The 116,320-nt window shown below is 44.5% G+C and overlaps 2 protein-coding genes and 1 pseudogene across 2 annotated transcripts; 2 read left to right on the forward strand and 1 right to left on the reverse strand.

Annotated features, from left to right (window-relative positions):
• Nucleotides 1–23,720: 23,720 nt before the first annotated feature.
• On the reverse strand, nucleotides 23,721–72,113 carry NSUN2 (NOP2/Sun RNA methyltransferase 2). The gene is made up of 19 exons (XM_060253729.1): nucleotides 72,042–72,113; nucleotides 71,797–71,957; nucleotides 68,083–68,187; nucleotides 67,063–67,168; nucleotides 63,862–63,933; nucleotides 63,336–63,420; nucleotides 62,683–62,875; nucleotides 60,772–60,846; nucleotides 54,354–54,484; nucleotides 51,048–51,121; nucleotides 50,216–50,346; nucleotides 48,805–48,901; nucleotides 43,242–43,390; nucleotides 40,253–40,345; nucleotides 39,732–39,867; nucleotides 37,786–37,866; nucleotides 35,930–36,068; nucleotides 34,945–34,984; nucleotides 23,721–24,414 (listed from the first exon to the last, which is right to left on the reverse strand). Exons 1-19 carry the CDS (start codon nucleotides 72,096–72,098, stop codon nucleotides 24,024–24,026), a joined length of 2,316 nt encoding a protein of 771 aa, XP_060109712.1. The 5' UTR covers nucleotides 72,099–72,113; the 3' UTR covers nucleotides 23,721–24,023.
• A 4,679-nt stretch (nucleotides 72,114–76,792) lies between these two features.
• On the forward strand, nucleotides 76,793–94,868 carry SRD5A1 (steroid 5 alpha-reductase 1). The gene is made up of 5 exons (XM_060254511.1): nucleotides 76,793–77,139; nucleotides 87,242–87,408; nucleotides 88,275–88,376; nucleotides 91,594–91,744; nucleotides 94,566–94,868. Exons 1-5 carry the CDS (start codon nucleotides 76,793–76,795, stop codon nucleotides 94,630–94,632), a joined length of 834 nt encoding a protein of 277 aa, XP_060110494.1. The 3' UTR covers nucleotides 94,633–94,868.
• Nucleotides 94,869–105,273: 10,405 nt separating this feature from the next.
• On the forward strand, nucleotides 105,274–105,362 carry LOC132582821 (U2 spliceosomal RNA; annotated as a pseudogene).
• Nucleotides 105,363–116,320: the final 10,958 nt, after the last annotated feature.

Here is a 116,320-nt window from a genome sequence, read left to right on the forward strand (position 1 = left end):
TGGCAGTAGTATGTGTGAAAAGGATCTAGGGGTCTTTTCTTAGTGGACCACAAACTGAACAGCAGTGTGATGCGGTAGCTAAAAAAGTAAATTCATTGTTGGGCCATATCAATAGAAGTACAATATCCAGATCATATGAAGTGATGGCATCCCTTTGCTCTGGTTAGACCTCCCCGAGAGCCAGTTTGGTGTAGTGGTGAAGTGTGCGGACTCTTATCTGGGAGAACTGAGTTTGATTCCCCACTCCTCCACTTGCAGCTGTTGGAATGGCCTTGGGTTAGCTGTAGCTATCACAGAAGTTGTCTTTGAAAGGGCAGCTGCTGTGAGAGCCCTCTCAGCCCCACCTACCTCACAGGATGTCCGTTGTGAGGGAAGAAGATATAGGAGATTGTAAGCCGCCCTGAGTCTCTGCAGTCGTTTTCTTCTTCTATTGTGTTCAGTTCTGGGCACCACAATTTAAGGATATAGACCAGGGGAACCTCAGCCAATGAAAGAACCTAGCTCTATAGCTCTGCTGGGTGATTAAGTTTGCCAGACTCAATCACCCTGCAGAGCTACTGAGCCCAACCTCTCTTCCTTCCTGGCTGAGGCTCCTCCCTCTCCTTGTGCCCTGGGGGAAGGAAAGAAAGAGACAGAGATTCCTTTGCCCAGTTCTCACCATTGGGAGAAATACAAAGAGCACTTTTAAGACTAGTGAGGTTTTATTGAAGGTATGGGCTTTTTGTCTTGTTACAGAGAGGGGTGGGGGGAGGGAGATTTGTTGGGCTTGTTCTGGGTGCAACTGGGTTCCCCTCATCTTTTTCACTGTATTCATGCCCTCCAGTCTTTGTCAATAGGAAAGTATGTGAACTATTTAGAAAAGAAATAACAAGCTAGCATTAGGCTGAGTATATGTGTGTCTAGCCCAGGTTTACCCAGGAAATTTCCATTGATTTTTCTTTCACATTTTCCTTTGATTGGGGATCATGAATTTAGACTTCCCAGATAGTAATCCCAGATACTAATCATTGTACATGGCTGTCTCTGTTCTTGTACTGCCACATAGGAGTTATAGTTATTTTTTTTTGGAGAAGACTATAGTTTTGCAGACAAGCACATAGTCCACAGTCTGTGCCATGGTGCCTTCACATAATCTTGACCAGCACATGAAGCAGCTTATGTACAAAAGCTCAAAATGCCCAGATGCTTCATGTTTTCCTCTAGGTTTGAGGCTCAAAGCATTGACTATGAGATCTTTGTAATGAATGTCAATAAATCAAAAGTAAGTTTGCAACTTATAGATGTGCACAATTGAACACTTGAACAACATATTCAAGATTGGTACAGCACAGACATTGTCTGCAATTTTTGGTGCAATAATTCATAGCAAGAGATGATATTTATCAGACTGTAAAACAAAATATTGCAAGAGTGCTGATGTTTTAAGTAAAAATAATTTGTTTGTCTGTGCTCCCTTTATATAGTTTATATGTCTGCTACCTGGCATTACATCTTATGACATACATGGCCCGGCCCAACAAGGTCTTATTTATGTCAAATCCGGGCCTCATAATAAATGAGTTTGACACCCCTGGTATATACAAACTGGAGTGTGTCCAGAGGAGGGCAATGAAAATGGTGAGAGGTCTGGAGGCCAAGTCCTCTGAGGAAAGGTTTAAGGACCAGGGCACGTTTAGCCAAAGAGGAGATGACTGAGAGGTGATATGATCACCATCTTCAAGTCCTTGAAGGGCTGTCACAGAGAGGATGGTGCAGAATTGTTTTCTGTTGCCCAGAAGGTCAACAGACCCAGGCTATCTGCTGGGGCGCTAGGTGGTTGGTACACCAGACAGACAGCCAAACTTCTCTCAGCATCCCATACCAGGCCTACACAATCAATACTCACAATCACATAACAGGGAGTGTTATGAAGGAGAAATCCTCTCGGATGAGTATGGCCACCCCTGCCCTTCTATTTGGGACTGATGGAGGACTGAGAAACCTGGTGGGGCTAAGAACATAAGAGAAACCATGTTGGATCAGGCCAATGGGCCATCCAGTCCAACACTGTCACAGCAGCCAAAAAAACAGGTGCCATCAGGAGGTCCACCAGTAGGGCCAGGACACTAGAAGCACCCCCCACTGTTGCCCCCCCCAAGCACCAAGAATACAGAGCATCACTTGTCCCAGACAGAGAGTTCCATCTTGTGGCTAATAGCCACTGATGGACCTCTGCTCCATATGTTTATCCAATCCCCTCTTGAAGCTGTCTAGGCTTGTAGCTCCCACCACCTCCTGTGGTAGTGAATTCCATGTCTAGCTCTTGCAGGTTGACTGTTTCACCCTCACATGTCTAGGTCTCAGTCATGCATGATAAGCCCTGGAAGAGAACCTCTTCACTGTGTGAAAGAACTCTTGATTGAGGAAGGTGGGCTGCCATGTCTGAGAAAATATCTCTCCTCTCAGTCTTCCCTGGCTAACCAGAAAATGGAATAGGACTGGCTTGTTTCTAAACTTGTGCTTGCATTTGGCTTCACAGTGTTGTATCCACTACTAGAGTGGCACTGACAGAGGAGCAAATCTCCCTCTGCATCTCTCTCTTAATCCAAGCCAGGAAGCTAGTCCACAAGTTTTTGCCTAAGATCAGGCCCTGGCGAGTCCTCCATTCCTTCTTGCCGAGAGGAATGGTGGTCCTGTTCCCTGGAAGGGGCCTAACTGGAAAGAAGATGGCCCTCCTTCCTGTTTACCAATTTGGATGGCTGAGCTGAGAGGGAAGCTTGGCCAGAGGCTCCCACGAGAATGGAGTGATGATGTGAGTGTCATGGAGCTTTGAGCCCTATTTTTCAAGTCTAGTATCAGGAGGAATGAGTGCTCCTCCAACAGGAGAAGCTCTTGACTGAAGTATGGCAACCCTGCAGTGTTCCTCCTCTTTCAGGGACAGAACCTTGGAGTAGAGGTGGGTATACCTAAAAGACAACCCCTAGCCTGCTCCTTTCATGGGTCAGCCAGGGCTCAGTGAGGACCTGAGGTGAAGAGGACTCCTCAAGAGAAGAGGAAACACATGTAGCCAGCTCTGAGTCAGCAGAAGCCAGCAAGCAGGACAACAAATGGCAAGCTGGTCAGGATTCACCGCCAACAGCTGGTGCAGAGCCACTAACTTTCTGCAACCCTGAGTGAACAGGTGAAACTAAGTTGATCTTTCCTAGCCCTCCAGTATTACCCACAAACTTTGACCATCATAGACGGAGGCTACAAGCAAAACTACAGGAGAGATGACAGAGTGCTCGCCTCCTGGCCGAACATCAGTTGTTTGAGTAGCTGCAAAATTACTCCTGAGCAGCTGGCAGCAAAGTTGACCCTTCAGTCAAAACCAGCCAAGGGAGGCTGTTAGGTGTGGAAGTAAGTCATTCTACCATTATGACCACAGCCTTGCTTGTGTGACCCTTGAACTGGCTTGACTATGGGCTTTGGCTCTGTTTGACTATGTCTCTTGGACAACCTCTTGGTAATGGCCCTCTTGGCTCTGAATTCTTGGCATGGACTCTTGAATTGGTCTCCCATGCTTGGACTTCTAGGAACCCACCCTTGACTCTGCCTGACCTGTGACACTTCTCTAGTAACAGTAGCAGTAGCTCCTCAAAAAAGGCAGAGGGGGGACAGAAGGGGCGGGGGGGGGGGAAGATGAGTCAAAGGAGTTGAGGCACTCTTTAAGAAGTGAAGAGAAGCGACCACCTCTGTGCAAGCCAGACAAGGCCGATAATTGGGAGACTGAGAAGCTCATCTCACTAGGAATCAACAGAAGTTTGATGAATCTGCCTGCCTCCACAGAGAAGCTTCTTCCCATTGGTTATGACTGCCCCACCCTGGACCTCTGGAGAATGAATTTTCTGTTTATGTTACGTTTTCAAGCATCATGTAGAGTGATGGTGTAGAGATAATTACGTATTTTTCGCTCCATAAGACGCACCTGAGCATAAGACGCACCTAGTTTTTAGAGCCGTTTGTGTGAATTTAGAGGCATTTGTGTGAATTTTTTGCAGTATTCGCTCCTTAAGACGCACACACTTTTCCCTCCACTTTTTGGTGGGGGGAAAGTGAGTCTTATGGTGCAAAAAATACTGTATATATCTTTCACGTAGACCAAATTTTATTATTTTTGCAATATATTGAAAAATATATTTCAATCAAAACCCAAATATAATCACCCAATACATTACAAATTTTCCTCCCCCCCATCTCTAATTTATGACCTCCGCCGGTATTCAAAATATATAAAAAACATTCTAAAGGTAAAATTCACAGTTATAGAATCTTCACTAAAAGTTACCATTATCTTAACTCAAAGATGATTATTATGCTTTATCCTCAACTTAATTCTTATTCATCAAACATAATAAATCAAATAATAATAATCACAGTTCTTCTTTTCTTTTTAAAAGTTCAATTATTGTTGTCAAAAACCACGAAATGTCTCTTCATTTTCCATAGTAACTCCACATAGTTTTGAAACTTCTCCCAGATAATTATATATCTTTCAAGTGCTTGACACCTCAGAAATGGACTAGAAAAATCCTTCCAAACACAAACATCTGCCACCCATCCCCATCCTGTACTCACTCTGTCTTCTGGTGTCCTGAGAGCCGCTCAAAAAGCTAGCACTTTCAAAGTTGTAGCAAATTTTTGAGCCGCACACCAGTCACCTCCTCAGCATCTGGAAGTGGAAGGGCGCCAAGCTGCCCCAAGCCGCATCCGGCTTTTCTTTTTTTACAAAAAAAATTGCACATGGCCACTAAAATTATATGGGGGGAAACCAAGCCAAGTGACGGGGATGGTGCGCAAGAGCAACGTGCCGTGTCACCACATGGATGGGATGGGGACAGCTTGTGGAGCATGTGGAGGGTTTGGGACGGTTCTTTTTGAGCCGGCTCTATTTGGAACGCCTCCCATTTACCACTAAATGCCTGTCTGTTATCACCTGACGAGTCAGTTAAAAATTCAAGAAGTGTACTGGTGCTCCAAGAGAAGTGGGCTGGGTACTGGGCAGAGGGTACCAGGCTTCTGGGCACCAGTTGAGTCAAGAGTGATACAAATAAAGTGTGCTGAAGTGTTTGGGGGAAAACAAGAACAAAAGCCTTGCAATATAAAGATTTAAAGTAACTGTAAATAATTTAAGAACCTCTCATTAGCCTGATGCATAAGAACAAAGGTCTGTGCATATACTGCTTTTACCTCAGTAATTTCAGCCCCTGATTTCACCTGATCTTTCTCCTCGATGTTAAATAAAATCTTTTGTTATTTTTGAATTTTCTTAGAGTTTTTCTTATTCTTGTGGCAAGCCAGCCAAATTTTGCCTATTTGTATGTAACCTCAGGGTTCTTATTGTCAAGAAGATTCTTAAGGAGTTGCAGTTTTTGACTACTGGTAAAAGGGATGGCCGTGGAAAATGGAAGTACTTTGCGATAATCATTAACAGGGGTTGTTTTGAAGAAAAATAAGTGGTGGAGCTCATCCAGGGATTGTTCTGCAGCTGCACATACTATACTATGGACAAGGTGGTGGAACTCTCAGAAAGGTTCAGGAGCTGTGCTCCTGTGAGCTCCCACTAAATCTGAGGCCTGATCATTATAAGCCTCACAGTCAATTATGACATGGACTAAAGATTCAGTACCACCATTGCAGCAGGGACGTAATTGTTCTTGGAACGGCACTTTTTTGTATCTCCCCTCCACCACCACTGAAGGGAGAACGTCCCACCTCATAAGAGTAAACGTTCTCCTATATTAATTATTTGTTAAGTTGTATAGGTAAGGCATCGGGGTCACCCTGTTGATTGGTTCTGTCAGAGCCCACCATTTGGTTGTGCTATTGAGGTCATTTTGTCTGACAATGTCCAATATTCTCTGTTTCACTATCTCCCTACCATTATCATAAGTGAGATATTGTTTTGAAAGGCCGTAATAATGAATTCTGTCCTCTATGGTCCTAATCCATCTTGGGACCAATTTTAAAAACGTCTTAAGTGCCATCACCTGTAGTTTATGGAAAAGGGCAATCCTGCCCCTTCCCTCTGGCTTCTGAGCTAAGCCGATAGCCACTATATCCTACTGACACAGGGTGGGACAGCCAGTTTTCTTCAGAAGAGAAGAAAACAGGGTTGCAACCTGTAACTGTTGTTCATTGCCTTCTGTGCAGGCACACATTGGGACAGTGCAAGTGCAGGCCACCTGCAGATTTATTTTCTAGCGTTAAAAATTCTAAAACTGAGTGGTCCATCCTGAAGAGAACCAAGCATGCTCAAAATTTCCTGGTGTCATGATTCTGGGCCTAGTGAGGCCTACAGGCTCCAGAGAAGCCTGTCTAGGAGTTACTATGGAAAGCTTACATCTTTGGCAAAGTGGCAAAGTTTTAGAGGGAAACTAGCTCAGAGAGGGGTAGGACCTGGGAGGAAAGCATAAAAGGGCCAAGCACAGACAGGGTGTGTTCTCTCTGGGAAAGGCTGCAGGAGAGATCCCTTACCCAAGGTGGCGAGTTTTGGTATTAAGAGGAAGGGAATGTCTAGCTAATCGTGTCAGGGCTTCTGCTTATTTGCACCAACTTTTATGTGTTCGTATTCACTATAGCACTAAATCTTTATCACCCACTTATTGTTTTTTTTGTAAAAAAAGAGCCCCATGGCGCAGAATGTTAAAGCTGCAGTACTGCAGTCCTAAGCTCTGCTCACAACCTGAAGTTTTCAGGTAGCCGGCTTGAGATTAACTCAGCCTTCCATCTTTCCGAGGTCGGTAAAATGAGTACCCAGCTTGCTGGGGGGGGGAAGTGTAGATGACCGGGGAAGGCAATGGCAAACCACCCCATAAAAAAGTCTGCCGTGAAAACGTTGTGATGTGATGTCACCCCAGAGTCGGAAATGACTGGTGCTTGCACAGGGGACCTTTCCTTTCCTTTCCTCTCCTATTGTTTTTAGAACACTAATAATAAACTCCTTTTGTTGTTATCCTGCCTGGGTCCTCAGGTCTCCTTCGTCACAGATAAGAGGTATTTACTAATAAGGAAGCTACAGGGGTGGATGGGTGCTCTGGGTCCTCGCATGCAGAGTGGTGACGGCCAGTAGAAGGCCCTCCTAGGACACTGCTGTGTGACACCTGGCCAAAGGGGTCACCTGATATAGGGTGGACTACCCCCATTCCCCCAGGAGGGACGAGACCAGCCAGAAAACTGTAGAATATTGTGTTGTAAAACTGTTGGACTGGACCCCTGATTAACAAGTGATTTATTAATAGTGTGGCTGATAACGCCATGACACATTGAATTGCGAAGAAAAACCTTCAACTGAGGAAAGTAGCAATACTGAAATTAGTCCCAGTGATACTGAAAGCCAGATACTGAAATCATTCTCCCTCACCTCTTTTAAAACTAAGAAAGCTAATGGGAAGAAAATTAATCTATTTGAAATGCAGTGTTGGAGAAGAGTATTACAGATGCCGTGGGACTGCCAAAAAGACAAATAAGTGGGTTCTAGACAAAATTAAGCCTGAATTCTCCCTAGAAGCTAAAATGACTAAACTGAGGCTATTGTACATTGGTCACAATAATGCTAGGAAAAGTTGACGGAAGCAAGAAAAGTAGAGGATTCAACATAGTGAAGCAAGGAAAATGGCTGATTGACAAGACCTTCTAGTGGCCATGGGTGGGAGGTGGTCTTGCAGAATTCCTTGCTGCACTAGAAGTGATGAATACAAATGCTGCAAAAGAAGCAAAAACTAAGCGTCTTTCCTTTGCATTACTTACCCAAGCCACAGAATTCATTGTTTTCCAGGGCAGGATTTCAGTGTTGGTTTGACACAGAGCTCTCGATGTCCCCTGCAGCAAAGGAAACTGCAGCACAGCCCCCAGGTGTTTGTCTTTGATGATACACGGAATCCGCAAGGATATCCAGCAGCAAAGCAGATGTCACCCATCTCCCATTGATGCCAGACGCTTCCTCCACACTCAGATCAGCATCACACACACTTGTTGGAAAGCCCTTTTTGTTCTTCCTTTTGCCTTCAGGCTACAGAGACAGGAAGATTTGGGGGTCTGTCAATCACCACTGCAGGCTTATGGTGGGGTGGGTGCACTTGTTTCACGCGCATTCGTGACTGTCAGAAAGCTGCTTTCATCCCTGAAGCAAAGTTCAGACAGCTTGTTCTGCATCACACAACCTCTTCTCCCCAAGTCCAGCTGCTTCCCTAGAAGCACAGAGGCTGCCTAATTAAGCACAGTTATTCTTAGAGACCCATCAAGCCTTTCTCCCAAGGTCAGGGAACAGCCATTTGCTGCTCTCCTTTCAGCAAGAACCACAAGGAGATTCTTGCCTTTAGCAGAAGCCAATATGAAATCTGCAGGTGGGGATTTTTGTTTGAGCAATAATTGCTTTAGAAACACTAAAAGGCAATGTTTCTCTACCAGACAGTGAGAGTTCACTGCTGATCCTATTGGTGGGCCACCTCAAAAGGGTTGGAGCCCCCCACCCCCGGACAACAACTCAGACTCAGCAAGATCCACCTGTACAACCACTGCTTCCTCGACACCCACACACACTCCTCTGCCACAGGAGGAAGGGCAGCTGGTGTCCAGATATGACCACATAGCCCTCCAGTTTTTATTTAGGATTCCTTCCCCTCACTCATTTCATATTTTAATAGAATTGTCAGAGTCAAGCTTTTTGGTGAGTCTGTTCTAGACTATCTACCATTTTTAATGGGAAAAGCTGCTTGAAGGTCTTTGTAAACAAGACCCATTTCCATTCCAGGGCATTTGGCAATCATACATGTGAAATACTGATAGCCAATTTCTACCCCATTGGTCCCATAAAACGCTGCACATAGAATAAGATGCTGGTGCTAGCCACATTAAGCCGAGAGAAAAGTCAGGATATAAATGTTTTAATGAATAAAAGTGACTTGGGACCCCCTCCCCTCCCCCCACCAAACGAGGAGCCTGCAGGGGCTGTTCTGCCACGGGGGCTTTGGCTCGCTTCACTGGATCCTTTAGAGCCATTCACTCAGTAAAGGCTTTTGAGCGTGGACTTGCTTGCCGTTGTTCCCCAGGGTGATCTGGGCTGTCCAAGTCAGTAGACTTTCCACATCAATGCCCACCTTTAACTCCAACTTATAATAGCCCATTTGAGAGGAAAAGATGAAGAGTGATGGTAGATGGTTAAAGAACAAATTAACCATCTCTCTATCTTTCTCATCCTCTCAGTTTTCCTCCACCCACCTCCCATTTTCCACCACCTCAGCTGAGGCCAGGACTTCAGCAGCAACCTTCTCTGGAGTACAGTCACAAGCAGACAGTCAATTTTCCCTGCCTTCTGCCCCACAAATGCTTTCATTTCATCATTATTTATAACTAGATGTTCTGCTACAGTGGGGCGTGGGGGTGGGGGGACCACAGACTGCCGTGACCTTTCATAATGCAGAAATTGCTTTGCTAAATAAGACCTGGGAGGGGAGAGTGTGGTCTCAGTCAGCTTCTTTTCCTGGTGTGAAATAAAATCAAATGACACGATGTAGGATTACATTAAGTATAGATTAGAAAATGGAGCTCCATTGTGCGGAATGCACATAATAGCAGTGAAGGAAAAATCCTTTGTCTTCTGCACATGTCTGCTCGCTCTCTCTAAGGCATATATTCATAACACAAACTGAGGGAGAGTAAGAACCAGTGCTTCAGATGACTGCCAAAGCTGTGCTTCTTTCTATCACAGTGGGATAGAAAATGAGATTGTGCGTCAGCACAGACAATGAAGGTTTCATGACCCTTGAAAACTCACCTTGGCCTCTGGCTGTCCCCAGAACTCTTGATTCTGGAGCCTGAGAATTTCAGCCAAAGGTTCTTGCCTTTTCCAAAATATAGCCTCCGTGGCAACAGAGCATGTTAAGTATTGCTGTGAAACAGTGTAATACCACATCCATTGATGGCATGGCAAAAACGCAAGCAACACAGGCAGCTTTCTGAGCTCAGAGAGGCAAAGTATTTGACAGAAACATCCAAATACACCAGCCAGTCCTTGTCCATTTATTTACCTCCTCGTGGAGACAAAACGCAGCTTGCAATGATCTCTCTTCCATTGGGGCTGTTCCTCACCCAGCAACCCAAACGGACTGCCTGGGGACATGAACGTGCCACAGGGGTTCATCTTAATGCAGCCAGCAGCAGCTTGTGGGGGAACTGGCATCACCTTATGGCACCGCAGCACTGGTGGCTGGGTCCATGCCAAGAATGGAATTGGGGTACCTTGGTTGCTATGGCAGCACACCTTGAACTGGCACTGACCTTCACGTCAGTGATTGCCACTGAGACCCTCCAAACGCATACACACTGCAGTGATAAGAAGCCCACCCTCTACTGGCCCACATTCCCAAACAACGCTTTTCTAACATGTCTTTGCTGCCCCCTGCAGAGATTGTGCATCACCACAGAATTTTAATATACCAGGAAAACAACATCAGCCTTTTAAAGACTGGGGAGATGAAGGCCTCTAATTACCTAGATCAGTTTCTTTTAAAAACAAAAAAACACTTCAAAAAGATAAAATCATAGAGCTGGAAGGGACCTCCAGGGTCATCTAGTCCAACCCCCCACACAATGCAGGACATTCACAAATACCTCCCCCAACACCCCCCATGGCACCTGCTCCATGCACAGAAGAGGGCAACGGGGCGGGGGGGACGACCCTCCAGGATCCCTGGCCCAACTGGCCTGGAGAAAAGTTGCTGCCTGACCCCAAAGTGGCGATCAGCATTTCCCTGGGAGTGAAAGAAAGGGACACAGGAACGAAGCCCTGATGCAGCCCTTCCTGCCCTCCTCAAACAGGAGAGCCAGTTTGGTGTAGTGGTTAAGCGTGCGGACTCTTATCTGGGAGAACCGGGTTTGATTCCCCACTCCTCCACTTGCAGCTGCTGGCATGGCCTTGGGTCAGCCATAGCTCTGGCAGAGGTTGTCCTTGAAAGGGCAGCTGCTGTAAGAGCTCTCTCAGCCCCACCCACCTGTGAGGAAAAAGCCCCCTACTTTTCATACATATGGACATCGTGATCACCAGTATGGTTGCCAGGGTGCCTGGAGATTTGACTCTCACACATCTGCTCTAAGAAGTGGACTTTGCCCACAGCTTCTAAGGCTTATGTGGCAGCTTTGCATTCTACACCTCTGGATGCGTGTTAGCCAGAACTCTGCTCCTTGTGTGCCCAGTCTTGGCCGCTGCAGTGGAAGAAGCCAGGCCACCACGTTTCCAACCTGTTTCCATCAACCAAGGGCTAACACCACCAGAATCCATCTTGCTTTCCTGATTCCATCTCCAGCATCTGCTTCAGCTTTTGCATAAGCTTATCCAAGCATACCCTGCCAGACCACTCAAGCCTTTTGTCTAACGAAACCCAGAACAAAGACGGCTGCTCAGAAGATGATGAGAAAAGAGGAAGAACATCTCCTGTCTCAACCAAGTCTTTTGTCTTACCCGGGTGATACCTAGGCCAGTATTTGATTCTCTATTATCACCTTTTCAGATAATCCCATTTAACCTTAAGTATCCAGCCATTCCCATTCTTACCCCAGTCTAACACCTTGGAGCCGCCTTAGGCCATATTGCAACTTGGAAATTTCCAGGTTCACAGGACTAAGGTGAAGTTCATTGGTTAAAGCTGACACCCAATTGGATGTCACCAAAGGACTCACCATTGGCTCTGCTAATGTCCAGCCTTCATGGTTATCACAGAGCCTCCCATCTCTCCTCCCCGTCACCTCCCATCCCCTAAGGGGTCTAAGGGAGCCTATTTAAACTCTGACCCAACTCCACTCAGGTGTGCATCTAACAGTATCCCAGTTCCGCTGTCTAGATCCATCCCCAATTCTGGCCACAGTTTTGGGTCCATTTCCCCTGTCCTCTTATGTCGCCATTGGAACCTTCCTCGAAGACTACGATGGTAAATATTACCCTGTGTGTCTACCCTTATATGTTCCCCTATCAATCTATCTGTGTTTCTTAGGCCTGTGTGAATGTGTGATTGTATTGTATTTTTATCTTGTGTGGAAGAACTATTATTCTAAATAAATCACAATTGGTTTTACTAAATTAGAGTCCTTTTATTGAGCATTACCCTCTGGATGGTTGAGCCTGGTATATATTGGTAAAAAGATTCCTAGTGAACCAGGTGCCCACCTAACTAATTCCCCAACCTCGTTTTGAGGGCATTTTGGCTAACAGACCTCACAGGGTGTCTGTTGCGGGGGAGGAAGGGAAAGGAGATTGTGAGCTGCTCTGAGACTCTTCCGAGTGGAGGGCGGGATATAAATCCAATATCTTCATCTACCTCACAGGGTGTCTGTTGTGGGGGGGGGAGGTAAAGGAGATTGTGAGCAGCTCTGAGACTCTTCCGAGTGGAGGGCGGGATATAAATCCAATATCTTCATCTACCTCACAGGGTGTCTGTTGTGGAGGAGGAAGGGAAAGGAGATTGTGAGCAGCTCTGAGACTCTTCGGAGTGGAGGGTGGGATATAAATCCAATATCTTCATCTACCTCACAGGGTGTCTGTTGTGGGGGAGGAAGGGAAAGGAGATTGTAGGCCGCTCTGAGACTCTGTCCTTGAAAGGGCAGCTGCTGGGAGAGCCCTCTCCAGCCCCACCCACCTCACAGGGTGTCTGTTGTGGGGGAGGAAGGTAAAGGAGATTGTGAGCCGCTCTGAGACTCTTCGGAGTGGAGGGCGGGATATAAATCCAATATCTTCATCTACCTCACAGGGTGTCTGTTGTGGAGGAGGAAGGGAAAGGAGATTGTGAGCAGCTCTGAGACTCTTCGGAGTGGAGGGTGGGATATAAATCCAATATCTTCATCTACCTCACAGGGTGTCTGTTGTGGAGGAGGAAGGGAAAGGAGATTGTGAGCCGCTTTGAGACTCTTCGGAGTGAAGGGCGGGATATAAATCCAATATCTTCTTCATCTTCTTCTCATGATCTGCCTAATTCACGGACTCAGCATTGCTGTCACAGGGCCATCTAGCCTCTGTTTGAGGCAGGGTTCCGTCTGCTTCCAGGAGTGGTCACAGCAGGGACCTGAGCCCAAAGTGGCGATCAGCATTTCCCTGGAGATGTAAGAAAGCGCCATGAGAACTAAGCACTGATGCAGCCCTTCCTGCCCTGCCTCTCGTGATCTGCCCAAGTTCACACCATCAGCATTGCTGTTAGCCTCTGCTTAAAAACCTCCAAGGAAGGAGAGCCCACCACCTCCCGACGAAGCCCTGTTCTATTGAGGAACTGCTCTAATGGTCAGGAAGGTCTTCTTAATGTTTAGTTGAAAACTATTTGGAGAACTGCTAATGCCACTGTAAGAAATTGACTTACTGCATGTAAATTACCTCTGAGCGTTGGTTCCAGATTATCGAAGTATATTGATCAGAAGAAGTTATTAATCGAAACACAAAATTTTACCTGGGAATCGTGTTACCAATAGTACTTTCTCTTCAATATCTGAATCCTTTCTACAGAACATTCATAGCTGCATTGAATATTTTTGCAAGGAGAAGTCAGTGAGTCAACAAAAAACCTACTTTTAAGTAGTGCATCCTTATGGACTCTTATGTGATGGACTTTTCTACCTCATACTGAATTCTTTATTGTTGTTTTGTTTATATAAATATAGTTGTTTTGTGAACGACTTTAAGTGCTGTATTGAAAGAGTGGTTTAGTTCTCTAAGTAATTTTCATTTCATAAATAAGATTAGTGAATTTGAAAGTCTTTAAGTGTTGTGATTAACTTTCAAAGAAGACATTTTTCTTGGTTTGCTAATTCACAGAATCAGCATTGCTGTCAGATGGCCATCTCTATATCTGTCATCATAATTTAATATAACAGTGTGCTAAAACTGGGGGGAAACTGCAGTATTCACTAGCAAAACACAGTGTTCCCTGCACTATTTTGTTTAGAATCCTCCTGACGCTTAATGAGTGGAGTTGATTGCAAATGGCCAAAAGTCTTACAGTCTTTTAGATTAAAAATACATGAAATGCAAACATTAACAGTAAACAAGAAAAGCTAGTTCAAAGAAATTGCATTAAAACTTCCAATCTCTAAAAGCACAGTAAAAGTAACAACTGTTTGAATTGTTGAACATAATTGCAGCATGGATTTCCTGGGCAGCCAGTGCCATATACCAGAAGACAAAATGAAAGAGGAGGATGAGGTGAAGAAGGAGGAGGTGGAGAGGAAGAGGAAAAGAAAGGAGGAGGAGGAGGAAAAGATTGGATTTATATACCCTGTCCTTCACTCGGAGTCTCAGAGTGGCTTACAGTCTCCTTTCCTTTCCCTTCCCCACAACAGACACCCTGTGAAGTAGGTGGGGTTGAGAGAGCTCTGACAGAAACTGCTCAAGAGCAAAATAGCTCTTTCAAGAATTGTGACTGACACAAAGTCACTCAGCAGGTACATGTGAAGGAGTGGGGAAGCAAACCCAGTTCTCCCATATTGGAGTCTGCACACTTAACCACTACAACCAAACTGGTTAGTGACAAGAAAGTCAACATCAGATGAAAGGGAAATAATTTTCTCCACCATTGGAAGATGGATTTAGGAGAGACAAGATAACACCAAGAAATTTAGATCTTCACTCCTGATAAGACAGGTCAAAATATGACAAAATGGGAAAAGTCCTCCAGTTGGGGGGCATGATGGGCAACACGGGATCTGCATGCATGGTCCTGTTAATGTAGCTGGGTTTGGACCAGAATGTATTGGGATTCTGTAATAAAAGAAGATACCAAGGCTGTCTATCACTTGAGCTGAGAGAGTACATAGTCCTTGTCGCTACTAGCTGAGGGGATGGCATCTTTTATGCACAGCTTAGTGCAGAGAATCCCAGCAGCTGAGCCTTTAAGCTTGACTTCGGATTCATGCGCTGGCCTTTTTTCTCTGGTCTATTCTGTGCACTTATTCTGCGGCTACAAGTAAAACCTTCTTAACTGGGGTGGAAATGGCACTTGTGACATGTAAGGGGTGGAGTCCAAAGGTTTTTTGAAAAAAATTAAAATAAGGCACCATTTTAATGTTGGGCTTTTGGAGGCTGCCTTTTCCACTAAAGCATTAAACAGAAAATGTTTTCAAAGCATTTCCAGCCCAGTGTCTCTCTTACATCTAATGTCAATTCTATTCCGCACTGATGATTCCCCCCCCCCCCATTTATTTAGTTTGCAAAGAGGTATTTCATGTAAAAAGTGCTGGTCCTGTTCAAAGCCATTTGGATATGCTCCTGTAAGTTACAGAAGCTTCTCTGTTACAAAACGGCGCTGTGTTGCTTCAACTTTGCCATTCCCATTCTCCTCGCTCCTCCATGTCTGCTGCTGCCAGCTCCCCTCACTAACTTGGTAGGCCCCTTAGGTGCCCCGGCAGCTGCCACCACAGCTGTGCCATAGTGAGGCAGTAATGGGGAAAGTGGTAGGGCCCGCTGAGGGCACCCAGGGGCAGGAGGCCCAGGCAGGTCTCCTCACCATAGCAGCACAGGCAGAAGTATGGGATGGTGGCCGCTGCACCTCAGGAGGCACCTCCTTGTGGGAGGCCAGGCAGGGAGCAAGAGCAGCCACTGCTGCTGCTGTCACAGCTTGAGAGCCCCTGATGGAGGGAAGGCGAGGAGGGGGGCAAAGTGGGTGCTTCTGTCGAGATGAGGTCAAGCAAGCCCACCAAGGAGGACAAAGCAGGAGGAGGGAATCCTCGGCCAGGCTGTTCACTGGCCCCAGCATTAAAAGATTCATTTATTACAAGCAGTATGAGTCTAGGGAAAGGAGTCTTTCACTGGAAACGGATCACTAGAGGAAAAAAAGAAGCCTCTTTGCAAGCTGTGAAAGGTAGGAGAGAGGGAAAGATGATGATGAAATTTAATTGCCCCATCCTGGCTCACAGCAGGCACTGAGCGATGTATAACATATACTGCCTTATTACAAACAGCATATCATTTAGTTAAAAGCTATGCACTTTAGATGACACCCTAAAGGTTTTTGTTGCATCCTGGACTGCCAAGGTGTCCTGTCGGAAGAAAGACTTACAAAGCGTCTGAGGAGAGTGGACAGAGAAGGTGCCAGCCGGAGAAGAAGCCATTGCTGCCTTCAACCAAAACCCTGGTGGAACATCTCTGCCTTGCAGGCCCTGCAGAATTGCATAAGGTCCCGCAGGACCCTGACGTCATCTGACAGAGAGTTCCAGCAGGTCGGGGCCAAGGCAAAAAAGGCCCTGGCCCTAGTTGAGGACAGCCAGACTGCCCTGGGGCCAGGGATCACCAGAGTATTGTTACCAGTGGAGTGCGAGGCTCTTCCGGGGACATACCAGAGGAGACAGTGCTGCAGATACGCTGGTCCCAGACTGCTCAAGGCCCTAAAGGTGAGAACTTTGAATCTGACTCGGTACTCTACCGGGAGCCAGTGTAGCTGGAGCAGCAGTGGTTGAGTATGTGCTGTTCGGGACATTCCCATCAGGACTCACGCCACCGCATTCTAAATATATTCTGGATAACGCTGACCTCAGTGTGGGCAGCGACGGAGCTTCCAGGGCCAGCAAAGGGGCAGGGAGGTGAAAATCAGAGGGCATACGGATGCTTTTAAATTATCTTTGGCTTGGAAGGTAAAAAAAATCACCTAATCTTTTGGAAATCCCTGGGCAAAGAGCATCTGGCTGTCCTCAACCTCTCTCCAACTTGGTATAACTGCCTATTAACATCAGGGCCCTGCAGGATCTATTTGCAATTCTGCAGGACGTGTAAGGCAGAGATGTTCCACCAAGCATGCAGTTGAGGACGGCAAATGTTTTAACACCAATGGCTTTGACATCGAGAGAACTCCAGCCTTCTGTGTTATACCTCTGAGGATGCCAGTCACAGCTGTTGGTGAAACATCAGGTTCTACAATGCCAAGACCACGGCCATGCAGCCCAGAAAATCTACAATAACTAATGAACTCCAGCCGTGAAAGTCTTTAACGACATACTTTTAGGAAAGTTGGGGAAACAGTGACCAGAAAGTGAACTGAGCACTGATGGGGCAGGGGGAATCAATGCAGAATGGAAAAGAAAACCAGGCAGACACCCACAGTGAATGCAAGGGGAAACACCCATGCATAAAAAGCCTTAGTCTCCCTGGAAGGTATGAGGGAGAGGAGAAGGGAAAACACTAATGGGATATATGTTGATTAAAGTTGCAGGTCCATGGATTCCTCCACTGAAATCAATGGCAGAGTGAAAGGGATACCAAGAAAACCCCTCGAGGACTGAATTTATTCATGGTGCTTATCAGGATCCATTTGCAGTGACTGGCGCATTATTACCTTGGAAGGAACCGGATCTGATCATTACAGTCATCCATAGTACAGTCCTCTCAGTGGGATGCCCAGGGCAACTGCTTCCCCCCAGTTTAAAAAACAAAGCATCATAGAATCAAAGGGACTTCCAGAATCATCTAGTCCAACCCCCTGCATAATACAAGAACAAATACTTCCACACACACATCCCCAGTGACACCTGCTCCATTCCTGAAGACGGCAAAAACCCTCCAGGATCCCTTCCTAAACTGGCCTGGAGAAAAATTGCTGACTGTCCCCCAAAGTGGTGAACAGCATTTTGCTGGGCGTGGAAGAAAGGGCCATGAGAACTATGCAATGATGCAACTCTTCCTGCCCTCCTTCTCACGATCTGCCTAATTCACAGAATCAGCATTGCTGTCAGATGGCCATCTAGCCTCTGTTTTAAAACCTCCAAGGAAGGAGAGCCCACCACCTCCCGAGGAAGCCTGTTCCACTGAGGAACCACTCCTTCAGGACATTCTTCCTAATGTTGAGCCAAACACTCTTAATTTCAACCCACTGGTTCTGGTCCGACCTTCTGGGACAACAAAACAATTCTGCAGCATCCTCTGTATGACAGCGTTTCAAGTACTTGGTGATCAGATCACCTCTCAGTAGTCTCCCTTCCAGGCGAAACACGCCCAGCTCCTTCAACCTTTCCTCAGAGGACTTGGTCTCCAGACCCTTCACCATCTTCATCGCCCTCTTCTGGACCCGTTCCGACTTGTCTATATCCTTCTTAAAATGTGGTGCCCAAAACTGAGCAGAGTAAAGCAACACCATCACTTCACGTGATCTGGACACTATACTTCTATTGATACAGTCCAAAATTGCATTTGCCTTTTTAGCCACCGCATCACACTGTTGACTCATGTTCAGCATATGATCCACTAAGACCTCTAGATCCTTTTTGCACATACTACTGCTAAGACAAGTCTCCCCCATCTTATAACCATACATTGGACTTTTCCTACCTAAATGCAGAACTTTACATTTATCCCTGTTAAAATTCATTTTACTGGTTTTAGATCAGTTTTCCATCCTGTCAGGGTCATCCTGTTTCTGTCTTCTACTGTATTTGTGATCCCTCCCAATTTAGTATCATCTGCAAATTTAATAAGCATTCCCTTCATCCAAATCATTGATAAAGATGTTGAACAAAACAGGGCCCTTGAGGCACTCCACTTGTCACTCCTCTCCAAGAGGATGAGGAGCCATTCACAAGCACCTTTTGGTGCGATCTGTCAACCAGTTACAGATCCACCTAACGGTAACAGGATCCAAACCACATTTTTACCAACTTGTCATTTTACCAATCTAGGCACTATACTTTTGACACAGCCCAAAATTGAATTTGCCTAGTGATATTTAGACTAGTGGTTTAGGGTATTACAGAAACAAAGTCATTTTTTAAAATAAGCATTTCAAAATCCTGAATGCGCAATCAGAAAAAAAAGCCTCCACTGAAACTTATTTAAAAGGGACAGGCAAATGAGAAAGGGTGGAAGCGTAGCAGTATATGTAAAGGAGGTATATACTTGTGAGGAAATATGTGAATCTCAGCATGGCAGTTCAGTTGAGAGTCTCTGGGTAAAAATAAAAGGAGAAATAACAGTGATACTATTGTGGGCGTCTGCTATAGACCACCAAGTCAGGCAGAGAACTTGAATGAGCTTCTTCTACAGCAGATTGCAAAGTTCTCCAAGAGGACGGATACAGTGATCATGGGAGATTTCAATTACCCGGACATCTGTTGGAAGTCCAACTCTGCTAAAAATGAAAAGTCAAATAGATTCCTGACTTGTCTTGCTGACAACTTCCTTTTCCAGAAAGTGAAGAAGGAAACAAGGGGATCTGCTATCTTGGATTGGATTCTCACCAACAAGGAAGAATGGATTGAAGAAGCGGAAATAGTGGGCACCCTGGGCAGTAGTAACCATGTGATTTTGGAATTTACAGTCTTAGGGAAGGGAAAAGCTATACATAGTCAGACTTATAGGATGGACTTCAGAAAAGCAAACTTTGATAAACTTAGAACTATGCTGGGTAAAATCCCGTGGTCAGAAATACTTAGGAAGAAGGGGGTTCATGAGGGGTGGGAGTTTCTTAAAAGCAAAATACTGAAAGCACAATCACAGATGATTCCTATAAGAAAAAATGGAAAAAGCATAAAGATGCCGAAGTGGCTCCATAAACAGCTCTGTAAAGACTTGAGAAATAAAAAAGACTCCTTTAGGAATTGAAAGGAGGGCCTTAAAACCAAGGATGAATATAAACAAATCACCAGTGCTTGTAGAGAAAAAGTTAGGAAAGCTAAAGCTCAGTATGAACTTAGGCTGGCCAAAGATGCTAAAAACAACAAAAAGAGGTTCTTTTCTTATGTTCAGAGTAAGAAAAAGAGCAAGGCCATGGTAGGCCCATTGCGAGGGCAAGAAAGTAAAATTGTAACAGGTAATGAAGAGAGGGCGGAACTGCTCAATTCCTACTTTTCCTCAGTCTTCTCTTCTGAGGGAAACAGTGCTCAACATGGCAAAAACAGAACATATAAGGAGGATATGAAGTTCCAACCTAGGATCAGCACAGGGGTAGTACATAAACACCTAGCTTCTTTAAATGAAACTAAGCCCTCAGGGTCAGATGAATTGCATCCAAGGGCTTGCAGATGTAATTTCTGAGCCTCTGGCTATTATTTTTGATTATTCTTGGAGAACAGGAGAGGTGCTGGAAGACTGGAGGCGGGTAAATATTGTCCCCATCTTCAAGAAGGGGAAAAAAGGATCCGGATAACTACCGACCCACCAACTTCACGTCTATACCGAGAAAAGTTTTAGAACAAATCATCGAACAGTTGGTCCTGGAACATTTAGAAAGAATGGATGTGATTACTAAGAGCCAGCATGGTTTTCTCAAAAACTAGTCATGTCAGACTAACCTGATTTTTTTTTTTTTAAGAAAGTGACTACCTTTCTGGATCAGGGGAACGCTGTAGACATCCTTTATCTTGATTTCAGTAAGGCTTTTGATAAGGTTCCACATACTATCCTTGTTGTCAAGTTAGTAAAATGTGGTTTGGATCCTGCTACCGTTAGGTGGATCTGTAACTGGTTGACAGATTACACCCAAAGAGTGCTTGTGAATGGTTCCTCATCCTCTTGGAGAGGAGTGACAAGTGGAGTGCCTCAAGGATCTGTCCTGGGCCCTGTTTTGTTCTTTATCAATGATTTGGATGAAGGAATAGAGGGAATGCTTATTAAATTTGCAGATGATACTAAATTGGGAGGGGTTGCAAACACAGAAGACAAACAGGATACAGGATGACCTTGACAGGCTGGAAAACTGGGCTAAAATCAATAAAATGAACTTTAACGGGGATAAATGTAAAGTTCTGCATTTAGGTAGGAAAAATCCAATCCATGGTTATAGGATGGGGGAGACTTGTCTTAGCAGTAGTATGTGCTAAAAGGATCTAGGCGTCTTAGTGGATCATATGCTGAACATGAGTCAATAGTGTGTTGCGGTGGCTAAAAAGGCAAATGCAGTTTTGGGCAGTATCAACAGTAGTGTCCAGATCACGTGATGTGATGGTATCGCTTTACTCTGCTCTGGTAAGATCTCACCTGGAGTATTGTGTTCAGCTTTGGGCACCACATTTTAAGAAGGATATAGACAAGCTGGAATGGGTCCAGAGGAGGGCGACAAAGATGGTGAGGGGTCTGGAGACCAAGTCCTATTTGGAAAGGCTGAAGGAGCTGGGGATGTTTAGCCTAGAGAGGAGGCGGCTGAGAGGTGATATTATCACCATCTTCAAGTACTTGAAGGGCTGTCATATAGAGGATGGTGTGGAATTGTTTTCTGTGGCCCCGGAAGGTAGGACCAGAAGCAATGGGTTGAAATTAAATCAAGAGTTTCTGGCTCAACATTATGAAGAACTTCCCAACTGTTAGAGTGATTCCTCAGTGGAACAGACTGAGGTGGTGGGCTCACCTTCCTTGGAGGTTTTTAAACCGAGGCTAGATGGCCATCTGACAGCAATGAAGAATCTGTGAATTTAGGGGGAGGTATTTGTGGGTTTCCTGCATTGTGCAGGGGGTTGGACTAGATGACCCTAGAGGTCCCTTCCAACTCTATGATTCTATGATCTAAATAATTTGGAATTTTGTCAAAAAGGAATGTAAAATGCACTGGGCATATGGTCAATTCTCACATAGTCCGACCAGCATTTTTTAAGAAACAAAAAAAATTTACCTGTGAATTTTCCATCTGTTTGGTCCTGTCTATAATCCAGAATCCACAGTCCTCTCATCTCCAGTCATCGTGAGGCAGGTTCTTTAGAAAGCAAACTAAGCTGGGAACTGAACTAAAAGGCACCTACTAAGAATAAGCTATTACCAGTGTAGGTTTTGATTCTTCAGTACTATGCTGAATGTACAAAATCATTAATTAGTTGCTTTCATTGTTAGGGGGAGGTGGCTATTATTCCACAGCACCGGCAATCTCACTGAACTGAAAGAACTGAACCCAAAAACATCAGAATAATCAGAATATCAATGTACATCTTGGATGCATGGAAATGATTTTATTGTATATCCAGTTTTAAAATTTTATGTTTAATTGTTTTGAGCCACCCTGAGCCTGTTAGGGGAGGGTGGGATATAAATTTGATAAAATAAAATTTTCAGTGGGCCTGTTGATCATTTATCTCACCCAAGGAGACAGGGATGGGTAGACAAGCCAGCCAGCAACTCTGTTATGTTTCTGGGGGGCTTCTTCCCTGCAGGTCGGAAAGGTGTCAGCATGGGGGGGGGGGGGCAGCTGCCAAGGGCCAGGGTTTTTTTGTAGGCCCACCGTTGCAAGGAAGGAACAGTGGCACTTTTGGCGGGCACAGTGGCAGTTTTCCTTTCTGCACACACCACTTAGCACTGTGGGGGGAAGGACATACAGTTCCCAAGTGCAGGGTTAGGGTTAGGGAGAAGGAAGGAGACACGGACAGGTGGGGATGTAAGGGGTCTGGAAGAAAGACATGAGTGGGATTCTGACAGTGGTCAGAGAAGAGGGAACCCAAAACCTGGAATGGATTCTGCCTGAAGGTAACAGGACTCATACTCTTCAGTAGACTAGTTTAAGCCTTCCTGCTTCAGACCACCTCTACTGCAGAATATTGGGAGGAGCGTGTGCAGTTGTGGAATTTTCTCAGCATGACTGCAAATGAGCACCTTCCTGGCCAGTTAGGAGCAAAACCAAATTATGGCAGCCCATTTCCTTTTGCAGCAAGTGAGTGAGTGGGAGGTGCTACACAAACCTCTGGGCCTGGTTCAACACACTGGCAGTTTGGCTTAGCTACCTGCAGAAGAACCACACAGGCGACATACCGTGTTCAGCTGGGAGCAGGAGCGGCCCGACACTCCACAGCAACGGCATGAAGGGAATTCCAGTTACTCCTTGAAAGATCACTTGAGAGATCACACTTCAGAACTACCAAAATTCAAACTGCCACTTGATCAGCTAGCATAGAATTTCTTTAAATAACTGCTAATCATATGGAGAACACTGGCTACAGGAACTCGAACTGCTTGCTGAAAATTAAAAGCCATGTGAACAACAGGACATAGGAAGCTCTCCACAGTCTTGGACAGAGAAAGATCTTTTCCTTGAGCGTTATCACTGGCAATTTCAGTGACTAAACCTTCTGCGTGCAAAGTATGCATGCTACTAAGCTACTGCCCCCCCATACACATACAAAACAGAAATCAATATAACCTGAGATTTCTTCTTTTCACTTTGAGACAAAAATAGATAATGCGTTTCCTGATCTTACTCAGGTCCTCATAAGAGTACATCTATAACTGGAATTAGTGGACCTGCACCAACAAATGCAGAGAAAATATGTAAAAGCTCACAACGTATTAATTTTTTTTAAAAAAAATCAGTCAATGCTAAAAATCTAAACATTGCCCAGCAGCTTCTGGGGAGAGCTCTCTCAGTCCTACCTACTCACTGGGCATCTGTTGTGGGGGAAGAAAACAAAGGAGATTGTAAGCCGCTCTAATTCCGAGAGAAGGGCAGTTTTCTTTTCCTCCTAATACAAATGATATTTCTATTAACTGATCTTCAGCCAGCGCTATAGATTTGAACTCCCTTACCCAAATAAGTGAGAACAGGAACCATTATTGTTAATACAGGAACAGTAATTATAGATTTCACCACAAGGTACAGCCAAATGTGAAATCAGATCAAATGTAAGCTCCTATACATTCAATATCCGGTTATCTGATCATTTTCATTTTGTGAAATAGTTCAAAAGAAGTGAATGCAATGAAAACACAAAGGAATAAGAAATGTAACAGACACGGTATCCTTTTTAAATGACAAAGCAGATCCACAAGCCAGTTTTACAAATTATATCCATATAGGAATAATTTATTTAACCTTGAAACTGACAGGTGTCATTTGAATGGTGTAAAGTCCATTGCCAGCAACAGACCAAACATAATTATCCTCATGGAGTTTACGTGTTAAAACAGGACAGAGTAAAGATGTGAAAAAATATTTAAAGCAGGATGAAACATTCATAAAATAGCTCCCCAAAGCACATTTCCCCAGAAACTGAAAAGCCTTTTAATAAAATTTGCTTCAAGGTTCTTAGCATCAGTGTAAATATCTAAAATGATGCACATCTCCTGTCCATAAAAGTCATTTTTTAACCTGTATATCACTTAGATTAGCATTATCTTTTTTCATATTTTGGATGCTCTCACTTCCGTCACTGGAAGAAAGGTGCCCTCCCACGTCATTTTCCAACTCTGCTGTCATGGGTTTGCTGAATTCTTGTGCAGGCTGACCATTCAGGTGCTCTTCCATTTGCGCAGACTCCTTGGTTTCACCTTCCAAGTCTTCCACCTCCTGCTCTGTGGTTCCCACCTCTGCTTTTCCCTCTCCATCTTCTTTCCTCTTTGCCCTGAACACCTCCACGCCCATCATCCGGAGGTAGTGCAGCCTCTCATTTTTGGGCACGAATGCACGGATGGAAGTCTTGCCAAGCCAGCCACAAAGCACAATTGAACACTGAAGGGTTTCTGGCTGACTACAAACAAACAGATGGTTAGCATTTAAAGAAAATTAGCAAACCTGAAAATCCATTTAAAGATATAAACAGTTAAAGCATGCCATTGCTTTGATTGTCAATAAAGCGCCAATCCTGCATCTGCATTAATGGTTTTGTGTACTGCGGCTGGCTGTTTTTAAGCACTGCCATGCAGAAGGTCCCAAATTAAAATCTCAGCTCAGTTGTAAAAAAATTCTAAGACAAAACTCTGAGATGATCTTGGATCGTAATAAAAGGAAATGAATGAACCAAGCTGAGTGGAAAAACAGGTCGCTTGCCTGTAACTGATGATCTTCGAGTGGCCACCTGTGCAATCTACACACTTGGGTTTGTGCCCTTGCTTGAAGCCGACCTCGGAGAACTCCAATAGTGAAGTGTGTTTTCGGCGGGCTCCTCTCCCGCTCTGGGGAGCAGGCACACAGTGCGCATGCCTAGAACGGGGGAGGAATTCTGCTCAGTTTCTTCCAGCTGCCGCTAGCAAGTCCAACTGCAGGTAAGTGGAAGGAAGTGCTAGCAGTGGGGAAGGCTGGGCGGGTCGTGTGTGACTGCACAGGTGACCACTCGAAGATCACCAGTTACAGGTAAGCAACCTGTTTATCGTCTTCGTGGTCCCTGTGCAGTCTACACACTTGGGTGATTAGCAAGCTATTATACCTGGATGGTGGGTGCTGATACAAGATCTGAGCCACCTGGAACCAAACACAGGTTAGTAACATATAAACATGTCTTGTTACAGGCTCACCTGGGATCCAGTGTAGGAGCAGTCACTGGAAGATAGATGACAATACACATCTTCCAAAAGACACATCCTGCCAAGAACGCACGTCCAGGGAGTAAAGGGTCATGAATGTAGCAGGGGAAGACCAAGTAGCTGCTGCGCAGATGTCTTCCAGAAAAACCTCACAGAGAAATGCTGAGGAAGTCGAAACCGCTGAAGTGGAATGACTGCGGATCACTTCAGGTAAGGGTTCATCTGCAATCTCATAGCACAACCTTATAGTGGAAGAGACCCACTTAGAAAGGCGCTGAGGTGACACCTTGGCACCCATTGAGGAGCAGCATAGGCTACAAATAGTCTTTGGTCTTTCCTGAAGGACGCTGTCCTTTGTAGATAAAAGGCAAGTGCCTTGCGTACGTCCAGTGTGTTTAAGGCTTTCTGGGTGCTGTCCGTAGGATCTGGACAAAAAGTTAGCAACACAGTGGATTGCGATAAGTGAAAAGGCGACACGACTTTAGGAAGGAAAGTTGGGTCTGGACGCAACACCACCTTGTCTTTGTGGAAAACAGTGTATGGTGGATCGGATCTGAAAGCTGACATGTCACTCACTCTTTTGGCCGACATTACGGCCACTAAAAAAGCCGTCTTCCAAGAAAGGAGTTGTAGGGAAGTCGTGGCCAATGGCTCAAAAGGTTTTCCCATTAGCTGTGTCAGAACGAGGGAGAGACTCCATGGGGAGATAAGAGGTTTGATGGAAGGTTTCAAATGCGAGTATCCCTTTAGGAATGCCTTTGACAGTGGATGTGAGAATACTGATGAATTGTCTACCAGGCCGTGAAAGGCTGAAATGGCCGATAGGTGGACTTTTTAAGGAAGAAAAACTAAGGCCAGTCCTAGAAAGGGAAAGTAAATAAGAGAAGTACGGGTGCCATGTATGGTTCTATAGCAAGCTTTCCTGCGTTTCCACTTCAGCTGGTAGGATTTACATGTTGAAGGTTTCCAAGCATTCCGGAAAACTTCTCTGACTTCTAGAGGGAATTCTAAGGTTTGATCCTCCAGGCGGTCAACCGGAAAAATTTTGGATCATGATGATAGACATTCCCATTATGCTGAGTCAGAATGTCGGGAGCTAAAGGCAGACGACAAAAATTCCCTCGAGAGAGAAGCAGAAGAGGGGAAAACCAGGCTTGATGGGGCCACCACGGGGTTATCAGTATGCAGTCCGTGTGGTCCATGCGTATTTTTTGTATAGTCCTGGATATCAGTGGTATCGGTGGGAACACGTAAAACAGATACCCTGTCCATCGGTGAAGAAAAATGTCCCCTAACAAATGGTCCGTTGGTAGACCCCTGCTGAAAAAAATCTTGCATTTCGCATTGGTGTGAGATGCAAATGCATCCACCTGTGGAAGGCCCCATATCTGGAAGAGAGAACGAAAGTAGTGATCGTTGATTGTCCATTCCAAGTTGCTGGGACTTGATCTGCTGAGTGCATCTGCATGAGTGTTCATTACTCCTCGCAAATGTACTGCAGAAAGAAATATGTTGTTGTGAATGCACCAGTTTCACAAAAGAAGAGCTTGTTTGCAAAGGGATGGCAACCTTGTGCCCCCTTGTTTGTTTATATAGTAAACAGTGGTGACATTGTCTGAGGCTACCTGGACTTGTCAATCTTTCAGGTGCAAGAGGAAAGATTTCAGGGCGTGCTGCACAGCCAGAAGTTCTAGTGCATTGATGTGTCGCACACTGTCCGTCATGGACCAGGATCCCTGTGCTGTGAAGTTCCCGCAGTGGGCTCCCCAGCCACTGAGAGAAGCATCGGTCGTTAGCATTTGTGTGGGTGGAGTGTGGTTGAACGGAGCCAAGCATGGCGATGAATGGCAATGAAAGTAGCTACCACTCTAGAGGAGCGTGATGCCGCATGTTTCAGTGAATATTTGCTGGCGTGAGATTGCAGACAGTTCCTGAATTTATTTATTTATTTATGATTTCTATCCCGCCCTTCCCACAAAGGTGGCTCAGGGCAGCTCACAACAGATGATAAGACATAAAATTAAATTAGTATTTAAATATATAAGCAGTTAAAACATTCAAAACATTTAAAACCTTAGAAACATTAAACCTTATAACAGTATGTATAGCAAGAATCTGGTAAAGCTACATTAGTTTCCCATATCAGCTAGGTGTAAGCTAGCCGGAAGAGGGTTGTCTTACAGGCCCTGCAGAACTCAATAAGGTCCCGCAGGGCCCTCACCTGATGCCTGAGGAAGTGCAGAATCAGGAAAGTTGGTCAGCAGTGGTGTCAGACGGTTGGCTAAATTGAAATTATAAACAATAATAAAGCAGAACACAGTAGAAAATTCAAACCAAAACAACAAATAATTGCAGTACAAAGGAGGATGTTTTCATTCATTTGTTCATGAAAAAGTTGGAACTGCCCTTGGGCGGTTGTTAGAAATGCGCAGCAAGCCAAGTCAACGAACGCGTTGAGAGCTTCTATCTTCATCGTTGTGCTCAGAAGGTGGAGAGCAGAGAGGACTGTGCTACAGTCATCCTCTGAACATATTTTCATTGCTCCGTTCATGTTTGGAACTACCATGGCTTGACCACACCTTAGTGGGTTTTTTCAAGACTCTTTGGGCTTTGAGATTATTTATGTGTTGCCTTGTGGCACTTTATACTGCATAAGATACTTTTGTATAGAAGGTTATTGAAGTAAATTTGTTCAAGATATTAAGTGATTTGTTTGGCCACACAGTTGCTTTGTTGTTTTGGTTTAAATTGAAATTATAGGCAGAAAAGTAAGCCAAATAAGTATGAAGCTTGCTTAACATGGTGGTAGTAGAGTATAGCTTCCTACCCAAGGCGTCCAGTTTGCGACCCTCTCGCTCAGGAGGTGCGGGATGTTGACTCGGCTTTGACTTAGAAGCAGAGTGTATTATCATAGAGTTTGGTGCTGGATGCGAAAACAGAAACTTTGCATCAGAAGACTGAACTCTATAAAGAGCGTCGAGACGTTTGGGAGTGGGTGGAATGGAGGTAGGAGTTTCGCAGGCCTCCTTCAAAGTCACAAGATGAACAAGCAACATGGGCAGCAGAGCTGTTGGTGGCAGTTGGTCCTGGACGAGTTTATATACTAGATCTGTGACTTCGGGTTATCCATATTGATTGGAAGGTGCAGAGCCTCAGCCATTCTAGTGACCATTTCCAAGTAAGGTTTCGCTCCATCAGATGGCAACAGAGGACTAGGAGGAGTAATGACATCAGGTTGGTTGGGAAGCAGTGGGTCAGTAGTCTCAGAAGGGGAAGAGACTGATGATGAAGAGTCCAAGCACAGGTTCTCTGTGTCTTTAGGAGCTGGGACAACAGGATCCTTCTGCAGGAGGTCATCTGGCATGTATATAGGTTCCTGAATAGGAGCAGGGAGTTGTGAAGGAGCTCCAGCAGCTGCTGAAGCTTTGGACACTGCATAAGGAGTGAGTTTAGGTGGCTGAGGAACAGTAGGAATTGTTGTAACTGCTGTCAATTTGGAAGCGGCAATATAAGTGTCACAAAGAGAGGGTTTACCGTTCGGGTAATGATGGTGATACCATCTAGCATATGCTTCTGGGGGTGTAGGAGTTGGTGAATAGCACCGATGACAAACTGAATGATACGTAGACGTAAATGAGATCAATGGCGGTTCTTATCCCTATAGGAGACTCTAGAAGTAGATCTACGGTGCCTAGAGATTGAACGACACCTCAAAGTTGATCTTGAGCGATGATGGGATCCCCTCGAAGTCAAACACCTTCGCCTCGAAGTCGAGTGTCCTCACCTGAAAGCTGAGGAGTGGCGTTGGCTTCAATGGGATGTCCTAGAAGTTGAACGACTACGTCTAGAGGTCGATCGACTTCGACGGCGCGAGCAGGTATGTCTAGAGTGCAAATGAGATTTCTCGAGTGGAGCTCTGTGGGATGTAAATTGAGCAGGTCTTAGAAGCGGAAACCGAGGTGAATGGTTCAAAAGAGACAAATTTGGTACTTCGCGGAACCAAGCCGTTCTCTCTGGTGCTGTGGATAGTTGGTTGACAGGACAATACTGTAGACCAGACCCAGCTGAATCAAGGGCTTTGTTTATGGTTGCTGCAGCAGAAACTACGGCTTCTTTATTGACGACGTCATTGTCGGGAATAACGATAACTGTGGAGGAATCCTGGGGCATCGTCAAGGTCAAAGACCCCAAAGGAACTGTGGTTGATGGGACTATAGTCGACTGAGTAGTAAGAGGCAAGCCCACTTGTGCTGTAAATGTAGATATCGAAGTCGAAGTAGTCGTAGTCGAAATCGAAGTTTTAGAAGTCAAGGTAGAAGTCGAAGTTGGAATGGTGATCCAGGTTGTAGATTGTGACGAGGCAGCCATTTCTGGAATCTTAGTCAGAGCCTTTGGAGTCGTAGATTGGTGTTTGGTCTTTTTATCGGTCTTATGCTTCTTATGAGAAGCAGCTGACAAAGCCAAATCTCCCTGCTCCTTCTGGGAGGGAGGCAGTGAGGTTTTCGAAACAGAAGATCGGGGCATCAGTGATAATTTGAGTAAATAGCTCTGTAGATGTGCAACTCGATTTTTTCGCATCTGCTTGCCAAACTCCTTACAGTGCACACAGGTCTCAACTTTGTGTCCCTCTCCCAGGCACAGGAGGCAGTAGGAATGTCCATCCATGTATGGGAGCTTCGTCCAGCACTTTAGACACCTTTTTAAAAAGGTGGTGGTCCCCTTTTTGTCCTTTTTTTTTTTAGGAACGACGATAGAAGTTGAAGAAATTAAAGAAAAACGAAGCGAAGATGAAGAAGGACGACGAAACTTTGAGGAATACGCCGAGGAGCTAAGGAAATGAGGTCTGGTAAGGACGGTGGCAAAAAAGAAACTGAGCGGGAGGCAGAGCTCCTCCCCTGTTCTAGGCCATGCGCACTGTGTGCCTGCTCCCCAAAGCGGGAGAAGAGCCCGCCAAAAACACGTTTCGCTGCTATTGGAGTTCTCCGAGGTCAGCTTCGAGCAAGGGCACGAACCCAAGTGTGTAGACTGCACAGGGACCACGAAGAAGATAACCTTTTCTGACTAGGCAATTCTACAAAACTCTGATGCTGTGGAGGGCCCAAAAAGCAGAAGCCTTAATGAAGGGCAGCAAATAGCAGCTTCCACTGGGTTTGTCCTGCAATCCAGAATGGATTTCAGGTCCACTCAATGAGCAGAAATGGTGGGTAGATGGATAGACTCCCAGAGGAATGCACCTATGATATAGTGCAGGGGTGGCCAACGGTAGCTCTCCAGATGTTTTTTGCCTACAACTCCCATCAGCCCCAGCCATTGGCCATGCTGGCTAGGGCTGATGGGAGTTGTAGGCAAAAAAAACATCTGGAGAGCTATCGTTGGCAACCCCTGATATAGTGAAAGGCCACAATGTTGTGTGACATTCTGAAATGATCACCAGCACTTTCCATCTAGCCATTTATTTTAAAAAGAAAGAAAAACTATTCACACTCTAAAGTAGACCTACACAGCTTGCATCATGCATCTGGCCATTTTATGAAGGGGTGAGGGAAGAGAAGGTAATAAAATCCAGAGGAGGGTGCTGGAAGCCTGACTTTCCTGGTGATTCAAAAGCTATCTCCCAAAATTAAGTACTTTGAGATACTACTGATGTTAACAGGATTTAAACTTAATTTTCTCACTGAAGTCACAAAAACTTAAATTAATTTATGTTATTTATAGTCTGCATTCCTCACTTGGACTCAGCATAAGTATCCACATGACACATTAAATGATGCAAACTTACACAACAGGATCCAACCCACAGCAAACAATACACAGTAGTACAGACCACGGTCCCCAATAATTTATTCAATGCGACCCTACTGGCTGTGTGGAAAAGCCCTCTGGAATAATTCAGTGTTGCCTAGTTTGCAGAAAGCCATGAGAGTGGAAGCCTTCCTGACCTCAGGCAGGCCACTCCAGGAAGTGGAGGACATGACAGAGGAGGCACATGTACAGGCAGTGGCTGATTTTGCCCATTTGCAGGTTGGCACCTGCAGCAGGCCCTGTTCAGGTGAGTGAAGCTATCATGGCAGAGGACAGGGCCATGATGGATTTTGTATGTGATAGACAATACTTTAAATTGAGCCTGGTAACTCATGGATTGCTGTCTTGACATGGCTTGTCAGACCCAGAGTCAAACAAAAGACGTGTAGAGTTCAAGATCTTTATTTCAGCTTCATGGGCATACACACGCGTTGTCAGAACTGACAAGCCTGCCAGTTCTCCCGACTTATAAACCTTTGCCCTGACCGTTATAATTCAAGCCAAAGTGCACCAAGCTAAAGCGGGGGTTTTGCGCGGGAAACTCTCATCACTACAGGTGTCGCTATCAGTTCTCGGGTCGCTTCTCCTCCTGTTCGCGGCCTTGGTTACATAGCAACTAGCCAGCTCCCAGACATACCATCCTCCCTTCAGATAAGCAACAAGCAGCAAATACATCAAAGCAGCATAGCTAGCACAAGCATAGTATTGTATAGCTGGATACATATGGCAAGAGGAACAAGATAGAATGACTCTTGACAGTGGCGAGAGGGCTTGCGTGGTTCAGTGAGGCTGTGGGCTATGCCATGTAGGGCCACCCAAGATGGACAGGACGCAGCTGAGAACCCAGACAAAATGCGATCCACTAGAGAAGGAAATGGCAACCCACTCCAGTATCCTTGCCAAGAAAACCCCATGGACAGGCTAAAAGATGGAAGATGAGCCCCTCAGGTCAGAAGGTGCTCAATATGCTACTGGGGAACAGTGGAGGGCAAGAGAGAAGAGAAAGAGTGAAGCGGCTGGGCCAAAGCCAAAAGGGCGCTCAGCTGTGGATGTGTCTGATTGTGAAAGGAAAGTCTGATGCTGCAAAGAACAATACTGCACTGGAACTTGGAATGTAAGATCTATGAATCAAGGTAAGCTGGATGTAGTCAAACAAGAGATGGCAAGACTGAACACTGACATTTTGGGAATCAGTGAACTAAAATGGATGGGAATGGGCGAATTTAACTCAGAGGATCACTACATCTATTATTACTTTGGGCAAGAGTCCCGTAGAAGAAATGGTGTGGCCTTTATAGTTAACAAGAGAGTGAGGAAGGCAGTAATGGGATACAATCTCAGAAATGACAGAGTGATCTCGGTCCGTATCCAAGGCAAACGATTCAATATCACAGTAATCCAAGTCTATGGCCCTACCACGGATGCAGAAGAGGCTGAAGTGGACTAGTTCTAGGAAGATTTACAACACCTTCTAGAACTAACACCAAAAAAAGATGTCCTCCTCATCATAGGGGACTGAAATCCCAAAGTAGGAAGTCAAAAGATAACCAGAACAACTGACAAGTTTGGCCTTGGAGAACAAAATGAAGCCGGGCAAAGATGGCCATGATAAAGAACAAAAACGGTAGGGACCTCACAGAAGCAGAAGAGATTAGGAAGAGGTGGCAAGAATACACAGAAGAATTATACAAGAAGGATCTCAATGTCCTTGACAACCATGATGGTGATATCGCTGACCTTGAGCCAGACATCCTGGAGTGTGAAGTCAAATGGGCCTTAGAAAGCATTACTAACAACAAAGCGAGTGGAGATGATGGTGTCCCAGTTGAACTATTCAAAGTCCTAAAAGACAATGCTGTTAAAGTGATGCACACATTATGTCAGCAAATTTGGAAAATGCAACAGTGGCCACAGGATTGGAAAAGGTCAGATTATATTCCAATCCCAAAGAAGGGTAATGCCAAGGAATGTTCCAACTATCGCACCATTGCACTCATTTCACAGGCCTGCAAGGTCGTGTTAAAGTTCCTCCAAGCCAGGCTTCAGCAGTATGTAGATTGGGAACTACCAGAAATTCAAGCTGGATTTCGGAGAGGTAGAGGAACTAGAGATCAAATTGCCAACATTCACTGGATTATGGAAAAAGCACAGGAGTATCAAAAAAAGTCTATACCTGCTTCATTGACTACGCTAAAACCTTTGATTGTGTGGATCACAAAATGGCAAAAGATGAGATGGCTGGACAGCATCGCTGATGTAACTAACACAAATTTGAGCAGACTTTGGAGGATGGTTGAAGACAGGAGGACCAGGCATGACTCGGTCCATGGGGTCGCAAAGAGTCGGACTCGACTGTGCGACTGAACAACAACAAAAAACTGATGGGCAGCCAGAGAAGTGACAGTAGAATGGGAGTAATATGCTTGCTCCATTGAGCCAATAATGACTCCCGGTAATGGCTGAGACTTCAGCGTTCTACACCAACTGGAGCTTGCCAATTGAATGAGGGAAGACTCAAATAATAAATGAGTTTCACCCAAATAAACAGGACCCCAACCTGGTGCTTCTTGAGTAATTTAGGGAGGAATAATCTTTTACACAACACCTCTTCTGAGAAGAGCTGTTCAAAAGTTTTAAATAGGAGTGTGCACAAAAAAACAAACAGCTTTTCTCGGATTCACAGAATCACAGAGTTGGAAGGAACCTCCAGGGGCATCTAGTCTAACTCCCTGCACAATGCAAGAAACTCACAAACACCTCCCCCTAAGTTCACAGAATCAGCAGTGCCGTCAAATGGCCATCTAGCCTCTGCTGAAAACCCTCCCAATGCCAGGTATAAGTCCCTGATGAGGTTTTGTCTCAACTTTATGCTTTGCACATGTTTGTTATTTTTGTCATAGTATTGTCATTGCTGATGGAGGATTGATTACAGCATATTCTGTGCTATACTGTTATGTATGTTTATGTGTTTGTAATCATATAGTCATATTTCTATATGTATACATCATTGTACTATCCATATAATGCACTAACCCATATGTATTCCATATAAGCGTTTAATGTATCGCAATATTTGTAGGAATGAAGGAGGGATTCGCAGTGGGCGAGCGGTCCTAATCTTATCTCCCAAGCAATGGCCGAGAGGTACCCTGAGAGAGTAAGAATCAGTCTGGGAGCCAATGTAAGACTTGTAAGTTTCACTTTTGCTTCAGTCTGGCAAGACTTGCACATACATGCTATAAGAGACTTGCAATATGTTTCTTCAGTAAAGCTTCTTTGCCTTCAGTAAAGTCTTGTGAATGATTCTGAGCAAAACCTCACACCAAAGGAGGAGAGCCCACTGCCTCCCGAGGAAGCCTGTTCCACTGAGGAACCACTCTAAATTCTTAAATTTAATTTCAACCCATTAGTTCTGGTTCAACCTTCTGGGCAACAGAAAACAACTCCACACCATCTATATGAAAGCCCTTCAAGTACTTGAAGATGGTGAGCGTATCACCTCTTGGTAGTCTCCTCTCCAGGCTAAACATACCCAGTTCCTTCAGCTTTTCCTCAAAGGACTTAGTCTCCAAACCCATCACCATCTTTATTGCTCTCCTCTGGGCACATTCCAGTTTATCTATAATCCTTCTTATTGGACCCAAAAATATCAGTATTTCCTGATATTCCAGAATCCCAATATGACTTTAAGATGCCTTCACTTTCTGGAATTGCCATAGCTCCTCAAGAGAAGGCATTTAAAAAGTGAAGGGAATGCCCTCCCCAAGCCATACACTGTGACTCAGCAATATAGCTAGCCTGAATAAAAGATGAATATCAGCTTTTATTTGGATCAGCTATATCAGTAGCCAAATCAGACTGATTAACCTGCATGCAGCTGAGTATACCGAATGCACTCCCCCTCATTTAAAATGCATTAAATACACAAAGAGACGTCACATACTGAGATTACTTACCTGGGATCTGGTTCATATTTCAGTACTATACTCCCCATAGCTGCAAGAAAGAAGGAATGAAACGTTACAGTAGAACTGCAAAATGCAACTCTAACCATCTTACACCAAAAGTTTTGCATTGATCTAATTATTACAGTGACCTTTTGAATAATCTTAATTAGTACTGTTAATGAGCTGCTAGCTAAAATGTCTTTGAAATCTATACCATTTGGTCTAAAAACACTTGCTTCATTATCCCAGAACAGGCTTTGGTAACAGTTATAAAATGATACGCAGAAGTATTCCAAACACAGCTGAATACACATGGGGATATAATAATACAATAATTTAGGCTGTTTCCTCACTAGGCTGAATCAGACTAGAATTGTCGAAGTACCCACTGAGCTTTCTCAGGACTACTGTATCTTTAACATTTTTCTCTTTTCCTTCTGCTTCCAACTTAACTACTTCCTGAAACTTCTCTTCTCTACCAGGCTTGACATTCAACGATTAACCTCCAATTATAACTTTGTGGACACAACCACTCACAAAATTACAATCATTAAGCAGAGAGCAATGGGCATGGCTCCCAAGAAAAAAGCAACCATTTCCTCCCTCAACGTATAATCGATGACTGATTCATGAACGATGCAGCTAGTCATGCGAAAGAACAGGCAGTAACTTGACTATAAAAACAAAAAAGAACAAAATGGAAAGTGCTTCAAGCAGTAGTAAGTTTTTCACTGAACTGAAATATTAAGTTCAATTTTAATTGCTTCCGATTACAGAAAAGGAGCAGAACCAAAGCGCCCAGCTGTGGAATCAGCCTCAGATCTCTGTCGTTCCCACTGCTGCCTTCTCTCTCCTCCTACAGGAGAAGCAAACGTTACCTTATTGGCTCTAGGACATGCGTCAGTGAAAACTGCAGATAAAGCTTCAGCTCCCTGAAAAGGCAAGGCCTGCCTAAAGTCCCAAGCAACGTTAGCCCAAAGCAGCAAATACTCACCCATTTCTCTGACTTGACTCTGAACCTCACCACCGAGTTTATTTAAGAAGGGGTTTTCTTCTGTTAGCAGCACTTTAACATCTCCCAAGCCGATGATAACAATTCTTGCATTAATAAAAGGGTACAACGTATATATTCCCTGGAAGCAAAAACACAGCAAGTTTTAAATGTCCATCCTTGCTTCACAATCTAAACAGAGTTGGCAATTTCACCATAAAAAAAATATGAAAAAATGCCCCAAGAACTGTATTACAGTGCTATTACTGTTGTGTGTTCTTGCATTTGTATGTTTATGTGTTTGTACTCATATATTAATATTTCTATATCTATAACCAGGAGGTGTCAAACTCATTTGTTATGAGGGCCAGATCTGACATAAATGAGGCCTTGTTGGACCGGGCCCTGCCACGTCATGTGTGTACCTATTTAAGATTAGGTACCTTTTAAAGGACACAAACACAACTAAAGGTTTTTTTTAAGAAAATTAAAATGAAACATGCTTAAAACATTAGCGCTTGTTGGTCTTCAAGGTGCTTTCTTTGCATTTTTCCCATGGGATCCAGGGAACTGGGCAAAGGAAGCTCTGGCTCTTTCCCTCCCTCCCCAGGGGACCAGGAGGGGAAGAAGCCTCAACCAGTGGAGAAAATTGTAGTTTTGCTCTGTAGCTCCTGTGTGATTGAGCAAGCCTTGCAAAGCAAGCTGAGATGCAGAAGGAAGCAAGAGAAAGGGAGAAGGAAGCAAACAAGAGCCAGTTGCTTGGGGGCCTGGTAGGAGCCCTCCAGGGGCCTGATTTGGCCCCTGGGCCACATGTTTGACACCCCTAGATCATTGTACTAATTCGCATGTTCCTACCCATAGTATGCACTAACCCACATGCATTCCTTATAAGTGTTAAATATGTCACAATATGGGAATGAAGGAGGGATTCACAGTGGACGAGTGATCCTAATCTTATCTCCTGACAATGGTTGAGAGGTAACGCCTGATGATCTCTGCAAGAATGGAATGTGACCTTGTGTCGTGAACCTGGGCCTAGTGAAGCCTGCCTAGAGCCTGCATTTCCCAGGATCCCTTCTGCTCCTCTGGTTGGGTAGCAAGGTTTTGGAGGGAAGCTGTTCCAGAGAGGGGTGGGGCCAGGGAGGAGAACATAAAAGGGTCAAGCCCAGGCAGGATGTGTTCTTTTCCTGGATGGCTGAGCTGGAGGCAGGCTGTAGCCTAGAGAGCTTGCAGCAGGGGAAAGTTCCTTTACCCAAGGGGGTAAGTGTTGGTTATTAGAGTAGGGACTGTACAGATAAATGCATCAGGGCTTTTTGTTTCTTTGCACCAACCTTTACTGTTTTCCTATTCCCTTTAGCACTAAATCTTTGTCATCCACTTATTATTTGAGCACTGTAAATAAACTGCTGCTGCTATACTTCTTGGGTCCTCACGTCTCCTTGGTCACAATTAGGAGGAATCTATTAATAAGGAGGATACAGGGGTGGTTGGGTGCTCTGGGCCCTTCCATACAGACCCATACCAGTGGTGGCATTCAGTAGAAGGCCCTGCTAGGCCCGGCTATGTGACACCACGAGAGAGTAAGAACCAGTCTGGGAGCCAATTCAAAGACTCAGGTACTCTCCCCATCCCCATGAAGTAAGGTGAGGAAGAGACAGCAATAAGCCAAGTTACTCAGTGAGTTTCACAGCTGCACGGAGGATCTGAAGCCTGGTCTCCCTGGGCCTGATTCAGCACTCTCACCCTTACGTAATACTCAGCTTTCCCTGACCAAAGGTAGAAGTTAAGTCAGTTGCAGGACTGATGCTAGAATTTCAGGATACAGCTGTCCACTACAGAAAGAACGGCATCACTGTTACCTCTTGTGCTAATCGGAAGGCACAGCCGAATTGTTCGCCATCACTATTGCGGCACCACACTTTGATTCCTGTATTAATCACCTGAAAATGAGTAGATCACACTTTAACTCATCTTAAGTGTTCCAGCAGTTTATCTGAAACCGATTCAATACACAGAAGGGTACAGCCTGTTTATCCCAAAAGACATTTAATAAATTCTGAATCCCTAATCCACACCAGCACACAGAAGGGCACCAAGGTAAACTTATTTCTGAGCTTTGCATACACAAACAGGAATAGGAGCTCTATTAGCGTTTAAGGGCCCTGAGGAAAAATGCAACCAACGCCAGGAAATGAGCAAGACACAACACTTGTAGCAGTCCTCGTCAGGACTGAACACAGAGTTCCGAGGGGGGAAGGAAAGGGCATCTTGCTTTATATTACTAACTAGAAGAGGCCAATTAAAATCAAAAATGGCTATTTATTTAGGTCAGTTTTAACTAACAACTGAAACCATCAGAACCATCAGAACATGTTGACTTAAAAATGAATTGAACCATTATTCACCCTCAGACAGCATTTCTTGTTTCTTAAATATTTACCCTATTTTGGTAATATTTTAAGAATACTATTTAATTCCTTATTTTAGACAACATACTGCACACAACTTCCAAAAAGGATCTCTTTCTCAAATTGCAACTAGGACAGGGTTTTTTTGCAGCCATCCCTCCTTCCCATGCGGTTTCTGCTTCAATGTGCTACTCCTTTGCCATGGATTCGCACTGCCCCCCTCCACAAAACCTCAGCCAGAAGCAAAGGGTGAGAAGGAAAATAAACATTATTTTCTTTGGTGGGTAGACTCAATTAATACAATTAGAATATGAAAGCCAATGTAGAGAACAAGAGTCAAAAGTCACCCAGGTAGATGAGTGAACTCATCTATGGCAACTTGCCAGTCAAGGGCCCCCAATATCAAGCCATAATATGCACATCATTGTGTTTCATGGTAACAGAGAAAGACAGTTTCCTTACAAAGAAAAGCAGCAATGGCTATGATTTCCTAAGAGTTATAAATTTTGCTTTGAGAGATTATATGCTGGTATTTAGTTCAGGTTACTTTTTGAGGAAAAAATCCTTCTAAAAGTTTTTAAAGATCTCACTGTTGATTTTTACCAACACAGCTAAAAAAGAAGACTCTCTCGGTTATTTCCAAAGAGCCACTGAGTGCTACAAGAAGGGCCCATGGGAAGACATTGCTCGGAGCCCTTCCTGGTGTTAAAAGCTGGGAAGAATCCATCCTCTCCTGTAGTACAGAACAGCAGCAATTATCAAACCAAAGAAATCCTCAGCACAATCTGCATTTTCAAAGTAGTATTTCCTTCTATTTTATCAGTGCTGTATGTCTTCTTTTTGAAGAAGTAAAAAATAGCAAACCGGAGGAGAGGCAATTAACAGCCAGAAAATAATGGAACTTTTGTCCCAAACAGGAAGGACTGGTGCTTCAAATAGCAAGTTATCTTTTTTTATGTGTAGCTTGAAGCCATGATGCACTGAACTGCAAAGTTAAAGCCTTGGCTGATGAAGGTTTTTGAAACCGAAACCGGTCCCTTGATTTGATTCTTCTATTGGGCTAATTTACATCGTGACGGAAGACGACAACTTTTGTATTGAGATTTTCTATGCAGCAAGATGGAATGCATTTCTTCTAATTGGATATGGATGTTTCCCTTTAAGGGCTTTGTTATTGTTATATTATAAATTGCTATTATAGTGCTACACAGTTAGCTATTTTTACTTCTTTTTGAAGAAGGCAGTCACACCACTACTCGCTGGTATTAAAATGGAAAGCTGCGCAGTCGCCCCTTCACAGTCAACAACAATGCTTTCTGCTATGGACAGAAAAGTAATCACCACAGGACTGTAGTATAGATGGGCTTCCATACTGAAAGCAAAAGTAGACATCAAACCTTTAGCTTTTCACTGTTGTTTAGTAGTACGTCTCTTATCTCCTTGGAAACCATGTATAGCTGCTTCTTCTTTCCTTCCTGAGTGCGAGTTAACAAATTCATCCTTGGGAATGAAGGATCCAATGCATAAAAAGCTCTGGAAACAAGCAGTTATAAAGGCATTCAAGTTCTAATAATTTTAAACAGGATTTTGCATTTTAGAAACGGATATTAACACCATATATATATTTTAAATAGTTTTTCTTACACCTAACCCCAATGATTTTAATAATATATATTCATTTTAATAATACAAGTCTACATTCAGTTCTACTGCTAAAAGGGTCCCCACAGCCAACTGTGAGCATTTGTTTACATTTCACTTTAAACTTGGCTATTATGAAGCACGAAAGCTCTACGTGTGTACTTTTACTCTTCATTTTTAAAAGGTGTAAAGCAACTGGAATTGTATTAATTCACACAGAGTTCTGGAAGTTCTAATGGATTCCACTGAGAAGATACAAGGAAAGAGCACATCTTACTGAATAGGTGAAAATAATGGGTCTTCTTCAGAAAGAAAAACAAATGGATCTTCTTTAAAACCAAAAAGCCTCATTTTTTTAGTCGGGGGTGGCCTGGAAGAAAAGTGCATATATCGAATGCAATTAATGCTGCAGCTGAAATTATTATTATTTTGCTTACAGTAATAACTGGTTATTTATAAAAAAAGAATGCCTCAAAAGTAGTTTCCGAATCATGCATCAACAGATACTTTTTAAAAGAGCACTGAAACACAAGCAAATATATGCCATTTCAGTTTACTGCAACTATTACATTACGCTACACATAGAAAGGGAGAGAAAGAAGAGAGAAGGGTGCATACCGCAATTCAAAACAAGTGAAAGGATGAGCCATGTTTATATATTTATATATCAGTTTAGTGCTCAAAGTGATTAACATACATTCCCATAATCCCACCAACAGTTCTCTATTGTCATCATTAAGACGGCAGATACAGAAGAGAGGGGGAAGAATAATAGGGGGAGAGCTTTTAATGTCAGGGTCTCTGACAATATGCTATGTTTTCTCATGTATCCAAAAATCTATCTAACAGGTGCTCTAGTGTCTGTCTTGCGTGCTTGCTGTTAACCATATTTTTCCAAGCTGTGCGGGAGGGTGGCTATTTGCGGGGAGCAGGTTTATCTGGTAGTTATGGCAATGACTTGGCATAGCAAAGGGGAATGCATTGTAACCTTGAAGGCCTAGGGAAGATGTCTTGAGTTTACACCAAAGCCTGAGAACTATAGCGGATTTTTTTTGGGGGGGGGGGGGGGGGGGGCTTAACTTTTGTGTGCGCTTTTTTGTTTCCTATAATAATTGCCACTGTTTGTATTCAAGGCCCTTTGGCAGAAGGTCATTGCTCTGTACCTGATTTCCATTAAACCTTTTCCATTAAACCTTTATATGCGCTTGGATACTTTGGGTCAGCAACTGGCAAAACCTTACATTTAATAGAGACAGATTTTTAATTGTTTCATATTTTTAAAGTTTATTTATCTCACCCTTTCTATTGCTTTTATCAGGTGTATTTTATATGCTGCTAGCCACCCTGAATCCCATTCAAGGGAAGTGGGATATAATTATGATAAATAGTAATAGTAACACCCACATAAGGCCGGCTAATGAGCAAAGGTTCAAGGGCAGAACCGGATTTCCTGGTTCATACTCCAGACCCTACAGGACACCAGTTCTCCAAGCACAGGAGATGGCTTCTTCCACACCATGAATCACTGGGATGCTCTGCCAGTGACCTTCTTCTTCTATGAGGGAAAACTACTGCTGTGTGAAAGTCACGCAAGTGTCTGTTTTGCAGCATTACTCACATCAGAGAAGTACTTGCCAGTAATAGAAATCAGTGCTATTCTTACACAGAATACATATTTTGTAAGAGATTTTTCCAACATTCTTGTTGAACACACACTCACATATTGAGTGGCCCTCGGAACTTGTTTTGTTAGGGAAGCTCAGTGGATGTTGTGTGATGCTCAGCATTTAGTCACACAGCAGACCTGTGATTCTGATCAAAGCTTATCCTGACAGTTAAACTGCTTTATTTGACATTTGCTTTAACTGTGCCAGGTCTCTTAGGAAGATGCTCTTGTTCACAGTATGCTATAAAGCTGGTGGCATTAGTAAATCTGTAGATAGAAAGAAATGCAACGTTCAGCTTGGAACCATCCGGCTTTTGCCAGAGCTACTCTGCTGTTGTCTGACTCAGGTTTTTAAGTATTTGTCCAGTTAGGTACAGGGTTAGTTTAATAATATTGTACTGCCTAATTAGTTTGTGATGGGATCGACCAGATGCCTCCTGCCCCAGGAAGAGAAGGCTCTGAGGGGGTGCAAGCAGTTGCAGAAAGGGCAGCCACAGAGTTATAGATAGAATTTTACCATCCATCATATGAATAAGTTTATTTAGAACTGTCGTCTTATTTGTTGGGAGGGAAGAAAGAAGGGAGGTTTGGACGGTGGGAGTTTTGGGAGGAGTTTTAGCGCCTATGGTTGGATTATTGGTTGGTTGTTGAAGACTGCTGATATACTGCAGGGGGACACAGTGTCAGGCTGTGCCTTTAATCAATGCTGAAGTGAATTTAAATTTGGGCTCAATCAGGTAGAGGATAGAAGTATTTTTCCACCATCATTTTGTAAATTACTGCCTTGCTAAGTAAATGGGAGGGGTGGGTGGTCAGGCGTTTGATTAGTAGTCTGCTGATGATCGGAGCTAGTTGATTGGGGTCATTGCTGGTTGAGCCTTATTGGAACAGCGGGGAGGTTGGTTTTATTAGGGCTCTGTGCCACCCGCAGCTGGATATTAGTGAGCTATTTCAGGGCTAATAAGATCTAGCAGGGAGGCCATGCAAGGGTCAGGGATACCAGTAATAGAGGGGAGGGAGATACAGTGGTGGGTCTAGGTGGAATTCTGCTCAAAGGAATGGAAGGCGCTGGGAATACTCGGACTTCTTCCCAACTATATCCTATGCCGAGACATGCTGATTGTGGAGTAAAGGAAGTATACCCATCTCCGACACTGGCACTGTGCAATGCCAGGTTTATCAAAAATATTTCAGTCCTACAAGACTTTCTCATGGACCAGAATGTAGACCTGGCTTGTGTGACTGAGACCTGGGTGAGGGAGGGCGAAAGTCACCCTAGGTCAGCTTACCCCACCTGGGGTTTTGGTCCTTCACTAGTTCCAGGAAAATGAGTGGGGGGGGTGTTTGTGTGGCATTGCTTATTATAGAATCTTTTCCTTTTAGGGCACTCCCTGCACCAAAAATTGTTGAATGTGTTGGCCTGGCCTGAAACACTGAGGAAAGCTTGGCTGGCTGTTTGGGGTACCAACCATCTAACACATCACCAGCCAGCCTTTTATCACAAGACCTGCCCTGAAAGCAAAAAAGATACCCTGAGAATTCTTTCCCAGCTACAGTCATCAAGTACCAGCAATGCTTGGCTTAGTTTTCAGGTTCTTACCCACAAACTCCATCCTTCCTGCTCTCAGAGCTCTCCTTCACCAAGGAATCTTCCCCTCTTGCTTTTGTGACCACATCGCACGCAACCGTTTCTAAAGATACAGCCTCAGAAGACTGTGCTACATGTTCCGTCTTCTGTGACAGTGGGAGCTGTTCCAAAACAGAAGACTCATGTTTCAAGGAAGAAGAAAAGGCATCTAGTTGTTATAACAGGCACAGTTTTCTAGTTGCTGCTGTTTAAATTCCGCTTCAATTAAAATATTCAAAATAGATAATATGCACACAATAGAGGAAATATCTCCTTGCAAGTCATTACAATTATCAGTAAGATCAATTTATAAGAACATAAGAGAAGCCATGTTAGATCAGGCCAATGGCCCATCCAATCCAACACTCTGTGTCACAGTGGCCAAAAAAAAATTATATATATATATATATACATACACACATAATGTGTGTATGTATATATATACATACACACATTATGTATATTATATATATATATACATAATAGCCACTGATGGACCTCTGCTCCATATTTTTATCTAATCCCCTCTTGAAGGTGGCTATGCTTATGGCCGCCACCACCTCCTGTGGCAGTAAACTCCACATGTTAATCACCCATTATATTTTAACGAAACTCTTAAAAACAGTGTTTTTACTGTATATCACTAAGCACTGGAGAATCAGTGTTTGTGGAATGGATAGTCCACTGTAGTCAGCGGACATTTGTCAATTTGGGGCCTCCCTGATGCAACAGCCCTACTGAAATCATTCTGTTGAATTGACCCACTACATTAAAGCCATGCCTTCTGTCTTATTCCAGCTGGGAATGCAGGGGAGGAGTGGATGCAATATGATATCGCCATCTGCAGAATTTGACCTGTTTTTAAGATTGTCATATGGTTCTGTTGTAGCTCTGTGTATTTATTGCAGGGACTGCTGCAGTTCCACAGGGCCTGTCAGACAGAGGTGTTCCGCCAGGCTTTCAACAAAGGGTCTTACTACGATAAAATCAATATATTACATTATATTAGATATCTTAACTAATCTTTAGTGGACATAATACTGGTGCAGTGGTGTTGAATTCCCTCCATCGGCTTTCCCTGGCACTTTGTCCTCTGCTATTCCCAAAGATTCCCTCCCCTATGACCCCTGGAGTGTTTTTCTGGGGGAAGCAGGGAAATGCAGCAGGAGAAAGGAACTGGGAATGTTCAAGGTTTGCTGGATCATGCCCAGGATATTTCCTTCTGAGGCACATACAGAAAGGAACACGGGCACTGACAAGTGAAGGTTCTTTCTGCTCTGGGAAAGAGAAGAGAGAGCATCCTGACATGATGGATTTCCATCAATCCACCGAGGAGGCAAGACTAAAATTGTTGTAGACGTTCTGTTTCTAGGGCAGTCACTCACTTTCCTCAAGTTTGGTAACTCCCTAAGCAATATCTATACTAAGTAAACACACTTCTGAGGATAAAGTTCCTAATTCGTTCCCCACCCAACCCTGGCCCTTAAAAAGGCAGCATACAGAGGAGAGGAATCAAATCTAACTCTAAAGAGCTGGCTGATAGCTAAACAGAATGGTCTAAATGAATGCATGTCTGAGATTTGGCTATCACGGGCACACAGTTTAGCCTGAAGAGGAGGCAACTGAGAGGCGATATGATCACCATCTTCAAGTACTTGAAGAGCAGTCATATAGAGGGTGGTGTGGAGTTGTCTTCTGTTGCCCCAGAAGTTTGGACCAGAACCAGTGAGTTGAAATTAAATCAAAAGTTTTCAGCTAAACATTAGAATGAACTTCCTGACAGAGCAGTTCCTCAGTGGAACAGGCTTCCTTGGGAGGTGGTGAGCTCTCCTTCTCTGGAGGTTTTAAACTGAGGCTAGATGGTCATCTGACAGCAATGCTGATTATGTGAACTTAGACAGTTCACAAGGGGGAGAGCAGGAAGGGCTGCATCAGTGTTTGGTTCTTGTGACCCTTTCTTAAATGCCCAGAGAAATGCTGATCACCACTTTGAAGAAGAAGAAGAATTGCAGATTTATACCCCGCCCTTCTCTCTGAATCAGAGACTCAGAGCGGCTTACAATCTCCTATATCTTCTCCCCCCCACAACAGACACCCTGTGAGGTGGGTGGGGCTGAGAGGACTCTCACAGCAGCTGCCCTTTCAAGGACAACCTCTGCCAGAGCTATGGCTAACCCAAGGCCATTCCAGCAGGTGCAAGTGGAGGAGTGGGGAATCAAACCCGGTTCTCCCAGGTAAGAGTCTGCATACTTAACCACTACACCAAACTGCACACTTAACCACTACACCAAACTTGGGGTCAGGAAGCAACTTTTCTTTGGACAAGTTTGGCCAGGGATCCTGGAGGTTTTTGCCATCTTCTGGGCATGGAGCAGGGGTCACTGTGTGTGTGTGTGTGTGTGGGGGGGGTATTTGTGAATTTCCTGCATTGTGCAGGGAGTTGAACTAGATGACCCTGGAGGTCCTTGCCAACTCTATAATTCTATGTCCTATATTAACTGCCTGCTCTAGAATACTGGTTTTATATTGTAATTTTTACCGGGGGGGGGGGATCAGTAATAAATAAAAGCCCAATCGTGGGGGCAAACCTGAGAATTTTCGTTGGATGTGGCCTCCTCAGGATTGGCTCGCACTGTCTCTGGTGTGCAACTGCCTGATTCTGCTCTCCCCCACCCATCACAGGCCCCGTCAGGCAAAGAACCACCAGAAGGCCACTGGCCTTTGAGCGAGACAGTTCTCTGCTGACAGATTCTCCTGGGCGCTTACTGATCGGTACTGCCTCTCCCCCACCCCACCCCAAGCAACACTGCCGCGAAGGAAACGGTGAAGCAGACAGTGAGTCAAAAGGAATGGTCGCTCACAGCAGGGAGGGGCCAGTTACAGCAGCAGCCAAATAGGCTGTCCACTTTCCACCTGCAAATACTCTTCACTTTTGGTATTCAAACTAGGCTACGGTGGGCTCATATGATAGAATGGACTCTGAGGTAAAGGCTTTTCCTCCTGGGGAACCACTGTTGCCAATCTCCAGGTGAGGACTGGAGATCACTCAGAATTACAACTGCTCTCCAGATGGCAGAGATCAGCTCCCCTTGTGGGGGGGGGGGGGAGTGAATGCCTTCACTTGGGTGAGTGGGAAGACAGCAAGCCAGGGGGGGCACTTGCCCAGAGGCCTTTAGTGATACCTTTCCAGGTTGGTCGGAAATTCCTAAGGTATCACTACAGGCCTCGGAGCATGACCAGCACATGGGAGTAGGCGAGGTAGGAAGCCCTCTGGGGTGCTACCTCGCCTATGGGGCACCTCTGAGTGCCTCCTTCCCCCACCCCTTGGCTTCACAGGTCACAAATATAGGAAGCTGAGAGCAGCAGGATGGCACGCCATTGTGTGCTCTCTTCTGAGCCGGACTTCCCTTGCAAGGAAAGCCTGGCTCGGAGGAGAATGTGCCCCGCCCAGCTGTTCTCACCTTCATGGCGAAGGCAGCCAGGCGGGACGTCAGCACAGAATGCCTCTGAGAGTGCACTGCGTAGGCCCAGCTTGGCCAGTCTGCCCAGCCCTCCTTCCACACCACCGCACCTGCTCTCCCCATGGGCAGGGGTGCGGCCACAGGGTAGGCCTGGGGGGGAGCCAGGCAGGTACTGGCGTGGGGTGCCAGAGGCCTTTCCTTCTGGGGAACCATTGCTGCCAATCTGCAAGTGAGGGCTGTAGAAGCTGACTGAGTGATTTCAAACCAGTCACAGACTTTCAGCCTAACCTGCCTCACAGGGTTGTTGTTCAGATCTAAGAGCGGAGGAAAGAATGATGTAAACTGCTTTGGTTCCCTCTCACACACTGTGAAGAAAGACTATCTCTTATGTAGAGGCTGCACAGAGGGGGAAGGCAATGGAAAGCTGAAGTCAGAGGGGCAGATAAAGGGAAGGAGATAGGATTGCCAACTCCACGTTAGGAAATTCCTGGAGATTTAAGGGGTGAGGCCTGGAGAAGGTGGGGTTTGAGGAGTGGTGGGACCTCAGAGAGGTACAGTGCCATAGACTCCAAACCAACAATTTCCTCCCGGGAAACCATTGTTGCCTATCTCCTGGTGAGGGCTGGAGATCACTCAGAATTACAACTCTAATCTCCAGATGGCAGAGATCACTTCACCTGGAGAAAACAACTGTTTTGCAGGGTAAACAGATAAGCAGGGCGCTTAAGACAAACAATGTTATCAGAGACTGTTGGTCTGAAAGGCATCACTGAAAGCCTCTGAGGCAGAACTCAGTGGGGCCAGTCCTTCTGACTATGGCTGCCAGTTCTAGGTTGGTGGGAAATTCCTGGAGATTCTGTGGTGGAGTTTGAGGAAGGCATAGGAGTTAGGGCTTCAGAATGGAGTCTGCCAGATCCAGGTCCTTGCTGTGGAAGCTGACTGGGTGATTTCAGACCAGTCATGGACTTCCAGCCTAAACTCACCTCACAAGGTTGTGAAAGGAGAATCATGCAAGCTGCTTTGCGCCCCGGAGAAAGACAGCCTAGGTAGAGGCTGCAGGAAGGGGAAAGGCAGTGAAAAGCTGAAGTCAGAGAGGCAGATGAAGGAAAGGAGATAGGGTTGCCAACTCCAGGTTAGGAAATTCCTGGATATTTAAGGCATGGGGCCTGCAGAGGGTGGGGTTTGAGAAGTGGTGGGACCTCAGACAGGTACAATGCTATTTCCTCCTAGGGAACCACTGGAAATCACTCATATTTACAACAGCTCTCTAGATGGCAGAGATCAGCTGAAGTCAGAGACGCAGATGAAGGAAAGGAGATAGGGTTGCCAACTCCAGGTTAGGAAATTCCTGGATATTTAAGGCATGGGGCCTGCAGAGGGTGGGGTTTGAGAAGTGGTGGGACCCCAGACAGGTACAATGCTATTTCCTCCTAGGGAACCACTGGAAATCACTCATATTTACAACTGCTCTCTAGATGGCAGAGATCAGCTCCCCTTGAGGTGGTGCTGGGGGAGTCGATGCCTTCACTTGGGAAGACAGCTAGGGTGGCAGGCATTCACCTAAAGCCTCCTTCTAGAGCCTGTTGTATTTTTATTCACAACAGGCCTTACTCCTAGTTGAATGATAAAGTTGAAAAATGCTAAGCTTGTGTACTTGAGGGGGGGCAGTCTAGTACACTCATCAGAGATAACCACTGCAGACCATGAAAACAAATAAACCAAACCAGATCCATTGAGATATAACAACCAGACACCAAAGAGCTACTCTGCATGCAGTCGGAAGCATCCTTGGGAGAACAATTACTAGTTCTATGGTACTCTGAATCCTTACCTCTATTTCAGCACATTTGCTTTTATTTTGCATTTTTACCCCATATACCTGGCCTCCTAAGACCGCCAAGGCAGCTAACAAATTAAAACTGAAACCAATCGTTCAAGAATACGCTTTAATTCAAAAACACACATGATGCTGATTGTAATATTACACTTCCCAGTCATGAAGCATGATCTGTATTTACTTTTTATCTCTGCCACTAACAATAACAAAATCAATTTTGATATGAAGTAAATATTACCTTGGGTGAACGTTTGTTCCATGGCATAGGAGAATTTTTAATTAGCACAGCTACAAAGAATCCTCCAGTATTTTGATGGTGTGGCAAAATTCTAAGGCTAGATAAACAAAAATAAACAACATGCATATTTTTAGTTTCGCAGTCAAACCAACAGACATATACAATATCAAAAACTTGATTATCTGAATATTAATAAACTGAACCAAGAATTCAAAACTATTCAGAAGGGTTTTTACATTTCCTTGTATTCTTGTGCTTTAAAATATTTAGTAAGATACGACTAGAACAAAGATGGCCAAACTTGCTTAATGTAAGTGCAACAGAGAATATCTGAGAGCCACATAAATGTCAGATGTTTGAGGGAGGGAAGGAGGAAGGAAAGGAAATAAAAGGGGAGGGGAGGGAAGGGGGAAAGGAAGGGAGGGAGGGGGAGAAAGAGGAGGAAAGAAAACAACTTTAGCTGAGCTTGGAAAAGTGATTCAAAGAGGGAAATGCCTTCTCCAAGTCGGCAGGGGCTTTGAGAGCCACATATGTGTGAAAGAGCCACATTAATACTTTATTCATAAGCCCACCCAAAATGATTTTACATCATATATATTAGGATGGGAATTTTGCTCAACTGCATTAAATAGAAAGATCTCCTTGGATATAAACTCAGACTCATTTTTAGCATTGTAATTGCGTATGAGTTTGGTTGAAAGTTCCCAATCACACATGTCTGCAAAAGCTTGTTTCCGTGTTTTTAATACAAGGCTGCTCTTTGACGTGACTTGCATTTGAGTGGCTCCTGCACATATTCTTCATGTGCAGACGTGCCGCAAGCTAATTCCACTCTTCTAATTGGTGTGAAGCCCTCTCCCAATCCAACCATTTTACTCACCTCTCCTTGCATCAGAGAGACGGGAAATCACTTAAGACTCCTAAAAAGTTATCCCTAATGACTGAGATGGGAGGGATGTGTGACTGGATACACGCACTTGTCTAATCAATCTCAATGTCTAAAATGATTCTTATGCTACAGGGCTACTTTCTATCCATACTTTCTATAAAAATCTTTCTATTTTTTTAAAAAAATAAAAACCTAACTTTATGCAACTTCACTTAAGCAGGCAACCATCTCATGGGGGGGTCTGACTCCTCAGCACCCCTACTAATGTTTCATCTTACTATCCAAGCACTTATTTTTAACTATACATATCTCTACGAAAAAAGTCCATACTGATGACTTATGCCTACGTCCTAAGAGAACAGTCTCCTACATAACGACAGAAAGAAGAACTGTATGGGAACCATACACAGAGCAGCACAGGGGAACTGAGAAGCTACAAAATGAAAAACTCCAAAAGGATCAACTAACAACCAGAAAAGTATGTCAAGAACTTAAACTTCCCAATGCTGCAAGAACACATACCAGCGCTCCAAATTCAAGGCTTTAAGCTTTGCTTCATCTTTCAAGGGGAACATGGTAGGCCGTATTTGAGTGTGCCTGTTGGGAGGCACAGCTTTCCAGTCTTCAAACCACTGCCCATCTTTCGTCATTACCTGGATTGGGAAATGTGAAAACATCTTAAACTGACATTGCCCACCCAACAGTGACATCGTTCCATTTCAGCAGACTGATATTTAGCTATCTCCTTCAACAGACATGGAAATAGTACCTTTTAATCAAGCACGCAGCAGCATTTGAGCCTTGGTTTCAGAGGGAGAAGACAAGGACCTTTCTAGGCCTGTTTTGGCTTTGGAGAGGAGACTTATGGGGCCAGGCCTGGAGGCAACACTGACAGGACTGGCTGCTCGCTTCTGTGCAACAGCAACCACATGAACGCCAGTGTGGCATAGTGGTTAGAGTTTCAGACCTAGCACCTGGGAGGCCTACGTTCAAGTCACCACTCTTCTGTGGAAGTTCACTGGCTGACCTTGGGTCACATTTGCAGCCCAGCTAACTTCACAGGATGGTTGTGAGGATACAATGGAGGAAAATGATGCTTTGAGTCCCCACTGTGGATAATGGCATTTATAAATGAAATAAGAAGTAAAGCTGAAGACTGGGGATGTCGGTTCATGAGTTGGTGAGAAGGGGAGAGGGAAGCAGAGAAAAGTGAGGATATGAGGCTTGCAAGGAGAAGCGAAAGAACTAATGCCATGGGAAAGGACATACAGGGTAAAAATGAGGTGCCCACTCACAAGTCACTGAGGGCCCCCCACATTGTATTACAGCATAGTTTTTACATAAACAGAGTTACCTTCCATTGCGTCACCCCTGGCATCCTCTTTAGACCCGGCAGTTCCAAAGAGACATCAGCAAGTTCTAAGGCACCTTTGAACAGTAAGTAAAACTACAGTGAAAAATACATCAAGGCAAGTTATGCAATTCTAAGCAACTTGAAAATGAAACTTTGAAATTCTGAGGAGAGGGAAGCAGATGACAGCCAGTTGCTGCAAAAAACAGGGCTACACTTACCTGTAACTGCTGCTCATCGAATGTCTTTTACGCAGGCACACACAGGATTGCATGTACACAGGCCAGCTGCAGAGATCCTTTCAGCAGGCTTCTAGCAAACACTCCCCCCTCCCCCCCCTTTCCAGATAATCTCCCCACCCAATAGTCATGTGATGGAGGCAGGGAGAGCCCTCCTCCCTCAGTTCTCCATTCACCACTGTGCAGCTGCACCCCGTGGATGACAACTACAGCCCACAGCAGGAAAGGAGAAAGGGATCTGGGCTTACACAGAAGACACTAGATGAAAAACAGTCACAGGTAAGTGCAACCCTGTTTTCATTGTTGTGTCTACTGTGCATTCCCCCCACAGCAGAGTAGCAAGATCACTTACTGATGGAGGTGGATGTGGAAAAGCGACTGTAATACTGCTCTCCCAATTGCTGTTTCTTTTCTAGAGTCCACATCAACTGAATAGTACTTGACAAAGATATCTGATGACCATGTCATGGCCTTGCATGTCAACAATTGCAGCGAAGGCAGTCAAGGGACCTATGGTCTAGCGGAGTCAACTTTCAGCAGCAGTGGGCAATCTGGTTTCTTTATAAGCATAGCAGATTGCTGATATCACCCACCTAGATAGGGTATGGGAGGGGACTGTCTTCCTTTTATTGTTTTCCCATAAAACACAGGTTCCTACCCTTCCTAAAAGCACTTGTATGCGCTAAACAAAACAGTAACGCTCTTCTAATGTCTACAGCAGGGGTGTCAAACATGCCGCCTGGGAGCCAAATGAGGCTCTTGGAGGGCTCCTATCAGGCCCCCCAAGCAACTGGCTGTCATCTGCTTCCTTCTCCCTCTCTTGCTTCCTTCTGCATAACAGCTTGCTTTGCAAGCCTTGCTCAATCACAAAGGAGCTACAGAGCAAAACCTCTATTTTCTCCATTGGCGGAGGCTCCTCCCCTGGAGAAGAAGGGGGGGAGAGAGAGCTTGCTTTGCCAGGCTCTCTCAATTGCCTAGCAGACTACTGAGCCAAGCCTTTCTTCCTTCTGTTGACTAAGGCTCCACCCCCTCCTAATCCCCTAGGGAAGGAAGGAAGGAAAGAGCCAGAGCTTCCTTTTCCCAGTTCCCTGGATTCCTTGGGAGAAATACAAAGAAAGCACCTTTAAGACCAATGAGTACTAATTTTTTATTTTTTTTAATCTTTAATTGTGTTTGCCTGGGTTTACATCTCTGCTACCTGGTACTCACATGGCCTGGCCCGACAAGGTTTCATTTACATCTGATGCAGCCATCATAAACAAATGAATTTGACACCCCTGGTCTAGAGTGTGAAGAGCTTCCCCAGCTTCTGTCTGGGGATGTAGGAAGAAAACAGGTAAGACAATATCTTGTGAAACGTGGAACTTGGAAACTACCTTGGGTAAGAGTTCCAGGGTCAGGCAAAGAACCACCTTGTCCTGATGGAACTTAGTAAATAGGGTGTCTGAACTGAGAGCCTTTAATTCCTCTACCCTTCTAACCAAAGTGAGAATGACCAGGAATGCTATCTTAGCTGACAGAATGACGAATCGTATGAGGCTAGTGGTTCAAAAAGTTTATGAATTAGTTGAGAGAAAACCAAGGATAAGTTCCATTGAGAGACTGGAACCCTTACAGGAGGAAATAGATTATACAAACCCCTAAGACTTTTTTTTAGAATGAGAGTGAGGGAAAAAGTGCAGGAATCCAGACACAGGAGAAATGCTGAGATGGCCACCAAGTGGACTTGCTCTGAGGAACTACGCCAGGGTTGTCAAAGTCATTTGTTATGAGGGCCAGATCTCACGGAAATGAGACCTTGTCGGGCAGGCCGGGTGTGTCATGAAATGTAACGTCAGGTAGTTGAGATATAAACTTTATAAAGGACACAGACAAACACAAAGATTTTTTAAAAACATGCTTACAGTATTAGCAAATTGTGGTCAGTATCAAAGTGAGCTCCCCTCCGGTGAATCCGAGTGCACTCTAATTCTATAGAGGATATAAAGCCTGGTTGCTCTGCCAAGACCCTTAAGAAGGGTGTTTGCCCAGAACAACAAGGAACAAGAATAAACTCAGATATTAAGTATTTTTTCCCATCCACAGGAGCAAATGTAACTGCCAGTCAGGTCTGTGATGAGCCTCTAACGTATTTAACAAAACCCCTTATACACACCAACTATGAACTCTGCCTGTTATTGTCTTGCTTGTGAGGGCATGAAGCCCCAGACTATCTTCAAGTACTTGAAGGGCTGTCATATACTGTACTGCAAATCGACAGTCCCTTAACACCATGGCCGTTAAGCCTAACCACCTCCACATTTAGAGGCACTAAACCTCTGAATCCCAGAGTCAGGAGGTCTTGGAGCAGGGGTGTCAAACATGCAGCCTGGGAGCCAAATCAGGCCCCTAGAGGGCTCCTATCAAGCCCCCCCAAGCAACTGGCTGTCATCTACCATATCATTGGCCATCCAGAGGAACTGTTTGACCGCTGTGTGAGACAGGATGCTGGACTAGAAAGACCACTGGTCCAATGCAGCAGGGTTCTTCTTATGTGTTTAAAACTGGAATTCTGACCAGAAAGGTGTTAAGCAACAGAGCAGGTTGGATCCTAACGCTCCCTTTCATCCAAGTCTTCTTCCAACAGAGAAGCCTCTCTACATCAAAGGGAAAGTCTTGCACCATCAGGAAAAGTTGGTCTCTATTGTAAGAAGGAAGGCTCAAGCAGCACAGCCGTGAGATCCCACAGTGTTAACAAGGGATTCACAGGACTGAATCCAATCAGCTTTTCCACAGAGGAAGCAAAATGGTTATGCTGGGGATTATGGGGCCTGCACAGGCTAAGATTAAGTGAGATGGGGGCTGTAATAAGAAGGGTAATCACATGAAAGATGGCGGAAACCAACGCAGCATTTTTACAATCACATATACTATTCTAGGTAGGTAGCCCGTTCGTCTGAAGCAACAGAACAAAGTTAAGAGTCCAGTGGCACCTTTAATACCAACAGTTTCCCCCCCCCCCCAAGATACAGCTGTCATGTGCACGCACACTTACTATTTTGTAAGTGCAGAAACTCCCTTCTATCCTTACCTTCGCTTTTTTCCAACAGAGAGGCAATAACAGCTTCATTTTCAACTGGGTTCAAGGAACATGTGGAGTACACCATTCGGCCTCCTTCTACCAGCTGTTCCACTCCACGGGTTGCAATCCTTAACTGCAGCCTGCACAAGGAAATACTTTTAATGTGCTGGTTTACACCTCGAGAACTCTGCCCAAGACAGGCTGCCGCCCACGATTCCAAAGCAAGCAAACCCAGACTAAGCTTTCTTGGGACATTGCTTTGCAACAGCAGAGGCAGGGTGGATATAGACAGCTTGATTTTCTCTGCCCAGACAACAAGCCAGCCAGATTGCATAAAGCACCAAATACAGAACAATTCATGTATAACACAGCCATTTGTGCATAACATAACCACTTGTGAAGACTTCTCAGCAGACACTTAGTATACAGAAAAGAGCTCTCCTCCTACTTATTCATTTGATAGCAGTAAAGAGAACTGGGCAGAGTGCATTAAAATCAATAGGATTTTTAAGATAGATGACTTTTTGAAGAAAAAATATGTCTAAAGATACAATTAATTAGTCCAAAAGTTATTTATTATGAAATATGGATTAGTTTTTAATTATGTAGCATGAGGCTGTATATTCATGCAATGTTTAAATGTTTTTGTAAAGGAATTCCATTAATCCATTCACAATGTCATGTTTTCTCAGGTTTCTGTAAGATTATCTGGGGCAGTTTTTCCTCTCTAGAAGATATTATCGCAGATGCTTGGTTTTCCAGTTCTCAAAACTGAATTTATGCCTGCAGAGATAACATGCCTCTTCTTCGCGGCAAAAATGTTATAAAATAAACATATACCGTTAATAGGCTTCAGTCCTATTGGGTCATCCCTGGGCACACAGAATCAGCCCCTTCTCTCTTAACCACTAAGTTTTAAGAAGTTCAATGAATACAAGATTGTTTGTAGGGATAGTCCCTATAGAGTACAATGAAGAATTGATCTCGGAGAAATGGAGGCACCCAATTTTTCAGCTTAGCTGCTGGTGCCTCTCCTCAACCCCACCTCCAAGTTTAAGAAGACTGGACCAGGGAGTCCAATTCTATGGGCTCCCAAAGGTGACCCCATCCCCCATTGCTTTCAATGGAGGAAAAAAAAGGCATTTAAAGAGCTGTCTCTTTAAATGCCTTCTTCAAGCCATGCTGGAATAAAAGCCAAATAATATAGGCTTTTATTCAACTGTACTGGTAGCCAAATCAGATTCTTTAATACGTATTCAGCTTTTAAAAATATGAAAAATACTAGTAAGGGTTTTTTGGGGGAGTGGGGTTAATTTGGGTAAACTCACAGCACTAATTGCTTGGGATGAAATAGGCCTGGATAAGGAGGAGATGCTAAGACCCAAGGAGGAGATGCTAAGACCAGCTACCATCTCCAAGGGAAAGATATTACAGTGGGCCATAGAAATGGCCCTTCTATGAGATGGAATGTGACTAAAGTCGACAAGTATGAGGCTGGGGAGACAATATATTTTGTTTGAGGTGAGGCTAAATAATTTGAGACCCTAGTGATGCCATTCTGCCCCTCTACGTTTAATATTCTCTGCTTTACTAGGATCCTGGCTTGATTTAAGGCCATTATCTTGAAGGACTCAGGAGAGAAGTTGAGTATGGATAGCCTCTGATAAACAGTTCTAATCCAGCAGGAAGTGTGCCTGTCCTTCAAAATTAATATTTAGCTTGAGCCAGGTAGTGACTGAACTGATGCTTATCCTAGCCTCTATTCTTATCATTTCCGATTCCAGGCGCATGATGGCATTAGAAACAGCTTTTGGAAACTGAAATATAGCTCTCAAAAAATTTTGATTGCATTTTTTCGAGAGAAGAAAAGCTTAATGATACTGAACCCAATGTCATCCCATACAAAAGCTGGGGTATAGTTTTAGCAAAAAATAACTCGAGGGCCGCTGGTATATATTGCCCCCCTTTTGCATAAAAAAATCTACCAATGCCTTGTGAGGATTTATACCCAGAGTTTGCAACATACTGATCGTGGGCCTTTTTCATCCCTGAAGAATGGATCATAACCCAGAGATATCTGTAAGTCGTTACTTGTTGTATCTTATAATTATTTAAAGTCCACTCCCTAACTTTAGGTTTTGTACCAAAGGCCATGATTTTTGTTTTGTGGTAATTAAGTTCTAGGTGGTTTAATTCATGACCTGAGTTCAATTCCGGCGGAAGCTGGATTCAGGTAGCCGACCCAAGGTTGACTCAGCCTTCCATCCTTCCGAGGTCGGTCAAATGAGTCCCCGGCTTGCTGGGGGGGGGGGGGGAGTGTAAAAGACTGGGGAAGGCAATGGCAAACCACCCCATAAAAAAGTCTGCCATAAAAATGTTGTGAAAGCAACATCACCCCAGAGTCAGAAACAACTGGTGCTTGCACAGGGGACCTTTCCTTTCCTAACTCACAATATAGGCCAAATAGTTTTAACGCCCTTTTTAGGCCTGCAGGTGTCCTGGATAGCAAAACTGCATCACCTGCATACAATAAAGCTGTCAAGTGGCTGTCTGCTAGGGGATGAGTGTCTACCTGTTCCAGATTGCCAATCAGCTCATTAATATAGACGGCGAAAAGTGAAGGGGCTAAAACACAGCCTTTCTTAACTCCTTTGCTTATTGGTATAAGATTAGTAAAGAGGTCGTGATTATTGCATCTGACCCTAATTGTATAAAGTGTTTGGATTAGGAAAAGAAGTCTCTTATCAATGGAGGTCTCACTTATCTTTTCCCAGAGAATTTCCCTAGAAATAAAATCAAACGCGGATTTAAGGTCAATAAATGCTGCATAAAGAGCAGTAGTCTTATTGGAAGCATATTTATTAATCAAATGGGCTAAAATTAAATTGTGTCCCAAAGTGGAGCATTCTTCCCTAAAGCATATACTGTTATTTGGTACAAGGACCAAAGGAGCTGGGTTTCTGGTTAGAAATAAGGAATAATATCTCAATAAGAAAATTCCACGGCTTGTTTGCTTGTATAAATAGCAAAGGAGAATTCCTTCATATGGTATGTAAGATAATAGACTCCACATCAAGCATTAAAATTTAGAAAAGTTAATGGTCAAAGATACCATTCTATACTCTGCTATCAACTAGAATGGTATTTAAGAGTCCTGGGGAGTTACCTACATGATCAAATATAGATAGGAAGCAGGCAGCACTAATGGGAGTATAGAAAACCAGTTGAAAGAAAGAAAGCAAGATATATGAATTTGTGAGAATAACCATGCATAAGACAAAAGGGTGAAGTGCTGAACAAAGGAATGGGTATCTGTGCATGTCCAAAAGCACATAAAAAGCTTGTAACTCCACTTGTCCTTCGGGATTCAGGCTTCTGAGGCTTGTGTTTCCCTTTGTTTGAATAACGTTTTCCTGCTCTCTTCAGAAGCCTCACTGGTCGTGCTTTTCGATTGAGATGAACACACCAGGCAGCAGCCCATTTGTCTTACAGTTATTTTTCTCCTTCCAATAAAGTACAGCAGAAAAGTTGCCCAGATATAAATGATCAATCTATTTAATTGGAGATAGTTCACCTTGGGATAGATAATTATGACATTATTGCAAGTGGTAAATAATCAGTCATTAACTTTCTGGCATGATGATGCCAGCCGTGAAAACCTGAGATCTTTCATTAACTTTCTGATGCAACTAAAACGAACTTGAAAAATTATACTAAAATGAAACCTTCATCTGGTTTGTAAATATTAAGGCCAGCAAGAATGAGCCTTTATATAGAAAACCATGATTTAAATTGAGTCTTACTGACTAGTGATTTAAATCAATTTAATTTAAATCAAATCCACCCTGGAACTCAGTGATCTTTCCAACTTCTGAGGCAGGGCTTTCCCCAGCCCTAGCAGCTTTGAACGCACCCCCCCCCATAAATACTTCCTCCCTCTAGAGCCAGAGGTCCAGACCTTTAACTTTTTACCTCATAACCTACGTTATTCCCCCAGGACCACACAACTACATTTCCCACTATCGCTAGTGCCAATGTGCACACAAAAAGAAGAAGATGATATTGGATTTATATCCCGCCCTACACTCCGAAGAGTCTCAGATTGGGTCACAATCTCCTTTACCTTCCTCCCCCACAACAGATACCCTGTGAGGTGGGTGGGGCTGGAGAGGGTTCTCACAGCAGCTGCCCTTTCAAGAACAACCTCTGCCAGAGCTATGGCTGACCCAAGGCCATGCTAGCAGGTGCAAGTGGAGGAGTGGGGAATCAAACCCGGTTCTCGCAGATAAGAGTCCGCACATTTAACCACTACACCAAACTGGCTTTCCTGCCCAGCACTCTTTATCAACTTAACTAGACAGTACATGATGTCTGCAACCTTCACAACCAGGAAGGCCACCTCCTCCCAAACCCAGAGGGCATCCTCCTTGGTATGAGAGATTACTGATGCATCACCCAAGGAAGGGGTCCCTTCTAAGGGATCACATCCCTTGTCCTCAGAATGATGCCCTCCAACCCTGAGACTCTCACTCTCCACAATAGTGGAAGAGCTGTCAGCACAGGCATGGGACTGTTCTGGTATGCCCTTGAAGGTCTCATCTCATAAGAACATAAGAGAACATAAGAGAAGCCATGTTGGATCAGGCCAACGGCCCATCAAGTCCAACACTCTGTGTCACACAGTGGCAAAAAATGTTATATACACACATACACTGTGGCTAATAGCCCTTGGTGGACCTGTGCTCCATACACTGTGGCTAATAGCCACTGATGGACCTGTGCTCCATATTTTTATCTAAACCCCTCTTGAAGGTGGCTATACTTGTGGCCGCCACCACCTCCTGTGGCAGTGAATTCCAGTTCTCTCTCTGTGCCTCAGCATCACCAGGTTGGCAATCGTAGCCTCAAAGGAATGAACCTGCTCCCTGAGAGCCAGGAGCTCTAATGAAGCAAGCACCTAGCTGATCAAGCAAAAAGTTGGGCCCTCTGAAAGGCCAGCCACTCCGGAACTAAGAACAGCCGTTATGGCCTCCTCCTACTAAGAGCCTGCCTGAATGTTTTGTCATCACAGGTCACACCAAGTCTTTCCAGACTCTGGAAGTGAGCTGGGTGGGCAGGACGAACCGGACCCTTTTTGTTATGGTTTATTAAGGGCCTGTGTGGTATAGTGATTAAGAGTCTCGGATCAATATCTAGAAGACCCAGGTCTGACTCCTCGCTTGCGCCGTGGAAGTTCTGTTGGATGATCTTGGGCCTAACCTATCCCCATGGGTTGTTGTGAGGATAAAATGAAAAAGAGAATGATGTAAGCTTCTTGGAGTCCCCATTGGTGAACATGGCAGACACAGAAATATAACTGATTAATCAGACATCTGCAGAATCCCTTTCCCAGAACCCAAAGCTGCCACTGACCCAATGCCTCAGACACATTCTGCATATGGTCTGCTATGCCTTTTTCTTTTTTGCTATCAAGTCTCAGCCAACATATGGTGTCTCCATAAAGTTTTCAAGGGCAACAGAGGTGGTCTGTCTCTAGGGAGCAACCCTGCATGTCCCTGATGGTCTATCCAAATACTAGCCAGGGCTGACCCTGCTTAGTTTCCAAGACCTAAAGAGCTCAGGCTACGCTGGGCTACCCTCCCAATTTTGCCAGAATAATCAAATCTTGGGGGAGAGAAGCAACACAGTCAAAACTATAGGTTAGAACTTAAGGGGCGGGGGGACACACACTCCGGACTTTCTTGCCAGGTGAGGATTCAACTGAATCCTGATGCATCTTGAAGCTACAGAAAAGATATTCTTCTCCTCCTACATTATTGTGGCTCAATCTCCCCACTGGCAGTTTTGGAGCTTTCTAAATAATTGCAACAAGACTGGGAAGAAGTCTAGTTGTGTGGATCAGTGGTAGAGATCACAGGGACCATGAACTTTCACTGCAAAGACAGGAGACAAACTGGTTCTAGTAAGGAAAAGGAAAGAGCTTCCTAGTTGAGTCCCAGCTGAAGAAAACGCCTCTGAAAGAAAACGCCTAGCTCCTAATGGACAGAGCGGAGATCACCCCATTCTCTAAGCTACAGCAAACAACAAATAATGAGAATAAAAGACTTACCTAAGGGAAAACAGCAGAATGCCAATGTAATATGTAAAACAAAGCCTTGTGGCTCCTCAAAGGCAAAACTTTTGTGAGTCAGAGCCCACTTAGTTAGACTGCTCAAGTGTTGGAATGAAGTGGTTCAGTGTACGCAAAATGTCACACTAGACACACTCCTGAGACACATGCCAGACTGCGACAGGTGGGATGATGGAGGAGAAAGGGGGCATCAAGCAAAATTGCCCTTCCACATTCCTACACGAGCAACAATCACGATCACGAAGCTTGCTTAACTCATGCAAGAGAAGGGATAAAAAATAGTAAATCCTTTCATACCCATGAAGTTGCAAGCTATTTTGTGTTGTCCACTTTTTCCACACATCAATGTTTTTTCTCATGGTTCCATCTCCACTGCAAAAGACATTTTAGTATGTTATTACAGTAATAACTGGAAGTTTGGCTCTGAGTCATATAAAGTTGCTTTTCATACAAGCTGAAAATAATGCAAAAACACCACATGTAAATTAGCTGTACTTATCCAAATAATATTATAGAAATGTTTAAGTAATTTTAATTAGTAAAGTGCTATAATTGCGTTTTTGTCCATTTTTTTCAAATCATGCATATATCAAATAGCACAATAATGTATCATTGTATGATTCCAAAGCCAAGTCCAACTATACATACCTGGATTCCTCTGCAGTTCACACAATTATATTCATGTCCAGGATGACGACATAACAACAAAATATAAAGTCTATATGAATCCAGCTTCACTGAAGACCACCTCCTAGAGGTTGCAAAATTGCAGTAAGAGGACATCTCACTATCATAAAAGTTCCAAAATATCAGCAAAATCGCATCAATGGACACATGCTGGTGTGTTCTGAATTATCTTTTTCAAGAGCTGATGATCCCTGTATGAGTAGACAGACTCCACTGGTTACAGGACATTTTCTTAGTGGAACGCAGTCACCTCATTTTGAAAAACATAACACCCACTTGGAAATTTATGAATGCTTCATGGAAAATAAAGAAATGAATACGTTCCATTATGAAAATATCCTGTAATTAGTGGAGCCTGTCCACTCATATGCAATGATCATCAGCTCTCGAACAAAGTAACTATCAAATGCAATAAAAAGGCCAACACTAGAGGGGATTGGATAAACATATGGAGCAGAAGTTCATCAGTGACTATTAGCCACAGCATATTGTTGGAACTCTTTGTCTGGGGCAAGTGATGCTCTGTATTCTTGGTGCTTGGGAGGGGCAACAAGGTGAGGGCTTCTAGTGTCCTGGCCCCACTGATGGATCTCCTGATGGCACCTGGGTTTTTTGGCCACTGTGTGACACAGTGTTGGACTGGACAGGCCATTGGACTGATCCAACATGGCTTCTCTTATGTTCTTATGTTCCATTTTCATGATTTTGCTGATATTTGGGAACTTTTAAGATAGCGGGATGTCCTCTTACAGCAATTCTGCAACCTCCAGGAGGTAGTCTTCGGTGAAGCTGGATGTATACAGACTATATTTTGTTATAACGTCACCCTTCTGGATGTGGATATAATTGTGTGAACTGCAGAGGACTCCATATCTGTATATTTCTTTGAGTTGGACTTGGCTTTGGAACCATACAATGATATGTGATATCTTATATGTGCATAATTTGAAAAAATGGACAAAAACACAGAATTATATTATAGGACTTTATTAATTATAATGACTTAAACACATTTATAATATATTTTCATACAAGCTGCCCCAAACAAATGTGCATTCTGTACATACTATGGATTGCCTGTTGGGGTAAATATGATTCCTACTACACAATTTCTGCATTAACATATCACATTAATCCTTATGGTTCATTTCCAGCTGTTTCAGACCTACAGAAGACAAATCCCATCATCCTGTTTATTGGATGTATCATCCTGTTGACTGTATTGCCATACACATAATCCACCTGGAGTCTTAGTCACTATATAACTATAAAATACCATAAATAAATATAGAAATGTCTAATGCAGTGCACTTTTCCTCTGGTTACAGAAGAGCTAAGGACAAAGTACAGATGATGGACAGTTATCACTCATTTATCCTAACCATCACCCTATGATTTTGATTAGGTTGGGAGACTGTATATCACATTAGGTCTCCTGATGCAACACAAAATATACTACAATAGTTAAACAGACTTAAAATGACACAATGCTTTTTAATATGAAAATCAAACATAAAATACCTGCATGGGACATCACATAGTATCCTGTCATAAAAAAGGATCTCCTTCTTTCCATTCATGGTTATTTGTAAATTAGGGATGCTGGACGCATCATGATTTACAACCATGATGCAAGGGCTGTTTAACCTCTTGGCCTGGTGAACCAGCAAATAGCAGCGCTTGTTATCAACATCATTTGCGATTACAAATCCCTCTAGATGTAAAAAAATATTTTTGAAGAAGTCATCAGTTAATTCAAGAAAACTCAGAATCACAGAATCATAGAGTTAGACTTCGAAGGGACCTCCAGGGTTCCAGGGACATCTAGACCAACACCCTGCACAATGCAGGAAATTTACAAGTACCTCTCCCCTACACACACACACACACACACACAGAGTGACACCTGCTCCATGCCCAGAAGATAGCAAAAAAGGGGAAAAAACCCTCTCCAGGATCTCTGGAAGAACTGGCCTGACAAAAAAGTGCTGCCTGATCCCAAAGTGGCAAACAGCATTTCCCCGGGCATGTAAGAAAGGGTCATGAGTCTAAACACTGATGCAACTAAGTACCTACCCTCCTTCTCATGATCTGCCGAAGTTACCTTAAGTGTATTTCAGTTCCTCAGATAAACCATGATTAAAAACTCTATTTTAGCCCTTTTGCTCATGTACCTGGGAAAGGAACACTCATGTCTGCATGCAGCATTTCAATCAGCTGGGCGGTCTTAGAGCCAGGAGCAGCACACATGTCGAGAATCTGCCAAGAGAAAAAAATAATTTTAGAAAATCAAACATACTGCTGAGTATTATTTGAAAGCAGTAACAAAACAACTGTTTACCAGTAGTTAGTATATTCTTAGGTCCATAAGGAGAGACAGACGGGTCAGGTGGGGAAGAAAATGCTGTGCATATACCCAGGACACATCAGGGCAATATTAGAAGAATGAAGATTTCAGACAAGCAACTACATGAGAGAGACAAGCTGGTTGGAGCAAATCAGGCTTCAGACAGGGAAAGCAGGGTTTTATCTAAACAGAGTGCTGAATACTAGGCGGTTCCCAATCCTCATCTTTTGGACTCACTATTCATCAACTGAATAGAAGGTGCAATATAAACCAATAATATTATACCACCGGCATGTAAGCGGCTTTGGTTTTCCAATAATGCTCTGAGGCTGCACAGTGACGGGAAAACTGACCTTATGATGAGGCTGAACATTAAGCAACAGGGGAGGAATCATGCTGACAGTTTCCTGACGACTGATGTTCCCCTAAAGCAAAAACAAGACAAGTCTTTTCATTTCTTCCTTATCATCAGGTATAAAGATCAGAAAATACACTTTAAAAAACAGACTCATGAAACGTACAGAGAGGAAGTGAGTAGGTATTTTAAGGTGTTCTGGCAGAGCAGCATCTGGGCCACAGTGCACTAGCTGTGTTGGTCGGAAGCGACAGAACAAAGTTTGAGTTCAGCGGCACCTTTGAATCCAGTGACGCTTTGTGCATGCGCATGAAAGCTTCAAGCCATAATTAAACTTCGTTGGTCTTAGTAGTTTTTATGTGGTGGCACCAAGTTTATAGACCGCCCTTCCTCTAGAGGCTTGCCAAGCACCTACATGGCTTTCTTTTCGATGCCAGGCCAAAATGTTCCTGTTCACCCATGCTTTCAATTAAGGAGTTTCTCTTTCAACACTATTTTAGCAAAGAAACTTATTTTAAGCTGCCGCTGGTCTGTTTTAATTCAGCACTAGGGGGGAGGGGACAAGGAAAAATGATAACGCCCCTCTTTAAACCAGAGATCCAAAGTTTACCGACAGGTAGGGAAATGGCATTTTTCATGCCAGGGAATGGAATTAACAGATTTTCCCAGGAGTCTTTGTCCAAAGACCCTTAGGTGAGAGAAATAGCACCCTAATTCCGCAAAATTATTTCTCCTTTAAGGTGCAGAATCTATGTTCATGGCTGAATGTATCCATTTATTTTGCCTTTTGTCTTGCTAACCTCTGAACTTAAGGTCTCACAAACATAGATTACTAGGCAGCAGGGCCATTTTTTCTTACCAGTCTGATCAAGCTTTCACTTCTGCAATGTGTGGCACATCACCTATTTCTCACTGATCTTCACAGTATTTATTTAGTAACTGTAGCATTTTTAATGTTTCTTCCCAACTCTTTTAACAACCATTAAACTACCAGAACATAACAGTTTCTTAACCCATTCCTTAATTCAGCTACTCAGATCTTTAAAGGCTCTTCTAGCTGTCCAGACAACTTCATCTGCCTTTCAGTTATGGTGACCTCAGGATACACTTACTAACTGCAGGCTGCTGAAGGCATTTAGACAAAAGAGAGTCTTTCATCCCAGTCTTTCTGGGGGTGGCTTACAGACTCTCAGGGCAATTCAGTTAGCTTTGAGATAGCAACACGTACTTTCCAAAAGCTTCATAAATTTCTGTCATGATCTGGATAACAAAGTGACCCACCAGTGAAACTTGGCTTCTGGAGATTGTCTCCAGAAGCAAAGGTGAGAGCTACAGCATGCAGCTGTTGACGGATCTACCATACGCAAGATTAACTCCTATCCACTTTGATCAAAAGGTTTAACACCCATTCCTCTCCTGGCATATCATTAGCTATGAAATAAGCCATATCCTTCTCGTCATCCTGCAAATGGCTATCAACAATCCAAAGCAATCAGCTAGCAACATTAAACTAAACTGAGGCAGCAAAAAACCTGAAACCGATTTTAAAAAGCAGCTGCCCCTAATCTTTAAGAAGAGGACAGACTTTGCTTTGTGCCTAAATGGTGTTAACTTGGACAAATCTGGTAAGGGAGGAAGTTCTATAACTACAGAAAAGTTCTGTAACTACATCTGCTTAACTTCTGAAATAAGGGGTGCTTCAGATAAGAACTACTAATGTAGTAAGAGACAAATTTGTGACACCACCAGTTCTTATAATACCAATGCCCACATTGTCCAGGGGCCTATAAATCAACTTTATTGTCACAAACAAGTCACTCATTAGTCTGTATCAATGATAGAAGATCTCAAATAAAGAGCAAAATCAAATGTTCAGAGGCAACTGCACTATTCAATGAATAGTAAAGTAATTCTTCAGATGACTGAAATGAATAAAGTCACTTGCTGGTGGGACAGTAACACACACTCAGATCACCATCCCATCCACCTAGAGAAAATAATTCACCAGTGTTCCCAGATTCTCTCCATGAAAAAAAAAAACATTAACTCTTCAGTGCAAACCTCTCCCATACAACAAACTATTCATTATACTACAGCACATTGGCTTCAACCTTTCCAAACCTGGACTCCTCTGATCTGCAGGCATGTAACATGAGGATTACTATCTGACAGGCAGAAGCAAATCTGGAGTTATGACTGCGCTGGGAACAAAGCTAGGACTGTGGATAGTGAACCAAGAAAGCTGTGGAATGGAATCTTAAGCTAAGCTTATACCCCAGTGTTACGATCCTAGGTCTAGAGTGGTCTACAGGCCTGGAGAAGCCTACACTGGAGTTGCTTGATCTCCCAGGATCCCTTCTGTCCCCCTGACTGGGTAGCAGAGTTTTTTGAGAGAAAACTGACCCAGAGGGAGGTGAGACCTGGGAAGGAAGAATAAAAAGTCCAGCTACAGTGTTCTTTCTGGAAAGGCTGCAGGGAGAAAGATTCTTTCCGGAGAGAAGGCAGCAGCTGGAGGGTTTCCTCACCCAAGGAGGTAAGTCTGTCTGCTATTAGGAAGGGAATATCTAACCAGATGCATCAGGGCTTTTATTTATTTACACCGACCGTTACTGTTTCTTATCTCACTGCTGAACTTCATGTTTTACTATCCACTTCTTGTTCCAGAGCACTTATATTCAACTTTTTTGTAACCTGTCTGGATCCTCATGTCTCCTTGGTCACAGTTAAAAGGTACTTGCTAATAAGGAAGATACAGGGGTTGGATAGGTGCTTAGGCCTCCCAGACAGACCCTTACCAGAGTGGTGGCAGTCGGTAGCAGGCCCTTCCTGGTCCCCTGTTGTGTGACACCCAGTAAGGAGCAGGCTAAAGGTCGGAGCTATGAAGGAAGTCTCTCCACCACTGAGTGCCCCTGCCATGCCACCCCGCTGCTCCCCCCATGGTGTGTACGCAGAGAGCAGCGGGTGGTACAACACCTTTGCTCTGCATGCAACAGATGGTAGCATCAGGGGTTTCCAGCAAAAGAAAAAGCTGAAGGCCCTACAGGGGTTCTTGGCTCAGCATTCTGGGCTGCATGGCCCAAGGAGTTGAAAACTGCCGCAGCAAACTGTGATCACTGATGGGGAAAAGACTTCTTAAAGCAACGAGGACTCCCAATAAGGCAAAAGGTTTAAAAGCTGAGGAATATATTAATGTACTTACACATTCTGTTTCACTAACAAGGAACTGATGGAATTTTTCTAACTGGGGAGACTTGCGCAGGATTTTTCTGCTTAGGTTTGTGTGCCATGCTAACTCTTCTGGATACCTGAAGAAAAAACCAGATGCTCCGTATGCAGTGTCTTCAAAATCTGAAGCAGCGTAATAAAACACTTCAGTGCAATTTCATCAGTAGGCTCATGGATTCATTTTGCATATGGAGAACACAGGAATACAAATTACCGCAAGTGATTCAAACATGTCAATCAGATATAGTAAACATGTGACAGGAAATGCTATCCTTAAGAATAGCAATAATTTAAAATCTGACAATGACGATATAAACTTAACCCCGTGAGAAGCGTGCTTTAAGTCCTAAAAGGCAGCGGCATTTCCCACAAACTCTTTCAAAGTAGCTATATTTGCACAACAGACATTTAAAGATGAGAACAGTCACCTCAAACCTAATCAAACCAATAACAGATCCAGCTCAGAACTGCAAACAGACAGGGATTTCCCAAGAGGTGAGCTGCAAGCAAGCCTTCTAGTTTAGCCATGCTACTTCCAGACAAGAGGCAGGACCTTCAAACTGCTATGGGCTCTGCCATAAAGTTGCTGCCATCCTCCTCCAATCACTGGCACTGACAAAATTGTGAGAGAACCCAAACTTCTTCTGTACATAGTGAGTTCAGTATTTAACTGTAAACCTTTCAAATTTCATGTTACTACAGGGTTTTCCCTCATGATGCTTGTAAGGCTCCCTGAGGACAGTGCAATAACAGCAGTATTGCTGTAGATGGGAGGGCCCAGGATAAATTCCACCCAACATCTCCAGGGGATCCCCTGCCCCCATATGGGGAACGGGAACCCTAGGATATTTCTATAAAAGGACCGAGAAGTGGGTGATGCAAGCAACTGTCACTGGTGGCCATGGAGAACCACTGTCAGAATATGTAATGAAATAACAATTGTATTTGCACAACAAAGCAAGTTAAACACACCTATTATGCAAAGTGACCTTACCAGCTTAATGGTTGTGGCATTTCAATTTTTTGACCATCTACCACCTGGTTTTCAAGCTCCTTGAAATACTTATTCTTCAAACAATGGAGGATTTCTTTGGCATGGCTAAGAAAAGACAAATTAGAGCACATCGGTCAAAACTGCACAACAGTGTTCTACTAAAACTATTTTTTCAACTCTCCTCTTCAACCTAGTAGCTTAGTCCCAGCATTGACGCAAATCTTTCTATGATGGCCAAAATTCCTCTTATGGGACCACGAGCCATTGCAATGGCTGCTTCAAACTGATCACCAGAACCACGTTATATTGTTTCTACACCATTTACTTTAAGTGAAGCATGCTTGGGAATGGCTGTAGAACAAATCTCTTTCAGCCACAACTTTTTGCCAGCCATTTCCTCCTCTTCCTACCAGCAGTTCTCTCATCTAGAATGGCTCACCATCACTTTGTTATTCAGAGGTGGAAGAATATTCTTGACGGCTGATCATTTAGATACAAGGGCCCAATAAACAGTTTTCATCTGTTAAGCCTTTGGAGAGATATCTGATTAGGGCATCTTTGTTGTCTTTTAAGTGCCAAATAATGTGCTCTATATAGAATCTGAGGGCAATGCTGCCTTTTTGATTTGCAAACTGCTGTTAATTCTTTTTATCATGTTTGCAGGCAGGCTATTAGAAAAGCAGTGTTTACATTTTAAACAGCAATCTGCACAAATTGCATGTGTGTATGAGGCACGGAATATGCTGCTAGGGCACAAAGCACCTGAAACAATTTATATTTCTGAAAGCTTATCTGCACAGTTGTTTTTTAAAAGGTTTAATGCCTCAGTTTTGTGACAGGTGATCAGTTTTAAAGCACAGCCACTCACAAGAACTGTAAAGGGGCTGCAAAAATCCATGCATATGTTTTCCATAAGCAGCAGCTGCTGCATTACACCAGGGCTGATAGATCCTAATGTGCAACTGCCCGTTTCAGCTCCTACATGGAAACATCTGCTGAATAAAGCCAAGCACAAGTTGACCTAAGTAGTCAAAGTCAGCTCACATGTGGGAACTGATGATCTATTTTCATCTGATGAATCTTATAATTTTAGATTTACTAAACAGAGTCTCTTAGAATTTCATAAATTGTGTCCTGCCCAATCTTACACTAGCTCCCCTGCTTCACTCAGATTTGATCATCTGCCAGGAAAATGGCCAAATATTTATTTGAACTTGATAACCCGGCAACATCAGAGAGCTTTTATGCTGGCTAGGATGAACGCATTTCCTTCCAATGTTCTCTATGGATTGCTTGTTGCTGGCTGACAAGTTTCTGTATATTTCTTCCGGTTATGCCAATAAAGTTGTAATATTGATATTGACTGAAATTAATGGAAAACGACAAGAGAGAAATGCCATCACCCATGGTATATAACCTAATTTCTAACAGGCAGGCCTTTGAACTCTGTTTGTTAGAACTAATGGAAGGAAGAAAAACAAGAGTATTTACATGACAAGCATTAACAACTTTATTGGGAAATGGCCATTTCTAGCTTCTTCAATATATTTGTAAATGGCAACAAGGGCTCCCAAGGTCTTCTGCTTTAAGCAACAAATTGCAGTCTTATGACCCGACATTCGTCCTTTAAATATTCCTTCCAGCAGCAAGAAACCTGATGCAGTAGCCCTCCCTTCCTATTAAGCCTCCATTATTGATTCAGAAAAGTCCCTTTTGCTTTCAAAGCACTCATGGATGTACAAATGTAAAAATGGAGGCTTCCTAACCTTCCCTCCACCCCCAGTCTGAACTATATACAAGGCAGTCCCAAGTATGCTTCATTCTTACTACAGGATTGTAGGTAAGCCATTCTCTTTAAGCTCCTCAACCCATTTAAAGTTCAGGAATAACATCCTAGTAAGATGTCATAAGAATTATGGCATAATCAATCCAGAACATCAACTGAACTAGGACAGTTGCAAAAAAAAGAAAAGAAAAAAGGATTTCTATGGCGTTTACAACCAGCAGCTTTATTTCAGGATATGCTTTTGTGGACTTGATCCTACTTGGCCTCTTAATCCTGCTGCCCACCCCATTTCATTTCCTAAGTGACTAAGCATCTGAAGGCATGGTCTCGAGTTCAGGTCAAGTTTATGCTCAAATAAAAGTCTGTTCACTTTTAAACTAGCGTAAGATTTAATTTATGCAGCTGAGCATACGAACTGCTCAGAAATACTAAATCTCTCAAGACAATTAGTCATTACAAATGTATGACAACATTAAAAAATTAATACATGAAGCTGCCTTCCACCAAGTCAAATCCCTGGTCTATCAAAGTTAGTGCTGTCTACTCAGACTGGCAGTGGCTCTGCAGGATTCCAGGGCTTCACATCACTTGCATTTAGCTTTTAACTGGAGACTGAACCCAGAACACTCAGCACCCAAAGCAGATTGCCTGAGCTGTGACAAGCCCTCAAGTAGTTTTCTGCTACTAAAAGTAATCTAAAAATGAATCCATGAAGCTTGTACCATGTCACACCAGTGAACTGCCCAGTTCAGCATGATCTATTCAAGCTAACAATGGGTCACCAAAGGGTTTCAGGCAGAGGCTTTTCCCCATTCCTGGTGCTGATAACTAGGTTGGCAAAAAATGACCCATCCCTTTAACAGAGATTTAATGTAATGTTATTTGCTAGATGGCATTATGTACCTCCCTACAACCTGAGTTTGATCCCAGCGGAAGCTGGGTTCAGGTAGCCGGCTCAAGGTTGACTCAGCCTTCCATCCTTCCAAGGTCGGTAAAATGAGTACCCAGCTTGCTGGGGGGAAAGTGTAGATGACTGGGGAAGGCAATGGCAAACCACCCTGTAAAAAGTCTGCCGTGAAAACGTGATGCGACGTCACCCCAGAATCGGAAATGACTGGTGCTTGCGCAGGGGACTACCTTTACCATGAAAATGCTTCTGCTGCCCATTTCCACATATTAGAAATGGAGAACCAGTCAGAACATCAGAAGAGGATCTGAGCTACCCAGGTTCAAATCCCTGCTGTGTACTGGAGGCTTGCTGGGCAACAACTTGGGTCAGTCACACATTGAGCCTAACCCATCTCACAGGGCGGTTGTGAGGATAAAACGGAAAAGAGGATAATGCTGCAAATCATCCTCCAGAATGGAGGGGGAAAGTTGCATCTAAATGAAATAACTAACTAAAATAGGCATAAACCTATCTCACAAAACAGCAGCACTGGGCACCCACTGGGGACAAAAGTGCATAATAACATAGAGAACCCGTTGGATCAGGCCAATGGCCCAACACTCTGTCACAGTGGCCCAAAAAAATTTATACATATATATATATACACACACACACATATATACATATACATACATATACATACACACACACACATATATATATACACACATATATACATATACATACATATATATACACACATATATACATATACATACATATATATATACACATATATACATATACACATATATACACACACACACACACACATACATACACACACACGCATATACACACACAGTGGCTAATAGCCACTGATGGACCTGTGCTCCATATTTTTATCTAACCCCCTCTTGAAGGTGGCCATGCTTGTGGCCGCCACCAGGAAAGTGAAATAAAAGCCCAGCAGCCGAGGCTGTTGTGCGGGGGAGGGGAGCCGGCAGGGCCTTGCAGGCAGAGGCCCCCCGCGACGCACCTTTTGTAGCCGGTGATGCGGAGGGTGGCGGGGAGCGGCTCCCGCAGGGCCGCCATGAAGCTCCCCCATTCGCCCTCAGGCACCAGCCGCAGCGCCGCGTAGTAGCGCTCGAACAGCGCGTTCTCCTTCACGATGTCCGGGTAGCCGCCCTCGGGCCAGCCCTGCGGGGAGAAGGAGGACGAGAGGCCGTCAAGCCGGGCCCTCCGCGGAAGAGCGCCGCCCGCCCGCCGCCCCCGAGCACTCACCCCCGGCCCCCTCTCGCGCCTCGCCGGCTGCTCCCTGCGGCGCTGCCTGCGGCCCATGGCGCCCCGCAAGCCCGCCGCCCCGCCACGAAGCGCGCACCAGGCCAGAGCCACGCTAGCCCCGCTCCCTGGCGCATGCGCCCCAGAAGGCCACGCCCCCTCCGGGCGCTCCTCCCCTTCCCCTTCGCTGGAGCTGGGCGGGGCCTGGAGCGTCCCTCGCTGACACTGGTGGAAACGGAGAGACGCGGCGCTGCGGAGCTTTCCGCAAGGGGAGGCTTCCGAGTCACAGCTCGATGCTAGGCGACGACGGCTGCCGAAGCCCCTGGCAACAGCCTCTGTACGGGACTGCACCGAAGGCAAGCTATGCGAGGCGTGAGCCTAGGCCATTTTATGCATAAGTCAATGCATAATGCATAATGCATAAGCCACTATATGGTGGAACTGGTGCTCTTTTGGTGCCAGCTCAGAAGGTGACGAGCCTGGCGGGGATACCGGATGCTCCCTTTCCACGGTCACAGCAGTTGCGAGATCTGCCTTCTGCCATCTTTGGCAGGCCAAACAGCTGGCGCCCTATCTGACACCCCAGGACCCCTGCAACGGCCACTTCCAGGCTGGACTACTGCAACTGCCCTATGCTGGCTTGTCCTGGAGACTGATCCAAAAAACTCCAACTGGTGCAAAATGGGGCAGCACGGCTATTAACTGGATTGCCTTTACCGGCAAGCAGTTGACCAACGCTGTGCAAATTGCACTGGTTAGCAGGTGAGTACAGGATCCGCTTCACGGTTCTATTACTGACATTCAAAGCCTTACGTGGGCTGGTACTGACACACCTGTGGGACCGCCTCTCCCCATATGAGCCCCAAAGGATGCTGCAGTCTGTCAGCCAACATCTTCTGGCCATCCCTGGCCCAAAGGATGTCCGTCTTGCCTCGACGGACTTGGTGGAATCAGCTCCCCATGGAGATATGGGCCCTACCAAATTTATAACCTTTCTGTAGGGCCTGTAAGACGGAGCAGTTCCACCAGGCATTTGGTTGAGGCAAGCAGGCGTCCTTCTCCTTATTGCCTATACCATGTTATCCTCCCCCACATTGATCCATCATCTGATTATATCTGGGCCATTGATTATATTCTAACCTGCACTATGAGCCTGCCCACCTCTGTTATATAGTACTGTGGTGCTTTGTTTTTAATTGTATTTTATTGGTTTTATTGTATTTGATTGGTTTTACCTGCTTGTAATTCACGCTGAGCCCGTTTGGGAAAGGGCAGAATATAAATCCACCAAAGAAAATAAATTAAATTCCCTGGGGCATAGGTAAGGGTGCAAAGAAATGCACTGTTTTTTGCTGTGCCACTTAAGGTCAAGGAGAGACAATGCGCTTTATTTAAAAAAATAACAATTTTATAGAATATAAAACAAGATACAAAATAAAACTTAATACAACATAAGCCACAATAAGAAGGCTAATACCCAATAATACATCCATTTAAACTATCACAAAACTGGGAAATAAATAAATAAACCACAATATTGTTCTCCTACTTGTATCGAGATTAGTTTGAACCTGGTAAGCAAAAGGTGTTTTCCGAACCGTTACACCAGGTATCCTTACACCGCTTCCCAGATATATCAAATAAAAAAAGGTATATTAAGTAAATTGGAACTAGACGATAAACTGCAGAGTAGGCATGGGTGGTTTCAATATTTACAGTTGCAACACTTAACTGAGACACATAACATTAAATCATTATATTCTCGACCTTTCACTCCATTTGAGAAACTCCTTGGAGCATACATGGATACTAAAAAGGGACTAATTGCCAAGATCAATAGACTGTTGTCTGAGCTGGGAACACTCACTCTGGCAATCTATCAAAAAGCATGGCAAGAAACATGGACTTATATTTTCAGATCAACAGTGGCAACAAATCTGGAAATTTCCACTTTTTAAAGCATCCTCAATAGATATCTGCCTACAGGCATTTAAGATTTTGGCAAGAGGATATCTGACACCCAGTAAGTTAGCACATGTTACATCTTCATCCAGCCCTCTTTGCTGGAAAAACTGTGGGGCAGTGGGCTCCTTTGAGCACTGCTGGTTGACCTGCCCAATAATTAAGACATTCTGGACACAAATTTTAAATGAAATTCAGACCATAACAGGTTATAAGATTCCCCTAAAACTAGAAATCATATTTCTAGACTTCTGGGCTGCTCGGGACATCCCAAGCACAACTAGAAAACTTATGCTGCAAAGACGGCTTTAGCTACAAAATGGAAAGATGACAAGGGCCCATCATTGGCAGTTTGGCACAAAAAAGTTTGGAATCTCTTTATGCTTGAAAAAATTACTAGCAAACTGGAAACCTCTCAAAATTGTACTGATTGGACCTCTTTTGAGGTTAAATGGTTTCCTATAATAGCTGATATGGAAGATAATGGAATTGTACCACGATCCTTAATTACTTTGTAATATTTCTTGTTTTATTTATTAGACCAGATTGGTGTTCTACTTACCTTATGTGATCTCCAGTTGGAATTAGTGCTTGCTTATAGCTTTGGTGCATCAGTTAGTTATTAATGTAAATTCTTTTTGTTAGTTTTGTTTTTGGTAAAAGCATTTATACTATTATCCACATTTACTAATCGTAAAATGATATCTATTATTTGTTGTACCTGTGGTGTGCTTTAATTTGCTCCTGGTTACTGTATACTTTGACATTTCTAAATTACTCTTGCTTGCTTTATTGTATCAGAAACATATTCTAAATAAAATCATTTTTATTTATTTCAAAATAAACAAAATAATAACAACAATGTAAAACAATGTGTGTTTTATGTGCCTTCAAATTGATTCCAACCCATGGCAACTCTGTGAATTAATTACCTGCAAAATGTCCTCTCATTAGAAGCCTTGCTCAGGCCTTGCAAACTTGGCTTCCTCAGATGAATCAACCCATCTCACGTGGGGTCTTCCTCTTTTTCCTGCTGCCTTCATGTTCTTAATATTATTGTCTTTCCCAGTAATTCCGGCCTTCTGATAACATGACCAAAATATAATAGCCTCAGTTTGGTCATTTTAGCTTCAAGGGAGAGTTCAGGCTTGATTTGGAGAACCCACTTATTTGACTTTTTTGGCAGTCCAGTCACAAAAGTCTGTTTGAAATTAATCAGCTTTTTTCATTGACCAACTTTCACCCCCATACATCCTAAGTATAGGGAATTCTTGATCTTCCCTGCCAGTGGCACATCCTTACACTTAAAAATCTTTTCATGGCTGCCTTTCCTACTCTCTGTTTTCTTCTTATCTTCCTAGTTGCAGTCTCTCTTGGTTGATGAATAGAAAAGCTTTACCAATAACATCATCAACCGTGAAGTTCTATAATTTCCCAATAGTCATTACTTTTGTTTTCTTGGTGTTCAGCTCTGGCACTTTGTTTTAACCTTCATCAGCAGTCACTTCAAGTCTTTACTGTCTTCTGCCATGGAGTGTTATTGTTCCTTCCAACAATTGTCACTCCACTGACATCTAATCCATCTTTCCTTATGATATGTTGAATAAACAGGGAGATTAAAGACATCATTGTTTGACATTTTTTGCTAACTGGAAACCATTATGTCCTAACTAGTCCAGAGTAGAGGTTGTGCATCAAAACAATCAAATGCACACCCATTTCTTTTAAAATCAGCCATGTTATATATACCATAGTATAATTTTGTTCTATATGGAATTAATCTACTTGATACTACTTCACCCAACAAAGTTCTGTATAATGTGGAATTTTTAAAATATACTTATCATATGTTTAAAAAAAAACCCCAACCATAACATATGCAGAGAGAGAGAGAGAGAGAACCAATAAACAATACCAAAAGATTGCATTGAAGTGAATGGAGCTAATCTAATTTCACACAAGATCAGATGGTCTAAACTCATCCAGACATGAAGTCAATTGATTCATTTGCAATGATGTGGTGTTTGAGGAGAGTTCATGGACTACCCAAAGGACAAATAAGTGGATTCTAGGTGAAGCCAAGCCTGAATTCTCCCTAGATGCTGAAATGCCTCAACTTTGGTCACATCAGGAGAAGACAAGACTGACCAGAAAAGATAACAAAATGCTAGAAAAAGAGCAACCCCCTAACATTAACAGAACAAATCCAAGCGGGCAGCCGTGTTGGTCTGAAGCAGTTGAACAATGCAGGAGTCAAGGTGCACCTTTAAGACCAACCCATTTTTATTTAGAACCTAAGCCTTCGTGTGCTCTTAAGCACACTTCATCATTGCAGCATGGCTTTGCTCCCTGTGCCGGATTCCTCGTCTGATGAGGTGTGCTTAAGAGCACCCGAAAGCTGACGTCATCAATAAAAAAGGGTTGCTCTTAAAGGTGCACCTCGACTCCCGCTTTGCTTAACAGAACAAAGTTTTTGAGTCCAGCGGCTCCTCTCAGACCAGCAGGCTTTTTGTGTGCAGCAGCAGGCACGACTCAGACGCATTTGTTCCATTGCTTCAGACCACCGGCGCCTCCCAGGAATGCAGGCACGGAGCTCGCCTCCTTTGGCCCAGGATGAAAGGCAGGCAGGCAGGCAGGAAGCGCGCTGCAGGGGCCCCGGGCGAGAGCCGCCTCTCCGGTCCGGCCTGTTCCTCGCTCCCTCCCTCCCTCCTCCCCCGCAGCGCTTGGCCGCCGCCCAAACCTGCAGGGCTGAGCGGCGCGAGGCCGCGACGGATCCGCGGGGCTGGCGGGCGATGGAGCCGGCGGCTGCGCTGAGCGGGCCGGTGTGGTCGGCGGCCTTCTGGCGGCGGCTCTCGGGGCCGGAGGAGCAGCGGGCGCTGGAGGTGCTGAGCTACGGGCTGGCGGGCTGCATGGCGGCGGCGGTGGTGCTGGGGCGCACCTTCCGCGTCTCGCTGCCCTACGGGCGCTACGCGGCGGCGCTGCACTGCGGCTCGGTGCCGGCCCGCCCGGCCTGGCTGCTGCAAGAGGCGCCCTCCTTCCTCCTGCCGCTGCTGCTCGTCCTCCGCAGCGACGGCGCCCAGCTGCCCCGCTGGCCCAACCGCATCCTCCTGGCGCTCTTCCTCGCCCACTACGCCTACAGGTGCGGCACGGGGCCCCTTCCCCTTGCCAGCGCCTTCTTGCTGCGAGCCGCCTGGGGAGCGGCGCCCCTGCACGAAATGCCTGGAGCCGGAGGAGGGTTGCCAAGTCCGAGTCAAGAAATATCTGGGGACTTTGGGGGTGAAGCCAGGAGACAGATCAAGGCTGTGACAAGCATCATTGAACTCCAAAGGGAGTTCTGGCCATCACCTTTTCAATGCCTTCCTTCCATAGGAAATAATGAAGGATAGGGGCACCTCCTTTTGGGGCTCATAGAATTGGACCCCCTGGTCCAATCTTTTTGAAACTTGATGGGTATTTTGGGGAGAAGCACTAGTTGCTATACTGAAAATTTGGTGCCTCTACCCCCCGAAACGGGCCCCCCAGAGCCCCAGATACCTGCAGATCAATTCTCCATGATTTTCTATGGGAATAAATCTCCATAGGGAATAATAGAGTTTGCAGCAGACATTTCCTTCTCCCCCCCCCCCCCCGCTTTCTGACGACCCAAACCAGGGGATCCCCTGCCCCCACCTGGGGATTGGCAACCCTAAGCCTAAGGAGGGCAGGCTTGGGCGGACCGGGTAGAGGGACGCCGGCTGCCGAGTGGCTTCAGCTTATAAGCAATTGCACTGTAAACGAGGGGGCTAAACAAATTCCATAACAACACAAGCCTTTTAGTGTGAAAAATTCTACAGCAATCTAATTATTGCGAGGTAGAGGGTACAGTTTAAGTACAAAATAGAGAATGAAGTTTCAGCACAAAAAGGTCTATTGTAAGAAAGTAAGTCCAACATAATCCGAAATGTCTAAATGGATCAAGAAGACAGAAGAATGGAAAATCATCGTGTGAGAAATCCCAGGTAATGGTCCTCTCATTTTTGGTCGCCTTCATCGGTAAATCAACTTGAGTGAGGTGTATGGTATAACGTCTGAAGTAATTATGAAAGTTTAAGCAATATATTATACAGAGTCTGTGTTTCACATTCCACAGGATACATGATTAGACAATGACTTTCTCAGTGGCACTGTTATAATTCATTAGAACATGAACTAGTCAAAGTCTTCTATTAATGGTATATATCTTATTAAATGTGCATGTAAATTATTATGTGGGGCTGTCTACACATTCTGTAACTTAGCAAGGCATAAGCCTTCAAAATGACTAAGTTAAGTTAAATGTGAGGATTGGGGAACATAAATCCCACATTAAAAATAAGACTCTTAGCTCAACTTTTAATTCTACACAATCATAACTTGGATGCCTTCAGATTTTTGGTTGTAAAATTTATTAAACATCCTTATGATAAGCAGGGCATTCAAAATTATCACTCCACAGAGAGGCATTTTGGATTTTCTGTTTAAAAACTTATGCCCCTTTTAGACTGAACCAATCTACAAAATATTCTTGTTTTTTGTAGATGTGCCTTTAAAATATCAGACCCTACTACAAATATTATTCAGGTGTCCCACATTTAAAAAATTAACTATATAAGTACAGTATAAGAAATCCACTTTAGGAGGTGAAGAGGGACCCCTGAATAATTAATGAATACCCCTATAATATGTTTCTTTTTTAAGATTCATATCTGTTGCAACAAAATAAAAAGCCTCTCATGAACCTCTGGGTGCTCGTTTTCTATATGGATATGCACTAGCCTGAATCATGAGAGGTGACGCATAGGTTTATATTGTGAATTTGTGTTCTGCATAATGTATGGTGTATGAAATCTGCCCTTTAACAATGGAAGGGTAGAGACCTTGTAAAACTGAAACTCCATGTAAGGAGGAGGAAGTCTCCTGTCCAAAGCAAGTGTGGTAATTTAGCTAATGTGTGCAACCCTATCTCCACAGGGTTGGACTCAAGTTATGGCAATTTGTGGACAGCCAAGGAAAGCTTAAAGGGAAAAAGCACCTGTTATTGCTGTTTTATTTGTTTCTCCAAGGCTCTTCCATATCGACCTAGAGGTCCTGAAATTTGCCTGGTCATGCCGCACTGATGTTGGAAGGAAGGCCTCCCAGAGAACCCCATCCAAACTGAGTTGTGGAGAAAACTTATTTCAAGGGAAATTCCTCTGCCTAGCAAAAGGCTGGTTGCCCCAGCTGATCACAACAGCAGCCCCACTGCCACTTCCAAGTTGTGCTTCCAGGAAAAGGAATTCCTTTTGGCTGCAATAGAAACAGATTTCCCTGTGAAAAGATTGTCATGCATACAGCACGCTAACTCTCCATGAACTCAAGAAAGAAGGGAGGAGGGGAACAAGGAATTAGTCAGGAAATGGTTTTTGTATTGTAATAATGTGGCCAGGTGTGGACTGCCCACGGCTGGCAATGTTTCCAAGTATGGCTGAATGTGTGTATCTTAATCACCTAGGCTACAACAAGGTATTTGCCATAAAGGCATATGACTTGATTCAGTTTATAGCATGTCACTTGCATAAGTCCCTTACGTGTTTTAGAAATTGAGATGAGATCTTGAATTCTTGCATCATAACTAGTAATGTTTTATTGATAAAGAAATAAGTTCTCTAGGATCCTTCCAAGATCTATGTTCACAAATTTAGACTGGACATATGTAATTATTCAATGCATACCATGGATGGATTATTTTATATTTTTAACTCATGCATAGCCTATTTTTGGTAGCTGATATTCCTAAACCCTTTCCCTTTGTCCTAACTGTGTGTCAACCCTGGTTGTTTGAAGTCTTATCAGCAGTGCACCATGAAATGTGGCACACACCCTTCAAGGACTGGACAGTGCCAAAGGGGAGGAGTTGATACCAGAGTGCTGCCAAATAAAGAGATTAGCCTTAAAAGACATGGGGGGCCCTCTCAAGGTATTCTATGTGCCCAGAAAGGCCCCATGATGGAGACCAGGAAAATTCCCTATTGGAAGGCTGGGATGCATAGCCAAGGCATGCCTCTGAGTGACCTTCTTCCCCACACAAACATCTTCTCTAGATGTAAAATACTGGGATGTGCCAGTGTGAATGGATAATCCCATCACTGTCTCTCTCCTCCCATGACCCATCTATACCCCATCTCTGTCAATATACTATTTCATTACCTCATTGTAGTGTAATTTCAGTCTTTCTTGGGAATGTTGAAAACCAAATTGTCACCTAGCTGCCCTTCCTGAGTGGGCATACAGAATTAATTTGTTTAATGATGATGATGGTCAGTCTCCTGCAGACTTAAAAAAAAAGCTTTCAGAAGACTGAAAGGGGAATGAAGAGGGATCCCTGAATAATTAATGAATACCCCTATAATAATAAATGAAAATATGTTTTTTGCCTTCAGAAGAGAATGCCTGATGCAACGTTTAAAGTAACTGTTAGAAGCAGATAGCTTTCAATGGGAGTGAATTCAAGGTTGTAAAAGTAGATAAAAGAGGCCCCTCTGAGAAGCTTCTTGCTAAGCTGATAATGCATGAAGGCAGGACGTATGGAAAAGGAAAGCAAGGAGGAGGGGCATGTTGAGTAGATAAGCCTGGGGGCTTGCCTGCTGGTTTTGGGGGTGAATAAAAACGGTCTGTATCAAAACAATTTAACTTAGTCATTTTAAAGGCTTATGCCTTGCTAAGTTCTGCTTTGGTGTCAGAGTAAAATCGTTTCATACCAGAAGTGTGCGGCTCCGTTATTTTCCTGCTACAGAGGTTATTCCGTTATTAGAAGACTTTGATTAGAGTGTGTTATAAAGACTTATAATGGTGCCCATGAGAAAGAATACTGTTTAATATGTCTTATGGTAAGAAATTATTTCAAACAACATTTTTATGAATGACTTTTCATGTATTATGTTTTATATATATTTTTCTTAATTATTATGGCTTTTTCATAGAAATGTATAACACAGGCATTGTGAAGTGTATCAAAATTTTGGAAATGTCTTAAATTATAAGACATATTCCATTCAAGTTAGGTACAAAGGATTGACTTTGTATTATCCATAAATTGTACCGTACAGCAAAAATACACTATATGGTATTATATTACATTATATTGTCTTCTAGTTCACTGACGAAGGTGACTGAAACAAGATAGCCATTACCCGGACTTTCTCTTGTGATTTTTCTAGATTAAGATTCTTCTGGATTCTCTTGAAATATTATTAGTTGGACTTACCTTATTATTGAAGGCCTTTGGATTCTCTTGGTTTAAGATTTTTTTGACTTTATAATGTAAGATTCTTTAAATTGTAATTAGGCTGCGATTTCTGTTGTTATACTTTATAGTTGTTGAGTAGTTGTATATCTTTGTAGTAATTATTATGTACTTATACTTCCATAATTAATATAGCAAGTTTGTTTTAAAACCCTATTGATTTAGCAACCTATTGCAGTGTATTTACTTATATACTGATATCTTTAAACACTGTAATCCTTATAATAATATTTTCACCACCTAGACTTTGGCAGCCATAGGGTTATCTGTCAGACAGTAAAAGTTAACGTGTCCTGTGGCCCCATAAAGACTAACAAGCTTTTATTCCAGGGTCATTGCCAGGGCTTTCTTTAAGCCAGAACACGCTAGAATGCTGTTCCAGCTGGCTTCGGCAGCATTCTGGCTGCTTTTCATAGAATCATAGAGTTGGAAGGGACCTCCAGGGTAATCTAGTCCAACCCCCTGCACAATGCAGGAAACTCACAATTACCTCCCCCCTGCCTTTGCCAGTGTTGCAGCTCAGCCCTGGCTCAGGGGGCTGAGCTGCACTTGCATGACGGCCTTCCAGCACCCAGGTTGCAGGCCGTGCTTGGGGGGCAAAGCTGCATTTGTGCAGCGGCCTCTTGGTACCAGGTTCACAGGTCATGCTCGGGGGGGGGGGGGCCAAGCTGTGCTTGCATGGCGGCCTCCCGGTGGCTGGGTCATGGGTTGTGCTTCAGAGGCTGAGCTGCAATTGCACAGCAGCTTCCCGGGACCCCTGGGGCCAAGTTAAGCAACAGCATTTCCTTGTGATGGTAAGACAGCTTTCTTTCTTTCTCTCTCTCTCTCTCTCTTTCTCTCCCTCTTTCCCCCTTTCTTTCTATTTCTTTTCCCTCTTTCTTTCCCCCTTTTCTTTCTATTTTCCTTGCTTCCTTCCCTTTTTCTATTTCTATTTCTTTTCTCTCTTTCTTTTTAAATTTATTTTTTAAAGAATTAAAAATGTAGGCGTACTTCAAGTTAATCTAGGGTGTGTAGCCTAATATGCAAATGAGTTCCTGCTGGGCTTTTTTTACAAAAACCCCAGTCATCGCTACAGCTATACTAGCATTGTATACTCAAACCTTATCCTTCCTAGCTGAGTAGAACTCCCAGAGGGGTACTAGATGGTTGTCAGAGTCCCTCAAATGATGAAGCGCCTGTTGGGGGAAAACAAAAACTTCTCTGGATCCTTCCAATCTGGATCTAGTCTCCAGTATTCTATTCTTGGAAATTTTGATGAAAGTGGTCAAGACTGGAAAGATCAGGAGAGGGTTTTTTTCGGTTGGTGTTTCACTGCATCCTCTTTTAATGTGCTGAAGCTCTGTGGAGACATACATAACCAGGGGTCATTTCGTAGAAAAAGAGCTGCTGGAGCTCATTAGCACAACTCATTTGCATATGCCACACACCTCTGACATCACTGAAGGTGTACTAAATTATATCAGCTCAGCATCTACCTTAAAATACTTCTTGAATTATAATTGTCATAATAAAACCTTATTCCCATCATACTTTTTAAATTACTTTCTCCTATGTGACCACAGTGGCATGATGATTTCCATCTGTCTGCTTTATAGGTTTTGGCTATTTTCCTATTTTTTGTATGAAAAAATACTAGAAAGTTCAGCAAAATTCTCATGGGGTTTGAACAATGGAGCCCAGAGGCAAGTATTTGGGAGAAGGGGGTAAGAAAGAAAGAGTACAATAAAATCTTGAGGTTTCAGAGCTTCCGCTCCTGTGAGCTCCTGCCCAAAATAAGGCCTGTGCATAACTTCTTTCAGCCTGGCTAGTACTTGAATTGGAGATCATCAAAGAGGACTAGGGTTGCTTTGCAGAGGAAAGCAGTAGGCAAACCACCTCTGAACATCTCTTATCTTGAAAACCCTGACATTTGATGACAAGAAATAAAGAAAAAAAATCCATTCTTGGGCAAGTTTCTTGAGTGTGACGTGGCCTGGACGTTACTGATTTTCTAGATGTGTTTCACTCTGGTTTCCAACCTGGTTTTGGAACAGAGATGGCCTTGGTTATCCTAGGACAAGGGTGGGGAACCTTTTTTCTGCCAAGGCCCATATGAATTTTTATAATATCATTCGCAGGCCATAAAAATTATCAACCTAAAAAAGAGTGCTCTGCCAAGGGAGAATGATTCAGGCCAGCAAAATTAATGCAAATAATTGTTTCTCTATTTGAAGTCATGTGGGGAAAGCCTAATCTGTTGCGCACACACATGGCCTGCCGCCCTAGGCAAATACATAGGTCCAGGGCTTTTTTGTAGAAAAAGCCCAGCAGGAACTCAGTAGCATATTAGACCACATCCCTAATGTTACCATATTAGGTCACACACTCATTAGTATATTAGGTCACACCATCTGGGAAAATCAATAAATAAAAAAAATGGGAATAAAGGGAAATAAAGGGGAACAAAGAAATGGGGGAAAGAAAGGGAAATAAAGAAACGAGGGGGAAACTTACCTGAACTTTGATAGTAACTTTTCCAGATCCTGCAGCAATTCTGGCCGGCCAGCCAGGCCCCAGGGAGGCTGTTGCACAGTACATCTGGGCCCGGTGATCCCTGCCTGGCCCTGGGGAGGCTGCTGCACACTGTGCAGCTGAGCCCCATGGTCCTCGCTGGCCAGCCAGGCCCCAAGAAGGCTGCCACATGGCTCGGTTCGGCCCAGCAATCCCCGAGGGCCACACCAAGTGACCTTGAGGGTCCACATACAGCCCTCGGGATGGAGGTTCCCCACCCTTGTCCTAGGAGATGGACAAAGATCTCAGATGTGCAGCCAGTTTTGTGATTGTTAATCTATCTCACAAAATTAATCTTGTTTAGTAAGGCTTGTTTTAAGCCCCTTGCAATATTGGGCATATTTTCACACACTTGTAACAAATTTGTAGAAACTTGGTACTGGATAAAACTTTGCAGCATCCCCCCCCTCTCCAAAAAAAATATATAGTGGAAGCTTGTTCCAAGCATGTTGTTAACAGTAGTTTTAACTGTGTCCCAGAATGTAATGTCTCTAGTGCCCAACCACCACATAGTGGGAATTGTTAAATCACTGTTGTATATATCTGTAATATACAATCACTAGGAGTAAGGTCTGTTGTGAAGGAAAATACAACGGGCTCTAGGAGGAGGCTCTGGGCGAGTGCCTGCCACCCTTGCTGCCTTCCCACCCACCCAAGTGAAGGCATTGCCCCCCCCCACCTCAAGAGGAGCTAATGTCTGCCATCTAGAGAACACTTGTAAATCTGAGTGGTCTCTAAGTGCCTCCCCAGAAGGAAATGGCATTCTATCTGTCTGAGGTCCTATCCCTTCTCAAACCCCACCCCTAACCTGGAGTTGGCAACCCTATCTCCTTTCCTTTATGTGTCCTCTGACTTGAGCTTTCCATTGCCTTCCCCTTCCTTGAAGTTTCCTACATAGGAAAATGACAGTCTTTCTTCACAGTGTGTGGGGGGGGGGGGCGGACAAAGCAGTTTGCATCATTCTCCTCTCCTCCCATATGATCTGAACAAAAACCTGTGAGGCAGGTTAGACTGGAAGTCTATGTCTGGTCCAAAATCACTCAGCTTCCACAGCAAGAACCTGAGTCTGACAGATCCCATTCTGAAGCCCTAACTCATATGTCCTCCTCAAATTCCACCACAGAATCTCCAGGAATTTCCCACCAATTTGGAAAGGCAGCACTAAAGGCCTCTGGGCAAGTGCCTCCTCCCAGCCTTGCTGTCATCCCACCCACCCAAGTGAAGGCATTCACTCCGCCCCACCTCAAGGGGAGCTGATCTCTGCCATGTATCTGGAGAGCACTTGTAATCCTGAGAGGTCTCCAGCCCTCACCTGGAGATTGGCAACAGTGGTTCCCCAGGAGGAAGGGCCTTTCCCTCAGAGGCCTGTAATGATCCCTTAGGAATTCCCCAGCAACCTGGAAAGGTAGCACTAAAGGCCTCTGGGTGAGTGCCCCCCCACCAGCCTGGCTGTCTTCCCACCCACCTGAGTGAAGGCATTCACTCCCCCCCCCCCCCCGCTTCAAGGGGAGCTGATCTCTGCTATCTAGAATTTCCTGACATGGAGTTGGCAACCCTGCAGCCTTTAAGGAAAAGGACAGTCTCTCTTCACAGTGTGTGTGGCGGGGGGGGGGGGGGACCAAAGCAGCTGACCTCATTATCCTCATTTCTCTCCCCCCTTTGATGTGAACAACCCTGTGAGGCTTCCCTTTCTCCTTCTCAGGCAACCATCTTGGGGTGAGGCGGGAGTGAAAGACAGTAAAGGTGGGACAGCCATGCCCTACACCAAACTGGCTCTCCTTCCTTGGCGGGTTCTCCTTCCTTGGAGGTTTCTCAACAGAGGCTAGATGGCCATCTGACACCAATGAAGATCCTGTGAATGTAGGGGAAGGTATTTGTGAGTTTCCTACGTTGTGCAGGGGGTTGGACTAGAAGACCCTAGAGGTCCCTTCCAACTCTATGATTTCTCTCTTTAAATCCCTTCTCCAAAGCAAGCCAGCCAGCAGCTTAGAGAACGCATTTAAAGTTAAAGTAGCTTTCTTTCCCCCCCCCCCCGTTGAAATTCTGAGTGATCTCCAGTCCTCACCTGGAGATTGGCAACAGTAGGTCCCCAGGAGGAAAGACCTTTTCCTCAGAGGCCTGTAGTGATCCTTTAGGAATTTTCCACCAACCTGGAAAGGTACCACTAAAGGCCTCTGGGAGAGCACCGCCCCCCCCTCCATCTGGCTGTCTTCCCACCCACCCAAGTGAAGGCATTGATTCTCCTCCCCATCTCAAGGGGAGCTGATCTCTGCCATGTATCTGGAGAGCAGTTGTAATTCTGAGAGACTTCCAGCCCTCACCTGGAGATTGGCAACAGTAGTTCCCCAGGAGGAAAGGCCTTTCCCTCAGAGGCCCTTAGGAATTTCCCACCAGCCTGGAGAAGTACCACTAAAGGTCTCTGGACAAGTGTCCCCCCCCCCGCCTGGCTGTCTTCCCACCCAAGTGAAGGCATTCACTCCACCCCACCTCAAGGCAAGCTGATCTGTGCCATCTATCTGGATAGCAGTTGTAATTCTGAGAGACCTCCAGCCCTCACCCGGAGATTGGCAACAGTCGTTCCCCAGGAGGAAAGGCCTTTCCCTCAGAGGCTTGTAGTGATCCTTTAGGAATTTCCCACCGACTTGGAAAGGTACCCTAAAGGCCTCTGGGAGAATGCCCTCCTCCAGCCTTGCTGTCTTCCCACCCACCTGAATGAAGGCATTAATCCCCCCACCCCCAAGGGAAGCTGATCTCTGCCATTTGGAAGTTCCTAACCTGGAGTTGGCAACCCTGCGGCCTCTAAGGGAAAGGACAGTCTCTCTTCACAGTGTATGTGTGTGTGTGTGGGGGGGGACCAAAGCAGCTGACATCATTCCCCTCATTTCTCTCCCCCCTTTGATGTGAACAACCCTGTGAGGCTTCCCTTTCTCTTTCTCGGGCAACCATCTTGGGGTGAGGCTGAGGGGAGGAGGGAGTGAAAGACAGTAAAGGTGGGACAGCCATGCCCTTTGAGGCAGTGCCAGGCTCTCTGGCTATTGCAGCGGCCTCCTGAGGCTGTGTGTGCTGGGAGGCCATCTGTGTGGGCTGTTGACAGGGCCTATTGTGAGGCTGCAGGAGCTCTGCAGCCCTTTCTGCAGCTGGTTGACAGAGAAGAGCTGAGAGATGTGGCTGTCTCTGAGGTAGGCCTGCTTCTGGCAGTTTGTTCAACATTCCTGGGCCTGAGTAGGCGGGGCAGGGAAGGCAGCCAATGGAATGCCAGGGACACTAACTGACATGTGATGGACCAATTGTTCTCAAAATATTAGTGAATGGCCTTCCTGGTTAAGCCATGGCAATAAGATTTCTTACTATAGATACCAAAATGAAAACCTTACCTTTGTATTCATTCTAGGGCATTCATCTTCCCTTTCTTAATTCGTGGAGGAAAGCCAACACCAATCTTTACTTGTGTACTAGCCTTCGCCTTCTGCTCCTGTAATGGATACTTGCAAGGCCGGAGTTTGAGTAACTATGCAGAATACCAATCAAGCTGGCTGAAAGACCCACGCTTCATTCTAGGTGAATTTATGTCAAGTATGCAGTGAGTTACAGGTTCTCAAGTATGGCACAGTTGGTTCTCTTCAGGTTGCGTTTGCACTACTGAATTCTGTCCATAGACATGTCATATTGTGCTGCAGTGGAAAAACTTGGCACACTTCTTCAGGCTGAAGTCTACCCTGCCTTCTACCCAAGCTGAAGCTGAATACATCCTCTTTCCAATCAAAAAGCAACTCTTAGAGAAGGAAAACTTACACACACCTTTGCTGAAGTTTCTGAACTGCTGTGGTTGTTTGTTCTAAGCAGATACTGGCAGCCTCTGATAATTACAGGGGCAGAGGGCATAGTGAAGTGGTGGTTAGCATCAAAGATGTTGATATGTTAGACCAGGGAAAGCCAATGTAAAGTCTGGAAAGTCCATGCACCAGGGAGTGGTTGCACCAAAGCTTGCTGGGCTGAAGTAGTAAGGACCACTCTCCCTTTGGAAATACAAGAGCTAAATGTCTGATTGCATTGTTTTTATATTCTGTAAAACATCTTGAATCTCATGAGAAAAACAAGTCAATTAAAATAAATAAAACATAAGTTAATTAGGAGCAATGCTCCCTCTAAGCTGTAGAGTCTTGTGAGCAAAAATTCTACTTCATGAGCTATGGGCATTAAAGTTGTGAGCTACTGCATACATTAGTTTGCATTTTTCCTGAGCTAATACAAAAATGTGTGAGCAGAGGGCACACTGATTAGGATTGTCAAAAGCAGCCTTGCATAGAAAAATGGGCAAGCAACTCCTTTAAGGTACAAATGCATATTACCAGTTGTGTACTTAGTAGATTTTCTCATGTAAAATGTATCTTTCTCCAACAAGGATTTTAATGTTGTTACTGCAGGTATTGCAGGGTGGATCAGTGGCCTGCTGATTAATATACATTCAGATCATATTCTAAGAAATCTCAGGAAACCAGGGGAGACAGGCTATAAAATACCAACAGGTGAGTAATGTTCCATAGAAATTTGGCATCACCCATGATTAACAGAAATGTAATTTTGCATTCCAGTGTGCTGATTAGATAGGTGCTGGTGACATATATTTACAATGGCTTCTGTCTCATTTTATAATATAATTTGCATACTAAGTAATAATTCTTTCTGTTTGCAAATCTAATTCAGCCGTTGGTTGATTAGAGAACTTGCTGTTTTACAGCAGCTAGAAACATTTAAGGCTGCATGCAGTCTTGCATTCAAATACACAGTTGCCAGATCCCCTTACCTTGCCTGTGGAGGGCCTTTGGGAGCTGTTCCCAGGCAATGGGAACATCCCACTGCAAATGATGTTTTGCTCAATAAACAGGAAGTGAGATACAGCCATTTCAGTGTTCCCTTTTACTAGGGGGAAGCAAAAGGGACCACTCAAATGGCTGCCATACATTTCAGGGCCAGTTTCACTCACACACACACTTTTAATCCGAGGGTAGAGGAGTGAAACTGATTGCTGAAAAGACTTGCAGCTGGTTTAAGTTGTTAGCCTAAACTTGCTGCAAGCCTTCTTAGCAATCAGGGTCACTGAAGACTTGCAAGCCGTTTGAGCGGTCCCTTTTGCTTACCTAGGGAGAAATGAAAGGGACCAACTCAGATGGCTGCCAGCCACTTTCACAGCCAGATTTGCTCCCCCCGCCCCTTCTAATGGTAGAGAAGAGTAAAACGAATTGCTAAAAAGGCTTGTAAACAAAAGGAACCACTCAAATGGCTGCTTTGGGGGGGTGGCAATTCCAGGTTTTCAGGCTACTTCGTTTTTGCAGAAGTGGTCCCCAAAACCTCATTTTGGGTAGGATTTCACCCCAGCCAGCCACCTGGCTGGCTGGAACGCCCTCCCTAAATTGGGTATCCCCTGCCTGGACTGGGGTGGGGAGCTGAGATCCCCAAATTAGGGTTGCCAAGTCCAATTCAAGAAATATCTGGGGCCTTTGGGGTGGAGCCAGGAGACATTGGGGGCGGAGCCAGGAGCAAGGGTGTGACAAGCATAATTGAACTCCAAGGGAGTTCTGGCCATCACATTTAAAGGACAGCACACCTTTTAGAATGCCTTCCTTCTATAGAAAATAATGAAGGATAGGGGCACCTTCTTTTGGGGCTCATAGAATTGGACCCCCTGGTCCAATCCTTTTGAAACTTGGGAGGTATTTTGGGGAGAGGCACTAGATGCTATACAGAAAATTTGGCACCTCTACCTCAAAAAACAGCCCCTGACACCCGCGGATCAATTCCCCATCATTCCCTATGGGAATCGTTCCTGGAGGTGCATAATGGCTGTGGGGGTGGAGCTTCCCCCGCTGGCCAGCTGGCTGGGGAGGGGGGAAGCCTGTAAAACCAGGGGATCCCCCGCTGGGACCTGGGGATTGGGAAGCCTTCCCCGAATACATATGCCCACATCCTATTTCTTTCAATGGGACTGAAGGATGTGTGGCAACCTAATTTTATTATTTGGGGTAGGTGGCTATTGCTGCTCTTTCTTACACCATTGCAAGCCTCGGTGGTTTATTCTGTGTTCAGATGACAGTAACTTTATAACATTGAAAGAAAAATAAATGCTGAAACTGCAGGTCTTTAGAAACTTTAGGGAAGGGCTGTGGCTCAGTGGAAGAGCACTTGCTTGGCATACAAGTTTAGGCTAACCACTTAAACCAGCTGCAGGTCTTTTCAGCAATCAGATTCAGTCCCTGGAATCTCCAGCTAAAAAGATCAGGTGGTTGGTGATGTGAAAGATCTCTGCCTGAGAAACTGGAGAGCTGGTACTAGTCTGGGTAGACAATTACGCAAGTCATCCAGCATAGGGACATGGCTGCATCTTCTCAAGTGCTGTTTGGCCAATAATGTCAGTGAGCAAGGTGTCTGGTGTCTTGTGGCCATGACTGCCCATTCTTCCCATTTTTTCCCCGAGTGCATGATGAGCAGGAGAGAAACCACCACCATCATTCCTTGTTTGCATGACTTTGGCCTAGTGCACCCAAATACCAAGTCCTGTTCTAGAAGGGACTAGTGGTAAAGAGGCAGACAGTGGATGTTGAACTGGAAGGTCTGAACTGCATCTTCTCTACATTGGGCCTATTCTTTGCTAAAGAGAGGTATATTTTTCCCTCATGCCCACCCCCCACTGCAGCTGAAGAGCTGAGATTCTGTCAAGAGAACCGAGGTCATATTTGCAGAGAGTACAACTAAAACAAGCATTCTCTGGGCTCCCTTTCTTTTTGTTTGCGGTTTTTCAGAGGCTTCCCCTTTGTTTGCATTTGTGCTCTTCCATGCAACCAGATTGGATCCACTAGGTTTGCCATGTCCCCCCTGGTGGGGGATGGGGGATAGGATTGCAATCTCTGGGTTGGAAAACTCCTGGAGATTTGAGGGTGGAGCCTAGGGAGGACAGGGACCTCAGTGGGGGACAATGCCACAGAGTCCAAAACATCCATTTTCTCCAGGGGAACTGATCTCCGTAGTCTGGAGAGGAGCTGTAATTCCAGGGAATCCCCAGGTCCCACCTGGAGGCTGGCATCCTTAGAGGCAGAATAGAAATTTTCTGTGCCCCCCCCCCTTCCCCATATAAATCACTGTTTTCAATGAGATGCTGTTCCTGAAAGATGAGGGACCCTAAGGAATGAACGGGGGGGAGGGGGGGTCTGCATTGAGAAGGGAATCAGCAGAAATTGCCACTTCGGTCTGTATCAAAGCCAGTGACTCCTGTTGAGCAATACATTTGCTTAATGCTTGAGACAAACATTCCAAAGTAAATAAAACCAGATAATTTTCCATCTGAGTCACAATTTTTCCACTAAACGTCAGTCTATGATAGGGGTGGCCAACGGTAGCTCTCCAGATGTTTTTTGCCTACAACTCCCATCAGCCCCAGCCATTGGCCATGCTGGCTGGGGCTGATGGGAGTTATAGGCAAAAAACATCCGGAGAGCTACTGTTGGCCACCCCTGGCCTATGATTTCTTTTCTTAAAACTTATGTGAAGGCTATTCCCAAGAGATGTGACCAACCATAGTTGGAAACACCACAGTTTGATTTAATGTAACATTCTGGTGGTTAGATGCAACTTGAAAGCCATAACTTCAAGAACTGGAGTTTCAAAGAACTCCAGAAACTTTCTAGTTTGGGAGCAAAACTATATAAAATGGATTACGAAGTGGTCATGCAACCCTTGTTTGTTGTTTAGGAGGACTGTTTGAATATGTGAGCGGAGCAAACTTCTTCGGAGAGATCATCGAATGGTCTGGGTTTGCTCTTGCTTGTTGCACAGTGGAAAGTGCTGTTTTTGCCATTAGCACCTTTCTGGTCTTGATGACCCGAGCTCAGCAGCATCACCAGTAAGTGTCCAGTTTCTACAGATTCTGCCGTGCATTTTGAGCTTGGTATGAGGTTCTCTTAGATTCTGTAGATATCTGTGATGGAACCCATTTTGATCTTCCCGCCTCGCTTGGCTTCGCTAGTTGTTCATAATTCAGATTTCTACTAGTGCAGCACTGTCTGAGTCCCAGTGGGGCCACTATCTCATTGGGGGGGGGGGGGGTTGGGAGTGCCAAGTTGAGCCATCGCTGCCCTCAACCAAATGCCTGGTGGAACATCTCTGCCGTAAAGGCCCTGCGGAAAGATACTAAATCCTGCAAGGCCTGGGTGTAATTTGGCAGAGTTCCACCACATTGGGGTCAGGGCAGAGAAGGCCCTGGCTCCAATAGAGGACAGCCAGATATCTCTTGGGCTGGGAACCGCTAGCAGAAATTGCAAAATAACTTTGTGCTTATCTTGTCCAACATAAAACAAATCCATTAACACAGAATAAGTTTGTAAAATGTGGTTTGGATCTTATTACTGTTAGATGGATCTGTAACAAAGAGTGCTTGTGAATGGGTCCTCATCCTCTTGGAGAGGAGTGACAAGCGGAGTGCCTCAAGGATCTGTCCTGGGACCTGTTTTGTTTAATATCTTTATAAATGATTTGGATGAAGGAATAGAGGGAATGCTTATGAAATTTGTAGTTGATACTACATTGAGAGGAGGTCGCAAATACCATAGAAGACAGTCAAAATACAGGATGGTCTTGGCAGGCTGGAAAACTGGGCTAAAACCAACAAAATGAATTTTAACAGGGATAAATATAGTTCTGCATTTAAGTAGGAAAGATTGAATGCATAATTATAAGATGGGGGAGACTTGTCTTGGCAGTAGTACATACAAAAATGATCTGGGGGCAGGCTCGTAGTCAGAAAATTCTGGTTGGGGGGGGGCCACGAAAAAAAAATTTGGATGGAGGGTCCCCCTCTAGCAGCCCCCACTCTCTCCACCGCCACTTTTCTCCCCGCGGCTCTGGCAACCCCCCTCCGTGCAGCACCTCCCCCTCCCTCCCACCCAGCCACCCACTCACCCACCGGGCAAAACTGTAAAGAGCGGGCTCCTGGGGCTCTTGCAAGGTGCCCCCCTGCCGATCACGTGATCAGCTGGAAAAGCCGCTCCAAAGCCAGCGGTATCTATGCCGGCTTTCTGGCATGATCAACAAGTTCAGCACTGGGCGGCCAGCGCTGAACTTGCTGATCGCGTCAGAAAGCCAGCGTAGGAACCGCCAGCTTCAGAGCGGCTTTTCCAGCCGATCACATGATTGGTGGGGGCGGGGGGCACCTTGTAAGAGCCCCAGGAGCCTGCTGTTTAGTTTCGCCCAGTGGATGAGGGGGAGGTGCCACGTGAAGGGGGGCTGCCAGAGCCACGGGGAGAATGATTCTAAGTCTATTTTATTTTCATGCTTAACATATTCAAGTGGGTGGCTGTGTTGGTTTGAAGCACTAGAATAAAGTTTGAGTCCAGTGGCACCTTTAAGACCAATTCTGGTTATAAGATTAGTGCATGAACAACGTAGGTTTTATCCAGAATTAAACTGTGGTCTCAAAGGTGCCGCTGGACACATACATACATATATATATGTATACACACACACACAGTATTGCCAACCATATTGGTCCTGTGCCCCACCTGCAAGAGAGTCATGACCCACTTTGGCATCATGACTCATAGTTTGCAGATCATAGCTCAGAACTTCTTCAGTAAATCCCTTATGTGAGCATTTAAAAATTATAGTTCATGCACAAGTTTTTATATGTTTGCCTACTAGCATTTATCTTCATTTCTTCTGAGGTTCAAATGTTGGAGAACATCAGCCTCTTATAAAAGCAATTTCTCAGCTAGAATGAGAGACTCTGATAAGGGAAACATGAGTAAATTTGCACAGCTGAAAAATCCCCAAGCAGGTAGTGTTTTCTCAGCACCCAGGTGAATATTCAACATTGCTGCAGGAGTTATAACGAAGTACAATGTAGAAGAGAAACAATTTGTATCTGGTTTCTGAGGTATTTGAGCGTGTTATAAAGCAAGACATTTTTAAAGTGTAGGTTGGTACTCGCACACAAATATTGCTTTAATTTAGACACCAGGACAAAACATACCTTTTTACTCAGGAGTTAAATTGGGTTTTTATTATGCTTTTTATGTCCAATGGTTTGTTTTTTGTGTTGTGGCACTGTTTTAATTACGCTGCTTCATGCAGGACTCTGAAGAGGCAGCATAGAGAAACCCTAAATAAATAAATAAGTCTCTCTAGTGCACTGGGAGCTTCAAATGAAGACCTTTTGTCAGAGAGACTGCATTCGGATTTGCTGCCCTTGCTGAGCCAGCCAATTAGGTAATATCTATTTGAATGAAGCCCATGCAAATGAGGATTCCAAGCGCCTCTTTTTCTTTTGGGTTGTTTATCGCTGGAAGTGTGTTTGCGGTGGAGTTTCTGTGTATATAGTTGTAGCTACCTGCCGCCTGTGTCTTCAGTTCGGTTTTCGCTAATATAGCATCTGATCCACTACTTTTCACTCTCCTTCAACTTAGAGAATTATGTAGTTAAAAGTTCTAATATGAATTCAGCATATTTTTGCTGTCATCACTTAAACATAAGCTATGGAATCTGATTAAATTCCTAACAGAAGCATAAGAACAAATTGTCCCATCTTAGTATAAATACTTGTGAAAAGTTACCATTTATTTAACTCACGTGTGGACATTATTCCAAATATATAAAAGACTGAATGTTTCTAGCTGTATTAAAAAATGGAGCCAAGTCATATAGCTCATGTTGATTCTTTTCTTCTTCAGATGGTACCTTCAAAAGTTTGACAACTACCCACAATCCAGGAAGATTTTGATTCCATTTGTGTACTAAGTGTTCCTAACATTCTCAGCTAATTCTGAATAATTTCTCTTTTGGAGTGGCAGCTGTTCTGAAGAATAGACATTGGTTAATGGGTTTGCCTTCATTCTGGTGCTCCAGAAGAACATTAATGCAGAGATTCTGTCAAATGGTGGCACGACAACATGTTCGGTTGGCCCTTGTTTACTTGAAACTCCATATTGATGAAGTCTTGGTTGGTGAACCTAATAAAGTTTCAGGAACCCAAACTCTGTACACCCAATGGGTCATGGCATCATTTATTTGCTTGTGATCGCTGGCCGTGGCCAAGCCAGGGGAGTGGATTTAAACTAGTAACAGTAATATAGAGAGATTAAAATGTAAAATCAGCTTCGTGTTTTATAATGCAAAACAACCAGTTATTGTCAAGTACTGCAAGTTCTTCGCCAATCAACACACCTTAGTTTCATTAAAGGCATTTATTGATGAGCTAAAGCCCAACGGCTTTGCCCAGGTAAATATAGCCAGGGTCCATCTGTTACATAGTTCAAATGCAAAAACACCAAATTCTACCAATCCCCGCTCACCCCTACTAGGTGTCCTCTCTGCCCCCGGTTTTGCTAAAGTAAGCTGTGAGCATCTCGGAGAACCAGAGAACACAACCTTGGGAGACTCGTAGTGTCTGCCCCACAGTGGAAAGATACATGATATGTTTCATACACAATAATGCAGTGTGTGAGAACAAAGAGATAGCCGCAAAGCAGGACCCTTAGAGGTTATTATAGGTTACAAGTCAGCATAACTCTCCCAGCCTTCAGCTCACAGCAAGAAGCACTCTTGACAATTATAACATCATCAGAAGATGGACTGTCCTTTTTGTCATATATTTCTAATTTATTGATTATATAAAGCTGCAAAAAAATAATACAAACCAATATTCAACCATCTATACATAAAATGAAGTTCGAATGTGGTTATATACAGAACAGAATTCTTGCAGCTGTTACCATATGTACCACTAGAGGCATATTTTTTTAACAACTTGCTGTGTTATGCTTAATAAATATAACTCAGGTTTAAATGGTATCACCATTTTCAAAATCCCTTGTAGCCACGCAGGCCTCGATCCCGGGTCGTGAGGCTTCCTGCCGATGTCCCCCCCCCCCTCCACGGCATCGCATCTGCCCCCACACATGCTCCTCCCTGCCTTCCCCACCTCAGGTCAATTTCAGGCTATGTAAAGCCATCCCTCCCCCCGCCAACCACCTTGTCGGCGGGGAAAATGGTGTGTGCCGAGCGCTGACTCATTGCTCAGGGAGACCAGCAGCAGATCGAAGGGACAGCGTCCAAAAAGGACACCACGGCAGCTCCCGCCCCCATACTTCCTTTCCATCCACACTTCCTTCCCATCCTGTTTTTCTTTTATTTTCCTTTCCTTGGCTTTCTTTTTTTTCTTCCTTTTGTCCCTCCTTTTTCACTCCTTCCCTCCCTTTTTCTTCCTATTTCCTTTCTCTTTCTTTTTAAATCTTCTCTGTCTGTTTCCAACTCTCTCCCTCTTCCTCCCTCTCATTCATTCATTCTTTCTATCCGTCTTTTTTTCCTTATTTGCTTTATTTCCCACTCCCTCCCTCTCTCTCCGTCAGTCAGTAATTTCCCCTGTTTCCTTCCTTCCTTCCTTGCCATTGTTAATCTGAGTAGGGGTGGGGAGGAAGAAGCTTGAAATGCCCTATTTCATGTTTCCCCAGTGCTGCCATTCCATTCTCTTCCTTCCTTTCTTCCTTCTTTCTTTCTCTCTCTCTCTCTTTTTCTTTCAGCCTTTTCCCCTGTTTCTTTCCTTCCTGAGGAGTGGGGAGAGAAGCTTGAAATGCCCTGCCATTTCATGTTTTCCCAGGCTGAGAGCATTTTATATATTTAGTTTTCTGCTGTGTGATCCTTGTGCTTTTTCTTGATTTTTTTTTTTAAAATTGCATTGCAAAATCCCACTATTCTCTTCCATTTCCTAAATAAAATACTGCAAATATTTTAGGCTTGTTTGTACATCATTTCCTGTCTCCCGGCTCTACTCCCAAAGTCTCCTGGCTCCATCCCCAAATTTTAGTGAGCCACGAAGGAGAAGTGTAAAAATAACTGGGCCAGGGTGGGGGGAGAGTGTGGGAAACCCTGCCTTGTAGCATTTCATGTAATTTAACCCAATAGGACTTTGCCCTTTTACATAACCACCAAAGGTGAAAAGAAGGACCTGGTGGTCTTCACATTTCCAACACATTTTAGAGATTTTAGGGTACATTCTAGTTAATCTACATGGCGTTATATGCCAACAATGGAAAATTTTAAACAAATTTCCTTTAAAATTAACAGATTTTGTAATTTTACAATTTACTTTCCACAACTGAGTGGCCACCAATCTAGGTTCAAATTTTGCTTTTCTAATTCAGAATCTGTTTTCAAAAAGCCATCTTCCCTTAAGAGTTCTTGATACCTTATTATTTTTTCCCCCTAATAACTGAGGTTGCGTAAATGCTTCAATAGGTGAAACCCATCTTGGTATTTTAGTATATATCCCTTTTTTTACTTTACTTTCTCCCAAACCATTATTAATGATTTCCTTATCAAGTGGTTTTTGAAGTATTTATGACCTTGTATATTGTACCACACAAAAGCATGCCAACCCATTTTGAGACTATGGCCTTCAGTTACCAATAATATTTCGTTTTCAAGTTTTATCCATTCCCTCAATCAAATCAAGGCATTTACTGTGTGATATAATTCCCAATCTGGCAGGTGTCATAAGAACATAAGAGAAGCCATGTTGGATCAGGCCAACAGCCCATCCAGTCCAACACTCTGTGTCACACAGTGGCAAAAAAATTTATATATACACACACACTGTGGCTAATAGCCACTGATGGACCTGTGCTCCATATTTTTATCTAAACCCCTCTTGAAGGTGGCTATACTTGTGGCCGCCACCACCTCCTGTGGCAGTGAATTCCACATGTTAATCACCCTTTGGGTGAAGAAGTACTTCCTTTTATCCGTTTTAACCTGTCTGCTCAGCAATTTCATCGAATGCCCACGAGTTCTTGTATTCTGAGAAAGGGAGAAAAGTACTTCTTTCTCTACTTTCTCCATCCCATGCATTATCTTGTAAACCTCTATCATGTCACCCCACAGTCGACGTTTCTCCAAGCTAAAGAGTCCCAAGCGTTTCAACCTTTCTTCATAGGGAAAGTGCTCCAGCCCTTTAATCATTCTAGTTGCCCTTCTCTGGACTTTCTCCAATGCTATAATATCCTTTTTGAGGTGCGGCGACCAGAACTGCACACAGTATCCAAATGAGACTGCACCATCGATTTATACAGGGGCATTATGATACTGGCTGATTTGTTTTCAATTCCCTTCCTAATAATTCCCAGCATGGCGTTGGCCTTTTTTATTGCAAACGCACAGTCTTAACATTTTCAGTGAGTTATCTACCACGACCCCAAGATCTCTCTTGGTCAGTCTCTGCCAGTTCACACCCCATCAACTTGTATTTGTAGCTGGGATTCTTGGCCCCAATGTGCATTACTTTGCACTTGGCCACATTGAACCGCATCTGCCACGTTGACGCCCACTCACCCAGCCTCAACAGATCCCTTTGGAGTTCCTCACAATCCTCTCTGGTTTTCACCACCCTGAACAATTTAGTGTCATCCGCAAACTTGGCCACTTCACTGCTCACTCCCAACTCTAAATCATTTATGAACAAGTTAAAGAGCATGGGACCCAGTACTGAGCCCTGCGGCACCCCACTGCTTACCGTCCTCCACTGCGAAGACTGCCCATTTATACTCACTCTCTGCTTCCTACTACTCAGCCAGTTTTTGATCCACAAGAGGACCTGTCCTTTTACTCCATGACTCTCAAGCTTTCTAAGGAGCCGTTGATGAGGAACTTTATCAAAAGCTTTCTGGAAGTCAAGGTAAACAACATCTATCGGGTCTCCTTTGTCCACATGTTTGTACACCCCCTCAAAGAAATGTAACAGGTTAGTGAGGCAAGATCTTCCCTTGCAGAACCCATGCTGAGTCTTCCTCAATAACCCGTGTTCATCAATGTGCCTACTCATTCTGTCCTTGATAATGGTTTCTACCAACTTTCCTGGTATTGAAGTCAGACTGACAGACCTGTAATTTCCCGGATCTCCTCTGGAACCCTTTTTAAAGATGGGGGTGACATTTGCTACCTTCCGGTCCTCAGGAACGGAGGCAGATTTCAATGAAAGATTACAGATTTTTGTTAGAAGATCCACAAGTTCAACTTTGAGTTCTTTCAGAACTCTCGGATGTATGCCATCCGGACCCGGTGACTTATTAGTTTTTAAATTGTCTATCAGTTGTAGGATCTCCTCTTTTGTCACCTCAATCTGACTCAGGTCTTTCAACACCCCTTCCAAAATTAGTGGTTCTGGGGCAGGCAAAAAGTTCTCGTCTTCCACAGTGAAGACGGAGGCAAAAAATTCATTTAGCTTCTCAGCCATTTCCCTATCCTCCTTCAGTAATCCTTTTACCCCATGGTCATCCAAGGGCCCCACTGCCTCCCTGGCTGGTTTCCTACTTCTAATATATTTGAAGAAATTTTTATTGTTGGTCTTTATGTTTTTTGCAATACGCTCCTCATATTCCCTTTTTGCCTGCCTGATCACAGTCTTGCATTTGATTTGCCACAGCCTGTGTTCCCTTTTACTAATCTCACTTGGACTGGTTTTCCACTGCATACGGTTTCAATGACGAGTCAGGTTTGATATTGATACTTTCAGTGTAACAGATTATTGAGAGTGATGCTAAAGATACATTGATACAATACTTTAAAGGCATACTTCAAAAGGATTCCAAAAGGTGGGGGCGAGGGATGTGCTCTAACACATAAACTATCATAAATGTCTACATTCTCATGGCGTTATCAGGACTCTGTCCTTGCTTTCCCCAGATGTGCCACACTCCCTAACAGGAATGTATGGGAAAGTGCTGATTACTCTTTCTCAAGTTAGTTTCATTTCTCTCTACTTCTACTTTGCAAGCAATAAAGTAAGAAGGGGGAGACGGAAAGAATAAGAGTTAATAGACCTTGGTCCTCCGTGATATTTCACAGGCCAGCTTTATGGAGAACCCTAAAACAATCAATTACCAATGGAATTCTACCATGCGTGACATACTGCCCCCCTTAACATCAATGTCGGGGTTTTTGAGGGAATGCTTTATAGAACTTGTTTACTAAATCAGGGGCTAAGACATTTTGTTCTGCTACCCATTCATTTTGGCTGGCAGGAAAATGTTTCCACTTAATCAGATAGTACAACACTCCGTGTTTCACTTCAGCATCTAAAATTTTCTTCTACTTCATGATGACTCTGATTCCCAATCTGGATAGGTTGTGGAGCTGGTGGTCGAGGGCGCCAAGGAGTACCACCAGGGTCTCTTCGCCTCCGTCTTCACCCCTGATTTCTGGTCACGGCCCGTCTTGCCGCTCTGCTGCTGGCGCTGCATGGCCACTCTCTTCATGTTGGTCTCTACCTCTCCGACCAGCTGTATCCACCCCAACAGGGTGGTTGGCCTCGCTCGTTGCAGGGTGGTTGGCCTCGCTCGTTGCAGGGCTCGATCCAGAACATTCGCATTCAGCCTCTGGGTGAAATGCTCGATCTTCATCAGCTCACTCCACCCCCTCACTTTAGCCGCGTTGGTGCAGAACTCGGCCACGTACTCACGGATCAACTTAGAGCCTTGTTGTATGTCCCTCAGGGCGGCCAACGCGCGGGTCTCCTGTAGGGGGTCCTCATACTGGACCAGTAATACTTGGAGGAAAGTGGCCACATTGTCCAGTTTCGGGCTCATGGCCTCGTACAAATTCACGTACCATTGCTTAGCGGCTCCCTTCAGCTTCGATCCCAGGTAGTCCACACGGCTAAATTCATCAGGGAAGGTGTTTCCCCAATAATGCATGTAGCTATTGGCCTGGATTGTGAAGTACTCCACCTCTTCAGGGTCCCTGTCGAAGGTGGCCTCCAACTCCCTCCCTCGGCCACTCTCTTGAAGGGCCAGGGGTGCCGCCGGTTGTGCCTGGGGCGGTATTGTCGAGGGTCTAGCCGCATGCGGTTGTGGGGCTCTTCTCAGGTCAGTTGTCCTCATAGTACGGTCGACTTGCCTGTTGAATTCTCCGGCCATCATGGTGGTCATCGCTTGCATCTCATCCTGCAACCCCTTGGCGACCTCTTCAACTTCCTTTCTTACCATCGACCAGAATTCTGGAGCAATCTCATCTTCCTCCTCCCCCGGGCCCGTTATTTCATGGATCCCAGCCACTTCCACCTTGGCCAAAGGTGGATCGATCTCCGTGCAGGTTGCTGCTGCGCTCCCCTCCTCTCCAGGCTCGGCCGTCTCGCCTGCTCCTGTGGCCATCTTCACCCGGCACATGTGCCTGGTTAGGATGGCATCTCTGTGCGCCGGTGCCTTGTCCATCATGGTGGTAGAGGTACGCGGTTGCCACTGGCTCGGGGTGACCAAGAGTTGCTAAATATGGAGAGGGGAGCCCTTCTCAGCAACTCTCCGGGTGTCCAGCACATGCCACAGTGGTGTTGGTGCTCTCGCCCCTTCCTCAGGTTCTGGAAGTTCACTGCTCACTGGAATCTTTTCAGCCATCCGGTTACAAAGTTGCCTGGGCTGTTAAACTTCTTATAGGATCACTCTCAAAATGTCAAGCATGTGGTTTCAATGACAAGTCAGGTTTGATACAAAACTACGTTTATTGATAGACCGATACTTTCAGTGTAACAGATTCTTGAGAGTGATGCTAAAGATACATTGATACAATACTTTTAAGGCATACTTCAAAAGGATTCCAAAAGGTGGGGGCGAGGGATGCACTCTCACACATAAACTATCATAAATGTCTACATTCTCATGGCATTATCAAGACTCCGTCCTTGCTTTCCCCAGATGTGCCACACTCCCTAACAGGAATGTATGGGAAGGTGCTGATTATTCTTTCTCAAGTTAGTTTCATTTCTCTCTACTACTTTGCAAGCAATAAAGTAAGGGGGAGGGGGAAAGAATAACAGAGTTAATAGACCTTGGTCCTCCATGATATTTCACAGGCCAACTTTATTGAGGACCCTAAAACAATTAATTGCCAATGGAATTCTACAATGCTTGACAGCAGGGCCAATCCACCTTTTTGCTTTACATCTAGCAAAATTTTCCGCTTAACTCCTGGCTTCTTGCCTTGCCATATAAAACTATATGTTAACTTATTAAGGGTTTAAAAGAAGGTTCTTTTTGGTGTTATGGGTAGCATTTGGAATAAGAAAACTAATTTTGGTAAAATCGTCATTTTTAGTGCAGCTATCCTTCCCATAAATGATAACTGTAGATTTTTCCAGTTATTTAATTGTATTTTAATTTCTTTCAACAGTTTTATAATAACTGTCTTAATAAAGAGAGCTGCACCTATTGGTTAATTGGACCCCTAAGTATCTCACTTTTTTCACATTGAAAGCCAGCTTTCCTTTCTAATTGTCTGATCATAGGGATTGTCATATTCTTAACTAACATTTTGATCTTTTGCTGATTAACTTTCAGTCCTGCCATTTGCCCGTACTCTTCCAAATCTGCTTAAAATGCTTCAATTGAATCAAGTGGGTTTTGAAAGATGAAGAACACATCATCAGCGAATACCTGAAGTTTAAATTCCTCTCTTTTTATTTTCAGGCCTTGCACATCTTTGTTTTTTCTAGCCACAATATTAAAAACTTCCACAGACAATATAAAGAGCAATGGTGATAGGGGACACCCTTATCTTGTACCTTTTGAAAGTTCAGTTTCTTCTGTCAAATCCCCATTCACTATAACTTTCACTCTTTGTCTAGTATAGATTGCCTGTATCATCTTTATAAAGTTTTCTCAAAAGTTCATCTCCTTTAAGATGCTCTAATATAAACTGCCAATTTAAGTTATCAAACGCTTTTTCGACATCAAGAAATATTAATGCCATTTGTTTATCTGGATTAACTTCAAAATATTCTAGTGCATTTAGAATAATTCTGACATTGTTTCTAAGTTGCCTTTTAGGGAGAAACCCGGATTGATCTTGATGTATGAATTTTTTTTAACTTCGTTAAAGCTAGAATTTTTTTAACCTTGTTGCCAAAATGTTTGCGAAGATTTTATAATCAATGTCTAGCAGGGAAATTGGCCTATAGCAGGGGGGGCAACGGTAGCTCTCCAGATGTTTTTTGCTTACAACTCCCATCAGCCCCAGTCAGCATGGCCAATGGCTGGGGCTGATGGGAGTTGTAGGCAGAAAACATCTGGAGAGCTACCGTTGGTCACCCCTGGCCTATAGTTTTTAATTTCTTTAAGGTCTCCATCTACTTTGGGAATTAACAAAATGTGTGCTTCTTTCCATGTTTCTGATTTCTCTGCTTCTGTCCAGATATACTCCATCAACTGTTTAAAAGGAAGAAGACAATCTTCAAAAACTAAGTAATATCCGATTGGTAAACTGTCTGGTCCTGGTGCTTTACCCTTCTTTTGGTTCTTCCAAGCTTGTATAATTCCTTGAGTCGTTATTGGGTCATTTAGGAGTTTCTTTTGTTCTTCATTTATTTTAAGCAAGCTACTCATTTTTAGGTAAAAGTTTTTTGATATAACTGTTTGTGGAAGTCTTTTACAATTTCTTTTATATCCTAGAGCAAGTATTTTTCCTTTTCCTTTTTATCTTTTAAGGTGTTTATCAGCCTCTTCTCCTTCTCTTTTCGAATTTGGTAGGCTAACCATCTACCAGGTTTATTTGCCCATTCAAAAAAATTTTGCCTTGCAAACTTTAATTTCTTTTCCATCTCTAAAAAAAATAAGGTTTACTTTTGATGTAGCACTTTAACTTCTTGTTTCAATGTACTATATTAGGTTTTATTTTAAGATCTCTCTCTTTTTGCTTCAACAGGCTTATTAACTCTTTAATCTTCTTCCTCTTTTCTGTATTCTGTATTGCACTGAATTTTATTGCCAGACCCCTAAAAAAGGCTTTGCTAGTTTCCCAGACTATTTTAGATGACGTTTCTTCTTGGGTGTTGAGTTTTTTCAAAATTGCTTCTCTTTTTTTGTTTGTTCTACAAACTTCTTGTTCCTTAATATTGTTGTATTCAGTCTCTATCTATATTTTATTCAATCTCCTTTAAGCACTACACTCAATGAGCTACGGTCCAAAAAAGTTCTTGGCAAGATTTTTATTGTTACTAGATCTTTCATCAACATTGCTGACATCCAGCACATGTCAATACATGACCATGATTGGTGCCTATGCAAATAAAATGTAAAACTTTTGTCGTGAGATTTTGGGTTCTCCAGGCATTTGAGCAGACTTCAGAGGATGGTGGAAGACAGGAGGGCCTGGCGTGACTTTGTCCATGGGGTCGCAAAGAGTCGGACTCGACTGTGCGACTGAACAACAGGCATCTACTAATGCATATTCTTCTGCCATCCACATAAAACTTTTAGATAATATTTGACCACCTCCTTTCAATTGCTTTGGAGTCTTCCTATCATCCACCTTGTCAAATACTGCATTATAGTCTCCCATAGTGCAAATATTTTCATAATCATATTTCTATAAAATTTATGTAACTTAGTTTCATGATGTTCATTTGGGGCATATATATTAACTATTAATAACTTCTGATCCCCTCTTACCACTTCCACTAGTTGAATTCTAGCATCTTCTGATGTAAATAGAAGACTTGACTTAAATTTTTCCTTAATGTATGTGACAAGGCCTCTTTTCTTTTTTTCCCCAATTGACAAAATATAGGCTTTCTTGTCTTCCAGCAGGTGTTGGTCCTTCTTATATATGTCTCCTGCAAGCAGATGATATCTGAGTTGAGTTTTCTTAGTCGTAAGAAAGGTTTTTTTTGTGTGTGGGGAATTAAGACCATTGGTTTTGATTGAAGTTATTTCCATTTGGGTCCCTACTGCTGAAATTATTGTCCTTTATTCTCTCCCCTTATATGTTTTTTCTTTTCTTTTGCAGCCTTGTTTCCATTTGTGTTCCTTCTTCCTGCTCTTCCTCTATTACTTGGTCTGTGTCTGTTGAGCCTTCTGGTCTTCGCCTACTATGCTCTTTGTTTCCATTACCTGGAGGGTCTTTAGAGTTCTTTTCCCCTTTCTGCTTGGACCAATTTTTCACTTGATTACCTCAAAATTCTTTAAGTTTCAAAACTGAGTCAATTTTAAATATTGCAAACTTCAAAGGAAAAGAGGAGACCTTCTGGGATGAGCCACCTATAGGGTGTTGCTTTCTCTAGCAGTGCAGTTGATAATATTTTATACTCAGCTCTCCTTTGCCTCATCTGCCTCTCTCATCACTCTGACTTCTTGTCCTTTAATTTTCATGGGTTGATCTCGCACAGCTCTCTTAACAGCTTCTTTAACTATAAATATTTGTTCAATTTAAGTTGGTCAATGTCTACACCACCCTCAGACCATTTACACATCAAATGGCCTTACAGATCAAAAATATAAAGAAACAAAAAAATTGCTTTTATCCCAAAGCTGTTTTTCCCCAAGCAACTATAACCTTCTAAGAATTTTAAATTTTTGAATTTTAGCCACTCAGTTTTGCATTGACATATTACTATATACCATCTCTTCTCAGCCTTTTGGCTAAGATCATGTGTAGTATCAAGTATAGTGATTATATACCAATTATATACATTCACACACACACACAATGTAGCTTCTGTCACAGAAAACCGCCTTCTACTTGCTCTTTCTTCTGGTAAATGGGCAAGTGACACTTGTGCTTTCCGTTCAAATCCGTCTTATACCAAATCCAAATACCGTATTTTTCGCACCATAAGACGCACTTTCCCACCCAAAAAAAGTGGGGGGGAAAGTGTGTGCGTCTTATGGAGCGAAGGTACCTACCTTCCTTTGGGGGGGCGCGATCCGCTGCCTCCGCCTCTGATCCCGGCGCTTCCCCCGCGTCTGCCTACCTGGCTCCAGCTCTGACGCTTACAGCAAGCGCCAGGATCGCTCCCTCTGCCCTCCGATCCCGGCGCTTGCTGTAAGCATCAGAGCTGAAGCCAGGCAGACAGGCATGGAGGAAGCACCCGCCCCCTCCGCAAACCCAGCGCTTTGCGAGCGCCAGCTGTGGAGAGGGCAGTGTGCTTCCTCCGTGCCTGTCTGCCTGGCTTCAGCTCTGATGCTTACAGCAAGCGCCGGGATTGGAGGGCAGAGGGAGCGATCCTGGCGCTTGCTGTAAGCATCAGAGCTGGAGCCAGGCAGACAGGCACGGAGGAAGCACGCCGCCCTCTCCACAGCCAGTGCTCGCAAAGCACTGGGTTTGCGGTGGGGGCAGCGTGGAACGATCCCAGTGCTTGCTGGAAGAAGCTGGAGCCAGGCAGGCGCGGGGGAAGCACCGGGATCGGAGGCGGTGGCAGCAGATCGCCCCCCAAGAGGAAGGTGCATCCTATGGTCCGGAGCGCCTTATGGTGCAAAAAATACGGTACCTTTATTGGCATAGAAGTAAAAAGTATAGCATGGCAAAGTTGCACAGAGTTTCAGTTATAAAAACTAGTCAAGCATCAAGAAGGGGAGCTAGTGTTTTGCTCCCTGATTGTTACGGCAGCCAAAAGGTACTTTGCAACTAGGCTAGTGGTATGGGAACATCAGTCAGATAACAGAAAGAAAACCAATTTTGCCTCAAGTAGTCCATAAAGGTTAGACAGGATAGATTTGATTATACAGTCCCGCACTTCCCCATAGAAATCACAGTGAAGTAAGACATGGGTGACCATTTTGAGGTGCCTTCCATTACATCAGCAGAATCTTTCCTGATAAGGGATGTTGGCAAACCTCCCAGACAGTACCGCTGAGAGTAAAACATTAAGTCTTCCTAACATAAAAGAGTGGCGTAACTGGGGTGACGTAATCTGGGAAAGGTAAGCAGCAGGCAGCCCATAATTTGGAAAGATACCAAATGCTAAAGGGGAACACGTTTTATGTTCAAAGGAACAAAAGAACTGTTTCTCAATAACTAAAATCCTCTGTTTCAGCATTCTGAATGCCTGCATTTCACTTAGCATACAGAGGTTGTCCAGGGAGACACCTATGGGATGTATTTGCTTCTGGATCCGATTATACCAATTGGAAACAAAGGAGACTGCTAGCATCATATGGATATAACTAGCAGGGTCTGCCCTAAAGTGTAGGCGTAGCCAAAACTTTATGGTTAGTAGCCATGCCCTGGTCTTGATCAAATGGGTTCCAGTTTCTAGGCACACTGCAGCATAGCTAGCACAGTTGGGGACCCCCAAAATATGCCGTAGGAACGCTGCCTGAATTTGCTCAAGTTGGAAATTGAAGGCACAAATCCAAATGGGGATCCCATATAATAACTGAGATACTGTTTTGGCGTTAAAAACACGAATGGCGGCTGGGACAAATTGGTTACCCTTTTTGTAAAAGAAGCCAACCACTGCAGAAGAGCTACACCTTGCTGAAATGACTGCTTGCTTACGTTGAACTGTCCAGTTATGACTGTACTGGAAAAAGACCCCCAAGTATTTAAAAGATTACACCTGTTCAATATTATTTCCCTTGAGGCACCAGCTTTGTGGTTTCCAGGACTCTGAGAATACTATAATTTTGGATTTTGCATAGTTGATAGGCAGAAAATTTGTCTTGCAGTGGGAAGTAAAGGCGTTTGAGTAGCAGGCATTTGAGGCCCTTCTGCGAGCATGACAGTGCAGCTGCATCGTCTGCATAAAGCAATAAAGGGATAACATATGGCCCAAGTTTGGGGGAGTGACCATCAATAGCATTTAGGGAGGGGGCCAGATCATTCAGGAATGAATTGAACAGATAAGGGGCTAGAATACAGCCCTGTGTGACTCCTCGATTAGAAGTGATCTTTGGGGTTAACGCACCTAGGCCGTTATACCACACTTGACAGCTATTAATGGAATACATTTTACGGATAAGAAAAAGTAGGTGTTTATCCAGACCCATAATGAAGTCCTAAGCTGATACAACAGCCATTGGAGCAAAGTAGAGACAGGAGCAGCAGAGTCCACCAGGTAATGACTTGTTGCTTCCACATCTAGCCGTCTCCCATGACTGGCTTTTATAGGCATCTGCTGGAAGGTCTTTCTTGCAGCCAACTGCTTGGGGGTAACCCTGCAACTACTCATCAGCAAGCAGCTAATGTCAGGCCAGGAGATGTGCGCTTTGCCTTCTCTCATGGAGCATTATTCCAAGCCTTTGTCTCCAGTGCTCAAAGGATGTGGGTGAAACTGGAGGGGCTGGTATTGACCATCTGGGTTTCACCTGGGGCTGGAAGGTGCTGATGGTTGTGCACCAGCTGTCAGCTGTGAACTCTGACAAGCCTGTAGTTCACCTTCTTGCTTGCTGGCTTCTGCCGATTCAGAGCGGAACTCCTCTCCTCCTCAGGAGTCCTCTCCTCCTGACTGACCCATGACAAGTTCTCACTTTTGATTCAGTTCGTAAGGGCCTCCCTTGATTCCTTGGAAGCTGAGGCCTTCTCACCACAGAACAGGGGAAGGACCACTAAGGCCATGGTTTCACCTTTTGTAAAAAAATTAAAACGGCAATCTGTTAGGGCTATTCAGAGCTTGCTGTGGTTGATGGCAACTACTACCATGGTTACCCCCCTAGGTAGGCTTCACAAGCATGATTCACAAAATTGGTTTGTTAGGAAGTTTGACCCCACAAGGTGTTGTTTCTCTATCCCTTGGTTGGTCATCAGGTCCCTTTCATGATGGAGGAAAGATGTCAGCCTATTTGAGGAACTTATTTTGGGTCTCAGAAACCACCCTTTTGACTGATGCATCTGTGATGGACTGCAAAGCTTTTTTTAGTAAGCAGCAAGGAATCAAGAGAGCTGCCAGGTCACATGACTAAGAGCCATGACATCAGACTGCTTAGAATTCTCAGGAATTTGAGGGGGGGACAGTTAGACAGATGAGATGGTTGGTCAGAGCGTTCAGACTTAGAGAGTAGATCTCTGAAGAAGCAGCCAATTTGAATAGAACTGAAATCGAGCCAGTTTGGGTAGAACTGGAACCTGGAGATGTATGAGTCCCAGTCCTCACTGGAAGCATCAAACGGCTTGCATTGGCCCTTGGTGACCATGCTGATTCTCGCACTGGAGCAGCAGGTGTCTGCGATTTCAGCTCAGTGATTCAGCTCAGACCCTGCGGCTGCCTACACAACCGAATCCCATCCTTGTTGCCGGTATTGCAAAGTGAGTTCAGTCAGCTCTTATGTGAACAGCAGCAGCTTATTAAAGAAGAAACAGTCACACAAGAACAGGCAACACAGTGAACTATATACATTTTAGCTAAGTAGAACACACTCCCTTCGGTTGGCGGCAAACCCTTCTATTGGTCTCTCCAGGATTCTTCATTTGCATTTCCTTAAGAAATGCCTTGTGCCCCGATTGGCCGGTTCTAAGAGAATGGCCAATCAGAATGCAGGCATCAGGATCCTGGAGAGTAATGGAAGCATGCTTCAAGCTCAAGCCTTCAATAGTACAACATAACAGCAAATACATAATAGTCTTTGTCCAGAGACAGGTTCTATATTTCATTTCTTAACAAGGAAGTTTTGATAAGACACCTGTGGATGAAAGGACAATAAAATTCAAAGAAAGCCAGAAACATTTTGTTTGTCAAATGTAAAACTAATGGATGTTAGAGACAAAGAAAATCAAAATACACATGTGTAGTGATATCAAGGGTGATGTAAAACTGGAAGGAGAAACCAAGAGTATAACAACTGGAACACCACTATAGCTCAGTGGACAACTGAGCTGACCTTTTGACTATATGCTGTCCTTATTCAAATAATTTTTTTTTACCCTCTTACTGCCTGGATTGTATATTACTGTATGACTTCAATTGGCCAGCCACACATGTCAAAGAACCTTAGTGCCCTGAGGGTGTTGCTTTCAGTTCTGAAGACACTTGTATCCCAAAAAATTCATAGAATCATACAGTTCGAAGGGACCTCTAGGGTCATCTAGCCCAACCCCCTGCACAATGCAGGAAACTCACAAACACCCCCCCCCCTAAATTCACAGGATTTTCATTGCTGTCAGATGGCCATCTAGCCTCTGTTTAAAAACCTCCAAGGAAGGAGAGTCCACCACCTCCCAAGGAAGCCTGTTCCACTGAGGAATCGCTCTAACGGTCAAGAAGTTCTTCCTAATGTTGAGACGGAAACTCTTGATTTAATTTCAACCCATTGTTTCTGGTCATACCTTCCAAGCCCACAGAAAACAATTCCACACCATCCTCTATATGACAGTCCTTCAAATACTTGAAGATGGTGATCATGTCACCTCTCAGCTGCCTCCTCTCCAGGCTAAACAACCCCAGCTCCTTCAACCTTTCCTCATAGGACTTGGTCTCCAGACCCCTCACCATCTTTGTCGCCCTCCTCTGGACCCGTTCCAGCTTGTCTATATTCTTCTTAAAATGTGGTGCCCAAAACTGAACACAATACTCCAGGTGAGGTCTTACCAGAGCAGAGTAAAACGATACCATCACATCACGTGATTTGGACACTATACTTCCGTTGATACAGCCCAAAATTGCAGTTCCTCCTGTTTGTTTCCCATACTCTGTGCATTAGTGTAGAGACATTGGAATCCACGTTTTATGCATCCCGAGGCTTTGGTTTCCGTACAAGCCTGCAAGTTAACATTACCTAGCGTATGTGCCACTCTTTGCAAATCTTTAATGTTCTCATCCCCAGTTTCTGGCATCATACGAGGCTTTGAATTATTGTCTCGCTCCCCCATACAATTTAGTTTAAAGCACTCCTTATTAGGTTAGCAAGGCTGTTACCAAACACCCTTTTCCCTACCACCATAAGGTGCAAATCATCTCCCGATAGATGATGATGATGATGATATTGGATTTATATCCCGCCCTCCACTCCGAAGAGTCTCAAAGCGGCTCACAATCTCCTTTACCTTCCTCCCCCACAACAGACACCCTGTGAGGTGGGTGGGGCTGGAGAGGGCTCTCACAGCAGCTGCCCTTTCAAGGACAACCTCTGCCAGAGCTATGGCTGACCCAAGGCCATTCCAGCAGGTGCAAGTGGAGGAGTGGGGAATCAAACCCGGTTCTCCCAGATAAGAGTCCTCACACTTAACCACTACACCAAACTGGCTACCATCATCTCGTAAGCGTAAACCATGGTCCAGAAATCCGAATCTTTCCTGACAACACCATCGACATAGCCAGTTGTTTATTTGAAGTATTCTTTTTTCTCGTCCTAAGCCATGGCCTTCAACAGGAAGCACTGACGAGAACACAGTCTGTGCGCCCAGCTCCTTCACCTTCTGACCAAGAGCCACATAGTCCTTTCTAATACGTTCAGGGCTATGACAGACAGTATCATTCGTTCCCACGTGGATCAGCACGAAAGGATAGTAATCCGTAGACTTGATAAATCTTCCAATCCTTTCTGTCACGTGCTGAATACATGCACCTGGCAGACAGCAGACCTCTCGGATGACGTCCAGTTGGCACACTTTGGGCTCCACCCCTCTGAGCAAGGAGTCTCCAAGCACCACCACCTTCCTCTTCATATATTGGGGAGCAGAAGCTCCAGGCTTCTTATCCACAGGATCCTGAGAAACTTTGTTCAAGCTTCGTGGAGGCTGGGGAAGTAGCCCTTGTTCCTATGGCTAAGAATAAGTTACTGTGGGGAGATCCTGGAACCTATTGCTGAGCAGGAGGGGCTCAGAACATCTCCTGATTTTCTTTCTTCTTCGGGTTACATTTTTCCAGGAACTCTCCTCCTGTGTTGGATCCTCTTCTAATTGCTGAGATACCGTTTCCTCTCCCTCCTCTTGTCCTTTCAAGAGTGCCTCATACGTTTTGGCAAGGAAATCCTCATCTTCCTTCATACACTGCAGTGTGGACAATCGTGCCTCCAGTCCCTGTATCTTTTCCTCCAGCAGGGCCACTAACTTACACTTGCTGCAAGTGTAATTCGTGCTACTCTCAGGTAGAAATACAAATATCCCACAGTCTTTACACATCACTGCCTCTGCTCCCTCACCAGCCATACTGCTGCAATCCATTTCAAAAATTTCTTTATCTTCACTTCTCTTTAAATCTCACTACCAACTGCCACTTGAAACTACTTTTGAGTAACTATCCACCTTTCTACAGAACCCCCAGGCTAAGAACCCCAGGCCAAAGGCTCAGGCCTCTGGCAAGGATGAGCCTTAGAAATTAAAGGCTCAAGCCCACACCCACCACTGACTCAATAGCCAGAGCAACAGCAGAGGGTGGGGCCAGCAATTACCCCCAGGCAAACAAGCTCTCCTCACTCAGCAACAGCTACACAAAAGACACACAAAAGCAATCAGAAACCCCTCTCCAGCAGGCACCAAGCACTCCACGGTTACCTCCCACAGCAACCCTAGGTAAATTGATCATTATGGCATCATATTAGCACATAAATTTTATGGAGGCATATATGTTATTAAAAAAAGGTAGTCCCCTGTGCAAGCACAAGTCGTTTTCACAATGTTTTCACAGCAGACTTTTTACAGGGTGGTTTGCCATTGCCTTTCCCAGTCATCTACACTTCCCCCCCAGCAAGCTGGGTACTCATTTTACCAACCTCGGAAGGATGGAAGGCTGAGTCAACCTGGAGCCGGTTACCTGAACCAGCTTCCACTGGGATCGAACTCAGGTCATGAGCAGAGGGCTCTGACTGGAGTACTGCAGCTTTACCGCTATGCACCATGAGGCATTAATTTTAGTATGGTCTGATAACAATAAAATAATGTCATAGAATCATAGGGACTCCCAGGGTCATCTAGTCCAACCTCCTGCACAATGCAGGAACTTCAGAAATACTTCCCCCTGTCATCAATATATATTTTATAAAAGATAATATATTTAAAAGTGGATTAACCCTGGCACTACAGATTAAGTCTTTCTCCAATCGGGCCACGAAAAGGTTAGCCAGGCTGAGAGTGAATGCACAGCCCATCTTCCCTATATCAAAAATATTCCCCCCCCAAATTAGTTCCACTAGTTCTAACAGGAAATATGTAGGGGGCATAACTAACTCTCTCTTTTCCAATGTTGTGTGTATTCAATGTCAGTCCTCCTCATGGAGAATAGATGTGTATAAAGGTGAAATGTTTAACATTACCAAAATGGCTTTTTTGGGAATTGCCAAACCTCCAAAGTTAACAGTGGAGTCCTTTGTGTCTTTTAGGTAGGGTGATGATGGTGGCTGGATATCTCCTGATCTCCAGGCAAAAGAGATCAGCTCACGTGGAGAAAATGGCCACTTTGGAAGGGAGACTTTATGCCCCATTGAAGTCCCTCCCCTCCCCAAACCCTGCCCACTTCAGGCTTCACCCTCAAAATCTCCAGAAATGTCCCAACCCAGAGCTGGCAACTGTATCTGGCCCAGGGTATTACGTAATATGTGTAATTCTGAACATGGCCAGACCAGTAAATACTGAAATCCAGAATAAACAAGACAAATATTTCTACAAACCTGAGAAAATTTCCAGGTCCGCAGAAAAACCGGAAATCTAAAAAAATACAGGCGAATACTAGCAGCAGCAAGTGCAGTTTTAAACGGGAAAAGTGTCCTCTGTGACATCTGGTAGGCAATTGCAACAGAATTGCTAGGTTTCTATCAATAAAACAAAGGGGGAGCGCCTTTCCAGGACTGCTTTGGCCTTTGAAGGAGGAAGAAGAGCAGGTTTTTATACCCCACTCTTTTCTGCATTCAGGGGTCTCAAAGCGGCTTACAATCGCCTCCCCTTCCTCTCCCCACAACGGTTCCCTTGTGAGGCAGGTGGAGCTGAGAGAATCCTGAGAGAATGGTGATTGGCTCAAGGTCACCCAGCAGGCCTCACGTGGAGGAGTGGACAATCAAACTCTGCTCTCCAGATTAGAGTCCACATCTTGACTATGATGCCATGCTGTGTCTCTGGGGCAGGACTCACTGGAACTAGGCCTGGCAGCAACCACCGTGCTTGATACCATGTGAGTTCCAAGACTCATCCAGGCTCAGATTCAACTGCAGCCATCACAAAAAGCAAATGTGGTGTGGCAGTTAGAATTTAGGCTAGGATCTTGGAGACCCTCATTGAGTTCCCTAGGCCATCACAGATTTTGCTGGGGGACCTTGAGCCAATCACAGTCACTAAGCCTAACCTATCTCACAGGGTTATTGTAAAGATCCAATGAAGGAGAAAAATGTAAGCTGCTCTGGGTCCCCATTGTAGAGAAAGGTGGGGTATTAATTAAACATAAAACCCCACACAGAGATAGGTGAAGATTGGGGGGGGGGGAGATGAAAAGTTGTCTGGTGGGTGTAAAAGTTGTGGGTATGGGATTTGCCAGGAGGGAAAGAGGAGGTAGTGTGGGGAAGGAGATAACGGGAGGGGGGGGATGAAGTTTGCCTCAGAAGCCCTTGCAGGTTCCACACTATGCAACTGGGTCTGGCCTTCTGTGAGGAACCACACAACTGGGCCAAAGTTTTCCTGGGTAGAGGCTGCCAGTAGCTTGTACAAAAAAGATCTAGGGGTCTTAGTGGACCATACACTGAACATGAGTCATCAGCGTGATGTGGTACCTAAAAAAGCTAATGCAATTTTGGGCTTTATCAACAGAAGTAAAATGTCCGGATTATGCGAAGGGAGGGTATCAGTTTACTCTGCTCGGGTTAGAACATTGCCAGCGTACAGTGTTCTAATGTTGATAATATTGCCAGCCTACAGGCACCACTTTCAGGCTACAGAGATCAGCTGCCCTGGAGAAAAATTCAGGTTTCATTTCATTCTAGGTATCAGCTTTCAAAAGCTTATACACAGAATTAAACTTTGTGGGTCTTAAAGGTGCCACCGGACTCAAATTTTGTCCTGGAGAATCCTCAGAGGATGAAATAGTCCCTGGCCTTGCATTAGGGTTGCCAATCCCCAGGCAGGGGCAGGGGTTTGAAGGCCCTCCTCCCCCCGCTTCAGGGTCGTCAGAAAGCGGGGGGAGGGGAGGGAAATGTCTTCTGGGAACTCTATTATTCCCTATGGAGATTTATTCCCATAGAAAATCATGGAGAATTGATCTGCGGGTATTTGGGGCTCTGGGGGGAGCTGTTTTTTGAGGTAGAGGCACCAAATTTTCAGTACAGCATCTAGTGCCTCTCCCCCAAATACCCCCCAAGTTTCAAAATGATTGGACCAGGGGGTCCAATTCTATGAGCCCCAAAAGAAGGTGCCCCTATCCCTCATTATTTCCTATGGAAGGAAGGCATTGAAAAAGGTGTGCCGTCCCTTTAAATGTGATGGCCGGCACCCCCTTTGGAGTTCAATGATGCTTGTCACAGCCTTGATCCTGGCTCCACCCCTAATGCCTCCTGGCTCCACCCCCAAGGTCTCCTGGCTCCACCCCCAAAGTCCCCAGCTATTTCTTGAATTGGACTTGGCAACCCTACCTCGCATGCACACTGACCCCTCCTTCGCCAGCTCCCTGCAGGGATTTCCTGCCCCAGACACAGCCTTGCTCTTGGCTCCACCCCTAATGTCTCCTAGCTCCACCCCCAAGGTCTCCTGGCTCCACCCCCAAAGTCCCCAGCTCTTTCTTGAGTTGGACTTGGCAACCCTACCTCGCCTCCACACTGACCCCTCCTTCGCCAGCTCCCTGCAGGGATTTCCTGCCCCAGACACAGCCTTGCTCTTGGCTCCACCCCTAATGTCTCCTAGCTCCACCCCCAAAGTCTCCTGGCTCCACCCCCAAAGTCCCCAGCTCTTTCTTGAGTTGGACTTGGCAACCCTACCTCGCATGCACACTGACCCCTCCTTCGCCAGCTCCCTGCAGAGATTTCCTGCCCCAGACACAGCCTTGATCTTGGCTCCACCCCCAAAGTCTCCTGGCTCCACCCCCAAAGTCCCCAGCTCTTTCTTGAGTTGGACTTGGCAACCCTACCTCGCCTCCACACTGACCCCTCCTTCGCCAGCTCCCTGCAGGGATTTCCTGCCCCAGACGTAGCCTTGATCTTGGCTCCACCCCCAAAGTCTCCTGGCTCCACCCCAAGGTCTCCTGGCTCCACCCCCAAGGTCTCCTGGCTCCACCCCCAAAGTCCCCAGCTATTTCTTGAGTTGGACTTGGCAACACTACCTCGCCTCCACACTGACCCCTCCTTCGCCAGCTCCCTGCAGGGATTTCCTGCCCCAGACGCAGCCTTGATCTTGGCTCCACCCCCAAAGTCTCCTGGCTCCACCCCCAAAGTCTCCTGGCTCCACCCCCAAAGTTGGACTTGGCACCCCTACTCGCCTCCACACTGACCCTTCCTCCGCCAGCTCCCTGCAGGGCAGCCGCCCTCTCCAGGACGAGGCTTTCATCGCGTCGTGCGGTCTCGAGGACGCAGCCGCGGTTTGCGGCGAGGCTCCCCTCGGAAGGCGCAGGCGCGGTCGCCCCTCCTCCGCCCCGCCCCGCCCCCCCCCGCGCGCCGCTGACAGGCCGGCTGGCTGGATGGATGGATCCCCGCGTGGCCTGGATCCAGCCGGAGCAGAAGGGCCCGGCCAACGCGCTCTGGATGCAGATCTGGGAGACGTCCCAAGGCCGGGCCGCCGCCGGAGGGGGAGGCGGCGGAGGAGGCGGAAGAGGCGGCGGCCCCAG

This window comes from Heteronotia binoei, chromosome 14, assembly GCF_032191835.1.
Source record: "Heteronotia binoei isolate CCM8104 ecotype False Entrance Well chromosome 14, APGP_CSIRO_Hbin_v1, whole genome shotgun sequence".
Taxonomy (NCBI): Eukaryota; Metazoa; Chordata; class Lepidosauria; order Squamata; family Gekkonidae; genus Heteronotia; species Heteronotia binoei.

Excerpts from the sequence above, each read along its gene's own strand:
- NSUN2 (XM_060253729.1), bottom strand. The coding sequence starts at position 72,098 with ATGGGCCGCAGGCAGCGCCGCAGGGAGCAGCCGGCGAGGCGCGAGAGG. Across the intron at positions 67,169-68,082 it reads ATGCCACAACCATTAAGCTG|GTATCCAGAAGAGTTAGCAT; the intron begins GTAAGGTCACTT and ends TTTTTTCTTCAG. Across the intron at positions 60,847-62,682 it reads CTATGTGATGTCCCATGCAG|TGGAGATGGAACCATGAGAA; the intron begins GTATTTTATGTT and ends TGTCTTTTGCAG.
- SRD5A1 (XM_060254511.1), top strand. The coding sequence starts at position 76,793 with ATGGAGCCGGCGGCTGCGCTGAGCGGGCCGGTGTGGTCGGCGGCCTTC. Across the intron at positions 87,409-88,274 it reads AGACCCACGCTTCATTCTAG|GTATTGCAGGGTGGATCAGT; the intron begins GTGAATTTATGT and ends TTGTTACTGCAG. Across the intron at positions 88,377-91,593 it reads AGGCTATAAAATACCAACAG|GAGGACTGTTTGAATATGTG; the intron begins GTGAGTAATGTT and ends TTTGTTGTTTAG.